General features: G+C 44.4%; 1 protein-coding gene across 5 annotated transcripts; it reads left to right on the forward strand.

Annotated features, from left to right (window-relative positions):
* Positions 1 to 23,691: 23,691 nt before the first annotated feature.
* On the forward strand, positions 23,692 to 91,664 carry RPS6KA1 (ribosomal protein S6 kinase A1). 5 transcript variants are annotated; one of them, XM_048825926.2, is made up of 23 exons: positions 23,692 to 23,882; positions 34,870 to 34,914; positions 67,192 to 67,245; positions 75,117 to 75,233; positions 78,249 to 78,330; positions 78,652 to 78,732; positions 79,833 to 79,912; positions 80,502 to 80,608; positions 81,895 to 81,932; positions 82,057 to 82,199; positions 82,770 to 82,840; positions 83,267 to 83,355; positions 83,590 to 83,654; positions 84,879 to 84,981; positions 85,340 to 85,467; positions 86,495 to 86,620; positions 87,137 to 87,226; positions 87,980 to 88,138; positions 88,374 to 88,535; positions 89,307 to 89,383; positions 89,543 to 89,660; positions 90,061 to 90,198; positions 90,594 to 91,664. In XM_048825926.2, exons 1-23 carry the CDS (start codon positions 23,820 to 23,822, stop codon positions 90,714 to 90,716), a joined length of 2,259 nt encoding a protein of 752 aa, XP_048681883.1. In that variant the 5' UTR covers positions 23,692 to 23,819; the 3' UTR covers positions 90,717 to 91,664. The 5 variants fall into 5 exon arrangements, with proteins under 5 accessions (XP_048681883.1, XP_048681885.1, XP_074977438.1 ...); XM_048825928.2 differs by lacking the exon at positions 67,192 to 67,245; XM_075121337.1 differs by lacking the exon at positions 34,870 to 34,914.
* Positions 91,665 to 144,179: the final 52,515 nt, after the last annotated feature.

Here is a 144,179-nt window from a genome sequence, read left to right on the forward strand (position 1 = left end):
TAAAATTAGACTTAGCATAAGAAACAATCTTGCAATGGCTGGGGGATGTCATCAATGTGACCTAATAGGTCTTTTCCTTCTCTAACTTCTACTAAGTCGGGGTTCAGGAAGACTTTTCGCCGTCTGGACCGGTCCTTCAAAACCAGACTTTAGGGCTGGTTTCCCCTTCTAAATGATGATTTTGTCACCTACTGTTACAGCATCTTCCATTATTCAACTGATCTTACTCAGTTTATCTTTGGGTTTCTAACTGAAATTTTCCCCAGAGCAACAGTTTCCAGATCTAAATTCTTCTAGCCATTTTCATTGTGTTATACCCCTCTTGAACAAGAGGGGTACAGCACAATGGTCACAGATGAGACAAGACAGCAGTTACCTCTAGGCAAGAGTTACTAATCTAGCTCCACTAATACAGACAGTAAGAGATAGGCATAGGAGAGGCCATTATTCTAACAACATGGCATCTCTTGGTGCTTAATGCTGGTGCAGATGAATGTGATCTAAGCATAAGGATGCTAAGCCCATGGCTTGTAAACCCAGCCCTAGCACCGACTGCCTTTGTGTCCTTCAGCAATTAATTTAACTTCTACCTCAATTTTCTCCTCTCTAAAGTGGAGATAATACCAAAGATTTTTAAATCATATTGGCTGTTCAGTGGCCTATGTGAAATGATTTTGCTGAGTCTCAGTCTGGTTCTTAATGCACAAGTGTCCCAGTCACTATAATTAGCCTCTTCAGAGAGGCCCAGAATTTAATGGGCCGTGGGGACTCAATGAACACCACTCACCCCCAAAAGTGTGAGCATCCCTGCAAGTCAGGTTTGAAGCTTACTGCCAGGGTAGCACTGTGTTTGGCAAGCTCAGGACAGTCCTACACCAGTTTGGTGGATTCAGGGTTGTATTATGCAGTGCTGCTCTTCAAGTTAGCAGCACTTTTGATTAAGAGACTATTCCCCACTTCACCATGTGGTGGCACCACCAGCAAACATAAAATCAATACTTGGAACCATGTGTCACAAGCTGGGACACTGACAACCTGTAACATAGTCTGTGCCTGTCAACAAGCAGGTGTTTTCAAACCATTTTAATAACAAAATCTAACTTGTGTGTTCTTTTAGGGTGGAGAAAGGGAATTCTCTGGAATGCTCTAATATTCCCCATTGTGCTGATGTTCTTCTGACCTGAAAAGAGCAAAATCATGCAACTGGTCACTTAACGAAAGCTCATGCTCAAATAAATTGGTTAGTCTCTAAGGTGCCACAAGTACTCCTTTTCTTTTTGCGAATACAGACTAACACGGCTGTTCCTCTGAAACCTGTCATTAAGCAACATGAGGCTCCCTTAAGAGCCTGGTGGTCTCTCTATCTAAGGTACTTATATGGCTGTCATTGCCACAAGATCTGAGAACCTCATAATCTTAATTTAGCCTCACAACACACATGTGAAGTAGGGAAGTACAAGACCTTTGTTCAGGCTTGTAAGTTCACACAGGAATTCTGTGGTGGAGAAAGTAATTGAATCCAGGTCTCCCAAGGCCTAGACTAGAACATGAAGCACTGGATCAGCCTTCTTGAAGAGTTGTTACAGGTGCTATCAGAGCTATCCTAGAGACCTGGGTCCAACCTGAGAACCCTTGTCATCCTTATTTGTCCTCAGTTAGCAGGGGATTCCTTATTTCAGACTCAAATTTAAATTGGTATCCGCAAGCCTAATATTATCCTGCTTTTGTTAGTGTAAAATTATTATGTCAGTACTGCTAAATCATGAAATTGAGGTTATAGTATAAATCACATAATCTAAACCTCACTTCACTGCAAGCTTCCTCCACTTATTATTGTGTTCCCTCACTTTTCTACCCAATCAGCCCATCCCAAATATTTTGTTTGTGTTTGCTTTCTCTCCAGTTTCTTTCACAATATAAATGCACTCCAGGATCTAGGATGTTAAGACTTGTCCCACTTCATAAGGCACATTAAATTCTGATTGAATCAAGTTTTCTGATACTTGGAAGGCTTTAGATTTTTATTAGTAAATGTTGATTTCACCATATACACACACACCGATGAAAAAATATTTCCATCAATAATCAAAATTTATAGATAGGCAAAGTAAAAAAAATGCTGCTTGAGAACTTATTGGAGTTTGATTTAAGGATATTTACTTTGTATATTTTTTACATGTAATGTTGAAAATTTGTGTTTTAAGTTATACAGCTTTAATTTTTTAAATCTCAATGTCTACCATCATTAAATAACTATTGTCTGATCCCCCATAATTTCCTACAGCTCTGAAAATTGAAATAAATAAAAGTTTTTTAAAAAGCTTAAAAATAACCATTTATATGATTCATTTAAAATTTTATAAAAAGGAATTCTGCCAAGCCTATTTAAACTCAGCGTCTGTCAGAAAATATATTTACTTTTGTGTGTGTGTGTGTGTGCACCAATCTGCTTTGGACTCCCTGAAAACTAGCTTCTTCCCCAAGCAAAGTCAAAGTGTAGTAGAAAATGCAGTTCTGCCTCAAAGCACTTACAATTAAAATTAAACTATGAGCCAATCCAGCATGGCCTAGTTCAAAGCAGACTGTTTCCTGGAAACTGTTTTAGGATTTCAGCTACTAGAACAGGGGTCTCAAACACACGGCCTGCGAGGTTATTTCCTGCGGCCCGCCAAGCTTCCTGCATCCCCCCTGCCCGTCCCCTCCCCAGCGCGCCACGTCCCCAGCCTACCTCCAGGCCAGGGGTGGGCAAACTACGGCCCCGGGCCAGATCCGGCCCATGGATTTGCCAACCCCATGGTGCTGAGGGCCTCGCACCGCTTCCCTGCGGCCCTGGGGGGAGGGGGATCAGAGAACTCCCTGAGCTGTTTTTGCCTGTGGTTACCTCCCCCGAAGCTCCCATTGGCCGGGAACAGGGAAGCGCGGCCAATGGGAGCTTCGGGGGAGGTACCCACCGCTTCCTGGGGCGGAGTGGCACAGGGCCAGGGCCGGGGCCAGGACAGGCAGGGAGCCTACCCTGGCCCTGGTGCGTGCCCCTGCCACCCCAGAACCGCTCAAGGTAAGCGGTGCCGGGCTGGAACCCAAACCCCTCCTGCACCCTGCACCCCAACTCCCTTCCTTGAGCCCCTGTCTGCACCCCAACCCCCTGCCACATCCCGCACTCCCTCCTGCACCTCAACCCCGTGCCCTGAGCCCCCTGCCACACCACAACCCCCTCCCACGCCCCGCACTCCCTCCTGCATCCCAGCGCCCTGCCCTAAGTCCCCTCCTGCACCCCGTGGGCAGGGGCAGGTGTGGAGTAGGGGGCAGGAGCAGCAGGGGGTGATGCAGCCCTCAGGCCAACGTACAAGTCCTCATGTGGCCCTCCTGGTGATTCGAGTTTGAGACCCCTGTACTAGAAGGTCTTCAAGACTGCAGTAAATTTATAAACTGTTAAAATTAAATGAAAAATAAATAGAGACAAGATGGGTGAGGTAATATCTTTTATTGGACCAACTTTTGTTGGTGGGAGAGACAAGCTTTTGAACCACACACAGCTCTTCAGGTCTGGGAAAGGTACTCCGAGCATCTCAGCTAAATGCAAGGTGGAACAGATTGTTTAGCTTAAGTAGTTAGCACATATTGTAATGGACTATTCAAGGTAGGGTTGCCCATTAACACCTCTGCAGGCATAGCACAAAAAGACAGGGTTAGTGGGTTACAGATTGTTATAATAAGCCATAAATCCAGTGTCCCTGTTCAGTCTATAATTCATTTGAAGTTGTCAGTGACAGGCAGCAGAATTTGCAGGGGCCACAACATAAAAGCTTCTGTTATGACGCACTGAAATAGATCTGGGGTAGCTTACATAATGCCCTGCTAACAATAGGGGTTGCCTGGACCCAGATCTTGAAGTTAAAAAGCCCCAATGTCATCAAGTTCCTTATCACACAATGTTTATGCTCAGCACCAGATTTGTGCGCACACTGCCTGTGTGCACCGGAGCAGGGAACAGTGGGATGATTTATTCCCTAAGGCATTGGATTCCAGCCCAGATATGGAGCAATTGCAATCTGAACACTGAACAGGTAGCTCACTTCATTACACAACCGGATACATATGCAGGCAGAACAGATGCTTCTTTGCCCTGGGCTTCTGTGCAGTCACGCCCACTGGGTCTGGGCACATCCCCCTTCAGCAATCCTCACACACACAGTTTTGCTTATGTAGCTTGTAATATCACCCTCTCCTCACAAACAGGATACTTTACAGTGGTATCCCCACAAAAACACGCTAGTTCTGCATTCCTGTTGCGGCTCTTGTCGATCTGAGATACAATCCCTATCCTGCACAAAGGCAGATCCCAAGCTGTTGAAGTGGGTGATGGTGCGGACTGCAAGACTCAGACCATTTTGGTTCACTTATCCAAGTTTCCACTGCTCCATTCCACCAATGTGTCTCAAACTAGAGACTTACCCTGCCTGGGGTTCACTTTCCATTACTATTCTTTTTTATTAAGTGAATTTCTAAAGTCCTAGTATAGTGCCAGCCTTATATATTTGGCAGTGCCCAAGCATGCCTATTTCCATGCCCACCGTTGCCTCTGCTGAGACTGCCATTGGTCAATTAGGCTGTAAACACCACGCAGCTTTCAGCGACACGGCTCTGCTGCTACAGCTGTGCCGCTAAAAGCTACGCAGTGTAGCTGCTGTTTGTCGACAGGAAAAAGCTCTCCTGCCGACAAAAAACTTCCACCCCCCACAAATGGCTGTAGCTTTGGTAGGAGAGTGCCCCTGCTGACAAAGCACTGTTCACACCAGCGCTTCATCAGTAAAGCTTTGGTCATTCGGAGGGGTGATTTTTTTAACACCCCTGAACAACAAAAATTTTGCCAACTAAGTTCCAGTGTAGATAAAGCCTGAGTGCCAAAAGTGGTGGTGGTTTTGTGAGCAGAACTTGTCCATTTGAAACTAAGAGATCCACCCACTCATTTCACAGGGGCCATTGAATGGCTGTCAGATAACTATTTCCAATCACTACTGACCTTGGATATCTTTGAACAGGCACACAGTGGTGAAAGGTTCTTCTTTGAGTGCTTGTTCATGTCAATTCCAGTCAGGTGTGTGCGTGCACACATGCACAGTAGCCAGAAGATTTTTCCCCTAGCAGCATCCGTGGGGTCAATAAAGGGCCCTACCAACCCGCCAAAATCATAGCCAGGGCTCCAGCACGGAGGTGTTCCTCCTCCCATGGAGAGGTTGTCTCCTATATGCCTTTCTGCCCATACTGCTCGTTCACAAGGTACTCCTCAAGATCTGGAGGGAACATGCTCAGGTCATATTGATGGGGGAGGTTTAGGTTGAATATTAAGAAAAACTTTTTCACTAGGAGGATGGTGACACGCTGGAATGTGTTACCTAAGGAGGTGATGGAATCTCCTTCCTTAGAAGATTTTAAGGTCAGGCTTGACAAAGCCCTGGCTGGGATGATTTAGTTGGGGATTGGTCCTGCTTTGAGCAGGGGGTTGGAGTAGATGACCTCCTGAGGTCCCTTCCAACCCTGATATTCTATGATTCTATGATTGATAGCTCCAGCCTGGCCCCGCCAGCACTCATACACATCTCTCCTAGATGTGTCCGTAGAAGCCCCGATCACCCTGCCACTCTTCCCGGACTTTCTGACACAAGAACACGGTCATCTCCAACATCCAAACCTCGGGTCACTGTACCTCATGGTGTGGAAGCTCCGTGGTTGAACCCGGTGGAGCTTTCCTGTTCAGACCAGGTTAGACAAGTCCTCCTTGGCAGCAGGAAACCCTCTACGAGAGCCACCTACCTTGCCAAGTGGAAGAGGTTTTCAGTCTGGTTGGCACAGGACCATTCGTTCCCAATATTAGCCTCAGTGCCGCTTATTCTGGACTACCTCCTCCATCTGAAGCAGCAGGGGCTTTCAGTGTCATCAATAAGGGTTCACTTGGCCACCATCTCAGCCTTCCACCCGGACATTCTGTCTTTGCTAACCCGATGGTCAGCCGGTTTCTAAAAGGTCTTGACAGGCTATACTCTTCCATCTGGCAGCCTGTCCCAGCTTGGGACCTCAACCTGGGACCTCCATTTGAACCCTTGGCATCATGCTCCCTGCTCTACCTCAGCCAGGAGGGATTCTGAACTTAAGAGTTAACATCAGAGCCTCCTTACACCATGTTCTATAAGGACAGGGTTCAGCTCAGACCTTACCCTGCTCTCCTCCCAAAGGTTGTGTCGCAGTTTCACATCAACGAGAACATCTTCCTCCTGGTATTCTACCCTAAGCCGCATTCCAGCGGCAGGGAGCAGAGACTTCACTCACTGGATATCCGTAGGGCGCTAGCCTTCTACATTGAGAGAATACAGCCATTCAGAAAATCTGTCCAGTTATTCATGGCAGTGGCGGAAAGAATGAAAGGTCTGCCTGTGTCATCGCAACGCATTTCGTCATGGATCATGTCCTGCATTCATGAGTGCTACAACCTGGCGGGGGTTCCTGCACCTCCAATCACTGCACACTCCACCAGGGCGGAAGCCTCGTCAACAGTGTTCCTGGCTCAGGTTCCCACTCAGGAAATTTGCAGGGCAGTGGCGTAGTCCTCCATACACACTTTCGCCACGCACTAGGTGATTACCCAGCAGGCCAGAGATGGGACGAGCAGTGCTCCAATTGGTCAACAACTCCAAGCTCACCTCCTGAACTTGGGCTTGTGAATCACCTGATTGGAATTGACATGAACAAGCACTCGAAGAAGAAAAAACGGTTACTCACCTTCTCATCACTGTTGTTCTTCAAGATGTGTTGTTCGTGTCCATTCCAATACCCACCCTCCTTCCCCGCAGTCAGAGTAGCCAGCAAGAAGGAACTGAGGCGGTACCGGGTTGGCAGGGCCCTTTATTGGGCACTATGAAAGCACAACTCCAGGGGGTGCTCAGGCCAACCCCACGGATGCTGCTAGGGAAAAAATCTTCCAGCTATCATGCATGTGCATGCGCACACACCTGATCAAAATGGACATGAACAACACATCTCGAAGAACAACAGTTACGAGAAGGTGAGTAACCAGGTTCTTTGTGACCTATTACCATTGCCCGCCGCCAGCTACTAATGTGTTATTGCTGTCAATATCCAGTGGATCTTGTGGCCTTTTAAAGGATTCTTACTGTACACTGGAGTTCTTGCTGTTTGAGTGGATAGGATTTTTGAGCTAAATATTATCTGATGTAACATTATTTATTATCTGTTTCCAACACACTGACCTCATTTCCACTATATCTTATTCTGGGCTGCTGTATGTTAATTAGTGGCATGCAAGGATGGGCAGGGGGGAAATGATTCTGTGGAGACTTTGAAAGAGACAAATCAACACCACAGCTTTGGCCAGGGCCTTCAAAAGCTAATTTGTGAGCAAGTGTCTCACTGAGCTCCTGTTGGAAAGTAGGCAAAAAGAAACCTTTATTTACCTGCCTTGCAAGCCCTGCTATCCCTGCTCTCACTGAAGTCAATGGCAAAACTCACATTGACTTCCATGGACACAGGCTTTATAGTATTATGCTGCAATATAAAGTAGGTGCAATAAAGATTTTATCTAATCTACCAGGGGCCAAAATGCATGAAGTTCATATTTTGCAAACTGACATGGAGACATGGATTTTCGTCTCGAGTCTGTCCCAGACTGGCTGTGAGCTTTGTGACCTTGGATAAGTAGTTTTACTTTTGTACCTCAGTTTCCCCATCTTCTAAATGGGTATAACAATATCTAACTTTATGAAGCACTTTGAAATCCTTAGATGGAAGGTGCTTACCTAAGTGCAATGCATTATTTTCATTAAAAACACACATGCATCCTTGATATTTCCCTGCACTTGTATCTTTTTATAGATGCTATGTTTATTTTACACATTTTTTAATATGAGCCCCTCAGGGCACATTTTCATTTTTATAACATGAAAAATATATAGCAGATTAGTCATTGTCTGTTGGCTAAATTAACCAGCATTAAAACCTTGCAATTGATTAACGTTGTCCTCATCTTGTAGCGATGGAGAGGGGGAGCACAGGCTCAAATGCAAAGTTAGCTGCAAAGGGGGAAAAATGGGCAATGCCCTTTTCAACTTCATTATGATGGAGCAGGAGGCCTAAAAAGTTTTGTTAGAAAACAAGCAGGATTATTATTTTTTTAAAATCTTATAAATTCAGATCTAATATGTCCTGGAAGAGTCGGTGATGCCTGGAGAACTAGTGAAATGCCAAGAGCTATGAGCGGAAGCTGAGTGGGGAAGGGATTTTCAGTCACACACTGTAAAACCACTTGGGTTTGTTAATGTCTATTTCGTATTGATGCCTAGTGAATATGACTGAGTTAGGACATTTTTTTTGTAAAAGTTTCGATGCCCTCCCGCCCGCCTGTCATCAAGGTGCAAGAGCCAGGATAAACATTAGTCTGACAGACCCAGGGAAGGCCAGACTGGATGTTCCTGAGATTTCTAATGTAAAAAAGAAATAGGAAAAAAATTTCCTTTTGCGAGGAGGGAGCTGCTGGGATACCCAAAAAACATCCAACCTCCTCTCAGGTCTTTGTTTATCTATCGTAAAGAAGAGGGAGGAAAAAAGGGCACACGTCCGATTAAAAAAACAAACACTTGCCGAGTCCCTTTGTAGACTTCATACTTTGGTCCATTCCCTCTGGGAAAAAAGATTATGAAACATACAGAGAAGCAACACAGTACAAGCTTTATATTGTTCCAGCCACTTTTCCTTTGTGGTGACACATGCTCCTTTGAGTTGCAGCATTGCCAAATACGCAAGAGTGCCACAAACTCAGGTGGGTTTTCTTGTTGTTGTTTTGAAGCTTGTGAGGCATTATTTTTCCTTTGGCCAAGTAAATGCATTTCCCAGCATATTTAAATCTGTTATGTCTTTTACTCTTTGTACAACAGAATATGAAAAAGCCACAGGGCACAGCTGGGTCCCAAATAACTGCATTTGCTGACTATACACGGGCCTAGTAGCTGCATACATATTGCAGCTCTGAACAGTTTCAGGTGGTTTCTAAAATATAGAATACAGTTAGTTCCACTAGAGGGCTCATAAAGTATGTAAAAGGACTCAATTCCCACACACTATAATACCGCTCTGTGATTTGGGGGGATCCGGGGGCGGAGGGGGGGTGCTCATCCCAAATAATTTCTCAAGCAGGATCACTTCTGGGATTTGAGGAGTAGGATCACAGAAAGAATGGCTAATGGGAGTCAGCTGGGAGCGGAATCAAAGCTCTGTTGATCAGGGAATATGTTTGCTCTGAGATCTCATTAGCTGCCAAATTATTAAGTTATTAATTAATCCACTCCATTCATTTTTGTGGCATGGCTTTTCACTACCGGTTGGTGTGGGCTTAGTCCCTGCTGTGTAGCAGCACCAACAGCCAAGAAGCAATGAAGTGCCACTTAGGTGAAAATGCTACCTCTTGGAGAAAGCAGAGAGTCAGAGGCCTGGTCTACACTCCAAGTTTATGTCGGATTTAGCAGCATTATATCTGAATTAACCCTGCACCCGTCCACACAACGAAGCCATTTTTTCGACATAAAGGGCTCTTAAAACCAATTTCTGTACTCCTCCCCAACAAGGGGATTAGCGCTGAAATCGACATCGCCGTTTCAAATTAGGGTTAGTGTGGATGCAATTCGAAGGTATTGGCCTCCGGGAGCTATCGCACAGTGCAACATTGTGACCGCTCTGGACAGCACTCTGAACTTGGATGCACTGGCCAGGTGTACAGGAAAAGCCCCGGGAACTTTTGAATCTCATTTCCTGTTTGGCCAGGCGAGCTCATCAGCACAGGTGACCATGCAGTCCCAGAATCAAAAAAGAGCTCCAGCATGGACTGAACGGGAGGTACTGGATCTGATCGCTGTATGGGGAGAGGAATCCGTGCTATCAGAACTACGTTCCAAAAGACAAAATGCCAAAACATTTCAAAAAATCTCCGAGGCCATGAGGGACAGAGGCTACATCAGGGACGCAACACAGTGCCGCGTGAAACTTAAGGAGCTCAGACAAGCGTACCAGAAAACCAAAGAATCAAATGGACGCTCCAGGACAGAGCCCCAGACATGCCGCTTCTATGCTGAGCTACATGCAATTCTGGGGGGGGGCCGCCACCACTACCCCACCCCTGTCCGTGGACTCTGAGGATGGGATACTCTCTGCCACGGCTGAGGATTTTGCAGATGGGGAAGATGAGGAGGAGGAGGACGAGCTTGGGGAGAACACACAGCACACCATTCTCCCCTACAGCCAGGATCTTTTTACCACCCTCCCAAACCAACAAAGCCAGAGAAGGGAACTCTGGTGAGTGTACCTTTTTAAATATAATACGTTATAAAAGCAAGTGTTTTTTAATAATTGAGTAGCCCTGAGGACTTGGGATGCATTCGTGGCCAGTACTGCTACAGGAAAAGTCTGTTAACGTGTCTGGGGATGGAGCGGAAATCCTCCAGGGACATCTCCATGAAGCTCTCCTAGAGTCTTTGTAGAAGGTTTCCGGGGAGAGCAGCCTTATTCCGTCCTCCAGGGTAGGACACTTTACCACGCCATGTTAGTAGCAAGTAATCTGGTATAATTGCATGACAAAGCCTGGCAGCGTATGGTCCCAGTGTTTGCGGGCATTCAAGCACCATCCGTTCTTTATCTCTCTGTGTTATCCTCAGGAGAGTGATATCGTTCATGGTAACCTGCTTGAAATAGGGGAATTTGATTAAGGGGACATTCAGAGGTGGCCGTTCCTACTGGGCTGTTTGCCTGTGGCTGAAAAGAAATCCTCCCTGCAGTTAGCCATGCGGTGGGAGGGGGGGCCATTGGCGCTGAGCTGTTCGCGTTTGGCTAGCAGGGATCTTCCCTGATACCAGCCAGGCAGTGGGGGGAGAGGAAAAGCGATCATCCCAGAGAATTGGATGGGGGGAGGGGGTTAGTTTGGTTTCTGCTGCTGCACGTTAACAGGAAAACTGCAGCAGTAAATGGCCAACTCAACAGGCTTTGCTTGGTATAGGAAAGGAGGGGGCTGCTGTTATGAAGGTTGCAGAAGCCGAAAGACTATGGCTTACCATGGCCACCTGCAAGCCGAATTCTGTTGCCCAGCCCTGCATGTGTGATCTCTAACACCAAAGCCGCAGGCACTCAATATAAGATGCAAAATGCGACCTTGTACCAAAATCAAGACGTGATCGTTCCCCTCTATTCGACATTGGTGAGGCCTCATCTGGAGTACTGTGTCCAGTTTTGGGCCCCACACTTCAAGAAGGATGTGGATAAATTGGAGAGAGTCCAGCGAAGGGCAACAAAAATGATTAGGGGTCTGGAACATATGAGTTATGAGGAGAGGCTGAGGGAGCTGGGATTGTTTAGCCTGCAGAAGAGAAGAATGAGGGGGGATTTGATAGCTGTTTTCAACTACCTGAAAGGGGGTTCCAAAGAGGATGGCTCTAGACTGTTCTCAATGGTATCAGATGACAGAACGAGGAGTAATGGTCTCAAGTTACAGTGGGGGAGGTTTAGATTGGATATTAGGAAAAACTTTTTCACTATGAGGGTGGTGAAACACTGGAATGCGTTACCTAGGGAGGTGGTAGAATCTCCTTCCTTAGAGGTTTTTAAGGTCAGGCTTGACAAAGCCCTGGCTGGGATGATTTAACTGGGAATTGGTCCTGCTTTGAGCAGGGGGTTGGACTAGATGACCTTCTGGGGTCCCTTCCAACCCTTATATTCTATGATTCTATGATTCTATGATCACATGTGCTATGTAATGTGAATAGTGTTGTTCACCGTGAAAGAGTATAGCCATTGTTCTGTAAAATGTATCTTTTTAAATACTTCACTCCCTTTTTTTCCTCCAGCAGCTGCAAATGTTTCAAGCCTCCCTCCTCCGTCCCACAGGCTATCTCAGATAAGGCAGCGAAAAAAACGCGATGAAATGTTCTCTGAGCTCATGCAGTCGTCCGGCACTGACAGAGCTGTGTGGCGGGACACAATAGCAGAGTACAGGATGGTGGCCGATGAACGTGAGGAGAGGTGGTGGCAGGAAGATCAGAGGAGGCATGAGGAAACGCTGGGGATACTGCGGGATCAAACGGACATGCTCCGGCGTCTGATGGAGGTTCATGAACAGCAGCAGGATCACAGACTGCCGCTGCAGCCCCTACTTAGCCGCCCTCCCTCCTCCCCAAGTTCCATACCCTCCTAACCCAGATGCCCAAGAACGCGGGATGGGAGGCTCTGGGCACCCAACCACTCCACCCCAGTGGACAGCCCAAGCAACAGAAGGCTGGCATTCAACAAGTTTTAAAGTGGCCTTTTCCTTCCCTCCTACCCTCCTCCCACACCCCACCCGGGCTACCTTGTGAGTTATCTCCCTATTTTTATAATCAATTAATAAAGAATACATGTTTTTTAAATAATAGTGACTTTATTTCCTTTGTAAGCAAGCTGTGATCAAAGGTGGGAGGGTGGGTGGCTTACAGGGAATTAAAGTCAACCAAGGGGGCGGGTTTTCATCAAGGAGAAACAAACAGAAGTGTCACACAGTACCCTGGCCAGTCTTGAAACTGGTTTTCAAAGCTTCTCTGATGCGCACTGCTTCCTGCTGTGCTCTTCTAACTGCCCTGGTGTCTGGCTGCGCGTATTCAGCGGCCAGGCGATTTGCATCAATCTGCCACCCTGCCATAAACATCTCCCCCTTACTCTCACAGAGATTGTGGAGCACACAACAAGCAGCAATAACAATGGGAATATTGCTTTCGGTGAGGTCTGAGCGAGCCAGTAAACTGCGCCAGCGACCCTTTAAACATCCAAATGCACACTCTACCACCATTCTGCACTTGCTCAGCCTATAGTTGAACAGCTCCTTACTACTGTCCAGGGTGCCTGTGTACGGCTTCATGAGCCATGGCATTAAGGGGTAGGCTGGGTCCCCAAGGATACATATAGGCATTTCAATATCCCCAACAGTTATTTTCTGGTCTGGGAATAAAGTCCCTTCCTGCAGCCGTTTAAAGAGACCAAAGTTCCTGAAGACACAAGCGTCATGAACCTTTCCCGGCCATCTCACGTTGATGTTGGTGAAACGTCCCTTGTGATCTCCCAGTGCTTGCAGCACCATTGAAAAGTACCCCTTGCGGTTTATGTACTGGCTGCCCTGGTGGTCCGGTCCCAAGATAGGGATATGCGTTCCGTCTATAGTTCCACCACAGTTAGGGAATCCCATTGCAGAAAAGCCATCTAGTATGACCTGCACATTTCCCAGAGTCACTACCTTTGATAGCAGAAGCTCAGTGATTGTGTTGGCTACTTGCATCACAGCAACCCCCACAGTAGATTTGCCCACTCCAAATTGATTACCGATTGACCGGTAGCTGTCTGGCGTTGTAAGCTTCCACAGGGCTATTGCCACTCGCTTGTGAACTGTGAGGGCTGCTCTCATCTTGGTATTCTTGCGCTTCAGGGCAGGGGAAAGCAAGTCACAAAGTTCCATGAAAGTGCCCTTACGCATGCGAAAGTTTCGGAGCCACAGGGAATCATCCCAGACCTGCAACACTATGCGGTCCCACCACTCTGTGCTTGTTTCCTGGGCCCAGAATCGGCATTCCATGGCATGAGCCTGCCCCATTAACACCATGATCTCCAAATTGCGGGGGAATACGGTTTTAGAGAAAAGTGTGTTCATGTCCTCATCACCGCGCTGCCATCGCCTCCTCGCATGGTTTTTCAGGTGCTGGTTCTGCATACACTGCATGATAATGCGCGAGGTGTTTACAATGGTCATAACTGCTGCGGTGAGCTGAATGGGCTCCATGCTTGCCGTGCTATGGCGTCTGCTCCTGCTCGGGCAATCCAGGGAAAAGGGCGCGAAATGCATTATCGTTTGCCATTGCTCTGGCGGAGGGAGGGGCGACTGACAACATGGCTTACAGGGTTGGCCTACAGGGAATTAAAATCAACAAAGGGGGTGGCTTTGTGAGAAACAGAATGGCCCCCTCAAGGATAGAACTCAAAACCTCAAGGATAGAACTCAAACCTGGGTTTAGCAGGCCGTTGATTTAACGGAGGGAGGGAGGAGAAAATGAATACAAAACAAATCTAGTCTATTTCTTGTTTTGATCCACTTCATCTATTTTTATACATCTTGCTGGCAGCAGACTGTGCCATATGACCACTAGTCATCGTCATCTCCTGGGTGCTCGGCAGAAGACAGTGCAGTATGACGGCTGGCCATCGTCTTCTGCTGGCTGCAGATTAAAAGACAGTGCACTGCTGGTAGGACTGAATCGCCATGAGACGAAACTTAAAAGGGAAATGACCTGGCTGAGTCACTCCCATGTTTGCCCAGGCGCCCCTGACCTCATCGAGGTTGGTTAAAAGAGCACCCTGGACTACGTCGACGATGGCTACCAGTCATACCGCACTGTCTGATGCCAAAAGGCAATAAACTGTTGCTGTGTAGCAATGCAGTACCACGTCTGCCAGCAGCCAGGAGACAGACGGTGATGGTTAGCTGAGCAGGCTCCATGCTTGCCGTGGTATGGCGTCTGCACAGGTAACTCAAGAAAAAAGGCGCAAAACGATTGTCTGCTGCTGCTTTCACGGAGGGAGGGAGGGAAGGGGGGCCTGACGATATGTACCCAGAACCACCCGCGACAATATTTTAGCCCCATCAGGCACTGGGATGTCTACCCAGAATTCAAATGGGCAGCAGAGACTGCGGGAACTGTGGGATAGCTACCCACAGTGCAATGCTCCGGAAGTCGATGGTTGCCTTGGTACTGTGGACACACTCCGCTGACTACATGCACTTAGAGCATTTGTGTGGGGACACACACAATCGACTGTATAAAAACGCTTTCTACAAAACTGACTTCCATAAATTCGACCTAATTTCGTAGTGTAGACAAGGCCAGAGAGAAAGAAGAATAGCTGCCAAGGGCCTGGATTTCCAATGAGTCTGGGTTGTTTATTTGCTTTGTGTGGCTTGGGGTTAGAGCCAAGAATCTGGGAGTCAGGACTTTTAGGTTTTCTCCTCAGCTGTGAAACTGATTCACTGTATGACTTTGAACAACTGACTTAACTTCTCTGCGTCTGTTGAAACAGCAAAAAGTAGCTCCACATGACCTGGGCTAGGGTTTAAATTAAAATGAAAGAGGAGGATGAGGGACTTATCAGCTGCCATCTTTCACAAGCTGGTCAGTGAGTGGCTAGAGACTCAGGAGCACGAGAGGTCACCCTGCGTCCCCCCACAGCATGTGTTCTCTTCCCCAATCGCTGCACGCCTTCTCAAGTTTCCCACCTGTTGAAGTGGGTGGCATTTCCCAAAGTGTAAAATTGTTTAATTTGGAATGAATGGATGTAATGCACACCACTGCCCTCTACACAGTGGGATGAGAACTGCCCAGCTGTGTGTTGTAGGCACTGTACTGTTAATAGCTCATTTAAGATTTTCAGCTAATTCAAATTGTGCTTCTGCTGGAGGGTGCTTTTGTTTTATGTTGCCAGGTTCCCCCATATCCCTGGCAAACCTGCCTCATGACCCAGGTGCCTGGATTTGTACTGTTTACTCTGCATTCTCCCCAGCTGGGGACAATGAAAGCACATCTGTCAGTTTCACTCTTTTTTACAGTTTCTAGTCATTTTCCCTTTCACATTCTCACTGGCTGGCATGGTGCTACAGTGAGAGCTGGCTGTATGATGAACACGTCTGAGTGCCAATGATTCAACAAAATTTTCCAACTTCATTAGATAAACTATACACTGTGAATAAGTCGCTATCCCCACCTGCTGTTTCCCCTGGAATTGGCTTTAGGTTTTGTAAGGGCTTCTCTTCTATAAAACGTTGAAGCCACATTTGACCCACCATTGTCTCGTCCACACAGGGAGCTGAAGGCAGCTAGGATCTGAAAGGCTGAGCCAGTTTCTTGTTAGCTGATGTTACTAGCTTGAACTTTCTAATGCGTAGCTGAAGTAAATGAAACTGCATGTCTGTGCAGTAATCAGGCAATAAGGAGACTCCACAGTGGCTTATCCTGGATCCAAAAGGCTAAACAAGAGAAAAATATGAACAGGCGGAGAAAACAACTCCTCTGAGGTCCTATGAGATATTTGAAGGTAACAGCAGCATCAAAATGGAATTATTCAGAGCATTATCAGGCTCACATAGCTGAAATACCAAAAAGCAAGTCAGCTTCAGCTCCTGGTTCAGTTCGTGCTAGGAAGAGATGTCTGAGCTTTGAACAGAATAATTTTTCTTTTTGTTTGGATGTCAAGTGTTCTGCTCTTCATGGAAATTAGACTAGACTCATGGCTCGTTTCTTTGCATCCAGGAAACGGAAGGTAACTGATATCGACGGAAAGATTGTATCCATGACAACCAGCAGATATGGCCTTGCTGCCCAGATGGCTGGTGCCTGATTGGTTCCCATGTCCTCCCAGGATGTGTTCCCAACCTCAATGGGTCCCTTTGCTCAGGACACATATTGTCTCCAACTTGGTGCTCTGGAGACACAGGTGGCAAATTCCCAAATAAAAAGAGGCTCTCCTAGGCATCAGTTTAACCAATGCATTCTCTCTTAGCCAGACCCACCTTAGGCTGCATGTGCCCATGCTAAACAATCCTCCTGCAGATTTCTGGGGCTCCAGTCAAAAACTCTGGTCCATGACTAGAGCTCCTAGGTGCTATTGTGATACTTACCATAATAATTAATGTGGAAGCAGTGGACTGGATGGGGTCGGTGATCCCACAATCACTTCATAGAACCAGGAGCCTTTTTCAAAGGAAAATACAGTAAATGGTGCCATAAGAATCACAACTTGGTTTCACAGGTTTCAGAGTAGCAGCCATGTTAGTCTGTATTCGCAAAAAGAAAAGGAGTACTTGTGGCACCTTAGAGACTAACATATTTATTTGAGCATAAGCTTTCGTGAGCTTCACGAAAGCTTATGCTCAAATAAATTGGTTAGTCTCTAAGGTGCCACAAGTACTCCTTTTCAACTTGGTTTGAGTAGATGAGACGGCTTAATTCTTGCAAGAACTGGCCACATGAGCAATGTCAGGAGGGACTGTGAGGCTCATGTTTGTGTTTGCAGAAGATGCAGGTATTTGTCCTGTTAATAGGCCCTCACTACAAGAGTTAGAGAACTGATTGTGTTCCCTAAGGAACTCACTGTACCATAATCTGCAGTGATGTATTTTCCGCATTCCGGCTGCTGCCTGGACCTGCCTCAGAAAGCAGTGGCATTTCAGGCAGCTGTAATCACACATGGTGACGAGTACAACAACGGAAAGAAATCCGCCACAAAAGGAAAAAGTAATCGGTCATTAAACACGCCAGCCAAAGTTTCTCATTTACAGAGCTTCTGTTTTATGTCTAAAAAGTGACACTTGCACTACACAAAGGGAAATCGTCTCTGGGATCAAAACGATGTTGTCCCATTATGGTGGTAAGAGGAGGGGAGATTGGGAGTTTTCAGCTTGGAAAAGAGACGACTAAGGGGGGGGATATGATAGAGGTCTATAAAATCATGACTGGTGTGGAGAAAGTAAATAAGGAAATGTTATTTACTCCTTCTCATAACACAAGAATTAGGGGTCACCAAATGAAATGAATAGGCAGCAGGTTTAAAACAAACAAAAGGAAGTATTTCTTCACACAACGCACAGTCAACCTGTGGAACTCTTTGACAGAGGATGTTATGAAAGACAAGACGATAACAGGGTTAGAAAAAGAACTAGATAAATTCATGAAGGCTAGGTCCATCAGTGGCTATTAGCCAGGATGGGCAGCGTGGTATCCCTAGCTTCTGTTTGCCAGAAGCTGGGAATGGGCCGGGCGACAGGGGATGGATCACTTGATGATGACCTGTTCTATTCATTCCCTTTGAAGCACCTGGCATTGGCCACTGTCAGAAGACAGGATACTGGGCTAGATGGACCTTTGGTCTGACCCAGTATGGCCGGTCTTATGTTCTGCTGTTATGAGAGGATGACAGGACTCCTGAGTTTTAATCCTGGCTCTGCCACTGCTTTGCTCCGTGACATGGTCCTCAGTTTCCCCATCTGCATAACAGGAATAACAGCAATGTACTAGAAGATCATTTCAGATTAGTGCATTTTAAAAAAAAAATACATACATACCTACTGCACAGGGTTGTTGTAAGGCTTAATTAACAATGTCTGAATGCATGTAGAGTGCAGACCACACTGATCTTGCTCATTACATAACAGCCTTGATAATGGGACTCATCCTGCAAATTTGTGCTTGGAATCCCATTACATTTATTTGTGTGAGTAAAGGCTGGTGGGATTTGTTCTGATGCTTGTAAAATGATCTAAGGCTGCCTGATAAATATTATATAGGAAGACAGGGATACAATTTTGAGTCTCAGAAAATATAGAAATATACAGGAGAATAAAGAGAGAGACATTATCCGTACACCTCCAAACTTACAATACAATCATCTAGTACAACACACTGTTAAAAAGATAAGGAGTACTTGTGGCACCTTAGAGACTAACCAATTTATTTGAGCATAAGCTTTCGTGAGCTACAGCTCACTTCATCGGATGCATACTGTGGAAACTGCAGAAGACATTATATACACAGAGACCATGAAACAATACCTCCTCCCACCCCACTCTCCTGCTGGTAATAGCTTATCTAAAGTGATCACTCTCCTAACACGGCTGTTACTCTGAAACCTGTTAAAAAGATGTTCCTTGTGCATCTTGGCTCCAGAAAGGAGAAGCGGACAGATAAGGTGACTCAGGGGATCACTATTCCTAGGCAGCTACGCTGAGTAGCTATGGTCTGTGCATTCTTATACAGGGAACACAAAGGGGCCAGCAAATCAAACAGCTTTTAATGCAAAAGGAAGAACTGTACCTGTGGCCAAGCCTGGGAAAGCTGGTTGTTTGTTGTTTCAATGGCTGTTACTTTCACATACATCACAAAAAGAAAAGGAGTACTTGTGGCACCTTAGAGACTAACCAATTTATTTGAGCATGAGCTTTCGTGAGCTACAGCTCACTTCATCAGATGTGATCACATCTGATGAAGTGAGCTGTAGCTCACGAAAGCTCATGCTCAAATAAATTGGTTAGTCTCTAAGGTGCCACAAGTACTCCTTTTCTTTTTGCGAATACAGACTAACACGGCTGTTCCTCTGAAACCTGACATACATCACAATCACTCTGGATGGGAACACATTTATAAACCAAAAGTCAGCCAGCTTCAGATGCTAAAATGTCTCCTGCTGTAAACGAAGAGGATTTGGATTTTGAAACTGGAGAAAACAAACAGCAATGCAGTATTTTGAGTTTTTCAGTGAATTTAATTCTGTGAAAGGGGCCATTTAAGAGCTTTGGAGACCTCTGTGTCTCCATCAAAGCCATAATGATGCCCCAAAGACCTCTGCACTTACCTGAAGAGAACATTTGGAAAGGAAGAAGGTTGTTTAGCTTCATTTAGCCATTGTGCGCTCTTGGATGCCAACACTGGAGCCACCTGGTATGGTAGCCTTTTAGCTGGGAAATACAAATTGGGCTGAGACCACTACCTCATTTCACCTATCAAGAAAACACTTTCAGTCACCATTGCCCTGAGCTTACCTGGCAACCTAATAATGAGGCTCCATATTCTGTTACCAGTCACCTGTATCTTTCAGGGTTGTCTAGCGCAGAAATCAAACTTCATAAGGGAGGCAGTGTGGCCTATTGGTTACAGCAGCAGACTTGGATTCAGGATTCTTGCATTCTATGGCCAGCTCAGCCACTAAATTGCTATGAGAGTTATCTAATCTAATTTGGGGATACTGTGTAGCCACCTTTGAGAAGTTCTTTGAAGTCTTTGTATAAATGAAACAATAAACAGAGCACAAGCACTATCGTGCTAATACTCGTGAAGTGTTTTTTTCAGTTAAAAAAAAAATCTTGAATTTACAGTTTTACTGTGAAACTGTGGCGTGTGTGATTTGATACTTTGTCTAGACTCTTCGGCATCCCTGGGCGTGGATCTTTCTGTTCCCTTCCAATTAAATAAATCGTTTCTATAAAGCTCAATATTTCCTGTCTTTTGTCAAGCATGCGGTCAACGTGCAAATCTTTCTGCTGTGAAATACGAGCAAATTTCAGCATCTCAGTAGAGCCATCAGGGGATAGAGTCAGCAGTGGATTCTCTCCCTATCTCTCTAGTTGAATTCCAACACACTTTGCTCTGCGTTTCAAATAGAATCCCTCTGGATAGTGGCCATTAACCTCCCACAATAATTTTGAAAATTGTCTTGCATTCTTACTGATTACTGTACTACTGTTAAGTGCTAGAAAAATACCAGTGCTGTAAACAGAGCACCCTATCCAGGGCCATGTGCATGCCAACTTTTTAACACACCAAAAGGAAACTACTTTATTTTTAACATATTTTCACTCTTTACAATAGCAATAATGATTTCTGGGTCAGAAAATTCACAGCAGTTAATGGCCAGCTGGGTCAAAGTTATATCCTCAGTTGCTCCACATGATTATTAAAGACCTGCTCTTGCAAGACTTCCAGGCAAATCTCCTCTTTGAAGTCAATAGGAATTCTGCATGCCAACTGGTGGGAAATGCCCTCTCTGCCAGTAATGGCTTAAATATATCACTTCAGTTAGACACTAGGGCTGGATGATTCCTAAAGTGTGGCGGAATCAAGACCAGTGCCACCATGGTGGAATTGCCAAAGGTCAGCTTCATGGGGGCCCTTCTTGTGGGGGTATTTTCCAGGGTTATATATACAATGAAGGCAGCATACAACTCAGCTTAAAGCTTAGGGGGGAGATTTTCCATGGCACACATGGCAGTTGGGCACCTCACTTCAATTGGGCAGTGAGAGTGGGCATCTAGCTGCCTTTTGTGCCTTTGAAAATCTCCCTTACCAGTAGAAATATGTACACATAACAGTTGTACATATTTAAGTACAAACAGTACTTAAAATCATCCAAAACCATGAGTGGCTCTTTGATGTAAGCCTGTGAATATGGTACCTTCTGTATGTGTTCAGTTATTTTCATATATATATTAGGGAAGATCCTGTCACTGACCAGTGTTACTATTCAAACAATGCATGTAAATGCCTATGCACAACCACTGAGCTTTGCCTTTAAAGACATGTTACCATATGTTGAGATACTGGTCTGTTTTATGTCTTCAACTGTAAATATCTTCTGACAGGTTGATTCAATCTGTCCTCCCTCTCCCTATTTTGGCCAAGAAATCTTGAGGCTTTCTCTCCACTTCCTTTTGCTTAATGCTTGAAAGACAACAGAAGTGATTTTCTGGGAAAGCATATTCATATATCCTCCATTTTCTTCCTTGATTTAGACCTTTGTTTGCCTCCACTCTCAATAACTTTATTTCTTGACCTTGATTTCTCCTTTTCCTCCCACATCTAAGTCTGTAAATTCATAGATCTTAAGGCCAGAAGACACCATTATGATCATCTAGAGTGATGATACCTGTATAACACGGACCATAGATTTTTAACCAGGAATTCCTGTATCAAGCCCTTATCTTGTGATAAAGGATGTTTTTGTTTTTAAAACATCCAGTCTTGATGTAAAGACTTTAGGTGATGGAGAATCTACCAAATCCCTTGGTAAGTTCCAGTACTTAATCACTCTGACTTCATCTCCAATTATCACTCGTTCTCAGGCTCCACATCAGAAAATTGCTTAGCCCAGCCTTGGTTAAAAACAGATATAATTTAAAATAATTCAGATAGGAAAACATTCTCCCCTGGTTTTCCCCTTGAGGAGCCTCTGATTAAGCAAGTCAAGGGGAAATGAAAAAGGGACTATTCAGTCTCTTTTGTAATTTGGTAAACAGAGTGGCTTAGTCTAGTGGACCGACTTTGGTAATGGGAGCCACAAGTTCCTACGTGCAAATCCTAACTGACACTCACTCACTGCGTGGCCTTGGGTAAACCACATAGCCTTTGTCCACACTTGACATTTGCTCTTTACATTTCCCAGCCTTACCACTACTGATTTGGCTCTCCTGGTAGGTATCGGATAACTTATTTCTAGATGAAAAGCTTAATTCTTGTTCAGGAAGGCAGCAACCACATTCAGCCATCATTAAACACCAAGATACGGATCTATCAGACTTACATTTGGAGCACACTGCTGTACTGTGGTGAGACCTGGACCATCTACAGCAGGCATGAGAGAAGGCTAAATACCTTTCATACTCACTGTCATCACTGTCTTCTAAAAAGCAAGTGGGAATCCAATGTTCTTGACGACACCAAAGTACTTGAGAAAACAAAGTTACCAAGTCCCGTTGCTATTCTCAAACACTCAGATGTCTCTATTAGACTCTCATCTGCACATCAGGTGGACAAAGGCCACATTCCAAAGGGTGTACTGTATGGACGCTTCAAGGCCACGGGGCCAACCTAGGCTCAGGTTCCAGGATGTTCACAGGAGGGACTTGAAAACTTTCAGCATCAACCCCGCAAGCTGGGAAGGTGCAGCTAGAAACAGGCTATGCTGGAGGCTGTGGTACATCAGGAGTCAAACAGGCTGAAGAAAAGGAGGACTTGTGGCACCTTAGAGACTAACAAATGTATTTGAGCATAAGCTTTCGTGAGCTTCACTTCATCGGAGCCCCAGCGCTGTCCTGCCTGACCCACCTGCAGCCAGGGGAAGGAGCCAGCCAGCCAGCCCCGCTCCCGGGGCCAGAAGCCACCAGGATGCCGCTCGCCCAGCTGGGAGATCCATGGCCCAACATGGAGCTGGTGCAGCTGGACACGGAGGTGAGGAGGGGGCGCAGGGCATGGAATGCAGGCGGGGAATTTGGGGGGGGCTTTTGTGGGGAGGGGCATGCAACCCTCCCCGAACCCTTTGCCCTAGGGTGTTGGGGGTCCAGCTGTGGTGGAGGTACCCCCCATCCTAGTTGTTGCTGGGGTCTGGGGAAGCCATGCAAGCCCCTGCGCGGCAGAGAGGCTGAAGGGGGATGGTTGAGAGAGAGGAAAGCACAACAGACCTCAAGTGTAGACTTGCTCTGGCTTCATCTTCTGGCCCCTCTAGAGCTCTATGCCTGCATTATCTGGGTCAAGGACTGTCGCTGGAGAATTGGAGAGAGGAGGTGGGTCAGGTTCTATCTTTTGCTCAGGAACTGGATATTTTTTAGCCACTCCTGATGCAGCAGCATGAGACTTACTGAACTGAACAGCTTTGCACTGACACCAGCCTCTTTTAGCACCTGGGAAGGGGTGAACATTTTCACGGGGGGCAGATTTTGAGGTGCCCCCTTGAAAGAATGAGACTTTGGTTGCCCCCGAAGCAGGGGTATAGAGGTGGGATTCGGGGAGCTCCTGGAAAGGAGCGAGAATTTGTACCCCCTAAAGATGAGGCTCTGGGGTGCAGCCCTGCCCCAGCACTAGGAGGGGATCCGTGAGGGGTGCGGACTGAGTGCGCCCCCTTGGGCAGGGGGTTGGCCTCTTTCCGTGCCCGGGTCCCTCTCGGAGCAGCCGGGGACTGCGCCCCGAGCCCCCGCGGGAAGGCAGCGCCCCGGGCCCGGGCGGAACCTCCCGCCCGCCCCGCGGAGAGACTCAGCCAATGGGGCGGAGGGGGCCGGCGCTAGAGGCCGGTGCCCAATGGGGGCAGCGAGCGGCGCTCCGGAGCTGGCTCAGGAGCGGAGGGCGGCGGAGCTCGGGCTGGAGCCCCGCCGCTGTCCCGCCTGACCCACCTGCAGCCAGGGGAAGGAGCCAGCCCCGCTCCCGGGGCCAGAAGCCGCCAGGATGCCGCTCGCCCAGCTGGGAGATCCATGGCCCAACATGGAGCTGGTGCAGCTGGACACGGAGGTGAGGAGGGGGCGCAGGGCATGGCATGCGGGCGCGGGATTTTGGGGGGGCCTTTGTGGGGAGGGGCATGCAACCCTCCCCGGACCGCTTGCCCTAGGGTGTTGGGGGCCCGGCTGGGGTGGAGGTAGCCCCCCCCACCCTAGTTGTTGGTGGGGTCTGGGGAAGCCATGCGAGCCCCCGCGGGGCAGAGAGGGGAGCGGGACCCCTGCCCGCACTGCGGGGAAGGGGCTGAAGGGAGCCTGCCCGCCCCACGGCGGGTCTGGGTCTGAGCCAGGGCAGGAGGGCCAGGCTGGGCGAGATCCCAGAGATTTGGGGAGAGGGATGTTTCGCTCTCCCATTGAAAGCCCCGAGGTCAGCGCTGAGGAGAAAGTAAGTGTGTGTCCGTGTCCGTGTCCCCCCAATCACAGACACACACAAAGTTTCCCTTTGAACAAAGAAAGTGCCCAGGTCTCCACCTCACCCAGATGAGGAGTATGGCAGCTAAGCCTCGCTTTAGGCTTGCCTACTAATTAAAGACATAAAAATCCCATAAATGATCAGATGAATGCAATTAGGGATTCTACACCCACGATTGCTGCTCTGGATCACCTCTCTGCCCTCACCCTGCGCTAAAGGAATTGCGAAATTCATTTTTGGGGAGGTGGGGAAGGCAGGGACTTCTCACCTGATCCAATCAACGTATCTGCAAGCAGGTTTCAGGGGTTCCAACAGCCAGCAGTTAGTTATGTTGTTTAAGCAAAGAAGCAGATTCACAGTAATCCTGTGAGTTTTGTGTGCTGCCCATGAGGCTGCCATCCATAATCCACTGCATTGATTTGGCCTATCACGCTGCAATATTTAGGCTGCTGAGCCCCTTAGGGGTGACCCCTTGTGGGTTTACTGCTGGGCTGTACAAACCAGTCCGGGGCTAAAACTTAGTGCTGAATAGCGTCAGTCCTCAAGCAATCTTTTGTACCAAGTCCTTGGGGGGGAGTTCTGCAAGTTTCAAATAAAAACAACAAATTGTACAACTGTTGTCTTTTAAACCACATTTTAGAAGTGTTTTGCCTGTATTACTTTGTTAATATTGCAGAGGAATTAACTTCTTCAAAAAGTGTCTTGTGCCTGTATCTCTCCTATTTGTAATACATACGTTACACACGCACAACTAATCAAATTTCCTGAGGATTTGTAGGAAAACGATCCACCAGTATGCTTGCTAGACGGAGTGCATTGTAATGATCTGTCAGATCAGAGTACTAACCACTCCTTAAGCTATATTTGACCCTAGATACTCTCCTTCCCTTAATTTTTTTTTTATCCAGCTTGTAGTCTATCCAACATTTAAGGGCCTAATTAAACCCAACAAATGCTCTGAAGTGCAGAATGAAGTCCGGAACTCTCACCTTCTCTCCGAATCTCTTGTTGTTTAGATTGCAGTAGTGCCGCAAGTATGCTAGGATCTTTTCAAACGTGGATGAAAACGCAGTTCCAGCTTCAAAGTCCCAAGTCAAAACGTCCCCATAAGAGCACTACGCTGCTTCCCCTTCAAAGCACGCACACTGACGCTTCCCTAATCCAGTTTGCTAGGAAGGGTTTACGTTTAAAATTCCCAGGTGTTCTATCAAGTATAAACACTTCTTTCTCGCCTACACACTTTTCTTTCCTTCCTGCTTAAATCTCCCCACCGCCCCCGCCCCCCGTAACTCAATCTTTGTTTAGATGGACAGGATACTGCATGTGCCATGAACATGCCTTGTTGCAGGCTTATGCTACAAATTTTGGGGTGCAAGTTTGGGGAGCATTTAAACTGAATACTAAAGAATCACCTATGGCCATGTGCTATGTAACTGAGCTTCTACTAATGGTAACTAGACCCAGTACCTTTATTCTACAGCTTGTGTTTTTCTCGGGCCCTGAGGCTCTCCCTTTGTGTACTATTCTGCCTACCCACCACCTCACACGGGTGCACAAGCTGAGGTTCTCCTGCTAAAGCGGACCAGTCCCTAACACTTAGCCTCTTGATAGGTCTTTCATGATAAAGAAAGAAACTTGACTTGAAACCTCTGAGCAATGACAATAACAACAAATGTTCTGTTGAGAGAATGTCATTGGTCACAGTTGCCCCTTCTCTTTGCCAGCCAAGCCCTGCAAAGCTTTGGGTTAATACTTCACCATGCTGGTTAGCAGCAGTGTTAAGGGTCTCCATCTGCTGTGGGCTTAGAACATCTGGGGTGCATGGATAGGCAGAGGATTCATCCTGAAGTGGACTAACAGCATCTGTTGTAAAATTTTGAGTCATCAAGGCGCATGTGTGTGTACGGGGTGGGAGAGGAGGGAGTTACTTGTTCCACAATGATTTGATCAAGAGGCCTGGTATCATGCTGTGCTTTCAGGGCTGACTCTTGTGGTGAGGTAACTGAGATCTGGAAGATGACAGTGCTGTAGTAAGATACCACGGTGCTTTAAGTTTGCTTTTTTTTTTTTTTTTTTGAATCGGAAGACCTCATAACACCTGATTCCCCAAAAGGAAACTCTAACAGGAGGAAAAATTAATGCCAGTGTCAATGACATGAAATGCTGCTGGCAGGACTGGGATTTACTGCCTAATCCTATGGCCAACTGCGCTTTTGTGTGCTGCATGCCCGTCTGCTGATGGTGTCAACGTTACGAGAGATATAGTGCTGACCTGAAACGGATGTCTTGGGGTTTTCTGTTTGTGGTGGAGTTCAGGTGTCCAGTATGTTCGGAAATCAGTCCTGTCTCTGAAGTTTTTCTAACATCAGGAGAATGAGTAAATGAATGAACTAATAGGAAAGGAGGACTTGTGGCACCTTGGAGGCTAACAAATTTATTTGAGCATAAGCTTTCATGAGCTACAGCTCACTTCATCAGATGCATCCAATGAAGTGGGCTGTAGCTCACGAAAGCTTATGCTCAAATAAATTTGTTCGTCTCTAAGGTGCCACAAGTCCTCCTGTTCTTTTTGCGGATACAGACTAACAGGGCTGCTCCTCTGAAACCTGTCATCATGAACTAATGTGTTCTCACCTCCTGCCTCATTAGCAGCCTGATTTAAGTCTCAAAGGCCTGGCTTTTTTCCTGTCACCTTCCCCCTCCCCCCCAGACACACACACACACACACACCCTTCCCTTCCCTCTTTGGGGTGCTGAGCATCCACAACCCCAAAGAAAATCAGTGAGACCAGCAGGTTATTAGCACCTCATGGCTTCGAAGGTTATTAAAGGGTGGTGAGAGTCTGCTGGCCCTTCCTGTGAAGGGTAACATAGCGAGACGATTCTGGAACGTCAGTTACGTAAATTACTCTGGGATCCTTGCCACAAAGCTTTTAAATGGGCTTCCATAAACCTTTGCTTTCTGAGTCATGGATCAGAGGGGTTATCGCAGTGTGCATGGAGGAATCCAACCTATTGGTTTTTTTCATGCTCCATCAGCATTAGTAATCTTTCTTTTTCTTTTTTTTTTTGAGACTGGTCATAGTTGGCTCTGTTTGTCGCAGCAATCTCAAGTGAAGAAGGTGGGGCATGCATGGGAGTGTGTGTGAGATCAATGCACTGCAGGAGGCAAGAAGGGATGCACTTGAGTCCTGGGCACCTAATACTCAGCCTCACAAATATTTCAGTCCCTCTTCTGCTCTCTGCATTGATCAGAATGTTGCTTACATAATGAGCAAATGTGGGTGAAGTAAAGTGCAAGCAGTAGAAAATGAATCTGAGTGACTTAATTGTCATAGTAATGACAAGCAATTTCTAGGCAATGCTTTTCTCTAAACTCTTGTTTCATTAGGCAAATATACAGCAACCTAACTGACAGTCACTTCAAACTGGAATTATTTTGCCCATTATAAATACGTCATCCTCTTTCTACTAGCAAAAGTTCTCTATGGCTAACTTGTCTCTTGTGAATATCTTAGTTGAATGTTACATACAGCAGTGATCAGATAAAGAAGGAAGCTATGTGATCTCAATTCTATGTTAATACGTTTCTCCAGCATCACACAGCCAATTCATCAGTCTGTCATCTGGGCTATGCAGTGTTGTGTGGGGTGTTTTTTTATTTTGTGGCGTTTTCCTTCCTGGAACCACAATCAGCAAAGACTCTCAAGTTCCATTTAAAAGAAAATTAGCAACAAAACAGTTTGCATATCAAAGTACCAAAAAGAAAAGGAGTACTTGTGGCACCTTAGAGACTAACCAATTTATTTGAGCATGAGCATGAGTTCAAAGTACCAAAGACTTTTGAACGAAGGGTTTGATTCTCATTAGAGAGAGAGTATGTTGGGATTTTGTACATCAGCACTTAATGTTTCACCATTCATAGAAGTGAGTGGGGAAGCTTCTTTCTGGATATGCAATGTTCTAGTTATGTTTAGGCATGGAAGGATTAGATTTTTATAGGTAAATGTCGATAAACATTAATTTCACCATACAAACATAAACGGATGAAAAAATATTTCCATCAATAGTATAGTAATCTATATTTACAGCTAGGCAAAATAAGAAATTCTTCTTGAGAACTTAGTTTAAGGATATTTACTTGGTATATTTTGACATGTGATATTGACAATTTATGCTTTATTGCTTATAAAGCTCTAACTTTTTGAATCTCAACATCTACTGTCATCAAATTATCATCTGACTTCCCCCACCCCATAATTTTATGCAACTGTAAAAATTTAAATCAATAACTGAAAAAATGCTTTAAAAGAATCAATATTATCCATTGAAATTATTTTTAAAACTTCCAGTTCTGCCTAGTCTAGTTATATTTTATGGCCATCTGAATAGTGACTAGTTGCAATTTAAAGCTTTAGAAATAGCACCAGGGTATCTAAATAGCAGATCTATCAGTAGTCCAAGGCTCGACTTTTGCTGAACACTCTCGTTAGAAAATATGTCTTGAGTGTCCTAGTAGCAATGTAAAATATGAAGCTCATTCTCTTATGACCCAAGGGGGAGGAGTTCTTCCTGCTTCTCTGATTCAGAGCAGCCATGGCTACCGTGTTCAGTTCTGGCAATTGCTTTCTGGCTGTGATAAGGATTATGTAGAATTAAAGGTATTTAAAAAGCAAGATGTCCTAAGATAAACATCTCCAAGTGCAGCCTTAGGTGAGAGTTATGTAACCATATACATTTGCTTTCTTAATAGATGATTGTATTGGACACACATCCCTATGGTGTTAAAGTCTGTGTATGAAAGGTTGCAAAGCTTGTTTCTGAAAGTGATGCACTCAGATATTTCTGGAGCAAGTGACAGCTAAAAGGCAGAGCAAAGCTCTGAGCAAAGAGACAGAGCAAAGCTTGCTGGAAAAGTTGAGTGAACAGACTGCTGACTCCCAACAGAGATGCCTGTGAGCTGCACTTTCTGTAGCTTGAACTGCTCTTCCTGGCCAGTCAGTGTCAGCCCCTTGTTAATATACAACGCTCCAGGTTCTACAGCCAAGTCTCATACAATGGCATGCTTGGAGCCGGCATTGCCTGGTCAGTACCTATGGCACTCTCATCAGTATTGCTCTCTCCTGAGTCACCGTGGGGGGGGGGGGCACTCGTGTAGCCTTATGTTTGGAAAGAAGAGGACAGTTTGCTGCCATAGATTCTTTGGCTGTGCCACATATAACTGGTTAGCTGTGTACGTACGAGAATGTAAGATGGAGCCTTGAAAGGCTTCTTACAAGACAAAAAGATGAAGCTGAAAAACCCACAGATTTGCTCAGGTGTATTTATAAAGCATTAAACGCAGCATGTTACCTGGGGAGGTGACTGCTTTACGTGTCAGGACAGAGATATGCACATAACTCCAGATGGGTCACAGAGATCTAAACGGAAACCACCAGGTGAGGCAGTAAAGGGTTTTTTCTTTGGAGGGGGGAGGGGGGGAAGAGTCTTGGCTCAAAGTGTGCAGGCTTCTTCCAGCAATGCTAAGTTGTACAGCAGTTTGAAAAGTGACTCATTGGTTGGATGGATTTGGTTCCCGGTGGAAGCACGTATATGCGGGCAAAGCACCCCCTGGAATGCGTGCTTTGTTTTGATTTTTCCAAGCATCCCTACCGCTCCCAGGCAGGATTACAGTCCCTCACAAAGAGCTTTCAGCAGAACACGTGCTCCTTCACGGGAGGAAGTCCGTGAAATGTGGTACTTAAGGGTACGTGCCAAATGCTTAGGAAGCGGGAAGAGGCAATAGGGTGAAAGGGGGAGACGCTGCTGGGATAGATGATGATCCCTTTTGATTACAGTTACAGCTCACTCGGTGCTTTGAAATCTTGTGCTTCAATAGTCCCTTCCGTCCAAAGATCTCAAAGCCCAAGGAAAGCTGTAGCAGACCCAGGTGTCACGTGCCTTACCCACAGTCTCTTGCTTTCCTCCTTCTATGCGGTCTAGAAAGAGATGTTCTTCTCCAAGTGGTTGTGGATGTGTGTTCCACTTAGGTGTGCTTGTGGACAACTTGGTATACCAGTACCTGGGGGGCGGGGCAGTGCGTGTGCCCTGTGTCAGTGGCCCTCAACCTTTCCAGGCTACTGTACCCCTTTCGGGAGTCTGACTTGTCTTGCGTACCCCAAGTTTCACCTCCCCTAACTACCTGCTTATGCAATCAGACATAAAAATACAAGAGTCACAGCACACTGTTACTGAAAAATTGCTGACTTTCTCATTTTTACCATATAATTATCAAATTTAATTGGAATATAAATCTTGTACTTACATTTCAGTGTATAGAGCAGTATAAACAAGTCATTCTGTATGAAATTTTAGTTTGTACTGACTTGGCTATTGCTTTTTATGTAGCCTGTTGTAAAAGTAGGCAAGTATCTAGATGAGTTGATGTACCCCCTGGAAGACCTCTGCGTACCCCCAGGGGTACACATACCCCTGGTTGAGAACCACTGCCCCTCACCTCCTTGTGTCTCCTCCTGAGGCTATTTAAGGGCGTCTGAGTTTCAGATTGGCCAAAGTCTGTTTTCAGTTTCTGTGGATTGCCTGGGTGCAAATGAAAGCAGAGTTTGGCCCACGTGAAGCTCGGTTCACTCTCCTGGCATGTGTCTCTAGTAGCCTCTGAGTGGCTGCTAATTTAAATGTGAACTTCCTCAACTTAAAATGGGCATTCCACCTCTTGTCAGACTTATTTTTTAAATACATAAACGACCCTTACAAAGCTGCATTTTTAATGAGCAGTGATGTATGAATTGTCTATCAGAAACAGCTGAGCCAATAAACATGAGCATGCTTCCAGCCCTTCTACACTAGTGAGAGCAAGGAGGCACCCTCCTCTATGCAAGGAAAGGATCGTACTTCATTTCTTAAATATTCTTTGTAGGCTAAAGCCACTGACAGCTTCTCCTAAACAATACGTCTGTGATCTCTTGGAAACACTTCTGCTGGTTGGGTTCTGTAGTGGTACCATTATTTTCCTCTGGCCGCTTATGGTTGCAAATACTTCTGATTCTTTAAATTGCGCAAGTGTATGAGAGGAAACACAACGTGGTTTGGTCCTTTCTAAGTGGCTGAGTTAGAACAAGCAGCTCTGATACCTTTGGGAATCTGGCCCTAAGTCCTTAAACCACCTCTAACCATGCTTTTTTGGGTGCTGCATGGATAACTGGTGGATGTGACTGATGAGTATATGTCCGCATGAATCTGTATCAAACGACAAACTCCATTTGTGAATGCCATTTTGACTGTAAATGGCGCTGGGCCGTCATGTTGTGTTTTACCTCCATCTTGAACTGGGATTCCAGGAGGTGCCAAGAGAAATCCTTGTGTCTAAAGCAGTCGGGAGTCGTTAATCTGGATGGTTGTCTATTCAGAAGGAAGCAGTCTAGGACAAATGAGCTGGCTTCAGCCTAGGGCAGTGGTTCTTAACCTTGGGTGCACGCAGTAAAGGCTGCAGTAAAGGTTAAGAACCACTGGCCTAGGGGAACCAGTTTTATCAGACTGGTGAGGTGTATTTCACACAATACAAAAACCAGGGGTCACCTGATGAAATTAGCAGGCAGCAGGCTTAATGCAAACTCGTAGTACTTTTTCACACAATGCACAACTAACATGTGGAACTCATTACCATGGGGTGTTGTGATGGCCAAAAGTATAACTGGGTTCAAAAAAGAATTAGATAAGTTCATGGTGGATAGGCCCATCAATGGCTGGGGACACAACCCCATGCTCAGGGCAACCCTAAGCCTCTGACTGCCAGAAACCAGGAGCGGAAGATGGGTGGATCACTCTGTAATTGCCCTGTTCTGTATACTCCCTGAAACCCTGGAACTGGCCACTGTCCCACGCAGGATAGTGGGCAAGATGGAGTATGGTCTGACCCAGTATGGCAGCTCTTGTGTTCTCTTATGTTGCTTACCTGAGCTGCTCAGGCCAAGGAATGTGGCAAGGGTGCCAAGGTCACTTCCACAAACCCAAACTGAGTAATCCCTATTCCCGGAAGCTCTTAGGTACATGCTTGATTTTCCCCATTGAAGTCAATAGCTTTAAGCATGCGCTTAAGTCCACACTTTAGAGAAGCAACTGGTTGTACATCAGGTTGAGACTGATCTCTCTCTAGGGTACACTGGAACTACACTGGTGTGAGATCAGAATTGTGCCCTATAGGTGTAAATATTGCGGGGCTAATGTCAGTCTAGCAGGCAGGGGTTCGCGCTCTTCTGTAACTGATGTGGCCATGCTGTGAATTGTAGTAGCTCTAAATTCACACATGCAATGTATTGCTCGGGGCATAGCTCTCAGAGAAAGGGGGATCCCCTGTTGGTGATATTCCTGGAGTTCATTTCAAGGTTGTCAAAATAGCCAATGTTTCGCTCTTAGCTTTGTGCAAAGGCAAGAAGGAGAGACCAAGATCATAAACTTTTGTTGTTCTGTTAAGGATATGAATAAAAATTTTCATCTTAAAAAAAACCTTGGAGACTACCAGCTGTTTTCCACTGTGCTTATCTTTGAGGAATAAACTTGTATGTGAAGAGCTGAGTCTGCCAACTCCTCCCTATGCTAAACTCTTTATCATGAGTTAGCCACCAGGTGGTACGCATGAAGTTCAGAAATATATTTAATTGTGTGTGTATCCTTCAAGACAAATGTGGAGCACCAGTAAGCTATGGTAGAAACTGAATCCCTGTAATGTTAAAGTGAGACTTTGTTAGTGTCACACTCCAAAAGCTGTCATACCAGGGGTCAATAAATGCAAGTTTTCTCTGCCTTGTTTTAAAAGGGCATGGATTAAACAGGGCCAAAACATCATTTCTTGTTAAAAGTGTTATGAAAGCTTGACACCAGTCTCGGAAAAACAAAAACACTTAATCCTAACAAAAGTTGATTTAAGCCCCTCCCACTCTACAATGTTTATAACTCAGACATTACAGTGCTTAGAACATAAAAAGAAAAGGAGTACTTGTGGCACCTTAGAGACTAACCAATTTATTTGAGCATGAGCTTTCGTGAGCTACAGCTCACTTCATCGGATGCATACCGTGGAAACTGCAGCAGACTTTATATATACACAGAGAATATGAAACAATACCTCCTCCCACCCCACTGTCCTGCTGGTAATAGCTTATCTAAAGTGATCGATCACTTTAGATAAGCTATTACCAGCAGGACAGTGGGGTGGGAGGAGGTATTGTTTCATATTCTCTGTGTATATATAAAGTCTGCTGCAGTTTCCACGGTATGCATCCGATGAAGTGAGCTGTAGCTCACGAAAGCTCATGCTCAAATAAATTGATCGATCACTTTAGATAAGCTATTACCAGCAGGACAGTGGGGTGGGAGGAGGTATTGTTTCATATTCTCTGTGTATATATAAAGTCTGCTGCAGTTTCCACGGTATGCATCCGATGAAGTGAGCTGTAGCTCACGAAAGCTCATGCTCAAATAAATTGGTTAGTCTCTAAGGTGCCACAAGTACTCCTTTTTTTTTTGCGAATACAGACTAACACGGCTGTTACTCTGAAACCAGTGCTTAGAACATGCGGGTGAAGTGGGTTTTTACCCATGAAAGCTTATGCCCAAATTAATCTGTTAGTCTTTAAAGTGCCACCGGACTCCTCATTGTTTTAATTTTATTGTCTTTCATTGCTCAAGTTGAGATGCAAAAAAAATAAAGAGCATAAACAGAGATGAGGCAAGTAGATTTCTCAAATTCTTTCACCTCACTTCTCAGCTAAGTTTATTAATAAACACAGGTAAATTGGTTTTACAGGGAAAGGATTTTTACGGAGTGTTCTTGCAACTCTGCTAAATATCAGATATCTATATCTAAGCAAATATCTCCCACCTATCTTTACCTCCAAGTCTGCTTGCTCCTACTGGGCTGCCATCTTGCTGAATTTGACACTGCTTTCAGGACTTCACTGCCTATTCCAGCAATAGAAGTTTGGCTAGCAAGATAGTATTTATTGAATACAAAGGGCCAAATGCAACCTCAAGCCAAGCAGTTGGTGCAGAAGGTCCTGGGGCACTGTCAGCAGTGATGTAAATGATATCAAGTATAAGCCCATCTTAAAATGGGTATTGGTAGTAAAATTGTAACTTCCGATCTGGGATTCATTCAATGCAAAGTGTAACATACACATCCATCTCAGCGTGTAGCTTTTCCTGCTCATATAAGAGTGTGAAGCTGACGCAGCTCTCCCTCTCCTTTAACCTACGCCCCCACCAGCCAATGTTCACAGAACAGCAAGCGTGCATAAATCACACTCCCTTGGCGCACCTGGCTGAGTTCCAAAATGGTGCTGATTATACCAGGTCTCTTTCAGTTGAAATGTCAGGGGTTTTTGACCAGCTCCACTTGCCTTGTATATCTGATGTGTGTCTTATAAATCAATTGTGCTGTGTCTTATAAATCTGGCCCAAACAACTTCTGGAGATTTCATCACCTTCTAGCCTAGTATAAAAAGTCTATTCAGGAAACTTGACTGCCCCTCTCCAAAATGGCATTTTCATAGTGCCTGGCGTTTGCTAACAGTGGATTCTTCTTTGCATTTTGCAGAATGGGCAGGTTGCACCAGAAGAAGGTGGGAGACATCCATCAAAGGTAAAAAAACAAAAACAAATGTAGCATCTTCAAGTCTCGGAAACATTCATCGAAGCTGTACATTACACTGCTATGTGTGACCTTTCGTCCAGAGCCAACTGACTAATCCTTCATTTTATGGGGCGTGGAGAGGGGATGGTTTAAAATCAGCTGCTCTGTTGCTAACTGCGGGTAGAAGGAGGGAGGGTGGGAGGCAGGGGAAGGGTTGAATGTCTGTGTCATGCCCCATCCTTGCCTTCTCACTTTCCCCTAGATTTGCATAGACAATTTCACCAAACCAGCATCTTGAATCTCCTCAATCACTCTCCTCCCAATGGAGGTGCTGCAAAATGCACTGGAAATGGGCTCACTGGTTAGAGCAGAGGACTAGCAGTCTGGACTCCTGGGATTGGTTTGTGGCTCTGATACTGACTTGCCCTGTGACCTTAGGCAAGTCTCTTTACCTTTCTGCTTCCATTTCCCCATCTCTGGAAAGGTTAATAGAAATCCACAACATATTGTGAGACTTGACTGTCAGTGCAACTGTCTTGAGGTTCTCCAAAAAAAGGGGTTGCAGGTGCAAAGTATTTCCCCCTACACCTAGTCTTTATCTCTTGGGTATATGGCCCCTGTTACCATAGTACCTGGGTGCTTCACAGTTTTTAGTTTATTTATCCTTGCAACATACTAGTGATTTCTACATCCCCTTTCCTACCCCTGCAAGGCGGGGCTAAGGTAGGTGCTATTGTCCCCATTGTACAAATGGGGAACTGAGGCACAGACAGGCTAGGATTTGCCCAAGGTCACACAGGAAGTCAGGGACAGAGGAGGGAATTTTACCTCCTCTTAGGCTGGTTTCAGAGGAACAGCCGTGTTAGTCTGTATTCGCAAAAAGAAAAGGAGTACTTGTGGCACCTTAGAGACTAACCAATTTATTTGAGCATGAGCTTTCGTGAGCTACAGCTCACACCATGGGCTCATCCTTCTGCTCTGGAGGCCTAATGCGCTTTCTAGTCTAAATGTGAGCTGTATAGTGTTGAAGAATTTGATTTCAGGGATGTGTTTTCCCTGAGATGAACTAGCATCTAGTAGGAGAAATGAGATTCAAACTGAAGGTCTGCCTCTTAGCCTACAGGAACATCTTGCAACTTGCTGTTAATCTAACCCTAACCTGCACTAGTGCTTCTGCCTTGTTTCTCTACCTGCTGCACAAGGATGGTCATGCTGAGGAGTGGGGAATAATGGCTGTCTGATTGGGACCCTGAAGGCATAAGCCCTTCAGTATGGGTAGATGAGTATTTAAAATGTAGTTTTCCAATATGCTAATATTATGGCTGTGGGGAAAGGCCCTGTGGAATATGCAACACCAAGTCATGATGAATGGATTGTTCATCAGAGTTCATTCAACACATTCTCTCCTAATCAGGAGTAGTCACCCTTGGTATCTGATGTGTATCCTGGAAGGAGTCTTCAGTCTGACACCGCATTTTAGCCTGCAGCTCCATGGATTTTTCTTTCCTTTCTGTTGGCCCTGGAGGTTGATTTTGATTGTGTTCCAGCAAGTTAGTTTCCCACTTCCTTAGATTTAATTTTGTGCCATTTAAAGAAGTTTGAATGGAATAGCAATTGTCTTGCCTCTCTAGGGGTTGATGCCAAAAGAACCAATTCTTGTAAGCCAATTCTCTTCTCCAGACTTGTGCCCTGGCTTTTAATAATGCTAATGTTAAATTATATAATACATAGGCTGAGAAAAGAGTGTCTGTACATCTGGGTATAGTGCTTAGATTATTCACATTAGTATATTGACCTATTCCTGACTATTTTGGGTCTCTGATCTTCAACTTGCCAGTCTGATTTTAGGGGTGTCATCTTAGTGGTATAAAAGTAGCATGTAGAGCCTGATGCTGACACAGGACCAGGCATCTCAAGATCAGTGATGATGTGCACCTCTCTGCATTGAGAATACAGCTGGCCCTTCCTTCCCTGCCAGAGGTGCTGCCTCCCCTGGCTGGATTCCCACTGTCTCGCTGAGGCTCATTGTGGGACTTGCCTCTTTGATCTTCAAGCACCTTGCTGAGCTCTTCTCCTGAGGTACACAGCAGCACTTGCTACCTCAAGTAGTCTTTAAAAATCTGGGATTCCTTTTAGTACGTGGGAAGACAGCCCAGCTGATCCTGCTTGAGACTCAGCTCTATAGAAAGTGATGCGGTGGGACTTCTGTTCCAGTCTGAGAGAGGCTAGCTAACATTTTCTCTACAGGCTGTGCAAGCACCTCGTCATTAAATCTCCTTCCCCTTCATGAGGCTAAGAGGTGGCTACCACTTTACAAGTGGGGAACTCTGAGGCAGAGTAAAATTAAGTGTCTTGCCCAAGTGCTCACAGCAAGTTGGTGGCAGCTGGGAAGGGAGCCCAGGAGTCCTGAAGGCTAGTGTCTTGTTTGAGCCACTGAGTGACTATTCTTTGAGCCTTTCTAAATTTGCCATGGCCTCCGTGTCAGTTACACTGACAATAAACTACTACACATGGCTAACAAAAGCCTTCCCATCCCTATCAAGGGCTTCAGTAACTTAATTTGTGAAATATCTGTTTGGAATAATAACCCCTTATTTGTCTTGTAAAAAAGTAGAACTGATGTTTTCAAGCAGAAGTACATGCAAAGGAAGTCCCTGCTTAAACTCCTTTTCTCTGAAATGGAACGGCTAATTCTGAAATACCCTGTAACCAGCTCAACCAATTCTGGCAGGCCTGGATATCAGCAGAAAAATCTCCAAGGCTATCTTGCTTCATGTTTTCAGATCACTGAACCGGTTAGTTTGAGGTCAGATTGTCAGCAGTTGCTTGCTGCATTTGTAGAACTGGTGGTTGCACCTTTACAGTCAGAAAGAAAAATTAAGTTAAGAAAAATTCCTCTTTGCCTCTGTTGCATGGCTTTCTGATCTGCTATGGCCACGTTTGGAATAGTTGTAAGAGTAAACCCCTTGTTCAGAGAATCATAGACTATCAGGGTTGGAAGGAACCTCAGGAGGTCATCTAGTCCAACTCCCTGCTCAAAGCAGGACCAATCCCCAATTTTTGCCCCAGATCCCTAAATGGCCCCCTCAAGGATTGAACTCACAACCCTAGGTTTAGCAGGCCAATGCTCAAACCACTGAGCTATCCCTCCCCCCATCATTTTTGTTTGTGGGGTTTATTCACTACCCTCTTACAACTAAGGTCAAGGCTACACCAGTCAGCTACAGCAGCACAGCTGTACCGAGGCAGTGCTCCCACCGACCTAAACCACCCCCCGAGGAGTGGCGGTAGCTATGTCAGCAGGAGAGCGTCTCCCACCGACATAGCACTGTCCACACTGGTGCTTCTATCGGTGTAACTTACGTTGCTCATGGGTGTAGTTTTTTGCATCCCTTGTGACATAAGTTATACCAACAAAAGTGGTAGTGTAGACATAGCCTAATTCTGCGATCTCACCTAAAAATAGCCTTCATCAGTGAGATCAGCAGATAACGAGCATTACTCAGCACCCACATGTAGTGCAGCCCGCCACTCCCTCTGTCCCCACATGTTAGCCAAAACGTACTTTTTGTTGTGCAGTGAGTGAAGGTACGCGCTCTAGGAACCCGTTGATGTCCATCTAAAAGAACCAGCTAGGGACCTCGCTGGATTCTCTCTAAATCTTATGCTACCAGTAGGTAGTTTTCCTCCCACTCCCATAAGGGACTGTGGTGGTGGCGTGATGTTGCATGTGCTACCTCTTCGCCGTCAGACATGAAGCACGGTAAAAGCTAGTGGACAAGGCTGGGAGTCAGAACTGCTGGGTTCTAGTCTCAGCTCTGGCACTGACTTGCCACGTGATCTTGGGCAAGTCACTGTGCCTTAGTTCCCCATCTGTAAAATGGGGATAATTCGTGTGTGTGTGGGGGGGGGGTGTTACTGCTTGCAAAGTTTCTTGTGATCCTTGTATGAAAGCATTATGCTAAGAACTGCCGCTGTGGACAACAGCGGCATTGTGGATGTTGTAGGGCAATGTGCATTTTGAGAGGAGGCTTGACAGCCTTATTGGGACCAGTCGCGACACTCTCTGGTGTGGGTCAGTCTCTTTCAGTGGGACACAGATAGATGCAGTTGGAATGATTAACCGTATGAGTGTGAGTGTAATTGTAACACCACTGTCCTTGGCATTGAGCCCTACGTTCTGAAATGAACCATATTATGATGACTCTTGTGTTCTTGAAGGTGGGACTCCATAAAGTCTTGCCGTCACAAGTCTGTGCAAGCATTGTTCCTCACTCCTGCTCTGTGAGCACCTTGGCAGCGCCTGCAACTACGCTGGGGATGGGAGGAGTTACGTCTATTGACTTCTAAGTCCAGACCTGCTTTGCGCTCAGTAATAGTCTTGGGGAAAGGTAGCGTGACTCTCTTCAGGAGAAGCAATGAAATCTGAACTGATAGTCCAACCTTTCAGATCCTCCTTATAAGGAACCCACAGGCTGAAGATGACAAACCCCATACAGTATAAATGAGCATGAGCCCAAAGCAGAGTCATGCTTACCAGAGTGCTGTTGGCATGCCCGATACTGTACAGACTTGAACTGCCCTGGCTCCAAGAAGCTTGCAGTCTAATTGTTAGACAACATTAGTTCAGATCCACAATGCCAGAAGATGGATCCAACCCTAAACCAAGCAAGTTTTATAAAAAGGAAATTATGTAGGTAAAAGCTTAAACGGTTGGTGTTGCTATTCCTGCTCCGCTCCACTGCGTTTGTTGTTGACCTTTAGGATGGACGTATGGAACGCTGCCCTGGCAAAGGAGTTCTATAAATTGTCTAGGACTCCTACGGGTTGCTGAATGAAGGAACCTTTTTCTTTCTTGTTCTGTATCAGTGGCACAGACCTTTCATTGCTTATGGAATGAGGTCAGTAACGCTCACATCTAGGCCACCCCCTAACAGCCTGTTAACATGTATTTTCAAAGCCATTTGAGAGGCCTCCATTTTTCCTTTCTCTTCATTTCCTTTGACACAACATGGGCTGGAACTATATGGTTCTTCTTCGAGTGATGGTCCCTATGTGTATTCCACATGCGCCCATGAGTGGCAGGTGAATCCCTGCTTTGGGGAGGCTAGCCCACCAGCCCCACCCCTTCCGCCCAAGGCCCTGCCCCCTATACACTGGAGCCCCGAACCCACCCCCGAAAGGAAAAGCTCTGAGGGGGCCTGCCTGCCCTGCCCCGCCCCACAAGTGCTGGGCCAGGCCACCGCACCCCCACCCCTGATGGCCCTCCTCCCCAGTCAGTCAGGCTGGGTCAAGAGCCACCAGCAGCCTCCCTGAGAAGGCAATGAAGAGAATGGAGAAGGCAATGAAGAAGGTAAACATCATTACCGATGCCTTCCTCTTGGGTTGGGGTGCGCACATGGCCAATCATATGGCTCAGGGCATTTGGACCCCAGGAGTCCAGAATGCATATCAACTTACTAGAATTTAGGGCAGTCATTGGGCCTGCAGTCCCATCCAGTCCAAACATGTTCAGATAATGCCAGACGATACAACAACAGTATTTTATATAAGCAAGCTAGGGGGAATGAGATCTCTCTTTGTGCACAGAGGCAGTCATCCTCTGGAAGTGGTGCATCAAACGTCACACAGCCCTGTCAGCAGCATACTTGCCAGGGGCGCAAAGGTCCCCAGGGGACTACCTGACCAGACACTTTTCCACAAATCTAGAATGGGAGATTTATGATTCAGTTCTCAGTGATGTCTTCCGTCAATGGAGAATAACTGCTTGGGAGCTTTTTGCCTCACAGGTGAACAGAAAGCTTCCTCAGTACTGCTCCAGAGCAGCCCCAGGCAAAGACTCATTGGGAGATGTTCTCCTGACGTTGTGGAAGTGTTGCCTGGGATATATTTTCCCCTCCAATTCCTTTGATACCACAGGTTTTAGGGAAGATCCACCCAGACAGAGCTTGAGTCATCCTCATTGTGCCCAACTGGCAGAGACATTTCTGGTTCTCAGATCTGTTGAAGTTCTGTGTGACCACCCATGAACATCCCAGTGTTACTGGATCTTCTAATGTAACCCAGTGGCAAGGTCACACAACCCCATCTAGAACATTCATGTTCCAAGGGGGTGCAATCCATCCTTAACCAAAGTAGAAAAGATTGTACGAGAAGCTGTTACTCAGCTAAATGGAAATGTTTCTCTGCTTGGGTTCCTCAGAGGAATTTGTCTCAGAACTTTACTGGAATCCCTGGGAGTATCTACTTATTCTCTGTGGGTACATTTTGTAGCAATCAGCTCTTGCCATCCTCCAATGAATAACCATACATTCGTCACGCATTTGTCACAACTAGATTTTTGAAGGGGATTCTCAGATCCTTTCCACCAGTGGTGAAGTTCACACCTCAGTGGGATCTCCATTTTTTTCCCCCCTCTTCTCTCACTAAGACTCTTGTTTTGAGCCACTGGTCACGCACTCTGACCCCTCTGTCCATGAAGGTGTCTTTTCTGATAGCTATAACATCGGCCAGAAAAGTCAGTGAACGGGGAGCACATAGGGCAGGCTCACTATATGCTGCCTTCTATAAAGAAAAAGTCTCTCTAAGTTCCCACCCCAGATTCATACCCAAGGTAGTTTGAGTTTCATATGAGTAAGGTCATCTACATACCTGTATTTTTTCCTAAACCATGTGCCTTGGAAGAGGAGAGAAGATTCCATTCTCTGGCCGTCCGGAGGGCTTCAGCCTTTTAACTGCAAAGAACAAAAGATGTTAGACACCTAAACTATTTGTTTTAATAGCAGAGTGATCAAGAGGCCAACCTATATTAACACTGATTTTCAAAATGGATCTCGGGTTGTATTATCTTTTGGTACCAACTAGCTGGCATCCTCCACCCAGAAAGAGGTAAGGGCTCATTCCACCGGGGGCAAGCTACTTCAGCTGCATCTCTGAGACACCCACACTAGAGATATGTAGGGCAGCTACTTGGAGGACTTTGCAGACATTCACAAGATATTACGCCTTGGTACAGTTCTTGGCTGTGGGCATAGGTACCAACTTCCTCTCTACCTGGGGGGTGCTCAACCCTCCCCTCCGCCGCAGGCCCGGCCCAACTCCACCCCTTCCTCCAAGCCCCCACCCCTGCCCCGCCTCTTCCCATCCCCACTCCACCCCAGGCTATGTCCCCACTCCACCCCTTCTCCCAAGCCCCCATCCCGCCTCTTCCCGCTCCCAGCCGCGCCCACACTCCACCCCGTCCCTGCTCCTCCCTCTCCTGTTCCGCAGTGTGCAGGAGGCTCTGGGAGGGGAGAGGGAGGAGTTGATCAGCGGAGTTGCGGGCGGGAAGCGCTGGGGGAGGGGGGCAGCTTGGCTGCAGGTGGGTCCTGGAGCACCCACGGAGTCAGCACCTATGGATGTGGGGACAACACTACTACAGTCAGTTATCTCTTCTACGCCCTCGCACCGATCTGTTTGACTACTGCTTACTAATCTCCATGCGTGGAATACACAGAGGGACCATCACTTGAAGAAGAAATGGAGGTTCTTCGAGATGTGTGGTCCTGATCTGTATTCCACTACCCTTGCTCCATCCCCTCTGCTGCGGATTCATTTCACTACAGTAAGAATGGGAAACTGGGGAGGCGTCAGCTTGGACCTCGATTTATGCCCTTATTTGGGAGCCCAAGGAGAGCTGTGGCATATGTGTGGGCCAACGGATGCTGTTCGCAAGAAAATTCAGGACTTGGGTGCATGAGACACATGCATATCCCATGTGCAGAATATAGCTAGGGACCACACATCTCAAAGAACCTCCAGTTACAGATAAGTAATCTCCATTCTCCTTCTCCCCCCCCCCCGCGCCATCCTTCCCCTCCCCTCCCCCACCCATTGAGAGAACTCTTTCCAGTGATGGTCTCTGGGAAGCAGACAAAGGGTTAATCCAAACTGGCTCTGTATTGGTACTGGAGTGTAGTGCACAGCAGGGCTCTGATCTAGACTAAACCAGGAGGGAGTTTGTAACATCTCTACTCACAATGACTCACTGGCTGCCTTGCAAAGAAGCCGTCTGTGATGTCAGAAGGGAACTTAGGAACTTGCTCAGAAAAGTTGTGCTGGTTTGGGGGCCCTATTGGCTTATTAAATAGACCAGGGGGACGTGTACCCCTTGCGGTACGCAGGGGTCTTCCAGGGGGACATCAGCTCGTCTAGAGATTTGCCTAGTTTTTTATGTAAAAAGCACTAACAAAGTGAGCGTAAACTGAAATTTCATACAGACAGAATGAGAGAGTCAGCAATTTTTCGGTAATCGTGTGGGTATGACACTTCTGTATTTTTATGTGTGATTTTGTAAGCAAGTAGTTTTTAAGTGAGGTGAAACTTGGGGGTACACAAGACAAATCAGACTTCTGAAAGGGGTACAGGAGTCTGGAAAGGTTGAGAGCCACTGGATTAGACTGACTGGCAGTGTCTGCATTAGCCTCGTGGGTCGTAAATCCTGTTACTTCTCAGCTAAACTGACCGTTCCAAAATCTAAAGAGCAGAGAAATGAGCTGCCTTGCTCGGCTGCTGATTCCACAGCTGATTAACAGGAATAGAAAGTAATAAATTCAACAGGAAAAATGGAACTTCTTTGATGGAATATACATTAAAACGCTGATTAACTAGCTCACCTTAAGGGCAGGTTGCATACTCTTAAAGAATTAATGCATAATGCCTTGCTGTTAACGACAAGACCCAATCAGTGAAATCATTTCACAATGAACAGAGCTGATTTACAGTGCTGAAGTTGTGCCCACTGGTCTTCTGTGACAGTAAAACTAATAATAAAAACTGCTGGAATTACAACTGAGCCGGTGATCTGCATATCCCGGGGTTATAATGATAGCTCCTCATGAAAACGAGGCGGGAAGTGAATGAGTAAACACCTCTCGGGGTTCTAGTTCAACACCATAAAAGAGACCTTTGGAAGTGCCTAGGTTCCTGCCTCCACACCCCTGTGGTATGCACACCTCATTCCGTGCTTGAGCTGAATCTTGTTCTTGGATTGTTTTAAGCAGTGGATGTAATGAGCAGTAGGTGGCATGCCGTGGGGTGGAAGAAGTGGACCTGGCACAGAGATGCAGCGTTGTAGGAGTCATTAAAAAGGGCTGTCGAAGGCAGCGGTATCCTGCAGGGAAAATTCCTGGGGAAAGCTTAGGTGGAACTTTGTCTTACCACCTTCATAAAACCAAGCCGCAGGAAAGAGCTGTGTTTGGACCTGTGTGTGTGTGTGTGTGTTCAGAGCAGGGTGGGAATGCCATCCGCTTATAAGCCCAGTAAGACCGTTACTGCTCTCGGCCTACGTGTTCCCTTTCCCAGCTGCAGGTCCCATTCATTCTCTGTCTACAATTGCAGCACCCCCACAAATCTTTTTTCTCTGATACCACAAAGCTTTCTAATTTATCTGCATCACCACTGCCACCTCGTGCTGGCCAGCCCTGAGCGGTGGAGTGCCATTTGGGGCCGGATGCACCAAGTTGAGTGACTTACGTTATAAAGGAGGCATTTAACTAAACGCATCGTCCCTTGCAGCAAAATCAGTTCACCCCAGGTTTCTGGAGAAGCAGCATCTCTTGTGATAAAGCCAGCGTAGTCAGAGGCTTTATTTCAAGTGTAAACCTTTGTGCTTGGTACTATCCAGCTCTGCTCTGTAGCTCCTTGAAATGAGATTCAGATGGATGATTATGACCCTCTTTCCCCAATCTAATAAGTGAGAAGGGCTGGGCTCAATTCCTGTTGTCTGGGTGGTCCAGGCGAGCTGTCCGGTGGAGCACAGGCTGCAGTCCACCCTGCAGGGACCAGGAATGCAAGTTGGTTTACTCAAGGGAGGGAACAGGGAGTTGCCTAAAGAGGAGGGGAGAGAACACAGGGAATGCTGCTCTGGCTCACTTACTAGTCTCAGTGGAGCAGAAAGAGATGAGAGATTTGACCCATAGATGAGAGGGAGAACAAGGTGGAAATGCAGGGGAATGGAAATGACGAGGTCCTGTGGACACTCCCTGCCCTCACTTATGCCTGTGGCACAAGATGCCCCACTGATGTCAGAGGGACTGCATAGCTATATCTCAAGGTAGGGTTTGGCCCATAAGTTTCAGTAACTCCTAGATACTCGCCTATGTTAGAAGGACATATGGCAGTGTCTCATGGCTCCTCCCTTTGGACATGGGGCAGGGGTGACAGGCTGCTGTTACGGGTGAGGTTTCAGTTGGTCTTTATGGCGTAGACCTCTCTAAACTGTGTCCCAGTAACTCTTTCAACTTATAAACTACAAGCCATTTGGTAGCTGTGATGCCCCATCTGATCGAATGAGTTTCACAGCTCCTGGCAAAGGGGGTTGTCTCTAATGCTATAAACAATGCTGTCTCTTTGTGCACCCACACCTGGGTGACTGGCTGATGCAGACAAAAGACAGAGAGATCCTGACCATGAGCTGTGTGCTGTCTCCCTTTGAATCCAGCAACCAAGTGCTGCATGGGCCTCTTTCTCCCAGGCACTAGTCTCTCCTGGGAAAAGCTTGATGCTCTGCAAGGTCAACGAGAAGGGGGTTCCTCTTGTATCCTCTGATCGCGAATCAAGGAGCTGCCTATGTTAACAGTCATCTCCATTACAGCCTGGGTACATCTTCATGCACTGGGCCCCATGATGGCGCATCTGAACCAGTGCCAAGGATGCTTCTTAAATCAGCCTGCTCCACCTATCCCTTTATGGTCACTTGTCTCCTGAATCCAAGCTTGGTGCTGCCCATCTATCTGGAGATGGCCGGCCTCTCATGCAGAGTGGTTGCATGGCAGGAACATCAAATGGGGTTGCCCCTGAAAACTGGTCTGTAGTTGGACTAGGCCAGGTTCCTTCAAAATACAGGTTAAGAGTATTAAGAAAACACCTGTTTCTAGTCATCAGAGTAAAGGATCAGCTGCCTAATCCAGACTGGTACTCAATTCACCAAGGCGGCCATGACTTGAAAGATCAGGCAAAAACAAAGGTGTGGCCTGTATCCCTAATACAGAGGTGCCCAGGTGGCAGGGGCCTGCTGTACCTGAGCCAGTGAAGCCCAGTCTTGTCTACTGAACATGCTGTCATTGTAAGTGGTTTTTAATTCAGTCTAAGCATAAATCCTGCTGACAAGGAATGCCCAGCAGTGTGATCCTTGCCAAGATTGGATAGCTGCTCTGGTCTTGGCCTCTGAAAATGAGGGCTTTAAAAATAAATAAATCTAAAGGCTCCCCCGTGAAGCAGAGGCCCAATCTGTTGACACAGCTGCAGCAGCTTTCTCTAAGAATTGCAAAGGTCTGCTGCTGATCTGGGGCATGGAGAGCAGACGGATGGCAAAAGTTGCTCAAAGATGGGCCAACATGAGTGAACTGCAGAAGGCATCTGCTGTAGATGGGTGTAATCTGTACTGGAGTAGTTTACTGACACTCATCTCCTTGACTGCACTGCTACCGGGAAATCTGCCCCCGCCACTCCAGCCCAAGAGCTGATTGGTGCCCTGACTCTTAATTAGTCACTGCTTTTTCAGCCTGTCACAGTTAAAGCCTGCTGTTTAAACTGGCTGTTCCCTACTTGTCAGCCAAGTAATCCAGTGGTCTTAAACTTAATGTAACTATAGTGCCTGACAGGCGCCTGGCTGTATTCCTGCCAGCGCTCTTGCTGTCATCCTCTGAAAGGATCGGCCTCTGCTTAATGGGAAGTTTCTCAAAGCTATTAAAAAAAAAAAAAAAAAAATCCCTGCTCGAGAAGGCTGGCCTCAGATGAGCTGCAGACTTTAATGAATAATTGAATAGGGGTCAGTTTACAGGACTTGCACATGAGGAATGCAGTGACGTTAGCAGCAGCCAGCGAGGCTTGTGTTTGTAGCAATTTTGCTTGCAGAACTAGCTTGGCATTGCTGATTCTGAAACCTCTCCCCTTTTTAATTATGAATTCAAATAAAAACCACCTCTGGCTCTTTGTGTTCCAAAGAAATTCCCTTTATCTGATAGCTATCCACTGGCGCAAACCTGCGCTATGTTTCAGCGCAGAAGCCATCCATCTCTCTCTGTCTCCCTTCATAGCAAGACTCAGAAGAGAGCTATAAAGCAAGGCCCCTCCTTTCAGCCCTTCATCTTCTGTGTTCTCTTGACCTGATAAACTTTGCTGGCACTGCTCTGGCTTTGAGGACAGACTGGGATCGCAATTTCAAAGGGGAACTGACTGTGATCCTAGAGAGTAATTTTATAGTAGCATTCAGACTAGGAAGGAAACGCAACAAAACCTGACAAAAACTCTGCCTGCATTTCTCCCAGCAGGGCTAAATAAGCTGCTACTCCCATCCTCCCCCTCCCTCCATGTGAGGAGATGTGTTCTGTTACTTCATCTATAGCAGGGAGTGAAGGGCTGGGGAATCTTCCAAGCAGAAGGGATTATCTTTAGGGATAATACCGTTCTTTATTCTAAGGGCTTGTCTACACTGGCAATTAACAGCGCTGCAGCTTTCTCGCTAAGGGGTGTGAAAAAACACCCCCTTGAGCGCAGCAAGTTGCAGCGCTGTAAAGCACCAGTGTAAAGAGTGCCCCAGTGCTGGGAGCTACGCCCCCTGTTGAGGTGGGCTTTTTGAGAGTGCTGGGAGAGCGCTCTCCCAGTGCTGCGCCGTGACCACACGAGGCCCGTTAAAGCGCTGCCAGCATAGAGTAGCCCTAACTGTTCTACATCTTTCAGAGGAACAGCCGTGTTAGTCTGTATTCGCAAAAAGAAAAGGAGGACTTGTGGCACCTTAGAGACTCACCAATTTATTTGAGCATGAGCTTTCGTGAGCTACAGCTCACTTCATCAGATGCGTACCGTGGAAACTGCAGCAGACTTTATATATACACAGAGAATATGAAACAATACCTCCTCCCACCCCACTGTCCTGCTGGTAATAGCTTATCTAAAGTGATCATCAGGTGGGCCATTTCCAGCACAAAGCCAGGTTTTCTCACCCTCCACCCCCCCACACAAATTCACTCTCCTGCTGGTGCTAGCCCATCCAAAGTGACAACTCTTTACATAATCAAGTCGGGCTATTTCCTGCACAAATCCAGGTTTTCTCACATCCCCACCCCCACCCCCATACACACACAAACTCACTCTCCTGCTGGTAATAGCTCATCTAAACTGACCACTCTCCAAGTTTTAAATCCAAGTTAAACCAGAACATCTGGGGGGGGGGGGTAGGAAAAAACAAGAGGAAACAGGCTACCTTGCATAATGACTTAGCCACTCCCAGTCTCTATTTAAGCCTAAATTAATAGTATCCAATTTGCAAATGAATTCCAATTCAGCAGTTTCTCGCTGGAGTCTGGATTTGAAGTTTTTTTGTTTTAAGATAGCGACCTTCATGTCTGTGATTGCGTGACCAGAGAGATTGAAGTGTTCTCCGACTGGTTTATGAATGTTATAATTCTTGACATCTGATTTGTGTCCATTTATTCTTTTACGTAGAGACTGTCCAGTTTGACCAATGTACATGGCAGAGGGGCATTGCTGGCACATGATGGCATATATCACATTGGTGGATGTGCAGGTGAACGAGCCTCTGATAGTGTGGCTGATGTTGTTAGGCCCTGTGATGGTGTCCCCTGAATAGATATGTGGGCACAATTGGCAACGGGCTTTGTTGCAAGGATAAGTTCCTGGGTTAGTGGTTCTGTTGTGTGGTATGTGGTTGTTGGTGAGTATTTGCTTCAGGTTGCGGGGCTGTCTGTAGGCAAGGACTGGCCTGTCTCCCAAGACTTGTGAGAGTGTAGGGTCATCCTTTAGGATAGGTTGTAGATCCTTAATAATGCGTTGGAGGGGTTTTAGTTGGGGGCTGAAGGTGACCGCTAGTGGCGTTCTGTTATTTTCTTCGTTAGGCCTGTCCTGTAGTAGGTAACTTCTGGGAACTCTTCTGGCTCTATCAATCTGTTTCTTTACTTCTGCAGGTGGGTATTGTAGTTGTAAGAAAGCTTGACAGAGATCTTGTAGGTGTTTGTCTCTGTCTGAGGGGTTGGAGCAAATGCGGTTGTATCGCAGAGCTTGGCTGTAGACGATGGATCGTGTGGTGTGGTCAGGGTGAAAGCTGGAGGCGTGCAGGTAGGAATAGCGGTCAGTAGGTTTCCGGTATAGGGTGGTGTTTATGTGGCCATTGTTCATTAGCACTGTAGTGTCCAGGAAGTGGATCTCTTGTGTGGACTGGACCAGGCTGAGGTTGGTGGTGGGATGGAAATTGTTGAAATCATGGTGGAATTCCTCAAGGGCTTCTTTTCCATGGGTCCAGATGATGAAGATGTCATCAATATAGCGCAAGTAGAGTAGGGGTTTTAGGGGACGAGAGCTGAGGAAGCGTTGTTCTAAATCAGCCATAAAAATGTTGGCATACTGTGGGGCCATGCGGGTACCCATAGCTCACGAAAACTCATGCTCAAATAAATTGGTTAGTCTCTAAGGTGCCACAAGTACTCCTTTTCTTTTTGTTCTACATCTGTGATTCTTCACCACCATGGTGCAAAGCACTTGTAAGGTGCGTGAGACAAATGGCAGTTCCGAGTCCTGGAACGCCGAGAACTGCAGACCTCATGACGCTAGGACTTTGTAATTCATTATTTTGGGAAGCTAGAGAGAGTTTATAATGTTTAACAGATTTAAAATCTTAGCTTTGAGCCCTGCATGCTTAACTTGACAGAAGGTAATTTAGCTTTAAGGCTGGTTTAAACTTAAAGCCAAGGTTTTCCCCCATGTAGAGATTAACGATCTCAGTGAAGTTTGTGGGTTGTTGGTTTTTTTTTAACAGCTTTACAAGTGTCAACTTTATGTGGGGGCTAAAAGTAATTTTACAGAAGCAGTAAAATTCTTCTATAGCTTCAGGTGAAACTGCAGAATCCCTTTTTTCCTCACTTTGCTGCTGGCTGTCAAAGGCGACGCAGATAAATACGGCACAAACAATGGTGGCTCTTCTGAGGGTTCACTGCAGTGGAGCAGCACGGAAGGAAATGCCAGGCTGGAACTGCTTGTGCTGTGTAAACAGGGTGGTGTTCAAACAATCTTGAACTTTGTATTAATAGCTCTTCTTGCTACACTAGTATGGGATGGCTCTGAAGTTGTTTATCAAAGGCTATCTGGCTTAGAAAGGTGGCTAGCCACTTCCTTCTCTTTTTTTCTAGTAAAATCCATTAGCCTTTCTGCAGCATGAGCATTGGAGACCACACTGTCAACTTATTAGGATTTAAAAAATAACAACCCCCTGCCTCTTGTCATAATGATACTCAAAGGCAAAAGGGTTTTCTTCAGCAGGACCATGAAATCTTTGCTTGTATGGGTCTAGCTCAAACTGGCGTACAAACTTGCCATTGAAATTTGAGTGGTCCTGCCTTCAGCCACTCTTCTGGGTTTGGATGCTAATGGCAGGTGTTGCAATATCCATACCCTTCCCCAGCGGAATGATGGGCACATATTTTGTTATGAAGAAGGTGTCAGTTTAGTGGTGGTGGTTTTTTTGTTTTGTTTTTTGTTTATTTTAAATTGGCCTCACCAAAACTCCTGCTCGCTGCAGCTGTGTCTCATGGAGAAGGATTCCCACTCTGTAGCAGGAGCTGTATCTGAAGAGAGCGCTGTTGCATAACTTATTAATCAGTCATGTTAATTATGGTGGTGTTAAGGACCAACCAGGAATGAGGCTCCGTTGTAAAAGGTGCTATTTGAGTAGCAGTCCCTGCCCAATGGTACAGTCTAAACACACAAGGTGGGGGAAGGGGTATAACACACCCAAGCAGAGTGAACAATGTGAAGATATTGGCAACCATGTTAATTCCCTTACTTTGGAGGGTGGGGAGCAGGGCATTTAGTTAGGAGGAGATCAGCTAAATGGAAAGAACAGAGAAGAGGTGAGGAGCAGGGCCAAGGAGAAGAGAGTAAGGTGGGGTAGGTGTGGCATGAGGCAAGGATGAACAGACGGAGGGAGGGAGCGGGTTGGCGCAAGCAGCCAGTCAACACATAGCAGAGAGTCCAGTCAGAACTGTAGGAAGTTCTCTGCATGTTCGAATTCCCTGCGTAGGCCAGCCATGTCTGCAATGGCCGGCTGGAGTCTCCTACTTGTTCCCTCCTTTATCCTTTCCCCAAGGCTGGCGGGGGAGAACTTTGGCTTCTGGTGCTCTCTGTTTGGGTGGCTTTTCCCCTGCACAGTTCTGGGACTGGGGGTTGTTCTGGAGGGATGGAGGGCACCAGCAGGGCCTTAATTCAGCCCCTCCTCCCAGTGCAGCAGTCCTTGCTCTGATGGCTCTTCCTACCAGCTCGAGCCTCTGGCTGGTTCCTCTGCAGTTCTCCACTGGAAATGACAGCGCTATAGCTTTGGACTTGGAGTCAGGAATAGAAAATCAGCAGTTAGAGGCACATAAAAGGACTCTGTTAAAGAGGCTTTGTGATCTAGTAGTGTCAGTGATTCACTGGGGTGAGGAGAGAAGTGATGCATCAGCTGAAATGCTTTAGCACAGGTTGACCCAGTTACTGCATATTTTCGATGTGTTTCTAATTATTCCCTCCTTTCACTTTCTGTAACGTTCATGTCGTCGCACCAGAAGGGCTTTCTTTGCTGCTCTGTGTTGAACAGCGGGGGGGGGGGGGGGGGGGGGCTGAATGAATATGCTGGGCCTCCAGCAGCTCAATCCAACCCTCTACAACATCACTGCTGAATGTACAGAGAAGTGTCACCCTCTTGGATGCAACGGGTAGAGTTTGCTGTGCAAGTGAAGTGCTGGAAAGCAAGTCCCAGTTCCCTTCACACTGGCAGGGAGAAGGGAGGGGAGTTGGTCCGAAACTCTCAAATGGAAACGACACCATTCTTGGTGAACAGGGCAAAACACCAGCCCCTATCAGTATTCAAAGATCACAGGTGTAGAGCATACAGAGAGCCACCTTTTCTTCTCCTATCCCCACCCAAAGTCCTGCATAGTATCCTAGACTAAGCACCCAGCCCAGGTGAACATATCTAGCTCTAGTCTCTAAGCAGTGGTGATCCCTCCTGGTATCAGTTTGGTTTCACAGCATGGCTTTTACAGGCATGGAAGGAAATGACATTCTGTCATGTCACAGCCAGGCAAGTGTGTGCCAACTTGTCTGCTCTTAGTACAGCTCTGCTATCAGATAGCTCAGCTTTAAGGATTCACAGAATCCAAAAAACAGTAATTTGTATTGTAAGATGCCATTATCTGAACTGATGGAAACAATGCTTCCTTGCTTAATTTCCTGCCATGATTTATTCATACACCTGCTGCAGTAGCTTTCCAAACTGCAGGCTGGTGGGGGGAGGAAGGCTGCCACTGCATGACTGTTGCTTTGTACACCCCCCCACCCCCCAAAAATGTAACCCATTTAAAAAAAAAAAAAAAAAGCTTTGTCGGGACCACAGAGGCCTTGAGCGTCCTACAAGGAAACGTGTCTTCTGTGTTGGTGTGGGAGGAGTATGGAATTCCCACATCCTCATGATGGCAAATACATTCCACATCCCACAGCAATTCCAGAGGCACTTCACTTAATATTGCAAACAAGTATCAGCTCTATTTGTGGAACTAGTGTTAGATCCTCTTAGGCAGTGAAAAGGAGTCTGTCGTTCCTCTACCGAGAGTGTAAAAATAACAAGAGCTACGTAATGTCTAGAGTGAGCATAGCATTGATGTACAGGTTTTTAAGAATTTCTTAATGTTTCTCAACTACAAGAACTAGATTTGCTTTATCAAGCATCCAAGGTTGCTGTGCGTTTTATTTGGGGGTAAAACTGGAGACATCCCTACCTTCTTGCCTTTAATAGAATTTTCAGAAATGTCAGACAAGACCAGCAGTTTCCTTTGCACTTTCTCTAGAGACTTCTTGTTCTTTAAAAGTTGCACACTAGGTACTTCTGCATCCAGACTCTTACGTGAAAGGTGTTGTGGGATACTTTCCACTGTGGTACATCATTTCACTAGATGCAAAGCCTGGCTTAGCATGGTTGCTGCTCTGTTTACTGCTCTGGAGACAGTCTGGTGTAGCACAAGTGAGCTGTTAACACACAATTTACAAAGAATCTTTGTCTGAGCATGTATCTTCAGACAGAACTCCGCTGTCAGCTGATCTCAGACAGGTGTGGCTTTTAGTGCCTTGAAAGGATGGAGAGTCACTAGAAATTTGCAGGCTCAAATGCCAAACTCTTCTTGCTTTCTGAGGAACCAAGGCCTGGCAATAAAATAAGCTGCTTTATCTAGTCCATGTGTCCTTGACTCAAATAGAAAGATCCTTGCTAATTCTGTATCGTGATTACGTTTCCAAGTGACGCCAGATTCCCATTATCCATGAGTTCCTAGATCAGTATCTAGAGGTAATGTCCTCTGTTAAAACTGGACATTCTGGTATTCTTGCTGTGGTAGCCACGTGGTGCATCTGGCCAGGCCAGAAGGGCTGTTCTAAATGTGTAAGAAACTTGGCTTGACCTGGAAATTCTGTCCTGTGATGTCAACCTGGGCTATATCCTGTTCCCTTTAGCCTCTGACTAAAGCTGTTACTTAGGCAGTACTGATTTGCTGAAGAGGGGATTTAAGAAAACTATTTTCAAAGATGCTGAATCGAGCTCTGAGCCCATCATAAAATGGGTCCTCTTGGCTGGTTTGTTTATCAGATGTAGAAACATTTCTGTTACTTTAAATCTACTTTAAGAGAGCCACCTGCTGGAGTGAACAATTGATATTGGCCTGCGTAACATTCGGGTCTTACCTCGTGGGGGTGGGTGTCCCTCAGTTGGCTTCAGTAGCGTGTAAGTCGGTGAAACCAGGTATGTATTTGTCCCTATAACTGCTAATATTAGTATCTGTCAGTTCTATCCCAATGCCGACTTCAGACTGTCTTCCCCTGCAAGGACTTCTCTGCCTGTTGCTAAAGAGGCTATTGGCATCGGTTTGTAGCCTCTGGACTTAGAACTGTCACAGGAAGGGAGTGAACTTTCAGAAAGTACAATCAGCCTTTCATGTACTGAGAGATTGGGCATTTTCTCAGTCACAAAAATAGCCAACTTTCCACTGGCAAACCAGCTCAGTGGGGAAGAGACTGCCCCAGCACCAGTCACAAGGGCTGAAATTGGCCTGCTTTCCTAGGCTTCACTTGCAGCCCTGATCAGAGAGGTCATTCTAGCTGCTCTGGCAGAAGGTCATTCGAACTGCACTGGCAGAAAAGTCCTTCCAGGGGAGTGAAGTCTGGTTTCCTCTTTAATTTTTGCTATTAATGCCAGAGCCTTTTTTTTGTTTGTGGGAAGAAATACTTCCATGAGGAACACTGCCTGAAAGCCCTAACATGCTGAGCCAAAAGGACCTCTGGTGCACAATTCCACTGAGTTCTGTGATGTTACCAGGGGATTAACTTGGCATACTGACTTCAAGCAGAAACTTCAGGGCATACTTTTGACATGGACTGTGTAGAACAGGGCTATTTCCATCTAATCATTGCTGCTTCCAGCCTCTAGCAAAATAACACAATTTTTTTTTAATAGTACAACCATAGAGTAACTTTATCCTTTTCTGGGATGCCAAGTTCATCACCGCTACAGTTCAACTGAATTCAATGGAATGGCAACCGGGATGCTTTTGACCCAATGTCAGGTTTCCATACAGATCGCAGGCACGTCGCATTTTAATTACTATAAAATTGTCAAATAATTTATTTGCCATGAAGGAATAGCCTAAGAAGCCTGTATTACTAAAAACTTGCGGAAAGATGACCGTAAACCAGATTCTGACCTGGTATAAATCCAGAGTAAATGAACTCTCATTCATTGGCTCTGTTGATGTAAATGAGATTGAAATGTGCCCCCCCCCCCCGCCCTTAAGGAAAGAGAGCTTCTTGCTTTTGCATGCGGACTTTGCTATAAGATTCATGCCTATTTTTCTTCTAATTCGGTCATCAAACTATTCCTACTCTTAAAAAAAGAAAAAAGTGGGAGTGGGGGAGAGAGGCCAAGTGAGATGGAAGGTGACCAATCTGTAGCAGTAGCATTCCCACTGTAAACAAATCCTTCCCTATTGTACTTGCAAACATTAGTGCTTTACCTGAGCTAATCCCAAAGAATCCACCCCTTCTTTATTATCCGTCTGTCAGGAAGTTCTGGTTGCCAATGTCTTCAGCACTGCTCCTTATACACACAGTTTATTGACATTGTATGCTAGTTATATCTTCAAAACCACCCCCGCATGCATGCAACGCCCTCCCCGGCCCCAGGAGCTTGTTCTGGCTCATGGAGGTGTGCGCCTGCTGGAACTGTACACTCTGGTTTAAAGAACCTCTGGAGTGCTGCATCCCTGGTTATTCAAGGGGATGGAGATGTAGCAAGAACTTAAATTAGAACAGGCTGTGATGTTGAAACCATATTAGAGAGACATGGTGGGTGAGCGAATATCTTTTTTATTGGACCAACTTCTGTTGGTGAGAGAGACAAGCTTTCGAATTACACAGAGCTGCTCTTTAGATCTGGGAAAGGTTCTCCCAAGTCACAGCAAAATGTAAGGCGGAACAGATAGTTTAGTGTAACTAGTTAGCACATATTGTTAGGGACCATTCAAGGTAGAATGGCTCATTAAGAACCTCTGCAGTCATAGGAGAAAAAGACCGGGTTGGTAAGTTAGAGATTGTTGTAATAAAAGCCATAAATCCAGTGTCTCTGATTTATGTTCAGTCTGTGATTGTTAGTGTGTAGCAGAGCAATAAATTTAAGCTCCCAGGCTCCTCTTTTGAAAGTGTTGAGCAGGTTTCCTTTGAGGAGGAGGACTGCTAGGTCAGATATAAAGGGATCGCTTTGTGGAAAGTGTTCCCCTAGAGGTGATAGGGTGTTTTTGTTTTTCATCGTTTTCCAGTGTGAGTTCATTCCAGAGTTTAGTGATTTGTTTGGTTTCAGGCACATAATTGTTGTTGGGGGCATTTAGTGCACTGGATGAGGTACACCACGTGTTATGATAGGCATGTGTAGGATCCATGGATCTTGAAAGGTGTGCTGTGGGGGGGTGTTGATCATGGTAGCAGTGGAGATATGTTTGCAGGTTTTGCATCTGTTCTGGCAGGGTCTGGTGCCACTTTGAGTTGGTGGGGCCTGGTCTGTGGGGAGCTTGCTTCCAATGACGAAGTTGGGGATTGTTTGAAGGCCAGAAATGGAGGCTCAGGAAAGACTTCTTTCAGGATGGGGTCCCCATCAAATATGGGTTGTAGTTGTTTGATACCCCATATGGATTCCAATGTGGGGTAGTAGGTAACAACTAGAGGTGTGCCGTTGGAGTGGGGGTTATTTCTGTATCTCTTGGGCTATTTGGGTGGCCTATTCCATGATGCGATCTACTTCTCTAGTGAAGTGTCTTTGTTTGGTGAAGGCAGTTTTAAAGTGTGCTAAGGTGTCTATCCCTAACTTTCTCCTCTGAGTGTATTCTGTGGTATCTGAGTGCCTAACTGTAGATACCAGATTTCTTGGTGTGTTTGGGGTGGTTACTGGACCTATAAAGGTAGGTGTGGTGATCCATGTGCTTCTTGTATATGGTTGTCTCTATGGTTCAATTGGTGATGATGGTCATGGTGTCCAGGAAGTTGATGCTAGTGTGGGAGTGTTCCAGAGAGTTTTTAATGAACGGGTGGTGGCTGATGAAGTTGTAGTGGAAATCTTTGAGGGAGTTTAAACCATCTGTCCAGAGAATGGAAATATCATTGATGTACCTCGGGTATATCATTGATTTAATGGTCCATTTGTCCAGAAATTCTTCTAAGAGGGCTGTGATAGAGGTCTCTAAAATCATGACTGGTGTGGAGAAAGTAAATAAGGAAGTGTTATTAACTCCTTCTCATAACACACAAGAGCTAGGGGTCATCAAATAAAATTAATAGACAGCAGGTTTAAAACAAACAAAAGGAAATATTTCTTCAAACAATGCACAGTCAACCTGTGGAACTCTTTGCCAGAAGATGTTGTGAAGGCCAAGACTATAACAGGGTTCAAAAAAGAACTAGATAAATTAATGGAGGACAGGTCCATTGATGGATATTAGCCAGGCTGGGCAGGGATGGTGTCCCTAGCCTGTTTGCCAGAAGCTGAGAGTGGGCGACAGGGGATGGATCACTTGATGATTCTCTGTTCTGTTCATTCCCTCTGAAGCACCTGGAATTGGCCACTGTCGGAAGACAGGACACAGGGCTAGATGGACCATTGGTCTGACCCAGTATGGCCATTCTTATGTTCAAGGGGGCCCATGAAGAAGTTGACATATTGGGGAGCCATCTTAGTACCCAAAGCTGTTCCCATGATTTTGACAACATGTTTGTTGTTGACTATAAAATCATTATGGGTGAGGATGAAATTAATGAGTTTGGCGATTTGTGTTGGAGGTGGATATCTGAGAGTTGCCCATTGTCTTGTAAATATTTGAGGTAGGCAGCAATGCCGTCATTACGAGAGACGTTGGTGTGAGTGACATCCTTGGCGGTGAAGATGGTGTTCTGATGGAGGTTGTTAATTGTATAGCATACAGTTTAGGATAACATTTGAGTGGCAAATCCAGATACTGCAGGCTTTTATAAATACCCTCTAGGGAATAGGTAGAACCTTTGAGCTTTGTAGACGGGGTGTTCTATAGGTATAGATCTGTAGTGATCAAACACATGCATGTTGAGTCATTTCTTTTCCCTTCACAATAAGAAGTTCTAATCTACTTTTCAGAGTAGCAGCCGTGTTCATCTGTATCCGCAAAAAGAAAAGGAGTACTTGTGGTACCTTAGAGACTAACAAATTTATTTGAGCACAAGCTTTCGTGAGCTACAGCTCAGAAGTGCCACAAGTACTCCTTTTCTTTTTGTAATCTACTTTTGTATTCAGCTGGACTTTCTTTTTGACATTCTGTGCACCTGAATTCTTTTTCTTCCCATCCATAAAGAATATGGGAGAGTTTTTCTGCCTAGATGACTTCATTTGTTTGTTCTTAGCTTCTACTGTGTTTTATTTCAGAAATTGGCTCTTTAAGAGAGTATTTCTGTTTAAGCAATCTCATAACTGCCCACTATGTGAGGCAGGAAGAGTCTCCCCCACTTGGGGTGATCCACACTAGGAGAAAAAGAGGTGTCGTTTTTAATCATGTGACAACACATGGCAAAATTCTAGTGTGGACGAAGAAGTTGTGTGAAAACTACAGCGTTAACAGATTCAGGTAAACACTAGAGGGGAGCATAGGACTTACCTTGGCCAGCTAATGTGTGAAAACAATTGCCTTGTCCACAATAGGGTTTCTGTGACTGTGGGTCTCAGGCTGTATGGACAGCCCAGCCCAGCAGTGAATTAATGCCCTAATTCCTCCCTCTGTGGAGGGCATTAATGAAAACCAGGATTAAGCAGACTCCTTGCTTCTCCAATAGAGCATCCTCCTGCTAGGCGGCCCAGGGCTGGTGTGGCAGAGTTCTGTGCAGGTTGTCTCATGGTGCCTGCCTGCGATTTCCATGGCTCTACTACTGACCTTACTTTGAACTCTCTTCCCTGTTCCCCAAATTTCAAAAACGTAAAATCTGCTGTTGCTGTGGGCAGTACTTAGGATTGCTACTTCCTCTTACCTCACTAATGGTTTCTCTATCAAGAGCTAACACCCCTTGTTGCAAAAATTCTCTTCCTTTAGTCCAGTTCTCTTCTGATAATTCTCTAGCCTGATCCTGCAGACTGGGGGTCAGTTGGTCAGTGTACATGGACATCTTCCACTCTTAATTTTTTTTTTAATTCCCTTGATCATAAATTGAAACTGTTCCCACAAATCACATGCAGGCTATAACAGACACATCTATCTTAAGTGTGGAATCATGCTCTAAAATTGCTATTTGGGGCTAAGAGGAGTAAAACATGGGTTGGTCTGCCCCTGTATCTTCACAGTAGCATACTTGTTCTTTCCTGTAGAAAACATGCAAAGATTTATTAGAAGACCAGTCAACCTCAGCTTTATTTAAAACAACTCTTTAGGAAGCATTGCTTTCTGGTCACTTCCTCTTGCCACCTACTGATCTGAAGTAGATCACATGAGCATAATTCTATACTCTTACTGGAAACTGCTTCAAACTCCTTCCTAGTGCCAGAGATGCTCCAGAGTGCAAGGCCTGAATGCACTTGAGTTCCTGTTGCTCCTAGTGAAAACGTTGAACATCTAGGGCTCTTCTTAAAAACTGCGGCCCCCGAATAAAGACACTGTCTACACTCAGTGCCCAGACTGCACATGGTATGATTCCTTTTCCCAACAACTACCGCAAACCTTCAGTTGCACATTGTCTGGCTTGTGGCATAACCCACTGCTGAAATGTGGCTTCTTGGGTAAGGGGCAAGAATCCCACTTTAAGAGCATGCTGAAATGACAGCCGCTGTCTCTCTTCAAACAGCAGCTTTTCACACTATCAGTTTCCTGTTTATGAAACTCTGATCCTTCCTCACTCTCTTGCTGTCACTGATGCTCTGTTGCCAGCACTCTACAGGATGTGTGAGCAGATCTCAACAGCAGACAAAGGCAGTTCCAGTTATTCTGATTAAAATTAGAGCAAGCATGGTGCCTCTTTTTTTTTTTTTTTTCCAACAATTTACAGAGCTGACGTTAGAATCATGATCAGCTGACGAAATCTAATTTGCAGTAACTTTAAACTGTGTGCTGTGGACTGTCGTCTTTACTACTCCTGGGCTGGGATGAGGGCAATAGCAGAAGGTTCCCCTAGTAGTTATGGATGGTTCTGTGCCGCGTGTTCTAACTTCAGTCTTGCAGTTTGATGTGCCTTAAATAGTACTTGTAGAATTAGACTTGAATTGCTAAATGTTGGTGGTAGTTAACATCTGCCTTCACTTAAAAACAGACTCCCATTATTTAATTAAATTAAAGCAGTGGGAAATTGCATGTTGCACTTTCAGGCAACGCTTGTCCTCTCTTGCTACCAGTTCTATCTGGACAGAAATGCTTGATCATAGTTAATATTTCTGACTCTGCTAAGACGATTCTAGTCATTAGGTTTTGCACAAATAGGCTTGTTTCCTGCTAGTGCAAATATTGAAATCCCTGTCAAAAATTCAGAAACTGCCATTTACAAGAAAAGGGAGAAGGGCAGCCATGCTTGTCTCCTCTGTCTGTTAGCAAGGAGAAATAATGCATGTAATTGTCCTTGAATTGAGGTGCCAGCAACCTCTCTGCTGCCTTGGTAGAAGGGAGAAGCAAACTGCCCACTTGCTAGCCTTGTGTGTGAAGGGGATTAATAACTAATGCACAAGGTAGAAAACTGACTTGAAGAGGTTTGATGAAACAATCTTCAAACCGGGTACCCATCATCTACCTCCGGGCCATCACAGTAACCCCTCAAGAGCTGCCTTTCCCACTGGTGTGAGATTTGGGTGCTCAGACTTGGACTTTGGCCCGAGTCCGATTTGTTCTTGGTACTAGGTGAATTGTTATATAAGGAATGATAGTGCTAGGTGGCTTAACCACCATGGAGTTGGGTGTACCTCACTAGAAGTCAAGCCGGTGCTGTCTGCTTTTGGAAAGATGGCTAAATGGAACCGATCCCCATCCCCCCCCCCCCCCAAGAGAGCTCTGCCTTACAAAGTTTTGTTTATCGGAGTTTGGCATGAGCAAGCCACAGGGCTGCTGATGGTATCATTTGTGAGATACATTGCACTGATATTAGCAAAACTACTGTGTAACTTTCTACCCCAGATAGTCTCCTGTCAGTGTTTTTGCACATCTGAAATACAGAAGGCTCCACACTTGGGAGCTAGAAGTGAGCATGTGACACAAGTCATGCACAAGTGGTCACCATTCTTTGCAGTGAATTTGAGCAAGCCTGGATGTGATCAATATTAGTGAATGCATATGATCCATAATAACCTCATAGAATATCAGGGTTGGAAGGGACCTCAGGAGGTCATCTAGTCCAACCCCCTGCTCAAAGCAGGACCAATCCCCAATTTTTGCCCCAGTTCCCTAAATGGCCCCCTCAGGGATTGAACTCACAACCCTGGTTTTAGCAGGCCAATGCTCAAACCACTGAGCTATCCCTCCCCCAACCTGCAATATCATAGTGTGTAATTTGGCCCATAAACGTGTGAGGAGAGATCTGCAGGATTGTGAAAATGCCTTCTGTGACTGGAAAAACTTCACACTCACCTCTTAACAGATCCACTTACGGGAGCCCAAAGGGCCCGATCTTGAGAGGTGTGGACCGCCTGCAACTCTTGTTCCTTTCAAAGTACTATACTATGTTCAGAAAAATAATCTCTCCCCCTCTGACGGAGGCGCATTGGTGCCAATGGGCAAAGGGTTTCCTGTTCTTTACAGGCAATTCCTGTCCCAGACCTGACAAACTCAGTACACTTAATGCACCGCTTTCACTGTATTTATCCATGAGGGGTAGCCTGTGAGGTCTCTACTGAAATCTTGTAACTTATCAATACTCATAATCCTTGTGAGATGTGTGTATGGGTAATATTTAAGGAATAATGTAACTTTATTGAAAATTATGCTTTATGGTCTTAGAGTAAAAGTTAGGCACTAGGGAATCACATGTCTCGGTGATAAGCCCATTAAGGTGGGAGGGAATTGTCACTCTTTCCTGGTCAGCCGGTGACATAATGCAAGGTTCAACTGTCTACCCTTACCCTATTCCAGAAGAGTCAATGGAAAACCATCAAAGACAACGGCAAACAACCAAAACCACTTGGAGGTAAAAGAAACATTATAGCAGACAGGGGATTGTGTGATCTGTGAATAAAGACACAAGCCTGGTTCAGTATATGAGAGAGTAGAGAGATCCCCTCTGGATCCATTCAGTGAGGAGACATCTTCTGGAGCGGGAGGTGTTTCATGAAAGAGTGGATCCTGGTTCATGTGAGGCCAGCCAGCAACGCAACAGACTGAACTTTGGGGAGGAAAACCTACTTTATTAGATAAGAAAGGCAACTATTAATAAAGTGTAGGCCCTAGTTTGTCTATTATATAGGACTATCAATTATTCGCAGTTAACTCACGCGATTAACTCAAAAAAATTAATCGCGATTTTAAAAAAAAAGTTAATCATGATTAATTGTAGTTTTAATCTATTGTTTAAAAATGCGAATACTAATTGAAATGTATTAAATATTTTGGATGCTTTTCTACATTTTCATATATATTGTTTTCTGAGTTGTAATTGAAATCAAAGTGTATATTTGATTACAAATATTTGCACTGTAAAAATGATAAACAAAAGAAATAGTATTTTTCAATTCACCTCAGACAAACACTGTCGTGCAATCTCTTTGTTGTGAAAGTGCAACTTACAAATGTAGATTTTGTTTTGTTACATAACTGCACACAAAACCAAAACAATGTAAAACTTTAGAGCCTACAAGTCCACTCAGTCCTACTTCTTGTTCAGCCAATTGTTAAGACAAATAAGTTTGTTTACAATTACAGGAGAGAATGCTGCCCTCTTCTTATTTACAATGTCACCAGAAAGTGAGAAAAGGCATTCACATGGCACTTTTGTAGCTGGCGTTGTAAGGTATTTACATGCCAGATATGCTAAACATTCGTATGCCCCTTCATGCTTCGGCCACCATTCCAGAGGACATGCTTCCATGCTGATGACTCTTGTTTAAAAAAATGTGTTAATTAAATTTGTGACCAAACTCCTTGGGGGAAGAACTGTGTGTCCCCTGCTCTGTTTTACCTGCATTCTGCCGTATATTTCATGTTTTAGCAGTCTCGGATGATGACCGAGCACATGTTCATTTTAAGAACACTTTCACAGCAGATTTGACAAAACGCAAAGAAGGCACCACTGAGAGACTTCTAAAAATAGCTACAGCACTCGACCCAAGGCTTAAGAATCTGAAGTGACTTCCAAAATCTGAGAGGGATGAGGTGTGGAGCATGCTTTCAGAAGTCTTAAAAGAGCAACACTCTGATGCGGAAACTACAGAACCCAAACCACCAAAAAAAGAAAATCAACCTTCTGCTAGTGGCATCTGACTCAGATAATGAAAACGAACATGCGTTGGTCTGCTCTGCTCTCAATTGTTATCGAGCAAAACCCATCGTCCGCATGGATGCATGTCCCCTGGAATGGTGGTTGAAGCATGAAGGGACATGTGCTAAAGATTCATATCTGGCATGTAAATATCTTGCAACGCCGGCTACATCCAGGCCATGCGAACGCCTGTTCTCACTGTCAGGTGACATTGTAAACAAGAAATGGGCAGCATTATTTCCTGCAAATGTAAACAAACTTGTTTGTCTGAACAACTGGCTGAAGTAGGACTGAGTGGACTTGTAGGCTCTAAAGTTTTACATTGTTTTATTTTTGAATGCAGTTATTTTTTAATATCCAAAAATATTTAAAGAAATGGTATTTTTTTTATTGTTTAACAGTGCGATTAATCATGATTAATATTTTTAATCGCTTATCCGCCCTAGTATTATGATTTTGTTTTGTATTGTAACCATTTTGTTTCTGTTACTCTCTGGTTTCTAGTGAAGTCTCTATTCTTTCGTAAACCTTCTTTTTGTTTTATTGTAAGCGCTAACAAGCGCTATGCCTTACACAGGAGTGGTAAACTGGGGTAGCCAGCTCCTTTGAGGGCAGAGGATCTGAGATTCCTGTGAGTAGCCAGCGTTGGGGGCTGGGTATCACAGGCAAATGCTTCAAGGGGACTCGGGGACTGAGGTACTCCTTTTGTTCACCTGCCAGGCAAAGACAGGCTGACAGAGCCCGGAGGGGAGTGCTTGAGTGGCTGACAGGCTGACACCCAGCTACCACAGGCAAGCCTCCTTCTCGCTGGGGGCGGGGGGTGTAAATAGGTGATTCAGTCACGGGTATCCTGAATGCTGCCACACCCTCGCCCTGTCCAATGGAGATACAATCCACTGTGTAAATTAGACCTGCATGCACATGGGCAGCACATCATTTGGATTCTCTGAATTGGGCTTCACAAATCAGCATCCCATTAGGGGTCATGTGCCTTGACTAGTGCTTTCATTTGGCTGCTGGTGTTGTGCAGTGAGCACTCACTGTAATTTCCCCATAGAAAACCACAGTTTCCTTTTGTGCTGAAACTCCCAAAATACATCCAAGTGACATAGCTACTACTGGGGGTTCTTGTGCTGGTGTCCGTGCTGGGGAGAGCGCTAGATCAGAAGCTCCCTTGCAAACTATGGGAGAGTAGCCATCTGGAGCTTTGGAGATGCTGAGGCTGCTCTTTCGCACCAAACCAAGGATCCAGGAGGCAAGTGCCGTGGTCTCTTTATCAGTTCTGTGTTCAGTATCGTGTTTTCTATTTCACAGGATCAAAGGCGGAAGTCAGAGACTTGCAAGACTCTAGAGCCGGCCAGGCTGCATTTAATTTACTGTATTATGTATTCTCTTTTGAAAGGGCCTTTCTGATGATAAAGGCCATGGCGTCCTCTCCTGAGGACTCTCTTCTCTGTACTGGCAGAGTTTGGGAGTGGCTTGGAACATGAGCATGACTGAAGCAACGGTGGAACAAAAAGATCCCTCAGATTATGGTCCTTGATGCATGAAAGCAGGATGCAGAAAACATAACACGAAATAGCATCTAGTTCTCACCGCCTGTTTCCAACATTCAGACTCAAATATATCAGCTACCAAGGTTATCAGACACACACGTGGTCTTTTGCCACTTTTGTTTCTAAAGCTCTTTATATAAAGAAGGGGAGAGAGAGAGGAGTCAGGAGAGTGCATTTTGAACTGGTATTGTGGGAAGAGACGACAAATTATATCCTGAGACCCTTGCAGTACAAACTGTTTTAGGCTTGACTAAGTGATCTGCTCAGTACCAAAGCAGCTCTAAGATGTTTCAGTTCAAAAGAAACTCAGTCTTCTCCTCTCAGACTTGCAGTAACTTCCTGGTTTCAAACCTGACTGGGGTGAAGAGGAGTATTGTGGGAGTAGCAGCAAATGCTAATCTCCCACTCACACAGGGGATCTCTGTAAATGACTTCTCCTGAATTTGCAGAGGGCTGCAAAATATTCTGCCTCGGGTTGCCAATTTTGGTTGGACCTATTCCTGGAGATCTCATCGCTTGACATAATCTTTAATTCCTGGAGACTTCAGGACAATCCTGGAGGGTTGGCAACCTTAATTCCACTGCAGTCCCATGATAATACAACCTGCTGCTTATGTGAGCTGGTGTGCATAGTTTGCAGGGGCTCCACTCTACTAAGGGAGACTTGGTTTAAAAAAAAGTGCACCCAATGAACACACTGCTTAAGGAAAGTGGTCAGAGCAAAGGATAGGGTATCGGGAGAAGAGTTGTAAAAGAACTGTTCCATCACTGACGTGTGTGACTTTAACCTCTGCATCTTTCCTTATTTGTAAATGGGGGACAATGTTTGTCTGTGTGAGGTTTTGAAGCACCTGCTGGAAGTTAGTGAAAGGCTCTGGTGGCGATTGTTTTTCTTCAGCTGTGAATGGCAACTCCTGGCCGGGGCACAGAATTTGCGCCTCATGACAGAGGCTGGGCCAGTCAGTCTCTTCGCTACGGGTACATCTGCACTTCAGGCTGGACGTGTAAATCCCACTTCAAGGAGATCTACTTGTGCCAGCTCAGTGAGCGCTAGTGTGTGGAAAACAGCGTGGCTGCAACGGCACGGGTGGCAGGAGGAGCTAGGGAGCTCAGCCTTCCTGCTGCTGTGCCAAGCAGCTGTAGTAATGGGGTCACGTGGGAGGAGAGGTGAAAACAAGGCCCCCGCACCCTGTATTCAGCTTCTTCCCAGGCTTCAAATGTCTCCCTTATTAAAAATGTTAAGGATCTCTTTTTCGTGATGCTCTCCCAAGGCTTTTTTTTTTTTTTCTCATTTTCCCTTCACAGCTATTACTTACTTCAGATTTTTTGGACAGTAATCCTGTTTATGGGTGCAGAGTTGGGGAGGTTTCTCCTTTCGACCTGTGGTCAGAGGACCTTGAAACTGTAGCTCCGATTATCCAAAATGCTGGGCCACAAGCTCCCACACCCCACCCTGTGACACTACCTAACCGCATCAAGAGAAAGCAGAAGTAGCATTCGAGTGTCTTTCTTTAAAAAACACATTATGTGGCCATGCTACAGGAGGCTCCACCCCTACTCTGCAACTTGTGCATTAAGCCCCATGGGGGGAAATGCATCACATCTGGGGGATTTTTTTTATTTTTATTTAAACTTCAGCTCATCCTCTCAAAGCTGGCTGAAAAAGCACCCAGCTGTGATAATGAATCTATATGTACATGAGTTAACCTCTTGGAGATACAACAGGCTTTGGGATCTGATCTCTAACCTTCCAAAACTCAGGCTCTTCAAATGTAACCTTCTTGTCTGAAATCTGTCTGCCAGTGTTTCTGTGGGGGCAAAGCAGAAGGAACAGCTTTTGAACCAGGGCATGGTTAAACCTTCCTCAAACAGTTACTCTATCTCTCAACAAAAGAAGGCTGCCTAGAACTGGATCAGCCTCAGGTTAAAAGGCAATTGGATGAGTGCTTCTCACGTCGCCCTTTGAGATGAGATCTAATAGCTGGTCTGGAAACAGACCATGAGCCCAGGGCCAGACCTACTCTCTTCCTGCAAGATGTGATGCACTTGTTTGTATTCCTACTAGCTGGTTTAGGAGCACTGATTCCCACTCAGATGAGAATCCATTTCTCAGCTGGTAAGAGCTGAGCAAGAGTACAAGTCCCAATTTCTGCTGTTCTTCTGAATGTCAATGAGTGTAACTCTACCAAAGCAGAGAGCTGCTGTGGAGTTACACCAGGTGTGACTGAGAGCAGCATTTGGCCCTGGGCAACCGGTCCCTTTAAGGGAAAGCAGAACCAGCCCCACCTGTGCCATAATGAGCTGTCCCCCAGCCTAAGCAGGGGGACTAACTATGGCATGGGTGAGGCTGGTCCCATTTTCCTTTAAAGAAGCCAGTCATCCTGTGAAGACCTAGGAGCTTAATTTTCTTTCTCCATAGCCGCAGTGATCCTGTGACCTTGGGAGGTATGCAGGATTCGCTTCTGACGTTCTCACGCCCCTCTCCCACCTGCTATGCAAAGGAGTCTGTAAAGAACTCTTAAACCTACTGGACCCTTCTTTCCTGGAGTACCAACACAGCTCTGAATTGCCTCTTGGGGGGAATGTTACTGGGAGCACTATCTTGTGACTTTGTAAATAGCTTGCCTGCTTCTGTTAAATAAATGCATGAGGAAAATGTTAACTGAGCATCACAGACCCTTTGTGCTGACACTCATTTGCTGTTCCACAGGCAAAATCGGACATATCTTGGATAGAGAAAGACGTTGTAGACTCAGCAGATAAGGTAAGAGAGCCCGTTGCAAACACACGGCTTGAAGAGACTTGTGTCTTTTCATTCACACTTTATCGTATGATGAGATTCTCTGACTGTTTATTACAGTATAGGATTTGAGCTCATATTTGAGTTGTGAATCATTCTCTTCCTCTGATGCCTGTGCTGGCTTTGCACACCTTTAACACTGTCTGAACTGTACTTGTGAACTTCAGCAAAATCGGACATACAACCAGGTGTTAGCAACGTGCACAAGTCCCTCTCTGAAAAGTCTTTTATGGCACATGTTTTTTGGCCAAATGATAGAGTTGCTGATATGGAAGGCGACAGACATGAGTCACTCGCTCATGTGACCTTGTGATCATGTCTTCACCCTCCCCCAGCCCACCCCATGTTGTAGTCATCAACTGATGTGCTCTTACATTGTCGTTGGGGCAGAAGGCACCATTTTGTGTGGTTGTTAAGGCACTCTGCCCATCTCTACCTCTGCGTGATGTAGTATTCTCCAATAAGCTTGCTGCCCTGGGAGGGAAGAGGATTGCATTTGTATCCATGCTAACAGTTTAGCAGTAACTGTTCACATTCAGTTCTTGAGCAAAGCAATGGCTACTGTGTCCACCAGAAATAATTGACCCAATGCAACCCTTAGTCATTCTTGACACTCTTTCTTTATAATTACCTAACTCGTAGATCTAGTAGACCTCAGAGCTCTTTACGAAGGAGGTCAGTGTCATTAACTTCGTTTTACAGATGTTGAGTGCAAACTCTGGCCTTGATTGCCGCTCACACTGGGGCCCTGGCTGAATAAAGTAGTGTAAATCAGAATCAGGCACCTAGACTTTACTCTTTCCAGTGACAACTGACAGCATCTGGACTGTAGCAAGGATTTGCTATGGCCCGTTGCTCGGGATCTTTCCTACTGAACCTGCTGTCCCGGACCCCTGACTTCTCTACCTGTTGTATCTTCGGAGCAAAGCCCGTCTTGGTCTAACTCAATTGTACGGTGTGTGGCACAATGGGGCCCTCATCCCTGACTGGTGTTAATGCAACATAAATAACAGTCATTTCCTCCTTTCATTATCGGTTACCAAAGAGCGTGGTGTGTGCGTGGTGAGGAGGAGAAAGGTCAGAAGTGGTCATAGACTCAGACTAAAATCCCAACTCCAAACACCTCCAGAGCCTTGGGGTATTTCCAGAAGTGAACAGAGACAGGCTCATGTCTTCTTGAAAGCTAGGCTAGTTTTAAAGCAAAAAAAAAAAAAATAGCTTGGAACAGAGAAACATAACTGGAGGGAATAACTCTATGCTCACTTGGGGAGCAACATGCCCACTTAGCCCAGCATGCGGGGCTATGAAAAGGGAACATGGAGAAGAGGGAGTGGGAATGTTAGATGGGGTGGGATCTGAATTACCCAGGAAAGAATTTTCTGTAGTATCTGGCTGGTGAATCTTGCCCATATGCTCAGGGTTTAGCTGATCGCCATATTTGGGGTCGGGAAGGAATTTTCCTCCAGGGCAGATTGGAAGAGGCCCTAGAGGTTTTTCGCCTTGCTCTGTAGCATGGGGCATGGGTCACTTGCTGGAGGAGTCTCTGCTCCTTGAAGCTCAGACATAGGTGAGGTTTTTCGCAGGAGTGGGTGGGTGAGATTCTGTGGCCTGCGTTGTGCAGGAGGTCAGACTAGATGATCATAATAGTCCCTTCTGACCTTAGTATCTATGAAAGGAGGCTGGTATGGTTTTTTGTATTTTTTTTTTTAAATCCGAACAATCGCTCCCATCCTGTAAGTAAATTGGGACAATGATGGGACGAAAGGGCTACTCTGTCTGCCACAACATTCTTTTAACCTCTGTTCTGTCCCTGTTTGCAGCTCCTTGAGCCCTGGCCTCTGCAGAACCATGGCTAGTTGCTTACTTATAATCTTCAGAGGTGCCTTCTAAATATCATGGATAGGATTCCGGGAAGGGATTAGGCAAAGCCTCCTCCCCTTTGATAGAAGGCATCCTTCTCTTGGCTGTGCAAGAGTTGTATGTGTGGAAATCTACGGACCAAATTTATCACTGAATTCAGTGTGGTTATATAAGGAGAGTAACCCCCAGGATGGATCTGATACTAAAACCTCTTCTCCATGCCCAGTCAGAGGGGCAAAGATGCATTTGCAGATCTTGTAGGCAGTAATGTTATCACTGTACAGGCTCTTCTTAATGTGGGGCTTTTATCTCTTGTTCAAAATGTAAAGAACGCCTCAAAATATTCCACCTTTGTGGGAATTCCCACATAAACTCAGACTACCTAGAGTAGACCCCGCAGGGTCCAGCAGAGAGAGTGAGTCTTCTCTGAATAGAGAGGAGTCAGATCTGAGCAAGAAGCTGAGAGGTGTAAAAACCAGCTGCAAGTGCTTCGGCTGGGGAGTGGGAGTGTTAACCTGCTTAGCTGTGAGAGTCGGAGACCGCTGCCTTCACTGCGCATCTGCCAGTGGGGCTTTAACCACCTGCAGCTCCTCCAGCCTGTGACTCTAAAACCTGAAGCCTGTCTCAAGTCCTCCATGAAGCAGTGTGTATTCCAGCAGCCTGCCATGCTCCCTTAGAGCCCCTGGTAACTGGGGATGTGTCATGCTGAACGGGATGGACCATGGAGAGGGACCCCAAGCTTCCTCGCATCTGTGCCTTTCTCACACTGTGGCACAGGAAACACCGAGCAAAACCCTGCAGCCTGCAACTGCCTGCCCCAGGCCAGCTCTCCAGCTCGGTTAGTACTGCAGCTAGCTTGCTGGAGGATGCTGTGGCTTCAGCTTGTGTTTGTAACTGCTCACTTCAACTGGACTGGTGTTGGTTGGGTTAACAGTCGCTGCAATTTGTGGATGCAGCCTTCTGGGTCTTCCCTCTTTCCTTTCCTGCAGGGTAACTTTGGCTTAATAGCATTGGAGAAGGAAAGTTCCTTCACCCAGGTATAAAGCCGGTTAATGCTACTGATCAGTGCGGTGATAATGCACTTATTCTCGTCTGGCTGCTGCGATTGTTCCTACTGGCCAGTGTTGTGACTTGCTTATTATACCCGCTGCTTGTCTGGCTTGCAACTGACCAAGTTATGGAATCTGATCTTCTGACTAACGCTCTAAACAGTCATGATGTTGTCTGCCTTGCAGTCGTTTTGTAGGTTTAATGGACTAGACAGGCAAAAACATTTTAAAAACACCCCTTTTTATAGGGGAGCTGTTAGCTGATCTCTGAAGCTTCATCCCGAAATGTGATCAATTTCGGTCTCCTTGCAAATGTCAATTTTTCCCGGAGTTCCTATATTCACTGAGCTGCTTTAGTTGCCAGGCTCTCTATGCAAATCTTTCCCTGCCTGACAGCCTTGAGAGGCAACTATAGCGGTGAAAACCCATCTAGGACTAAACAAGTTGGGGCTTATTGTTGGCTAGATATACTGAAGTTAAGATCATTCGCACAATTGTACTGTACCTCCTTTGGAAGGACTTGGAACAGCAGCTATTGGGTGTACATGGAACTGTTCCTACCATAGTGAGTCCCTCGGTTTTAATGAAGGAATATAGAGGAGCATAAATGCCTGTGTGTAAAGGAAATATTCATTTAAAATTGATCTACTAGGCAGACAATATAACTTGGTAGTAAACTTAACCTAACCCAATCAGTGTCAATATTTTTTTCTCCTTACTGTTTTCATGAAACTCCAGTTTTGTTTCTCTATTCTACAGTTGAGCCTAACATTAATACTGCTTCCTTGTTGTTGAACTGGGTCATTAAGCTGTCCAGAAGTCTGACTATTTCTTTGTTCTTTCGTGTTAATGGGAATTCTGTTTGCTATATCTTTTTCCTTTGATTATGAGCAGCAAATAGTACTGCTGAGGTCCAGAAAAGTGACTCTGGCCACAAAAGTAGTGTGCTGGAAATGAAACTCTCTACAGTCTGACAAAATAGACTTGTCAGAACAGCGTGTGTTCAGTCCTAATGCTGAGGCTTGTACTCCTAGACTGAAGGTTTTCTCCAGTACCTTTCATGACATTCCCCAAATAGCTTGGTGTTTCCGGGTCCTTTTTCAGGTGGTTTGGGTGCCATGCTTTAGCAACTGGGAGATAGTGTCATAGGGCCCCTTGCTCATTTCAGTCCAAACCAGCTTGATGATGGAAAGCTGTTCCTAGAGAATGGTTTTTCATTGGCATGGGAAAGGAGTTGGTGATTGAGTCCCTCGTGGACAGCTGCCAGCAATGGAAAACCCACAAACTCTGTTGACCATTTGATGGACAGTCTCTGCATAGAAGCTTAGGACTGAGTTTTGGAGACCATACCTTTCTTGCCTCTAGTTTGATCCCTCCAGAAGAGGGATGAGACAGGCAGGAGAATGTCGGGGAAGTTGGCCCTGCTGCTGCTCTTGCTGGACCTGGTGTGTGTGTGTGTAAAGGCTTCAGTTGGTACCAGAATTCAGTGTCTACTGTCTGTTTTTGAGAGAACAGAGCTGCCCAATAATATGAAAACAAAGGCACTTCCTAGTCTAGAGAGAACAAAGCTCATCAGCTAGAAAGAAAAGGCTGCACTACTTAGGTAGGCAACCACATCCTTGTGTGCATCTCCTCGCTTCCGGAGAACCTTTTCAGAGAGGGTGGAGGCAGCTCTGGTAAGGAAAGCAAGCTAGTGCCCAAACTACACGGCAGCTCCATCCTCTCGGGTGGTGGTTAAACTTGATTTAAATACTGTTCTATTTAAAACCTGTAGGGACTAAACCGTACAACACTGGGTTTGTATATAGGGTAGAATTGTTGTTTCTAAGCCTGACTTAGTCAAGATGTTAACAGTCAACTAAAAAGTATTAGGAAGTCAGGGACACTTTTAAACCCAGTCTCTGAGCCCTGCTGTAGATTGGGTCTTCAGTGTGCTCCAGAACGTAATTCCCAGACCAGAGGTCCAGCTCATTGAGTTTCCATATGCTGGCGAATTTCAGGTGGAGCCATGCAAATACAGATTTTCTGGTTCACTGGCAGTGCTGAAAAATCAAAAACAAATGGGGCATCAAATAAGATTTTTTTTGTTTAGATTTTGAGAAATTTTAAGCGTTTTTTACGTTAAAATTAATGGAAATTTTGAAAGTCATTTCAAAACCAAATTGAACTGTTTTGTTTAGAAAATGTCAAAACAATGTTTCGGAGGGCAGGTTTTGACATTTTTAAAGGCTTCTTTGACTGGAACAATTCTGGAAAAAACATCATAAAATATTTTGGTGTGGCCAAATCTGTTTGGTTTTTTTGTTTTTTTTGGTTTTTTTTTTGGTCCCCAAAAAGATGGTTTTAGTCAAATTTTGCCTGGGTCTAGTATTGGGTGCTTCGTTTAATTTAAAAAAATTACAATTATGAAGAAGTTTGACTATAAGTAAAACTCCTTCCTGTTCACGAGGTAGTTAATAACCGGCTGCTTTGAAGCATGAACGCTTATGCCCCTCTTTTAATCTTTGGAGATGTTCTGATTCATATAAATGTCTAGGGATTTTTTAACTGAGCTAAACTCTTGGCCTCATAGTCTTGTAGCAGGGAGTTCCACAGGACATTTTGTTTGAGAGGTGGGGAGGGACATGTTAAATGTTGTCTTTTTAATGTCCTTTGTTGCCCTGTGTTCTAGTCTTTTGAAGAAAATGTAGATGGAAGGTAGTGACTTACCTTCCTTCCACCTTTCATTATTTTCTGATCATGTCTGCTCTCGAGCTCTGTAAAAGAATGTGTTTAAACAAACCACGTGTCAGATACAGACATTGGCTTCTCTATCTCCCAGAAGAGCTGAGGCTGTAGAAAAGGATCCCTGTGTGCTGAAGATGCACTAAGGCTCCTGTGACAGGGCTACTCAGATTGCTGAGCAGATGGGGTTGTGTGTGTCTGACTTGCCAGCTACATCCTTGTTGTATGACTACAATGCCGTGTGTTGGGATTTTTAGCAGTATAAACATTATTGCCACTATTGCTTTAAAAAAACTGCTTTCAAAACTCTTATGAAATGCAGTTCAAAGAAACTGAACTCTTTTCTTTAGCTAGACGCAAAGGAATCATAGAATATCAGGGTTGGAAGGGACCTCAGGAGGTCATCTAGTCCAACCCCCTGCTCAAAGCAGGACTGATCCCCAATTAAATCATCCCAGCAAGGGCTTTGTCAAGCCTGACCTTAAAAATATCTAAGGAAGGAGATTCCACCACCTCCCTAGGTAACGCATTCCAGTGTTTCACCACCCTCCTAGTGAAAAAGTTTTTACTAATATCCAACCTAAATCTCCCCCACTGCAACTTGAGACCATTACTCCTTGTCCTGTCATCTGCTACCACTGAGAACAGTCTAGAGCCATCCTCTTTGGAACCCCCTTTCAGGTAGTTGAAAGCAGCTATCAAATCCCCCCTCATTCTTCTCTTCCGTAGACTAAACATCCCCAGTTCCCTCAGCCTCTCCTCATAACTCGTGTTCCAGTCCCCTAATCGTTTTTGTTGCCCTCCGCTGGACTCTTTCCAATTTTTCCACATCCTTCTTGTAGTGTGGGGCCCAAAACTGGACACAGTACTCCAGATGAGGCCTCACCAGTGTCGAATAGAGGGGAACGATCACATCCCTCGATCTGCTGGCAATGCCCCTACTTATACATCCCAAAATGCCATTGGCCTTCTTGGCAACAAGGGCACACTGTTGACTCATATCCAGCTTCTCGTCCACTGTAACCCCTAGGTCCTTTTCTGCAGAACTGCTGCCAAGCCATTCTGTCCCTAGTCTGTAGCAGTGCATTGGATTCTTCCGTCCTAAGTGCAGGACTCTGCGCTTGTCCTTGTTGAACCTCATCAGATTTCTTTTGGCCCAATCCTCCAATTTATCTAGGGCCCTCTGTATCCTATCCCTACCTTGCAGCGTATCTACCTCTCCTCCCAGTTTAGTGTCATCTGCAAACTTGCTGAGGGTGCAATCCACACCATCCTCGAGATCATTTATGAAGATATTGAACAAAACCGGCCCCAGGACCGACCCTTGGGGCACTCCACTTGATACCGGCTGCCAACTAGACATGGAGCCATTGATCACTACCCGTTGAGCCCGACAATCTAGCCAGCTTTCTATCCACCGTATAGTCCATTCATCCAGCCCATACTTCTTTAACTTGCTGGCAAGAATACTGTGGGAGACAGTGTCAAAAGCTTTGCTAAAGTCAAGGAACAACATGTCCACTGCTTTCCCTTCATCCACAGAGCCAGTTATCTGGTCATAGAAGGCAATTAGATTAGTCAGGCGTGACTTGCCCTTGGTGAATCCATGCTGACTGTTCCTGATCACTTTCCTCTCCTCTAAGTGCTTCAGAATTGATTCCTTGAGGACCTGCTCCATGATTTTTTCCAGGGACTGAGGTGAGGCTGACTGGCCTGTAGCTCCCAGGATCCTCCTTCTTCCCTTTTTTAAAGATGGGCACTACATTAGCCTTTTTCCAGTCGTCCGGGACTTCCCCCGGTCGCCATGAGTTTTCAAAGATAATGGCCTATGGCTCTGCAATCACATCCGCCAACTCCTTTAGCACTCTCGGATGCAACACATCCGGCCGCATGGACTTGTGCACGTCCAGCTTTTCTAAATAGTCCCGAACCACTTCTTTCTCCACAGAGGGCTGGTCACCACCTCCCCATGCTGTGCTCCTCCATGGAGTGTGGCGTTTGGTAAGAGTGAAATATTTGTAAGGTGCTAGGGTATTTGCTGAAGTCCTTCTAGTGATTTTGCCCTAGAAGTTGCAAGCAGGAGATGCTTGTGTTATGGGATCAGTCCTGCTTCCCAAGAGCTTGTAGTTGTATTTGAACAGATGAGGCTTTTCCTCTGCTCTGGAGGTTTAGTCTTCCTCATCCATGTGTTTTTTATTTCAGGATGAAGGTATCGTGAAAGAAATTAACATCACACACCATGTGAAGGAGGGCTCTGAGAAGGCTGATCCTTCGCAGTTTGAACTTCTCAAAGTTCTGGGCCAAGGCTCTTTTGGCAAAGTAAGTTTGCTTCTTACTGTATCTTTATATGTCATTTAAATCTATTTTGGGGCCAGGAGATGGGAGAAGTGCACCTGGCTTCACGATTCCCACCAGCTCATAGCTGGAATAACAATTTGACTGAGTTTCTTCTGAGACCAGGTGCTGCTGCAGGAGCAGTCTGCTCCTGGAGGTCCACTCTTGCAGTCCTTGTGCATAATATGCTCCAGTGGGCTCTAATGAGAGCTCTGACAAGCTCTCATTAGAAGAGGGAGGAAGGAGAGATCTTTGCTAATAAATGTACGAGGGCTGTCAAGCAATTAAAAAAATGAATTGCAATTAGTCGCACTGTCAATAATAGAATACCTTTTATTTAAATATTTTTGATGTTTTCTACATTTTCAAGTATATTGATTTCAGTTACTACACAGAACACAAAATGTACAATGCTCACTTTATATTTTTTATTACAAGTATTTACACTGTAAAAAAACAAAGAAATAGTATTTTTCAATTCACCTCATACAAGTACTGTAGTGCAGTCGCTTTATCATGAAAGTTGAACTTACAAATGTCGAATTATGTACAAAAAAAAAATCTGCATTCAAAAATAAAACACTGTAAAATTTTAGAGCCTGCAAATCCACTCAGTCCTACTTCTTGTTCAGCCACTTGTGCAGACAAACAAGTTTGTTTACAGTTGCAGGCAATAATGCTGCTCGCTTCTTGTTTACAAAGTCACCTGAAAGTGAGAACAGGCGTTCTCATGGCACTGTCGTAGCCGGTGTCGCAAGATATTTACGTGCCAGATGTGCTAAAGATTCATATGTCCCTTCATTCTTCAGCCACCAGTCCAGGGAACATGCGTCCATGCTGATGACGGGTTTTGCTCAATAACAATCCACATCAGTGCAGACCAAAGCATGTTCATTATCATTATCTAAGTCTCATGCCACCAGCAGAAGGTTGATTTTCTTTTTTGGTGGTTTGGGTTCTGTAGTTTCTGCATGAGAGAGTTTCTCTTTTAAGACTTCTGAAAGCATGCTACACACCTCGTCCCTCTCAGATTTTGAATGGCGCTTCAGATTCTTAAATCTTGCGTTAGTAGCTATTTTTAGAAATCTCACATTGGTACCTTCTTTGCGTTTTGTGAAATCTGCAGTGAAAGTGTTCTTAAAATGAACATGTGCTGGGTCATCATCTGAGACTGCTAGAACATGAAATATACGTCAGAATGCAGGTAAAACAGAGCAGGGGACACACAGTTCTTCCCCCAAGGAGTTCAGTTACAAATTTAATTAACGCTTTTTTTTTTTTTAATGAGCGTCATCAGCATGGAAGCATGTCCTCTGGGATGGTGGCTGAAGCATGAAGGGGCATATGAATGTTTAGCATATCTGGCACGTAAATACCTTGCATGCCAGCCAAAAAAGTGCCATGCAAATGCCTGTTCTCACTTTCTGGTGACATTGTAAGTAAGAAGAGGGCAGCATTATCTCCTGTAAATGTAAACTAACTTGTGTGTCTTAACAATTGGCTGAACAAGAAGTAGGACTGAGTGGACTTGTAGGCTCTGAAGTTTTACATTGTTTTGTTTTTGGAGTGCAGTTATGTAACAAAACACAAATCTACTTTTGTAAGTTGCACTTTCACGACAAAAAGATTGCACTACAGTACTTGTCTGAGGTGAATTGAAAAATACTATTTCTTTTGTTTATCTTTTTACATTGCAAATATTTGTAATTGAAAATAATATACACTTTGATTTCAATTACAATGCAGAATACAAAATATATATGAAAATGTAGAAAAATATCCAAAATATTTAATACATTTCAATTGGTATTCTATTGTTTAACAGTGCGATTAAAACTGTGATTAATCAACAGCCCTAAAATGTAGGTATTCCATGTGGCAAAGCAACATCCAGCTGCTCTCCGATTGGCTCTCTAACCATGTGGCAGGATAAAGAGAATTTAGGGATTCACCATCCCAGAGGACATGCTTCCATGCTGATGATGCTCATTTAAAAAAAAAAAAAAAAAAGCGTTAATTAAATTTGTAACTGAACTCCTTGGGGGAAGAACTGTGTGTCCCCTGCTCTGTTTTACCTGCATTCTGCCGTATATTTCATGTTATAGCAGTCTCAGATGATGACCCAGCACATGTTATTCTGCCCACCCTCCTCTCTCAGATTACTCTGTATATGGGTGACTATCCAAGGCCTCCACTCACTTGTACTCATGATCTTTTTTTACCCTTTATGGAGGGGGAAGGAAGTGGCACCTAAACTCTCTCTTCTCTTTCAACCCATGAATAATCCATATCTAAAAACAATCTGCTGCATACAGTCTTGAGACTGGCCAATATTGCATTGGTCAATAGCCCAGATATCTCCATGGGTCACTGAGGATCTGACTAGGATTCTGAGCTCTATTTCTCATGCTGCCAAAAGAAATGGCCACTCTCCGATAATGAGGCCCCATTTCCCTGTCTGGATCCAGCCACTGTTGTATATGAGGACTTGGAAAGGAGGGGAAGCTGCCAGGGATGGCATTAATCATGAATGCCTGGGAGTCCGTCTTGCTGCCAAATCCACATGTCAGCAGGAAATCTCCTAGTACAGCGGGACACTATTGTGACTGCTTGGGTACTCCTGAGGCTGATATAGTCTGACACGGTACCAAGGGTCATGACCGGTATTAGGGATTGGCTTTTTTTTTTCTTCTTCTTAATAGATATTGCTTTCAGTTTTGACAGTTGGAGGAAAAAAGGTGTGACGAGCAGAGGCAGGAGTGCTCTAAGGGCAAGCTTCCTTTGGAGATGGGGAGCAGGAAGGGTGAAGCATTAAAATACCCTCCCCAGGACTCTCTGGAAACCTGTAGGCTTTTGCTTGCGGAGCTCAAAGCGTTGAACTTGCTGACCCTGCAGTTCACCGCTGTTCTGAAGTCGCATGGGGGTTTATTTGCTAGTATGCGGTAAAATTCTATCCAGACAACTTGAGTCACAGGTTGATCTCTCCTCCTGTGCATGCAGGTCTTTTTAGTAAGAAAAATCACCCCACCTGACAATGGCCAACTCTATGCCATGAAGGTCCTGAAGAAAGCAACCTTGAAAGGTGAGAAGGGCTTTCCGCGTGCTGATCCACATCTGCATCCCCAAAATGGAATGAGAAGTCGTGCTGGGAAAACTCCGCACCATTCCGTCGTGATGCACCCATATCTCCCCACAGCTAGCTGACTGACTGAGGTGGGAGAGAGTAATTCAATGGTGCTCCAAGAAGGAAAGTCACTTCAGAGCTGGGACTGGGGAACCGTCTAGCTCAGACACAGTTTGGCAAGAGCTAGAGAAGCCATGGGGCTGCAGGCGGAGCCCTGTAGCTGGTGTCAGGGACACTGTGCCGTTCCAAAGGGTCTGAACTGTGCATCTCTCTCCACAGTGCGCGATCGCGTAAGGACAAAAATGGAAAGGGACATCTTAGCTGATGTGAACCATCCCTTTGTGGTGAAACTGCACTATGGTGAGTACACAGCTAGCCTTGGGCCAGAAGAACGGCAGAGCCAGTGTGTGGCAACAGCCCTGAATAGTTTCTAACAGTCCACTATGCACTACTGCAGGTGCAGGGCGTTGCTGGGGTGAGGTGTTCCCTAGGTGTCCAGCAACAGATTCTTGTTGAATGTGCTCAAAGCATTTTTCTCAAATACTGTCTGGAAGGGTTATGCCAATAGCAGTAATATGGGAGGAGCCTTTATCTGTCAAGTAGCCCCTGTCCCTCTTACTGCCTAGATTGCCCTGTTGTCTTTCTAAGCACAATTCCCCCTAAAAATGAACTCTTCCTCCGATAGGATCTTGGTCCCATGCCCTGCCTGGTTATTGAATAGGAAAATAGAACAACACAGGAGAAGAGGATGAATTTTAAACCCTTGGGCTTTGTGTGTTCAGTGCAGTTCTATCTAAGCACAGAAGAGCAGGCGTAGCAGATGCACCTGAATCTGTTCCCTTTTGAAAGCTTAGTTTTGTCTTTTCCGTGCAGCCCCTTGGATCTGGTCTCCCCTCCCTTCCATTCCCCACCCTCCCTCCTAAGTTCAGAATTCTAGGGGGCTGAGCTCTCCATTGTGCGTGGCTCCAGAGGCAGCTGGTGCTGCAGTTACCAAAACAGCAGGGGGGATTTAAGAAGGCAGAATAACTCCTTGTACTAGAATTTGTTCCCAGGGTTAACACTCCTACTCCTAGGAAAGGTATCGTGGGAGATTTGTGCACTACAGTGGTCGGCACCTCTTATTTCTCCTTTGCAAAAACAGCACTTCCAGTAAGTCACTGCCTCGCAGCATGCATGCATTGATTAGGCACCGATTTCAAGGGAAGAAATACTCAATCACCTACTCAATCACCAGTGCCAATTCCTGCAGCACCTAAGTGTTCTTGGTCCTCTCCCATCCCAGTGCTGACTTTGCAGGTGATCTCATTTTGACACCCAGTCACTAGCCATATCTGTATTGAGCCTAGTGGGAATGTGGGGCATCTAAAAACCTAAAGCCACCCATCTTTGGGTGGTATCTGACATTGCCAAGCAGTCAATGAGTAGAAGGGCACTGATTCCTGCTCTGGCCTATGTTTCAGCATTCCAGACAGAGGGCAAACTCTATCTCATCTTGGATTTCTTGAGAGGAGGAGATCTCTTCACTCGGCTTTCCAAAGAGGTGAGCATGCCTTGGGATCTTGCTGGGCTGTTCACGGTGCGTGCATGTTCAGCTCTACCAGTGTAGGCAACAGTGGGTGCCTATTGCAGAGGACCACTGGTATTTGGAGCACTGTTCTCCAGCTCATCGGAAAAGAAAACAGTGGCTACATAGATGAGGTGAGCCCTGACTGGCTAGAGCTGTGTCTCTTGCTGTGTAAAGTGACAGAGATGGGAACCAGTGACTCCCTTTCTCTGTCCTGCTGCAGTGTAGCTGCTTAATTGAACTGATTTGCTCCTATGGAGGAGGGGGCAAGGAAGGCGTCTAGGGATGGGAAGTTGATCTGCAAATTGAAGTGACAGGTAAAGATAATTGAGAACAATAGCTGATGTAAATGAAGATCCTAAATTAACATCAGCTCACTGCTTAGCAACATCTAATTGTGCTGTTTAATCTCAGGATAGCAGGAAATACAAGTCTGAAGGGGTGAGAGGGAGCAAGTGGCTGGGTATGTTGGTGAGGGGATGTTTGGGATGGGAAACAACTTCATGGTATGTTCTTGGGAGGCTGATTTCTTATAACCCAGGTGTCTGTCTCCTCTGTCCCTCAGGTAATGTTCACTGAGGAAGATGTGAAGTTCTACCTAGCTGAGCTGGCTCTGGGGCTTGATCATTTACACAGCCTGGGAATCCTATACCGAGACCTCAAACCAGAGAAGTATGTATAGCAGAACGTTACGATGCCTCTGATTTAATGACAAAGCACTGGGCCAGCTCTTCTGCAGCTCAATCTCACGTCTGTAGTCTTTAAATGCCAAAGCGTCGTCCTGTTAAGCTGAGAAAGTAGGCTGGACGAAGGAGTAGCAGTAGCCTAAATCTCTTGTGTGGAAAGAGAGAAGGAGAAGAAGGCTCCAGCTTTCTCCTTCCCTTCCTAGGCAGCCGGGCTGGGAACACTGGCGCAGCATGCTTGCCCTCTTCTGGGCTAGGAGAGCACCTCGTGCTAGTCTACGGCTCCCAGCTGACTCTGGCAGTAGTGGGCTATATAGTGAGCAATGAACAGTCCCCCAGGGGAGGGGCTATGCAAAAAGCAGGACCTCTGTAGAGATACACATCACTTGTGCAACTGAATAGTCCTTGCACAGAAATCGTTTGGGACCCAGTTCACATGAAGCCTGACGGTTGGGCTCAGAATCTTGCACATCACATCAGATGACCTAGACACAGTCAGAGAGAGAGAATGGATTCCAGGGGAGTATGGAATAGTAGGGCAGTTGTTTCTGACAATAACAGACTTCTTTTTAAGCTTTGCTTTTTCTTGTTGACCCAAGGACTCAGATTCTGTATTCTAGCTGACTAAAATGCTGGGTTGCTTATAATAGCAAATACTAGGAGTACTCCAAAGAGACTGTATAAAGGCTCGGGCATCAAACCCCCCCCGTAGGGCCATCAAAGGAAAAGTAGGGGTTCTTCAAATCTCCTCTGCTATAGTGCCTACAAAAAACTTAACAGTTAGGCCGTGGGTGTGCTGAGGCAGCTGCGTGTCCTGCTGACCAGTGTTGTCTCATTGATTCCATGTAGTCCTCTGTCTGTCCATCTGTTGTCTCTTGTCTTTATACTTATATTGTAAGCTCTTTGGGGCAGGAGTGTCTTTTTGTTCTGTGTTTGTATAATGCCTAGCACAGTGGGTTCCTGATCCAGGACTGGAGCTCCAAGATGCTACGGTATTTTAAATAATGGAGTCCTTGCACAAAGCATCCCTGTTAGGAGGGAGAGAGTAAGTGGCTGGAGGAAAATGGGGCCATTCTCTTTGCATCATACATCTTGATGAAAGGGCTTAAACCATCGGGGCTGAAAGTGGTGGAGTTAAGATCTGTTTCTGGGGTTCTTAAAGCTTTTTAACTAGCCTCTCAGGAGCAGAAAAAAGTGCTGGATCGCTTGTTAATATCTCTGTTACGGTAATGATCATTGGTGTTTACATGCCTGTCTCTCTTCTCACTCTCACAGCATCCTCTTGGATGAAGAAGGACACATCAAACTCACAGGTAAGGTGACTCCAAAAATCTTGCACTACAGCAGACTTGCAACTTGAGATACAGACATTCTTCCATGCCTGTCCTCTATTTGTAGAAAGTGGGCATGTGTTCATGGTTTTTCTCTTTTGTGTAGATTTTGGTTTGAGTAAAGAAGCCATTGACCATGAGAAGAAAGCATATTCCTTCTGTGGGACAGTGGAATATATGGCACCAGAAGTTGTGAATCGTCAGGGCCACACCCACAGCGCTGACTGGTGGTCATATGGTGTATTAATGGTATGGTAGCTAACTAGCATGTTTGAAGCCTAATTTTATGGTGGCTCTTTAAATGGTAGCTCTGGAGAGATGGTGCAATATCTCTGTGCGTTATACTGTATCTCTAACAGAGAACTATTGAACTGGGAAAGATCTAATAATCACTCCGATGTTTCCAAGCTCCCATATAAGTTACTCTGCCCAAAGCGATCAGTAGTGAAGTGCAACGAATTTCACAGAGATCAGCTACATTCATAGCTGTTCCATGTAGAATTTAGATGGTTTCTGACAATCTCTCAAGACTGTCACATTTTGTCTCATTAAGACCGCTTAAGTTTCCTGTTAAGATACTTTCATTTCAGACTGGAAGTGATGCTAGTGTTCCTTGTTTGGATCTAGAGCTGCCACCTGGTGGCGATTCAATCCATGACCCTTTCAGCTCTAAGGAGTTCTTTGAAAGACTATGTAAATTACCATTAACCCTATTAAGGGTCAGTGTTACAGGGCTCTCTGCCTAAAGCATATTAGGATCTGCTGCTCCTCGAAACTCTCACTCAATCATTTAACCTTCTCTCTTGCTCTTCTTTCCAGTTTGAGATGCTCACTGGCTCTCTGCCATTCCAGGGAAAAGACCGTAAGGAGACAATGACCTTCATTCTCAAGTAAGAGGAGTTATTCTTCAGTGTCTCTACAGGGGCAAAGCTTGCTGCTCTGCTCCTAGGATAGGGTGACCAGATGCCCTAATTGTATAGGGACAGTCCCGATATTCAGGGCTTTGTCTTATATAGGCTCCTATTACTTCTCACCTCTGTCCTGATTTTTCATACTTGGTATCTGGTCACCCTATGCTAGGATGTCCGGAATTTTGCATCCTGGGGGTTATAACAGTTTAATGGCATTAATTTGCAAGAATTTCTATAAACAGACTTACAGAGGGCACAGTGTTAAAATACTGAGCGAAAAACTGACTCTCTCTCTCATACGTCAAGGGAAGACGTGGGAAGCTAGGTGGCAGAGGAGCTGCAGTCAGCGCCTGTTTGTTTGTTTTACTTACTCATAGTTAATTGCACAATTTCTCTTCTTTCCAGAGCAAAGCTGGGCATGCCTCAGTTCCTGAGCTCCGAAGCACAGAGTCTCCTGCGAGCCCTTTTCAAAAGAAATCCAGCCAACAGATTAGGTAAGACATCTGGTATTACATTGTTTCTGGGAGCACCAGGTGCAACATCTTGGCTCCTGTTGTCCAAGTAGGTCAGATACATTTGGATTTTGGCTAGGTTCTCCCGCATATCTCAGTACAGCTTGATTCCCACTAATACCCAGTCACATTGCACAGTGGATTTTTGCCTTGCTTATTTTGTTAGCAGTGGAGTGGGTATATAGCACTAAATCCAGAGTGATGTCTGTCTTCCAGGTTCTGGTACAGATGGGGCAGAAGAGATAAAGCGTCACCCTTTCTACTCCACCATTGACTGGAATGTGAGTATTGAACCTTTCTTTGCTTAGATATTGGATTCTACATGCTCTCAAACTTGCATACCAATGAAGGGGAGAGGCATGAGTCACTTGACTGACTTAGCTCTGCAATAATACAGATGCTTATAGAGTGACCGGCAGTCAACAGGCTGTGTCCTATTGTTCATCAGCTGTCAGAGTCCTTCCCCAAACCAGTGTTTGCACAAAAGGAACGGGAGTCACCTGGATGGCTGAAGTAGGAAACTGAACAGAAATCATGTTTGTCACGGCAAATACCCTACATGTGTGAATTCAGATCAAAATGAGATCATCCGTCTCTTGCAGTGGAAGGATGTGGAAGCTAATCTGGGATTTAGCAGGAGAGGGATGGCCTCGGAGGTATTGGAAAATATCCTTGAGGGACAGGAATCTTTGGAAGGAATGGATCTACAGTTGGAAAGACAGAAACTGTCCTAATAGAATAATATCTGGCTGAAGCGATTGGGCCAGGATGGTTTGGTGACTAAGACTGGAACTCAGTTTCCTGCTTTACCACAGGCTTCCTGTGTAACTTTGAGCAAGTCACGTGATCTCTTGGCACCTGTGTTCCCCATCTCTACTCCTGTACCTTGGAGAGGTCGTCTGAGGACTGGCCAGTTAGTGCTTGAGGCATTCGGATACTGTGGTGATGGAGGCTATAGAAGACCTAGAAATGCTTTAGAACAGACCTCCCATGATGCTGGGATAGGGAACCTCTCAAACTATCTTCAAGTAGCAATTCAGAAAGGCTGTGGGAAGGAAAAAACTCCCTGCCAGGAATTCCTCTAGCTGTTCCTAGATGTAGGTTTCAGGCCCAGCATCTGATGCCAGAGTGAGCAGAGAAGACGCAGCAGACCCTGGTGGCATAAACTAGTTCCTGGATAGCTGGCTTCTTGGCACCCTGGAGATACAAGGTGTTTTGGCTCTTGGGTAGCAGATGCCTAGGGAGGAGAAATACTGCAAGCTTCTGCCACAGAAGTGACTCAACAGCTCCATGGAAGGGCCTTCCAATGAGAGACTTAAACTCTGACTGAGCTATAATTCTTCACTATGCTACCAAGCAATTTCCAGCTTGTAAAGTTTCCTCCTCATGACTTCTCATTCCTGGTAAATCCATCCCCTTAGGGTGTTTGGGAATGTCTGACAATTGGGACACCTCCCTGTCAGGGATGGTTTGCTGAATGGCATCCTTGGCGTTCTGTTTTGCAGAAGCTATATCGCAGGGAGATCAAACCACCTTTCAAGCCTGCAGTGGCACGACCAGATGACACCTTTTATTTTGACACAGAGTTCACCTCTCGTACGCCGAAAGGTTTGTGTGCACCCCAGTAAACAGGAAATTGGTACTGGATGCTCTGGCTGTATAAACACACAGTACTGGGGTGAGGCGTATTACACTGACTCCTATTCCAGCAGGACTAGGCCTGTCCTCACTGTAAAATGAGGAACACTGACTTCAGAGGGTTACAGCTCTCGACAAGGAGTAGGTGGTGCAGAAGTAAAATCTGCAGGGGGCTCTCATGGGTCAATGGTCTATTCAGCTGTGGAATAATATGCGGTGTGGCTACTGTCTAGTACTATGGAGTATCCATAACTCTTAGTATGCGAGGGGTAAATTGTCAGCTACTGGCAGGCTGCTGCAGGACCACTCTTTTTCTGACTTATTCCAGACTCCCCCGGAATTCCCCCGAGCGCGGGGGCCCATCAGCTCTTCCGAGGGTTCAGTTTTGTGGCAACTGGATTGATGGAGGACGGCATGGTCAAACCTACCCAGGCACCTCTGCATTCTGTGGTACAGGTAAGGGGACCAGACCAAGGAAAGACCTATCTTAAACTGCAGTGGTAATTCCAGAAGCCTGGCGTGGCTCAGCCAGACGATGAGGGCTGATAAGTGACAGCCTGGCTGAAGCCTGAGGGCAAGGCTTTTTCCTGTGGAAAAGGAGGGATTTCCTCTTGCAAACTCCCTGAGCAGTTCCCCGGTGGATTCCAGATATGTGTATGAATTTGTTCAATAGCTTAGCCAGGCTGTGGATGTGAACAAGAGGAAGGGCAGGGGAGAAAAGGCAGCTCTTGATCACCTATTACAAATGAAGAGACCTAGCCTATAGTGGGCCAAGGTAAAGTCACCACATAACCTCCTGTGGCGAGATTACTAGAGATCAGACTTCAACATGCTACAAGATCAAAAATCCTGGAAGGTTTGACCCAATCGTGCATGTTTACGCACAGGACCAGAGGATTCATATCCTGCTGGGGCAAGCTCAACCCTTCATCCTGCAGCGGCAAGTCAGTTGAGTCGATGCAGCTTGCCATATGTGGGTCTTTCGGATGAAATGGCCTATGATTTTTCAAAGGGTTTAAGGCAGTTATGTGCCCAGATTTCATTGAAATTAAATAGGATTTAGATGCCTAGCTCCCTTAGGGACCTTTGAAAATTACAGCCTTAAAGACCAAGGTCCTTTCGGCTTTGCTTGAATGCTGAAGATCCTGTGACTCTTTCCGTAACTTCCCCGGGCTGGTGAACTGTTCAGCCAAGAACACCAGGGCACTGCCCCAACTCTGTGCCATGTGGCTGCTGTCCCCCACCTTAGAGGTGGCTGCATTTCAGTGGGTGGTAGCTCTGGGCTGAAAGGCACTCTAGAAATGTGGTTTGCATTTGCCCTTCTTTCTTATTCTCCCTGCCAAGGACAGGGAGAGTAAGAAGCTGTGTGATACAGCGGGTAGTAGTCAGTCAGTCCATCCTCCATTTTGTTGGTGTACTGTGGTGTTTCCCTAAACTAACACTTTTTTTTCCTTGTTTCATGTCTCCATTCATCCCACTGTAGCAGCTGCATGGCAAGAGCCTCCAGTTTAATGAAGGCTACGTAGTGAGGGAGACGATCGGTGTGGGCTCCTATTCAGTGTGTAAACGCTGCATTCATAAATCCACCAACATGGAATATGCCGTCAAGGTTTGTAGTCTGCCATCTCTCGCTCATGTGCACTCCCACACTCAGGTTTCCTTTTTACTCTAGTAACAGCCTCTGAAAATAAAACGGAGTGAAGTGCCGTTGTCCCTGCAGCTCTGTACAATCCTGCAAGAAGCCAGGCTGGATTTCTGGGCTGGGGGTCCTGGGTCCAACAGAAGTGACATTCTGTTCCAGGAGAGGGAAGTTTGGTACCATACATGACTTCTCAGTAATTGCACTTGTGTGTTGGGCTTTAGGGATTCCATCGAGTGCTTCTTGGCCTGAACAAAGGCTGATGTGGTGCCCCATGTGATCATGGGGATGTATAACTGACAGTAAAATGAGTTGTTCTGGAAATCAAGACAGCAGGAGGTGGGGAGTGGAAATAATTTTAGAATCTCAAACCTGGCTAAATTCTGCCGTGCTCCACCTGTTGTTTCTCCATGCACACAGCTCTGTCCTACCTGCCTTGCAGAAGGACCCCAGTCCTGGCTAACACTTACCTGTGTTCTCCTGCAGATCATTGATAAGAGTAAACGAGACCCTTCTGAGGAGATGGAGATCCTCCTGCGGTACGGGCAGCACCCAAACATCATCACACTGAAAGATGTGAGTGTAACCGTGTTGAACTTGCACCGAAGCAGAGATGTTGTCTCTGAAAGCACAGGCAGGCCTGCCTGCTGAGGCTGAAGCTGTTGCTCCTGAGAACCCCCCAGTAGAATGGTGGCAGGTCTGGGGAGGTGTCAGAGCTCCCCAGCAATGTGCTGGGGGAGATGGAGGGTTTCTGTAGAGCTTGTGGTAGAAGTACTAACGGCCTGCTTTGGAAACATCCCATTGGATGTGCACTGTGGGTTTCTGATACCACCTGATTGCTACAAGTCCTAGCTCAGAGCGGCTGTCTCTCTCAAGCTATAGCTTGGTTCACCATACACAGCTACTTTCCCTTGAAGTATCACTGAATTTCTTAGTGCGCCCAGCGGCTGTGGTGTCATCAGGTCTTCCAGCAGTGAGCAGCGCTTCTTTGGTCCATGCTCCATTCCTTACCTGATCCCAGGCAGAGTGCACACAGCATTAAACCAGCCTGTTCCCCCAGCACTGCCTGGTAACAAAGGCTGCGTAGAGGAGTCCCTCCACTTGTGAATCAAAACTTGGCTCTGCTTCAGCTTTTTAAAGAGCTTGTGAAAGTCCCCTCCAACTAGATCTGCATGAGACTAAACAGCACATAATACATGCAGGAAATGACTTTAATATGGCCACAGGGTGCGTGGCTGTAGGTAACTCTGCCCCCAGGACGGACGTGTGTGTGTGTGAGAGAGATCATTATTGTTTTAGGGACTAACCCCAGCATGACTGCTTTGGCAGGTGTATGATGACGGGAAGCATGTCTTCCTGGTGACTGAGCTGATGAGAGGAGGGGAGCTGCTGGACAGGATCCTCAGACAGAAGTGTTTCTCTGAGCGGGAGGCCAGTTCTGTGCTGCACACGATCTGTAAAACTGTAGAGTATCTGCATTCTCAAGGGGTGAGTACGGGAGGCTGAGATGCTGACCGGTCCCTGCGCAATCAAGTGGAAAGCAGGCGGGCACAGGGCTACTATCCTGCCCCTTCTCCAGGAAGTAGCTGCCTGTTCGGATACATTTCAGTCTTGAGACAGGCCAGGCATGAAATCTAAGACTGTGCTATTCGCTTCACCTGCAGCCTTGAGTGCAGCTGCCAGAGGTGTGTGACAGCAGCACCTGCTGTTGTTTACTTCACAGGTAGTTCATCGAGACTTGAAACCCAGCAACATTCTCTACGTGGATGAGTCTGGAAACCCAGAGAGCATTCGCATTTGTGACTTTGGCTTTGCCAAGCAGCTGAGAGCTGAGAATGGCCTTCTCATGACCCCTTGCTACACTGCAAACTTCGTGGCCCCTGAGGTAAGCGGCTCATGACCTGAAACTCTCGCTGTCCTCCATCAGGCTGTGGTTCTCTGCCAACATTAGTTACCTGCTGAAATGTTGGCCAGGGCTAGCTCTGGTACACTCTGCCAGCAGGGCCCACTTTGGGGAGCAGGCAAAAGCGGAAATACTCTCCCAGTATGAAACTAACTGAGGCAAGTTCTGGGACTAGGTTTCATACCCTCCTGCTTCTTTTCTTTCCTACCCTCTATCTATTGCCTCCTCGTGAAGTATTGGCACAATTCAAACCCAAATGATTCTGTCAACTCCCTTTCCTAGTCTAGAAGTTGCCCCCTGATTTATTTCTGTCTCCTGCAATCTCTGGGTTCCTTAACAGACTTGCTGTATTGGTGGGGCTTTAGAAGCAGTGACCCTCCATTTCAGGACTGGGTGGGTCGCTGGCTTGCAAACAAGCCCCTCATTTAGGGGGCTGAAAAGCCAGTGTACTGGCCACCTAATTCAATGAGTATATCTAGGTGTCAGAGAACTGGCTTCCCAGGAGAATTAATATGCAGAGTGTGATTCTGTTCGTGCCTGATTCTTTTCCATGGCTATTTTGACATGCCTGAGATGTTTCCTCTTCAGCCATGGAACCAAAGCCAAGCTGAGTCCCAGCCTTCAGCCCCTGACCCTGACAGAGCCGTAGAAAAGTCCGGCACGCAGGCAAAGGGGTCAAACCGATGCTCATTGCCTCACAGAGCAGGAACTCTGAGAGAAACTGACATCTTTCTCTTGGCTTATTCTGCATAGGTACTAAAACGTCAAGGCTACGATGAGGGATGTGACATCTGGAGTTTAGGGATACTCCTCTATACGATGTTGGCAGGGTAAGTACCTGCTGCGTTTACCCATTGACGGCATCTGTGGGTATATTGCTCATGGGTGTGCCCTGCTGCAGAGGCCGTATTGCCCTTCTTGGCTATCACTCACTCAGATTTCAGTTCTGCTCGGTTAGAAGAGGAACCTGCAAATTTTCTGTTTTTCAGATACACTCCTTTTGCAAATGGGCCCAGTGACACCCCAGAGGACATCTTGAGCCGAATAGGCGGGGGGAAGTTCACTCTCAAAGGAGGAAATTGGGACACGGTTTCTGAGGCAGCCAAGGTAGGGTCTGGTACCTGCATTAAGTCTGTAGCTCAGGTCAAGTAAGGACAGCTGCTGTGCAGCCTGTTTAAAATAAACCTCCCTACTGCTTTCACTTTTTCTTCCCGCACCATTTGGGTTCAGTAGCTCCCATCTCACATGCACGTTTCCCTCCAAAACAGGGGCAGCGGTGCCTCTGTAGGGCACTTCAGCATTTTGCAATTAGTGCTGGCATGCAATACCAATCTATAGTGGCCCATCCGTGGCCATTGAGGCTCAGCCCCATCTTTTGTGACCAGGCTGATAGCCGCTATTCCCCAGGATAACGAATTTCTAAGTCTGGCCTTTGAATGAGATGAACCTCTCTCCGATGGGTTTGCACCACCTTTCTGAAGTCTAATTCTCTGAATGCTTGCTCCAGGATCTGGTAACAAAGATGCTCCATATTGACCCTCACCAGCGCCTGACAGCCAAACAAGTTCTGCAGCATCCCTGGATAACGCAGAAGGATAGGTTACCCCAGAGCCAGCTGAGTCACCAGGATGTACAGCTTGTAAAGGTACGCATTGTGGGGCTGTGCCTGGCCTGTGGTGCATTCAGCAGTGCCCTCTTGCTCCATCACCACCTCTGGGTAGCAGGTAAAGCAGACTCAAGGTGTGGGGGGTAGGGTGATCAGGACAGAACATCTGCTGCCAGGGCAAAGGAATGATCTGGGGGAAGTTGCAGTGGGAGGGGAATGGTTAGTAAGTACAAGGCAGAAACTGACTCCTGCAGGCCACAGAAAGACTTCTGATAATCTCTCTCCTAAAAAGAAACCAGTTTCTCATATGATGGCCAGCCTACCATGAAGTAATTTTCAGTAGGGTACAAAGATATTTCTGCCTCCCAGCTATTATTGGTGGATGCAGTCCCGTGACAATTCAGTGACTTCTTTTTTTCATTCTTTTCTCCAAGGGAGCCATGGTTGCAACATACTCTGCATTAAACCGCTCCAAGCCAAGCCCCCAGCTGAAGCCCATTGAGTCATCCATTCTGGCACAGAGGCGGGTGAAGAAGCTCCCCTCCACCTCACTGTAGTAGGAAGCCTGGGCAGTCCATGCCATCGCTGTGCAGTGCTGTCACTCCTGACATTGCACAAGCTGCTGAAGATGGGAAGCAGGGAAACAGGCAGGAAAACAACGTGTGAAAGGAAGCCCATTTGCAAACTGTCTTCCTCCAAACCATGTCAAGGCCAAGTGCCTTTTTCCTTCTGAAAGACTAGCTCTTCTCTTTGTGGACTCGCCTGTCCTGATAGAAGTTCACTGTAAAACCTTTTTTTAAAAAGTGTAAATTGATACAATTTTTAAAGGGATCCATTTGTGTATATGAGGACTAGAATATATAATCTGTGTAATGATGTCACGAAAGAGCAAATCTGATTTGTCTTTTCCTGTGAAGGGCCAGACCTTGGTTCTAGACACATCACCTTTCACGGCTGATTTGGGGTTCAGGGCTGGTGCAGCTGGAAGTCTGACCCTTTTTTTTTTCTCCCCCCCCTCAAACTTTTTGTACCCTCCCCAATGTCAAACTAGCAGCTGTTCTTTCCAGAACCACCTATTAGAGAAGTCGCGGCATTTTTGTGTACAGTTTGTAAAACCAGTTCTTAAATTTCAACCTGTAGGTTTTGGTTTCCCCCACATGGCTGCTGTAAGAGAGCATAAGCCATTTTAAGCACCTACTTGGTTAAACTGTCCCAGATACCTGCAGGGTCTGGACCATTCCTCCTCTTTCCCCCAGCATTCATTCAGGATTCTGTTGGATGAACAGATGCTGATGGGGAAGAAATATTCTCTTTTGTGAAGTCAAGTCTTTCTGGGTTGGCTTTGGTTTCTTTCTTTTTTATTCCTGTTTCACTTAGCACCATCCAGGAATCCATGATGCAAAGCAAAATCTTTTTCTTTTTTATTTTTTAATTTAATTTTGTTCTATGGCTGGTAACTCAGGGTTTCTGTCTGAACTTTATAATAAACATGTCATTCAGTTGAAGTTATTTTACTGGCTGAATGTTCACCCATCCCTTTAGCTACAGAATAAGCTATGCTAGTCACTGCTCCTCTCTTTTAAAATGGGGATGATGGTATTTGCCTGCCTTTTGTAAAGCGTTTTGACATCTACAGATGAAAAGCTGTGTGTATAAATGCATTTCTTCTCCCCAGGTGTCTCAGTGGTGGGGGAACTCAGTGCTGCTAACAGCTAAATTATGCCATCTTCACTCAAGTTTAGAACTCACTCTGCAACTGAAATCGTTAGGATTAATTGTGGAATAAGGCACTAATCAAGATTTAAGGATGGCAGAATCTGGCCTGTAGAGGGGAAACTCTTATTTACAGGAACTAAATATCACAATCTTAATAGAAATCAGCCCTCAGAGACTACAGTAACTCCTCACTTAAAGTTGCATTTTTCGGGAATATAACTACAACGTTAAGTGAAATAATGTTAAACGAATCCAATTTTCCCATAAGATTTAATGTAAATGCGGGGGGTTAGGTTCCAAGGAAATTTTTGGGGGGAAGACAAAAGGCATTATGTATTGTACTGTACTGTGTGTGGGAAGTGCCCCTGGCTTATCCCACACAGGCACAGCCTGCTGCAGGCAAGGACACTAGGAAGCACCTTCGCAGCAGCAATGGCAGCTTACCCGGAGAAGAACAGGCACCGACTTTGCCGGGGGATGCTCCAGGCCCGCCTCTTCCCACCCCCACTCCACCTCCTCTCTGGAGCACGCTGCATCCCCACTCCTTCCCCCCCTCCTCGCCCCCGAAAGTCCTAAGCGCCTCCAAACAGCTGTTTGGTGGCACTTAGGACTTTCTGAGAGGGAGGGGGAGGAGTGGAGATGCAGCACTTCCACACTCCTCCCCCTCCCTCCCAGAAAGTCCTAAGCGCTGCCAAACAGCTGTTTGGCGGTGGGGGAAGCACTGAGAGGGAGGGGGAGGAGGCAGAGAAAAGGAAATAGTGTGATACTCCCTTGTAAAGTTGCTGCTCTTCCACAAAATCTTACAAGCAATGGACAGAGCAGGCAGCCAAATGACATTATAAGGGAGCACTGCACAACTTTAAACGAGCATGTTCCCTAATTGAGCAGTGATGTAACTTTGAAACAACATGAAGCGGGAGGACGTTAAGTGTGGAGTTACTGTACTTCTAGCCCTGTTCATCTGAACTTTTTGAGTCCTTCTGAACCCTTAGATATTGTAGTATTGAGACCTAGATTCCTAGCTGCCTTGTATATCCTGGGTGCCTCCCTCCCGTGTGTGTGTGTGTCTGTGTGGATCTTCAGTGAGAGGAACTGGGGAAATCTTGAAATAACTGTACAAGGATGTTATAAGGATGGCTTCCAGGACTGAACTGAGCAACTCTCTTCAGTGTGACAGGTTTCAGAGTAGCAGCCATGTTAGTCTGTATTCGCAAAAAGAAAAGGAGTACTTGTGGTACCTTAGAGACTAACAAATTTATTTGAGCATAAGCTTTCGTGAGCTACAGCTCACTTCATCGGATGCATCCGATAAAGTGAGCTGTAGCTCACGAAAGCTTATGCTCAAATAAATTTGTTAGTCTCTAAGGTGCCACAAGTACTCCTTTTCTCTTCAGTGTGTGAATCTCAGCTGTATTTACTGCTCTTGAGAGCAGAGAAGTGTCAACTTTCCTTGGTTTGCCCCAGTAGACTCTCTAATGGGAGTCCTCCAATTTAAAAGTTTCCTTTTCCTTGCAGCAATCCAACAGCACAAGTATCTTTCTCCCTTCAGTTACTCTGAATAGCCCCTCCCACTTGCCATCTACTCTGAAGCCTTGCTGTTGAGATGTCCACTCGCTATTCCCAGCAACACAGGTCCATCTATTAGGGTATGCCTACATGGGGAAATTGACCAGCATAGCTATAGTAAAATAATTATTCTTCCATTGCTATGTCATTTTAACTCCCCCATACTTTGGAAGTTGGAAGCAGAATAATTAATCTGGAGTAAGAGTTTTACAATGGCATGACTACAGTGAAATAGTCATTCTGCTCTAGCTATGCTGGTCAATTTCCCTGCGTAAACAGAACTGACTTTCCTCAGGGACATCAGAAGACTTAAGCAGTGAGGTCAATGGAGTTGTGCCTGCTTGAATCTGGCCTTGATCCATAGTTTAGTGGCGGGTGGTTTGGGTCCTTTGCATGTAACGGCTTCTTTAAAAATTCTTTTCCCTTCTGGTTTGTCTCAGGTCTGGCACACGCTGGTATGGTGTCTCTTGTATCCATGCCAACAAGGCTGCCTTATGTTACTACTCCTCCTCCTCTGTGCATCAACGTCTGTGTCAATACAAATGTGTTCAGAGTTAGGAATCAGATAAACTGTTTGGCGCATGGGGCCGCTCACCTTGAACTTTTGGTATGTTGCCCAAACTGTTAGCTGTAGACCGTATCAATTTATTGACAACAAGAGATTGAAGCATAAATGTTCTTGGAATGTAGAGGATACTTCCCAGCCAACTTTGGGGTTGAAACTTTCCATTCTAACCAGCTTGAACGTGTTTGAAATGCTGCTCATATTCACCACTTGCAGTGAGCCTCAGAACAACATGGAGGGTCTGGAGCAGGTCTAGAAACCAATATTTGTCCTGCTTGAAAGGTGGTCTAACAATCACAATTTCATAAGGTCATCACATATGCACTCTGATACAATAGTTATTTAAACAGGATGGACACCTAAGCCCTCACAGAATCCTCCCCACAGAGGTACTGTTGTATTCATTTAGATGGAATATGGGGGCTAAAGGTGTTAACATAACCCATTCGCTGTCCAACATTTAAATAGTGTTAAACAAGGTTCAGGGTTTGGTATACAGAGACATCAGCCACCTTTAGACATGGAAAGATACAGAAAAGGAAAAACCGCATTTGAAATGTGAAGTATTAAGTAAGGCTTTCAATTTTGACAACATTTCTTGTTCCCATTCCTTTTCCCTTTAGCTGGAGAGAATTTTAGAAGGACAACCCCCTTTGTCTGACAGCCTCTTAGACTTATTAAAGATGGTAATAACTGTCCTTTTGGGGAAAAAAGAGAAGAAGTTAGTTCAGATGAGCTGGAACAGTTCTTGAAGTCCAATCCCATTTCCTCCCAGCTGGTGCTGGGATCTAGCTGGACCTTGTAAGGCTGGCAATGCTATATCTGGGTCCCTCTCTCTGGTCTGGTCAGAACCGCTCAGGATTAGGATGACGAAGGTCCGGGGTCCCAGGAGATGGTGGGAGTGACAGCATGATGGAGAAGCTCATTTTACTTTCCTCCATCTGTTCTTCTGTATTGTGCCCCAAAATCTTTCTATAAGGACCTACAAAGGAAATGGTGGGTAGAATAGCCCATTGCCTCATTATTTTGTCATCAAATAAGCCTAATATCCAACACCCCACTTTTGGTTCATTAATTTGGTTCAGCCCCACATCTTGTTTTTACCCAGCATGATTTCAGCATAGTCCTGGAGTTATATCAACATGGCCTCTCTTGTTTGCAATGATTTAGTCCCTGTCTGTTTCTTTTGCACCCGTTTATAACATTCATTACTGAAAACAACTTGACCTACTTTCCATCAACACTTGTTAAAGTTATCCTACCATCTTATAAACGTCTTACAATTGAGCTTTCAATTACAGAAAATTTGTAGGCCCAATTGTCACAACAGTACTCGAGTCAATCCTACTGGCCTGATGGCTAAAAAGTAGTGGTATCCCACCAATTTTGGGATAATGGTATATACAGCAATGGGTATTCAGTATGTGCAAGGAGTATCACTTAAGGTAGCTGAGGATACTCTACTATGCACTGCCTAACTTGTATATGCAAATCCTCCACAATAATACTGAATTTACTTAACTGCCTTGCTAACTTGATTCCAAAGTACTTTTTGTATATCTCATAGAATCATAGAATATCAGGGTTGGAAGGGACCTCAGGAGGTCATCTAGTCCAACCCCCTGCTCAAAGCAGGACCAATCCCCAATTAAATCATCCCAGCCAGGGCTTTGTCAAGCCTGACGTTAAAAACTTCTAAGGAAGGAGATTCTACCACCTCCCTAGGTAACGCATTCCAGTGTTTCACCACCTTCCTAGTGAAAAAGTTTTTCCTAATATCCAACCTAAACCTCCCCCACTGCAACTTGAGACCATTACTCCTTGTCCTGTCCTCTTCTACCACTGAGAATAGTCTAGAACCATCCTCTCTGGAACCACCTCTCAGGTAGTTGAAAGCAGCTATCAAATCCCCCCTCATTCTTCTCTTCTGCAGACTAAACAATCCCAGTTCCCTCAGCCTCTCCTCATAAGTCATGTGTTCCAGACCCCTAATCATTTTTGTTGCCCTTCGCTGGACTCTGTCCAATTTATCCACATCCTTCTTGTAGTGTGGGGCCCAAAACTGGACACAGTACTCCAGATGAGGCCTCACCAATGTCGAATAGAGGGGGACGATCACTTCCCTCGATCTGCTCGCTATGCCCCTACTTATACATCCCAAAATGCCATTGGCCTTCTTGGCAACAAGGGCACACTGCTGACTCATATCCAGCTTCTCATCCACTGTCACCCCTAGGTCCTTTTCCGCAGAACTGCTGCCTAGCCATTCGGTCCCTAGTCTGTAGCTGTGCATTGGGTTCTTCCGTCCTAAGTGCAGGACCCTGCACTTATCCTTATTGAACCTCATCAGATTTCTCAGCTCCATACCCCTTGAAACTTAGATTCTTCTTCGAGTTTCCTCTGCATATTCCCACTCGTGGGACATGTGCTGGCCATTGTTGTTGAATGATGCAGCCTTCTACTAGTAGTGCCTGATCCATTGCTTGCATGCCCCTCTCTTCCCCCAACTCTGTGTCTGAACGTGTTCTGAGGGAGTGGTTATACAAGGTGGCACAGCAGGTGTGGCCGCCTCAGTTGTTTCCAGCAGCTACCACAGACAGATGAGAGCCTTCAGGATTCAAGATCCTTATTGATTGACATAAGTGCCTTGCTTCTGTCTGTAAATAGATTATTATAGTGTTAGGTTTAGCTGTTAAGGGAATGGCAGATCTAAAGAGCAAGCAGCACAGATTCAAGTGATGTGCATCGTGTCTTGCAGTTTTTCCAGCCTCATGCTTAGAGTGTCCCTCTATAAAGATCTTTTCTCGATGCACTCTCTCTGGGACATTTACACTTCGAGCTAAGAAGGAGAGGCAGAACTAACTTCAGGCCCTCCTTTTACAAGAATCATTGTTGGCAAAAAAAAAAAAAAAAAAAAACCAGAACCAAGAGCTATAAGACTCCAGACAAGAAAAACAAAAGAGCTGGTTTGGCTCAGAAACCTTTCGGTTCCAAGAAGTCGTCCTCGTCAAAGTCTTCAGCATTGACACCAAAGTTGAGATCAGAGATATCTGATTACAAACACATCTGACTCTATTCCAAGAAGGGATCTGTTGTTGAAGGAAAGGCGTATGAACAATTCTTGAACTATGTCTGAATCCTCTATAGAACTGAGGCCTTTAGTTCCAAGAAGAAGAAAGACAAGACCAAGCATCTTTCTGGGCCTGGCATTCTCTCTTATTCAGGGGACTCACTGGATCTTTCAAATCATGGTGCACCAAGGTGCACATCTGGTAACAAGGTTTGTGGAACCAGCATGAGTGTCATCTGTGTAGCAACATCCTGGAGTTAAGAGCAATATGGTTAGCACTAAAATCTTTCCTACCTCAAGTCAAGGAATGTGTGGTGCAGGTGGCAACAGACAATTTGACGGCAATATATTATATAAACAAACAAGGAGCATGCTTTTTCCAGCTTTACAGGGAGGCAATGAGACTCTGGGAGTGGTGTATTACTCACCAAGTTTATGCAATTGGTCTTCATATAACAGGATCCCTCAATCAGATAACAGATCAAATGCACAAATGATCCTTGAAAGTCACTGTAATCAGGGAAATTTTTGCTCTCTGGGACATTCCAAATACAGATCTCTTTGCCACAATATTCAACACAAAATGTCCTCTTTTTCTTAATTTTATTTTTTATTCAAGGGCAGGTGGGGACCTATACACTTTGATGGATGCTTTCCTCCTCAACTGGGGTACAGATCTGATGTATGCCTTCCCACCTTCGTCCCTTAATTCGGACAGATATAAGGAAGGTCAGACAGGCTGATTCTGATTGCTTCTGCGTGGTTGAGACAGCATTGGTACACCGACTTACTCCTTCTGTCAAAGAAAACATCAAAGTATTCCCACTGCCCCTGACCTGCTCTGACAGCAGCAGAGGAGGATGGATGACCAGGATCCATCTTCACTACACCTAGAGCCTGGGTAATAGGTCTTTGCCGGAAATAGAGAAATCTTTCTCGGAGGATGTACAACATGTATTACTAACTGCAAGAAGACTGTTTACTAGAAAATGTTAGAAGTTGAAATGGAAAAGATTTGTCTCTAGGTGGTGGTTATAAGGATTGTAGCTCCGTTAGCTTTTCTACAATCCGTTTTCGAGTACTTGTTATTGAAGGACAAAAGTTTGTGGTGTCACGGAGGGTATATTTAGCCACAATAGCAACGGTTCATACACCTATAGATGGTAAATCAGTAGCCTCCCATCAGCCTGTTAAGAGATCTATGAAAGGTGCACTCAATCTGTATCCTGCAGCTGAAAAATGCTGTTCCTTCCTGGAAGTTAAACTTAGTGTTTTTACAATGTGTTTCACCCCCATTTGAGCCACTATCTAATTGTTTTCTGTTTTACCTTTCAATTAAGGCTGCTTTTATCATAGTAATAATATCCACAAGGAGGGTTAATGAATTTCATGCCTTGATGGCTGACTGCCCCCTCCCCCATTTATAGTTTTCCATAAAGACAAAGAAGTTCTTTATCCTCACTCACTGTTTATACCAAATGTAATTTTGAAATTTCATGTTAACCAACCTGTTAGTCTGCCAGTGTATTTTTTTTCCAAACAGCATTCAAATAGGCATTAAGCAAAATCACATTGTTTGCATGCTGAAAGAGTGTTATCATTCTGTTTAGGCAGAACTAAGGATTTGAGATTATCACACACATTGTTTCTCATAGGTGGGTAACGGCAAAGGGAATCCCATTTTGCTACCAAGTGTGCACGTCAGACTTGTACTGACTCTTATGTGTTAGATACTGCAGCGAAGGCAGCTGCTCTGCTTGACAGATTGGTTCAGCAGTCTTTGCTCAGTTAGGACTCCTTACCTGCCATCCAGTCTTCTTACATACTTCTGACTAACCTATCCCAAGCATGGGAATATGGAGAGGACAGTTGAAGAAGAAATGAAGGTTACTTACCTGTAACTGAGGTTCTTCAAAATGGACTTTGCATATTCACAGGCCTCCCCCTCCTTCCCCTCTTCAGTGGAGTCCAGTCTACTCATGGTTCTGCATTAGTGGGGAGGGAACTGAGGCAGCAACCACTGCTGTGCCCCCTTTTGTAGCTGTGCCTTCAGGATGTGCTCCAACCCTGAGGGTTGGGGACGAGAGGGATGACTGAGCAACTGATTAGGTTTTGCTAATAGAAGGCTGAACGGGTCAGTGCATATCCCAAGAGTGTGAATATATAGTCTGTCTCAAAGAACCTTGGTTACAGGTAAGTAACTTTCATTTAGTTTACATTGGACAGGCTGATCAAGTCTTAATTATCTTGACCAAAAGCAGGGAAAGGTTGAAGTGATTTTTCCCTTTATTACATGGTTCCTGGTGAAAGGTTAAGTCTATACTGGTTCCCTTAAGTTCAGGATGGTGAGCTCTGAGCTTACTTGCAGAAGATCCAGCTGTAGGTTTCTACAAGGGTCTGTGACTGCCCTTGTACCTATCCTTCCGTGGGTGTTAATGCCACAAGAGATTGGGGTTGATCTCCTAGATGATCAAATGGTGCATTTAATTTCTTCACACATGAGGAAATGTCTCCCTGGAGACTTCTTGCTCTATGATTTTATATGCTTAGTTGCAACCCAGTGGTGTTTAAAATTTGCTTCTGTTGTCAGTGTGTGAGGGAGGAGGGCTTTAGAAGTCGCAGCCTCTTGTCTCTTATATCTGGGTCCAGCTGGAATGACCCTGTGCAGCAGTATTGTGCAAATCCATAAACAACTAAACTGGAAAGAATGTTAGTGAGCTTTTTTTTTTTTTCATAAGATGTATTTGTACTGGATCAGTTAGTCGATCTAGTCCAGCATCCTGCCTCTGGCCGGGGTTAGGCACCTGCTCTTTCACAGAAAAGGCAGAAAGCCAGGGGTTTGGAGCTGGGGGGTAGGCATTTTCTTCCTGACTGCCATTGGCTTCAGGTGGCCTTGGAAAAGTCACTTAACCACTGCAGACAAGTTTCTCTCTCCTTAAATACGAGCGGGCAATACTTTCCTTCCTTTCGTAAAGCGCTCTGATAGTGATGAATGACAAATGCTTACTTGTGAGGGAGGTGGGTGGTTGCTTTCTTAGTCATTTAACATGATTAACCTTAACCTAAAAAAAAGGACTAGACACTTCAACAGGTAACATTACTGTTACCATGAGGACACACTGTTTGTTGCTACTGTTGGCTGAGCGCATTGCACATACCGGGGCTCCTTGTTTTTCTCCACACAAGCTTTCTGTTTTCCATCCCCCTCTATTTCAAGGACTCCCTGCAACACCCTTTCCCCTATACCAGGGGCTCTGTTGCTTTGCCTCCCTCCCTCCCCCCCCCCCCCCCATTTCTTTTCTTTCTCTCTTGGAGATAAGTTATTCAGGGTATCAACATTTTAAAACTATTGGAAGGATCATCAGAGCTAAGAAGGGTGGCAGGAGTAATCTTTGATCTGGAGACAATTAGAGGTGGCTGAAGTCGCTGGGTCTGCACAACAAGTGCTAGGAGCTCCATATGTCCTTCTTTTGCCACCTGCCAGTTTTCCAGATTTCACCAAAATCAATAGGGTTCTGTCCATTCATTCACATGTAGATCATTCCCTGACATTTTGGAATTGCTGGAGGCAGTGTTCAAAAGTTATCACGTTACAGACAAGCAGATGCCATCGAGTATAAGACCTCACTTTGCTCTGGCAGCAAAAGCCAGGATAAGCCCTTGAAAAGAGATTAAACCCTCCTATTTCAGGGCATAAATCAGCCACTAACTGTCTGTGATTGGGAAGAAACTTCCCCACTGGGTAGATTATTTTATAACTGCACTATATATAGGATTCCTTATGCCTTCCTCTTAAGGATATGGTACTGCACCTAGTCAAACAGGAAACCAGACTAGAAATGTATTTAATTGTCTATGCCTGCAAAGGTTAATGTTCATAATTATCCAGCCAAAATTATTAGTTTTAAAAAGTCATTTTTTCAGCAGTCTCATGAGTTCAGTGAATTTCAGAGGCTAACTGTAAATTTTTTTCATTTTTTTCCTTCTAAATTTACCACAATTTGATTTACTGGAGTGTCCCCTCCAATCACAGAGTGTGAATTGCACAAGACCATTCTCACCTATTTTACATTTATCAACAACTTTCTAGTTTTCTCAGCATGTACTTGTATTTCAAAATAAAACAAATAACAAATCAGAAGAATAAGTATGTCTGACTTGTGTGTACCAGCACCCTCTTGTGGCCAAAATATCCAGTATATTACGCTCTTTTTCAGGGAATAGAGAGAGTCCTTTTAGTTCAGGGACATGTTTGATTTTGTGTGTGGATTACTGTATTGCCTAGATGTAATTTGATTCTTTCCAATTTGATTCTTTCTTTTTAAAACAAATGTTTTAATAGAATTTTAACAGATTTCTCCATCAGGGGTGTATGGGAACTAGATGATGCCTACATTTCTATAGGACAATGAGTTCTAGCTTCAGTGAATTCTGAATAAAACCTTCCTTCACCCTTCTAAAGCTGGAGCTGCTATTTCGTGCCTCTGGTTATTAAAATACCAAGATGTCTTGATTAATGACCATAGCTAACTTGTTGCCTTCCTCCTTCCGTTACATTGGAACAGCAGCTATTAATGCTAACTCCATTCTGGGAAGAGATTCCCTCCACCTCTAAAAATGTTTTGAAGATAAATGGTCATGTAAAAAGTAGGTCTATCAATTAATCGCCATTAACTCACGCGATTAACTTGAAAAAATTAAATGCAATTAAAAAAATTAATCGTGATTAATCACACTGTTAAAAAATAGAATACCAATTGAAATTTATTAAATATTTTTGATGTTTTTCTACATTTTCAAATATATTGATTTCTATTACAACACAGAATACAAAGTATACAGTGCTCACTTATTTTGTATTAAATATTTGCACTGTAAAAATGATAAAAGAAATAGTATTTTTCAATTCACCTTATACAAGTACTGTAGTACAGTGGTTCTCAAACTTTTGTTCTGGTGACCCCTTTCACACAGCAAGCCTCTGTGTGAGACCCCCCCCCTTATAAATTAAAAAACACCTTTTTTTAATATTTAACACTATTATAAATGCTGGAGGCGAAACGGGATTTGGGGTGGAGGCTAACCGCTCGCGACCCCCCCCACATAACCGTGCGACCTCCTGAGGGGTCATGACCCCCAGTTTGAGACCCCCTACTGTAGTGCAATCTCTATTGTGAAAGTGCAACTTACAAATGTAGATTTTTTTGTTGTTGCATAACTGCACTCAAAAACAATGTAAAACTTTAGAGCCTACAAATCCACTCAGTCCTACTTCTTGTTCAGCCAATCGCGAAGACAAACAAGTTTGTTTACATTTACGGGAGATACTGCTGCCTGCTTCTTATTTACAATGCCACCTGAAAGTGAGAACAGGCGTTCGCATGGCACTTTTGTAGCCGGTGTTGCAAGGTATTTACATGCGAGATATGCTAAACATTCGTATGCCCCTTCATGCTTCAGCCACCATTCCGGAGGACATGCTTCCATGCTGATGATGATCGTTAAAAAAATAGTGCATTAATTAAATTTGTGTCTGAAGTCTTTGGGGGAGAATTGTATGTCCCCTGCTCTGTTTAACCTGCATTCTGCTGTATATTTCATGTTATAGCAGTCTCGGACGATGACCCAGCACATGTTGTTTGATTACAAACACTGTCACTGCAGATTTGACAAAATGCAAAGAAGGTGCCCATATGAGATTTCTAAAAATGCTATATAGCACTTGACCCAAGGATCTGAAGTGCTGTCCAGAATCTAAGAGGGATGAGATGTGGAGCATGGACTATAAGGTGGATAGAAAGCTGGCTAGACTGTTGGGCTAGTGATCAACGGGTAGTGATCAATGGCTCCATGTCTAATTGGCAGCCGGTATCAAGTGGAGTGCCCCAAGGGTCAGTCCTGGGGCTGGTTTTGTTCAATATCTTCATAAATGATCTGGAAGATGGTGTGGATTGCACCCTCAGCAAGTTTGCAGATGACACTAAACTAGGAGGAGAGATAGATACGCTGCAAGGTAGGGATAGGATACAGAGGGACCTAGACAAATTGGAGGATTGGGCCAAAAGAAATCTGATGAGGTTCAACAAGGACAAGTGCAGAGTCTGCACTTAGGATGGAAGAATCCAATGCACCGCTACAGACTAGGGACAGAATGGCTCAGCAGCAGTTCTGCAGAAAAGGACCTAGGGATTACAGTGGACAAGAAGCTGGTTATGAGTCAACAGTGTACCCTTGTTGCCAAGAAGGCCAATGGCATTTTGGGATGTATAAGTAGGGGCATTGCCAGCAGATCGAGGGACGTGATCGTTCCCCTCTATTCGACATTGGTGAGGCCTCATCTGGAGTACTGTGTCCAGTTTTGGGCCCCACACTACAAGAAGGATGTGGAAAAATTGGAAAGAGTCCAGCGGAAGGCAACAAAAATGATTAGGGGACTGGAACACATGAGTTATGAGGAGAGGCTGAGGGAACTGGGGATGTTTAGTATACGGAAGAGAAGAATGAGGGGGGATTTGATAGCTGCTTTTAACTACCTGAAAGGGGGTTCCAAAGAGGATGGCTCTAGACTGTTCTCAGTGGTAGCAGATGACAGGACAAGGAGTAATGGTCTCAAGTTGCAGTGGGGGAGATTTAGGTTGGATATTAGTAAAAACTTTTTCACTAGGAGGGTGGTGAAACACTGGAATGCATTACCTAGGGAGGTGGTGGAATCTCCTTCCTTAGATATTTTTAAGGTCAGGCTTGACAAAGCCCTTGCTGGGATGATTTAATTGGGGATTGGTCCTGCTTTGAGCAGGGGGTTGGACGAGATGACCTCCTGAGGTCCCTTCCAACCCTGATATTCTATGATTCTATGCTTTCAGAAGCCTTAAAAGAGCAACACTCAGATGCAGAAACTACAGAACCCGAACTACCAAAAAAGAAAATCAACCTTCTGCTGGTGGCATCTGACTCAGATAATGAAAATGAACGTGCATCATTCCACTCAGCTTTGGATTGTTATCGAGCAGAACCTGTCGTCAGCATGGATGCATATCCTCTGGAATGGTGGTTGAAGCATGAAGGGACATATGAATCTTTAGTGCATCTGGCATGTAAATATCTTGCCACACCGGTTACAACAGTGCCATGCGAATGCCTGTTCTTGCTTGCAGGTGACATTGTAAACAAGAAGCAGGCAACATTATCTCCTGCAAATGTAAACAAACTTGTTTGTCTGAGCAATTCGCTGAAGTAGGACTGAGTGGACTTGTAGGCACTAAAGTTTTACATTGTTTTATTTTTGAATGCAGTTATTTTTCTGTAAATAATTCCACATTCGTAAGTTCAACTTTCATGATAGAGATTGCGCTACAGTACTTATTAGGTGAATTGAAAATACTATTTCTTTTGTTTTTACAGTGCAAATATTTGTAATCAAAAATAAAGTTAAAGTGAGTACTGTACACTTTGTATTCTGTGTTGTAATTGAAATCAATATATTTGAAAATGTAGAAAACATCCAAAAATCTTTAAATAAATGGTATTCTATTATTGTTTAACAGTGCAATTAATTGTGCAATTGCGATTAATTTTTTAATTGCAATGAATTTTTTTAATCACTTGACAGGCCTAACTGTAATCATCCCAACTCTAAGCAAATATTTTTACAGAAGACAGGACTAACTTCTCCAAGAAGTAAGGAGATTGATAGATGTACTAAAGGAGATATCCCTTCAGCTCAGGTCTGACGCACCAATCAAAGGAAGGTGTTCAGCTCCTTGGCATTGCCTCCACTCATAAGCCTTCTGGCTTTCTCAGCCTCTCTCCTCTGTCAAAAGGTTCTTCACAAAGTGAACCAGTCTGCTAGCACCTGGAATGACACTGCAAAAATATACCTGTTTGTTGGACTAGCTTCCAGTGGGGGGAACGTCAGTGAGAGGTTCTTGGGTGAAGAGTCAAAGAATCTCAGTAGAGACTGGGAAGGTTTGTCACGCAATCCTGACTGGGGCCTTTGGTTTATATTACAAGGTCAATATCTGACCTTCACAGCAGGGGACCTGGTTAGTGTATTCACTCTGCATCACCCTGGCAGTGTCATAAGTCAGGGAAACATCTTGATTTGAAGAGCAAGAGGGTTCATTTATGAATCAATAGTTCTCCAAGAAGTAGATCGCTCTTCTCCAAGAATGAGTTCTTAACAAGCTCCTTTTGGATGAGGTTTGTTTGGGAACAGAACAGTCCTACTTAGAAATCTGCTATGCTGGTAGGGTGGGGCAGACAGGGCTGCAAAAGAAAAGTCAAATCATCCACATCCTCTCATGGTGGCCAAAGATTATCCCAAAATACAAACCCAAACCCTGGATCTGAGCATCTTTTGGGATGGTTTGGATATGGATTAAGATCCCTGTTTTGCAGCCTGTGGCCATTAGATTTTATTAACCATCTCTAGTTGGCCAACATGCCTTCTAGGTTTCAGAGGAACAGCCGTGTTAGTCTGTATTCGCAAAAAGAAAAGGAGTACTTGTGGCACCTTAGAGACTAACCAATTTATTTGAGCATGAGCTTTCGTGAGCTACAGCTCACTTCATCAGATGATGAAACCTTCTAGGTTTCCCAGTGGAGAAAGCACAACACTACTCACCATAAACAAGACCAAGATGAAATATATTCAGGAGCTTGAAAAAGTAGAAGTGAGGGAGAGTGCTAATTACACAAAGCCCTTCCACATTTGTATCTTATTAAACAAACCCAAATGCTTGTGTGATGTGTACCTCAAATGCTGTCTTGCTTTTAAACAGCAGATGGTGTTGCAAACCTACAACAGGTGGAAATTCTTCAGCTTAATATAAGAGATCAGAAGTAACAGAAATTTCTCTTTTCCCCAGGGTAGGTTCATTCATTAGGCAAACAGCAGGTTGGTCATCTACTTGAATATTTACAACAGAAGAAAAAAGGCAGAAAACAGCTTTTGAGCCACACATATTAGGATGAATGAAAGCAATTTTGGCTTGAATCATTCTGATTATAATGGAAAGAACCCAGCTAAGGTAATTCTCTGTTAGCATCACTGGAATAGAGATGGGATGGGTAAAACAGATTTAGGTGTTTGCTACATAATATAAATATTTACTAATAATAGTCCAGGACTGTGTATATATTTCTAATATTTGGTAGACTTAAGTCATCAGTTGATCAATTTTTGAGGTTGGTTTATTTATTTTGCACCAACAAAACCAGGTAAAGTTAAGTTGACTAGTTTTAGATTCCAAAATGGCTATATTCTTCTGGCTATGCTTGGATGGATACAAATAATTCCTCCTGCATCCAAGTAAGAATCTCACACACAAGCAGTTTTCCTATAAGGGAGTTACATAACCATCCAGCTTGAATCTGATCTCACAGTGGTTAACACCAATGCATCTTTGTTGACGTTAGTAGAGCTAGTTCAGATTTGCAGGGGTCCAAATGAGAGCAGAATTGTGGCTTGTCTCTTGTAATCATCCTTTGCTTAGATGTTCCTAATCTTTATTGCAACTTTGAAGAAATACTTTGAATGCTACTTTGTTTAAACAGTAGTAGCTGTTGTTGCTGGAGAGTTGATATCCTGAACTGGATTTATTACTGATTTCAAGCCTAAGATTCTACTCTCTCTGTCCAATGAAGTTTAAGGAGATTTAAAAAATCCACTCTGAAGTAAAATAAAATCAAAATGTCCCCTTCCCCCCCACCTCTTTCCCCTACTCCCAAATCCTATTTAAAGGATGGGGCAAGGATGTTTAAACAATAACTGGGTTTCTCTCCTTGTGGCAGGGCAGATTTAACCAGACCCGCCTACTAGTTCCAGTTCCCAGGTTTGAACACTCTCTGATCGGTGCTGGGTACGCTTCTAATTACGAAAGCAATTCCCATGGATACCACAAAGAATTGTCTTTACTGGAGGAGATGATCCCAGCAGGGAAAATGTTGAAGGAAAATTGTTCAACACATTCTGGAAGAGATTCCAAAAGTTTTGGCGGGTGGAAAAGAAAAATGTTCTTGGTGTAATTGCACCGCAACCCACAAATCTGTGAGATGCATGCAAATGGAGATGCATGTAGTGGTTCAGGTTCTCATCCCAGTTACAAGAGTATAAAACAGAGTGACTATTGACTTCACAGCTGCTACTTCAAAATTTACACTAGTGTTCCAAAGTGGAATTTGGCAGGCTCGCTATCTGTGCCCAAAACACAACAAAAAAACAACAACAAAAAAGTGTTTTACTTTTCAAGAATGCTAGAGAGAGGGTTTATTTCCTTAAAAGCAGTATTAAGGATGAGGCAGCAATCTCTACTCACAACAAGGCACTGCCTGGGAGTCGAGCAACCTAGCTTCTATTACTGGCTCTCTTGCTGACTTTCTCTGTAACCTTTGGCAAGTCACTTCCTCTCTGAGGTGCTTTGAAGTTTGAGATCTATGAATTGACAGAACTATTACATTTTATTTGTAAATTAAAGTTTAAAAGGCATTTAAGCTAAAAATATCTTCTGCTAAGGAAAGAAAGGGAGAAAAAATACTGTTTCTAAATCAACTACTGTTAAATGCAGAAAAAGTAACATAAAGATGTACACATCTAAAATCCTCTCAGCTGTAACTGTTCAACAGCAATTCTGTGACTTTCAAGTGTAGAGGGGAAGGACATTTTAATGTTTTTATTTATATAGATGAATAAAAATAAGAGGGGAAACTAAGAAAATGCTGGGGTGGAAGATTTCTAAAAATCTTCCAGTCAGCCATAGAACACTCATAAATGTATTAACTTCACTGATTACTTTTATCGCCAGTTGAAAGCCCTTGACACTTTTAAATATGTTTTAATGTTTCTAACTAGCATACATCTATAGCATAAAGAGACTGCAGCACTATGAGAGTAGATTTCTCTCTCTCTCTCACCCACAACACCTGCTCCCTTTCCCTCCCCCACCCTTCCAGCTGTCTGTCTGTCTCATTTGTGTCAATTAGAGATTCAATGCTGCCTGATTTAATTGGCATGACTCTCCCCTCAGATAGAAACCTAACTGGAGACAGGGCACTAGGCAGCTCTCCACAGACTGCCTGACCAGGTAAAGTGTCTCCAAATAGCTGCTGCTGATGGTTGAGTGAATGACAGTTCAGCTGGTTCTGCAGATGGGATGGCTGGAACTTGATGTAGAGTATGACACAATTACCTGTTAGTATCATCCTCTATGAATCAGAGTGGAAAGGTCAATGGCCCTCTAATAGTGACCACAATCTCTTGCTGATGTCATCTGAAAGCTTGGGAGAGTGGGTAGATGTGACTGATTAAAAGATCTGTGGAACTGTGCACCCACCTTGGACTCACTCTGATCTTTAAATGAGGTGTAATCCTCCCCTGCTTTGTAGCCGGATGCTCATTATCACAGCTATGGTTTTAGCCTAATAGTAGGGCCCAATCCTGTGTCCACTGAAGGCAGTAGCAAAGATTCCATCAACATTGCTGGTGCAGGATAAGGCCCTTATTGTTGAGATGCAGTTGCTATCAGCCCAGCTCACCGTAAGCGCAAAGTAAATGGTGATTGGGGTCATTTGTACCATACAAGCCTGCAATTCATGCAGTGACCCTGTCTCCCTCTTGGGCAGCAGGACTGGAAGGCAAGACAGCTTCCCACCTCTCTCTCTGACAAGAGGACCATCTGAGGTAAATTCATCCAACTTTCCCCTCTGCCTTTTGATGGTTTGGGGCCGCGTGCTTGCATGTACCTGATAAATTGTAGGCTGATCTAGCTATCTCACACATACTTGGGCACAAATGGTGGGACACTCTTCCCCCCTCCACCCCCCCAAGACCTGTGTAGGCCTGGGTACAAGGGTGCTAATGTTAAGAATGGCACTACTAGCTAGTAAGTTTGGCTTCATGATTTATGGAAGACCTAAACAGTAACTGGACAGTCAGGTGTCACCAGCTGCAAAGACTGGATCGCTCCATGAGTTGCTGAGTTCATGTGGAATCCCCAAGCAGTTACCTGCAAATCTACCCCTCTATTTTACTGCAATATAAAAGACTGGGATGGATAGCACTTCTTAGTTGCAACTGTCCATTGCTTTTAGGGTGTGGTGATGTCCTAACCCAGTCCTGGCTTATAGAATCATAGAACATCAGGGTTGGAAGGGATCTCGGGAGGTCATCTCGTCCAACCCCCCGCTCAAAGCAGGACCAATCCCTAACTAAATCATCCCAGCCAGGGCTTTATCAAGCCTGACCTTAAAAACTTCTAAGGAAGGAGATTCCACCACCTCCCTAGGTAACCCATTCCAGTGCTTCACCACCCTCCTAGTGAAAAAGTTTTTCCTAATATCCAACCTAAACCTCCACCACTGCAACTTGAGACCATTACTCCTCGTTCTGTCATCCGCTACCACTGAGAACAGTCTAGATCCATCCTCTTTGGAACCCCCTTTTCAGGCAGTTGAAAGCAGCTATGAAATCCCCCCTCATTCTTCTCTTCTGCAGACTAAACAACCCCAGTTCCCTCAGCCTCTCCTCATAAGTCATGTGCTCTGGCCCCCTAATAATTTTTGACAGGTTTCAGGGTAACAGCAGTGTTAGTCTGTATTCGCAAAAAGAAAAGGAGTACTTGTGGCACCTTAGAGACTAACCAATTTATTTGAGCATAAGCTTTCGTGAGCTACAGCTCACTTCATCGTAGTGAAGCTATAGCTCACGAAAGCTTATGCTCAAATAAATTGGTTAGTCTCTAAGGTGCCACAAGTACTCCTTTTCTTTTAGCTAATCATTTTTATTGCCCTCTGCTGGACTCTTTCTAATTTTTCCACATCCTTCTTATAGTGGGGGGCCCAAAACTGGACACACTACTCCAGGTGAGGCCTCACCAATGTTGAATAGAGGGGAATGATCACATCCTTTGATCTGCTGGCAATGCCCCTACTGATACAGCTCAAAATTCTGTTCGCCTTCTTGGCAACAAGGGCACACTGTTGACTTATATCCAGCTTCTCATCCACTGTAACCCCTAGGTCCTTTTCTGCAGAACTACTGCCTAGCCATTTGGTCCCTAGTCTGTAGTAGTGCATGGGATTCTTCTGTCCAAAGTGCAGGACTCTGCACTTGTCCTTGTTGAACCTCATCAGATTTCTTATGGCCCAATCCTCTAATTTGTCTAGGTCCCTCTGTATCCTGTCCCTACCCTCCAGCGTATCTACCACTCCTCCCAGTTTAGTGTCATCTACAAACTTGCCACAAAGGCTTCCCTTTGTGGCAAAGAACTCATTTGTTAAATGTGTGTTTACAACTTTTTTCCCCCTAAGCAAAATCAGATCCTCATCAAGGCACTCCACAAAAGCTACAGTCTGAGATTAAATTAATTTACATTAGGGCTGAGATGACTTCTCAGTTTGAATACAAATGACACTTTCTTTCTGTAAGCAGGTGCACTCAGACAAAGCATAAATAACAGATTCACAAATAAAAATATTGTTACAATTCAGTTTATTACCTCAAACGTATGTACAGAATTTATTATAGAACACTTACAAATTCAAGAAGCCCTCCCCCTAAATTGATTCAAAATTACACACTCCCATTCACAGCTGAATAGGAGAAAATTGAATTTCCTCTTCCATCAAAGGATATTAGCCCTGACATACCACAAGACTCCCAGGGCCATTATGCTTCACAAACCTTCTAACTAGTGTGTACCAGTTAGCCTTGTAAGCATTCTGATTGTCCAAGACAAGTTATTTATAAATAAATAAAACTTTGTTTTTATTATCATGCTAATGATGGACTAGTAAATTTTGAGCCTAGACCAGTAAGTTTCCACAACAATTTTATAAAGCTGGTATACATGTGTGTATATTACATATTTTCCAGTCTAAATGTGAGAGTGTTTGTGTTTAATAAATGTGACATTAAAAAACAGCACTACAGAACTCAAAGGCTAACAACTTCTCCCAGGACTATTAAATGGCATTGGATACCTCCACAGAACAGTTCCCTGTCTTTCAAACATGTCCCCTCTTGGCTAGCAAGAGCTGCAGCCACTGCAATGAAACCATGCAGCTAAGTTCATAGGATGATGAGTGATTGACAATTTTCTGGTTTCAAATTAAACAGAAAACTAAATTAACCAATTAATTGTTTGCTATGTTTTTCCTATGACCCTGTCAGCTGCCTCAGGTCCTGCAGCCAATCAGAAGAGCTCTTTCAGTAGTCCTGAGAAGGAGGCGGAGTTCTGAACTGGGCCCTTCTATCTACCAACTGTCAGTCATGTTAATTTTAAATTACTTTTGTACAGCCTGGTGTCAAAACGATTAAAGCATGAAGAGAAAAAGGGAACTAAAAACAGAGAGAGAGAATAATTTACCTTGCATTTACAGCAAGGACACTTAGTGAGAAATGTAACACCCACAACTCTGAGAGCTGTGAAACTCTAAAACTTTTATCTTTTATCATCCAATCTACCTGGAGATAGGAGATATGGCTAGGTGCTGTGGATCTCACTTCAGAGTAAGCAAGTAGACTGTAATTGGTAGCAGCACAAAAGCCAGGATGTTTTCTCCTTCTCTTCCCAGATAAGGCTTTACCCTGCATTGCATTCACCATTTGTATCTCTGAAGCAATCAACAACGTAAACAGACAAACCTATCCACCCACATGCAGACATTTTCTCCCTTTCTTACTGTCCCACTCACAGTCATGCTTATTTTATACCATGTACATACTGTGCTGGATAATTACAATGCTCAACAAATCATAAATGCATAACCATATATTGCCTTAAATGTGTGTGGAAAATCTTCAGTCCTTTCACAGTCTTTCTCTTTTAAACACACACAAAGGGTCTTGTGCATGGTTGCACACTCACATGTATACTAGATCTCACATTGTACCCTCACTTGTTCCACTTGCTACCACTTCTATGCAATACAGTCTTTTTTTTATCTGTTGCATTATGCTTTCTATTATTCACTTTCATCACCTTCTAGTTATTGAACGTTTGGATTAACATTTATTCAAATTATATGCTAAAGCTGCTGACTCTAGGTTGACTTTGAACAAACCTGTAGAGAGGGTAACTTGATGTCACCTGAAGAGTTACTACAGGATGTGATTAGCCACTCCTGTCCATATTTACTCTTTTATCATCTCTATAGGTGATACAGAGGAGCTTATTTTTCCCCACAAAAGGGTTGTAAGTATTTAGAATTATCTTTAACAAAGAAGCAAAATACAGATGGAAAAGACTGATGTCCTTCCCCTGCAATTGTAGGGGAAAGCTGTCAGTACTCTTGTGAAAGGTGCAAAAATGAAAGAACCTCAGTGTCCAAGGCAATTGTGGTCGGACCCAAGTTAATGGAATTCTCTTTTTGCCCCAAATTTGACTAGTCAGTTCAACTCTGTATACATCCAGCAAGAAATAATATGGTTAAGCATGTACTCTCCTTTAAGATACCACTGGTAACCTAGTAATGGCCTACATTTTCATGGAAACCACATTAGCTGGAGGTACTGGCAAATTACAAAATCAAACAGATATTTCAATCACTTCATTCTCTTTACCAAACTAGACTTTACTCTATTCCTGTTAGCTGCATTAGCTGTGCAGTGCCGATGGGAAAGGGAGCTGGATTCTATTCTGGGCCACTCATTATCAACAGAATTGTTAATTAAGTTCAATTACAGAATCTTTATTTATTGGTGATGTAACGCAAGCCAGAAAACACTGCTGGATTTGCAGATCCTAGGTTGCACCTGCAGGCCTGGCAGTGAAGGGAAGAAAAAGTTGTAAATTGAGAAAATGTTATCGAGAATAATTGATAACCAATACACATGGAACCCCAGAGTGCCATTTTTAATCACTTTTCCGAATATAACTGTACTTTAAATATCCATTATGAAGAGAATTCCTTTATCAAAATACTTGGAAGTACAGTAGAACCCAGAAATGTATGAAGTTTTCAGGTGGCACCAGAAATATTAATTGAAAGTGGAGATTTGTAAAATCAAGGTGACAAACAATGACATACACACAGGCTGCAGGACACAAAAACGGAATTTAAGATTAAAAGGAGTTATGTAAATTCAGGATTCATAAACTCAACAAGCTATGTGTTCTCTCTCTTCTCCTACAGCTATATTTCCAGTGTAGTTTTGGATTTAAAAAATTATTTATTTAGCTATGCTTGATTTTTTATTTTTTTTTTTAAATTTTTAACCTTGTGAAAAACTTCCCTCTGCAATGGGACATCCCACTGCTAAATGTGAATTGTTCAATGGGCAATGAAAAGGATTCCAACCCCTGGACAAGGATATTCTATAAATTCCTCATTGATAGACACTTTGGCCCTTGTAAAAGTATTTAGGTGTCACTGCAATCAGTGTTGCAATGTCTAACTCATTTAGAAGTCTGAGTCTCTTTTTCAAAAGGAATTTAGACACTTAAGAGCCTAAATCCCAAGTGCCTAAACCCCTTTTGAAAATGAGATGTAGGCTCTTAAATGAGTTAGACGTTGTAATGCTGAGTGCAGCAACACCTAAAAACCTTTCAAAATCTGGGCCTTTATCCCCTCAAAGACCCTAGAATTGAAATCATTCAGGAAAAATTACTGTAACATGGCATGCAGATGGAGTGATATTATTTTCCTGTCTCCTGCTATTTAAACAGCAAATTACAATTATTCCAAGAGAATCAGCACCAGGACCTGGTGCATCAGTGGCTTCTTGGTAGTGGTTATTTGGTAGTTTTCCCCTACCTGTTTGTTTATAAGATTGGGGAAGAAAGGCCCTGGGCAAAATCAAACTAGGTTCCTTAGCCAAAGTTCTTTGGGTAGGATGTTTTTAGTTGCTAGCTTTCTCCAAAGAAAGTTACTCATGTGTACAGATGATCAACTATTGGTGTATAAGCTTTTTATCTTTTAATATTTTCATAATAAAAGGAAAGCAGCAGAAGGCTGATAGTTTGAAAAAAAATTAGAGTCAGATGCTCAGCCCAGGTCACGGAATGGAGACCATGCAATGTAAGGGTAATGGAGGTGTGACGAGATAAACGAGGAGCATTAGCAAGAACTTGCATGTCAAGGAGTTATGTTATGGTGGGGATAATAATATATCATTATAGTGTTGCTTTTAGTGTCACTCTTTAAGGGTCTGTCAGCAATTCAGTTATAAACCCCTTATTTTCAGGAATTTATAACTTGGCTGTAAAAAATTATCAGTGAATGTGGTGCACAATATCTGTCCCAAAATAAATTTATTTTGATACAAAAATTTGAAAATATTGTTATTTAAAAAGTGAGTCCTTTTTCTTAATGTGTTACAGACAACTAGTGCATAAGATGGTTTAGAAACCTTGTGTATTTTGGAATTACTCATTTGCCCCTCGGTGCTACTGTAATACAAATAATAATATTGTTTTAAAGAATGTGCACTAAGCTTTTCTCATTACAAAGTTCACAAAGGTTTTTAAACATGTGGATTTGGGAGTGTGGTTGAAATGATGGAGCCACTGGTCTAATAAATCATTCTGTTTTACTGAATCTATGTGCATTTATTAAAACTATTTGATACATTTGCTCCCTGTCATGCTAATGCATAGGGGTCTCTGGGCATGTCTACACTTACTGTACCGGTACAGCTGCGCTGCTGCAGCACGTGTGGCAAAGACGTTCTATGCCGATGGGAGACAGCTCTCCTGTTGGCATAACCCCATTCACCACCCCCCGCGAGCAGCATAAGCTATATCGATGGGAGAAGCTCTCCCTCCGACATAGCACTGTGCACACTAAAGCTTATGTCAGCGTAACTTATGTCGCTCAGGGGAGTGGAATATTCACAGTGTGTTACAGATTGTTGCAAAATTGTCTCTGTTCAGCCTATGCTCTTGTTGTGTAGCAGAGTAATGAATTTAAACTCCCAGGCTAGTCTTTTGAAAGTATTGAGCAGGTTTCCTTTGAGGAGGAGGACTGCTAGGTCAGATATAAAGTGATCGCTTTCTGAAAAGTGTTCACCCACAGGTGATAGGATGGTTTTGTCTTTTATCACTTTCCTGTGTAAACTAATTCGAGAGCTTAGTGATTGTTCCGTTTCATGCACATAATTGTTGTTGGGGGCATTTAGTGCACTTGAAGAGGTACACCACGTGTTGTGATAGGCATGTGTAGGATCCATGGATCTTGAAAGCTGTGTTGTGGGGGGTGTTGATCAGTGTAGCAATGGAAATATGTCTGCATGTTTTGCATCTGTTGCTCTGGCAGAGTCTAGTGCTGCTTTGAGTTGGTGGGTCCTGGTCTGTGGGAGTTTGCTTCTGATGATGAGCTTGGAGAGGTTGGGGGGTTGTTTGAAGGCCGGAAGTGGGGGAATCAGGAAAATTTTCTTTTGGGATGCAGTCCCTATTGAGTATGGGTTGTGGTGGTTTGATGATACCCATATGGGTTCTAGTATGGGGTGGCAGGTGACAACTAGGGATGTGCGGTCAGAGGGGGTTTTCTTCTGTATTGAAGCTTTTCTTGGAGTATTTGGGTGGCCTCCTCCATGATGAGATCTACTACTTCAGTGGAGTGTCCTTATTTGGTGAAGGCGGTTTTAAGTGTGTTATGGCATATATCCCAGACTTCAAAAGCTTGTGTCTCTCACCAACAGAAGTTGGTCCAATAAAAGATATTACCTCACCCACTGTGAGGTATCCTGGGACTGACACAGCTACAATACACTGTATATAAGCTGTTTCAGGACATTTCTGGCTTGGCCTTGATAGCAACTCCTGAGATTACCTGCATCAACATTTCTTAAAGACATAGGGTCCTCTATGAGACCAGCTTCCAACCTTCCTTTCCTCCCTCATGGGAGGTCAAATTAGAACTACAGAAAGATTTGTGGGCCAGTAACTTCAAATAGATCAGCAGTTCTAGTACAATTGAGTCTCATTACATTTCCACCACCAACTCATATAACAGAAACTTACATTTAGATTATATTGGATCCCATAAAAATGCACACCATTAGCATTAAGGAAATGGGTGCTTGTTGAGGATGTTAAGCATCATACAAGTCTTGTGGAAATGCTTGGTCACATAGGTTTTGGGAGGATCTACTTGCAAGAATTAATCTTAGGCTATGTCTACACTGGCAATTGAATGACAAAACTTTTGTCTTTCAGAGGTGTTAAACCCCCACCCCTCAAAAGTGCTCTTCTACCAACATCGCAAACGCTGTTTGTTGTGGGTGGAAGCTTTTGTCGGCAGGAGAGCCGACAAACAGCGGCTATACTGCACGACTTTTAGCGGCACGGCTGTAGCAACACAGCCATGTCGCTAAAAGCTGTGTAGTGTTGACATAGCCTTACTCTTCCAAGTAATTCATTACCTTTTTATCTGTTTTTTAATTGGGTGCAATCCCAAAATTGCTGAATCTGGGGGTTTCAATGAAGAAAACGTTTCTTTAATGGTTGGGGAAATGGCATTGCAACACTGGAAATGATCAACAGCTCCATTTTTAAAGGAGTGGTGCAGTGAGCTGTGGGAGTTAGCCTCGCTGGAGAGAGTGACTTACAAAAGCAATAAGCTGGAGGGCTTTGAGAAAATAAGATCTTTATTTGTGGACTGTTGGCAGAATAACCATACTTCATAACCAATGTAGATGCTAGTCTTAATATTTTAGCATCTCAAGGGGAGTGTTACTGTTTGGGGTTGGAGGGAAAGGGTGCAATTCATCTGTGTGGAAGAGGGGAATCCATTGTATTCAAAGTGAGGAAGGCTACCTATAAATGTGATGGGTTTCACTGTTTGACATTCATCATGGAAGGGAAGACACATGGGTGTGAGTTTCTGGTTTTGACATGTGAAGTGGGGAGAGCCTTGAGTGCAAGTGGGACCCTGTTGAGATTCAAGTGAGAAAGGGACATATATAAATGGGTCTAGTACCAATATTCATATGACCTTGGGCCAACCCTGACTTGTACTCTAAGAATGTGTGCACAGTATCTTTTACACACAGTTGCAAGTCGGCAGAAACTTAAACTTTGTTAGGGGCTCTGGATGTATGTATAGATTTTCTTTCTTTTTGCTGAGAGAAATGGCAGGTGCTGACTGCCAGGGGGCAGCAAAGGGAGATTTTTTGTTTTCAGCCCTTTGCAGTTGGAGCTTTTCAGCTTGATTGTGCTAAATGCTTATATGCCAGTGTTTCCATTTACAAACTCTGCCTCCCCTCCCCCCTCCCCTTCTCAGTTTCTCTACCATTAACTCTGTGCGGCTGCAGCCTGTTCCACCTCCCATACAGCATGATGGGGGTGGAGGCACTGAGGTTCTCTGCGCTCCCTGTAAGGGCTAGAGAGGCTATGGGAACCCCCTGGTCACCCAGGTTTTCCCTCATCCCCTGCTCCCCTCGTCCAGGATGGGACTGAAGGACTCTATGTCCCACTGTCCCCCACCAGCAGGCTTTCCCTCCCTACCCCCCAAGTATGGGGCATTTGAGCTGCTGTCTCTCCCAATCCTGGCTGGCTCCCGCCATGGTGATGAGCATGAGGAGGGGTCTCTGCCCCCCCATTGGCTTTGCTCTCCCTGTGTACTGCATGGGAGGCACTAAACGTCTCCCCCCCCCCTTGCCCTAATCTGGCTGGGGTTCTCCTTTCGCCCTCATATACAGTAAGGGGGGCTGCGCCCCTCCTGATTTGGGGGGCGACCCTCCATCAGGCTGGGCTGTGTATGTCCCACTCCCCTCGGGCTTAGGGGACCCCTACTCCCCCCAGCTAGGGGCTCGCTCGGTTCCTCTGTCGGAGCTGGGACTCTCTCCCCCGCCCCCCCAAACCGGGAGTTTCCAGGAAGCAGCGCTGAGAGGAGCCTTTTCACCGCGCAGGCTCAACTCCCCCGCCTCCGCTGAGACCGTGGCAGTAACGTCAAATAGTCCCCGTCCCGACCCAAACCAGACTTCCCCCAGCCTGGGCCCAGAGTGGGACGCACCCAGCCGGGGGCCGGGGGGGACCGAACTAAAAAGGAGCTGGCCCAGCCTGGGGCTAAAGTGAGAGTTTGGGGAGGGAAGACTGTGAGGTGGGGGGAAGGAGTCCCGGCCGCCGCGGACGGATCCGAAGGCGAAGAGAGTGAAAGGCAGCCGGGTGCTCTCTCAGCGAGGGAGGGAAGTGAGCGGGAAAACCCGGCGCGGATGGAGCCGGGAACAGCCTCCACCCCCGGGGGGCCTCCACCCCCAATCTCGCCCCACAGTTGGGGGCTTCCCACGTCTCATTCCCGTATGAGGGGCCCTGTCCGCGCAGAGCGACGCTCCACCCCGCCCCTCAGGCTCAGGGGCTCCTGCCCCAGCAGCCGGGCCCCTAACTTCACCAGACACAGGCAGGGGCCTCGGGATCCCCAGGGACGGGGCTTCTCCTTCCCCACAGCAGCGAGCGCCCCCCTCAGAGACAGGGGGAGGCAAAGGGGGACGAGTGGTGTGGGGTAGGGGGGTCGGAGCAGGCGCCTTAGGGCTGGTGGGCTCTGGGACAGGGGCTGTGTGTAGGGTCAGATAGGGGGTGCAGGAAGGGCAGGCCTGGAGGAGACACCAGTGGGGCAGACAAAAGCAGGACATGGGTCGGATTTGTGTTAGTGATGCTTTGTAAAGCCCCAGCCGGTCTGGAGATTTGGTGCAACAAAATAAGGTGACTAAAAAAGTGGGGCTGCCGGGTACAGTAACCACCACCACATGAATGACCCCCCACCCCAATTAATCCTGCAGGATGAAAAGACATGGCAGTTCTCAGCTTTGTGCTCACCCCCTTTTCCCCCTCCCCCCCCAAATCAAGTCACACCATCAAGGGTGGCCTTGGACACAGCCCAAGAGTGCAGCCATGCAGGGCAAGTTGTTTTTGTTCTTTTGTGGACCCCTCCCCCCCTTCTGCTGGAACTGCCTTCTGCCCTCAAAAATGAACTTGGGAACCGAAGTCTCCTGTCTTCCAGAGATAAGGACCCCAATTCACCACTACCCCACCCCGCTGACTGTTACTCCCCAACACTGAGTAACTTACTGGTTTAGTTTCCTTTTCCGGATAAGCAAAGCTACAACAAACCCAAATGTACCATGTTGTTTGTGGAAGTTTGCTTGAGGCCCCTGCATATTTTACTTCACACAGGACCCCACAAATCCTAAAGCTGCCCATTCACAATGGCTTCACATCCTTCCATTAACCCTGCAGGGAGAGGAGGGAAAAAAATTGTGATCCTTCTAAGGTCCTGCTTTCCACCAACACCCTCCCCCTTCCCAGGTACACAGGCTTCATGTCCTCCCATTAACCCTGAGGAGAGAGGACAAAAGCTAAACTATGCTCTTGCCCTGCTTCCCTCATCCCATTCCCAGCTAAGCAGGCTTCACATCCTCCTGTTAATGTTGAAAGGAGAGTAGGACAAGAGCTGCTGATGATTCTCAGGCCTTGCTCGGCTTCTCCCCACCCCCTCCATCATCACTATCCCCATCCCCCACTGCAGCTTCCATAGACTTGCATCTCTTCCATTAACACTGAAAGGGGAGGACAGGAGCTCTGATGGGTTTTTCTCAGGCTTATTCTGTTCTCTCCCTTCTACCAACCAGTACCCAGCTCTACAGCCCTTTTTAAGTGCAAACCCCACAGCCAGCTCTGTTTTCATATACACCAACACAACTGCCCTTCCCCCAACTCTCTATCCAAGCTCCACAGCCCTGCAGGAAAAACTGGTGATTCCCCACATTTTGCTTATTCACAAATGGTAGTTTTTTAAAATGTGTGATCTGTTCTGTTTTGGAGGCTGCAGCATGCTTTTAGAACAACATTTTGTTTTAAATAATCTTGTAGATACCCCTTCATAATAACCCCTTGAAATTCTCCATGTTGGTCTTTTAAAAAGTTCTATCTCGTCACCTCTTCTGGATCAGTGAAGGTCAGTTTAACCCCTTCCATTTTTAAATCAGAAATCGGTTCAGAAGGATGACTTTTCATTTATGGTTGTGATATCTCATTTTAGTTAATGAATTTTTTTCAAACCAGTCATGAAGCACACTGAGGAAGAGTGCTTCAGCACTAATGAAAGTAATGTATGAGTTAATGAGAGGTTTGCATGGTATGCGAAGCAAAAGAGAATCTTTAACCAGCTCTGCCGTTCCCTCTACATACCACAAACTTGTAAGCTGTAACCACAAGGTGGATTGGATGTGTGTGTGTGTGTGGAATGCTGCAGCAAAAGAGTCCTGTACAGGTGGATGCTCACTCATTTCACATGCTATCGTTTTTAGAGTACCTTTAAGTTTATATACACTTTTTTTCTGGAGGCATTGTGTGAGGCTTAATTAATACTTGTGAAGCACTTTAAGAAGGTTAGAGGAAAGGTGTTATAAAACTACAAAGTATTATTTACTGAGTCAGGCTTCATTTTAAAATAACTTGATTTTTTCTGTACGAACAGTTTTCCGGATTTATATTAATAGATCAATTCTATTTATCAGATTCTCAGCTGCTGGGGCCAGTTTTCTTGGTGGCAACATCCTAGCTATGGAACTTTTTGCCTAAGGAACTCCGTGCCAGAAGAAATCAGATCAAGGCCAAGCCTGGCTGTGTTTAGGTCCAAATGTAAGATGTGCCTTTCAACAAAAGGCCCTGGAACAGTGCTAGTAAACAAAACAAAAACAAACCCCCCTCAATTCATACACCCCACTTCACCAGGGAACAAAGAGAAGTAACATCACTTTCACTGATGAAGTGAGCTGTAGCTCACGAAAGCTCATGCTCAAATAAATTGGTTAGTCTCTAAGGTGCCACAAGTACTCCTTTTCTTTTTGCGAATACAGACTAACACGGCTGTTCCTCTGAAACCACTTTCATTATGTACTCTGATACTATTTAAGTTTGTACAATGCTTAGATACCAAAGCAATCAGTGATTTAGAAATACCTATAATTGTAGAAATTACTTTTAAAAATAAACTATATCTAATCCTCAACAGGAAATACTGTAATGGTAAATCTAAACCAGAAGACCAAAGGTTTTATTTTCCTCTGCCTTTTTCTAACATTTTTCTGTAAGTTTCTATTAAAATGTTAAATTCTTCTTTCAATATGGTGGATAAATATTGTATCAATGGTGTTTTGTCATCTTTATAAAACAGAGAGAATGGAGCCTTGTAATTGAAAAAATCACTTTATATTGGGGGAAATCTTTATATAACAAAGGGAACTACTGTATCTTGGAGTGAAGGGGGGGAATCTAACACTAAGAACATGGATGCTATATATTGTTGGAAAGCTATACTATAGGCATGGAAGTCAGAAACACGTTTTATGCTAGAGAAAGCTTTGTATTAAGAGAGTTTGCCTTGGAGTAAGTGAGGATTTTTTTTTAACTTTAAGCAATAAATTAGGAACTCTTCAACCATATGAAAAAAGTCTCTGTCTGAAATATCAATGCTGGAAACTGCAATTTGGCTCAGGTAGTCTGTTTATGAACATCTACTGAGTGGAATAATAATTAAAAGAAGTAAGACACTGACTATAATCTAATCTTATTTAATTTTGCTATGACTTCAGTTGAAATTGAAAGAGGTCAAGGGTATGTATCTAAGTAACTATTGAATTTTAAAATTATGAACTGAATGTATGTTTGGTAGGCCATAAAACTGGATTACCTGCTTCTGAGTGGGTGTCCTCTAGATTTTGCTCATGATAGAACATGGGCCTCCATCCTTCTGGATCCCTGTCTTACTTTGATCAAGTATTTTCCTTGTAAATGTTCATTCTGTAGTAGGAAAGATTGGGATGTTGGTTTGATGGCTTGTCCCTCTCTCTAACTTATTTTTGTACAAATAATGAATGCAATGAGGGCAAAATTGAGATTTTTTTTTTTTTTTTGGTATTCTCAACACGGTTGGCAACACCTGCCCTCTGCTATCTCTCTGCAAACGCAATCACTTTAATGTTGCTGGGAAGTATTACTTCAGCGTCTTCTCCTTTCTGCGACATTTATGGCCTCCTGGCCCAGTGAGCCCTTCATATTAATTTTTCCCTCCTTTTAGTTTGCCTTTTTGCAGCTTAGCATTCTTTTTCCAAGCAAGGAGTTTACCAGATACTTCAGCTAGAAATTTAGGTCATCCATGGTGGAAGGGGGGAAATAGAGAGCTAAAAGTAAAAATAATTTTTTGGTGGGTGGGGGAGTTTTCATTTTTTTTTCAAGGGTTTAAAATTTTTTTTCTGTTTGTGTGTAAACTAAGATGATATGTATTGAAAACTGATTAGGGTAAATCATTTTTGTGATTTCAGAATCAAAGTTGACTATTTTCTTGTGTGTATGGTTTCTTTCCCATCTTTCTTACTAGTCTTAGTCACTTTCACACCTGCTTTGAGCTTTAAATCACTCATATTATTCATAAACTTGCTCTGGAAAAAGAAGACTTCTCATCTGGACTAGACAGATTTACCATCAGTAATTGTAAATGGGCTTGGATGACTTAATGATTCTTATGCTTTAACAAAATCTTTATTCTCTGATTTCATTGCCTTTTAAGAACTCCTATGCATTGTTTTGTCTCAATTTGTAAATCTCTCCAGTGGAATTTATTAGAGTTATTTATTGCAAATTAACTGAAAGCTTACAAGGTACTGACTGCATCCTTTGACATGCTGAGAGATACGGGTACTCCTCTTTTGGAAAATTGTATCTCTTATTGTATTATTAGCTTAAGGTAGGTTATTGGACTATTTGCAAAACTTTTTGTCCCATAATCCCTAATAACCCCAGTTCTGTATGTTTGTGATAGGAGATCAGCTTAGTCTGACCTGGTTGTATCAAAAATACCATCGTAAATTTGGCTGTCAAGTCCAAAGCCTTTTTCCTTTGTTAGAGAAGGAGATTGTGTCTTATCTGAACTGACCCTTCCTTTAAGAGGAGAGGGGGCTTTTGTATTGAAGACTCCAGTACAGTCAGAGTTAGTACTTCGTGAAACACTTAAGATTCCCATCAACTAGACAAGTGCAACTGGAGGCAGGAAGAGGATCATAGTAAAAATAATTTCTGTTTAGACTCAGATGAGCTGAAGGACTCATCTGATGTCAAATACCTCTCCATAATGGAGGAACACCAAGACAGTAGCTCCACCAGGGTCCACGGACTTCTACCTTATTTGGAGAATTGTTCCTTGAATTTTTTTAAAATGTTGTCTTCTATACACAATGCAGTATATCTCGTTCTTTCCTCTGCAACCTGACTGCTCAGAAGAGAAGGAATCTCCTTCTCTGTCCTTTGTTGGCCATTACACAACTGGGCACTTTCACGGTGTGATGGTCTCTTCCTTGGTCCATAGGATAGGACTGCTTCTTCAGGTTCTTCTGCGCTACCAAATGAGATGGTGCTGCTCTTCTGAGCAGTTGAGTGGCCAGGGAGCAGCAGCTCCTGTTTGCCCCAGGTCCTGCTAGTTGTACTAGCTTTTCAACATGTAGCTGGCAGCACAATGTATGTACAGGCAGCCTGCAGCATAGCAATTCATTCTTTGTGCTTCCTGGGAGTCATCAGCCTTAGCCCAGCAGCTCTACTTACCTCCATCACATCCCAACATCTCTTCTATTTCATCACAACCATTGGCTTCCCATTCCGCTTGCTTCCACCAGTGCCTTGCCTCCTTCCCAATTATTTCACTTTCCCTGTCTTCCAAGATATGCAAGGGTGGAAGGCTAGTCACAAAGGGGTATCTGTAGAACGACAGGTCCGATGGCCATGTGTGTGTGGGGAGTGAGAGTGGATGCTGAGTGTCAGGGATTGAATTGATCCAGTTCACTGCAGTTCGGCAAAACAATACTTTTTTTTCCCTGAAGGCTATCATCTTGTGCTCCAGAATATAAACTTTAACTCTTATGATTACACCAATCAACTTAAAAATGTGGCCTGAGGAGGATGTTTGCCTGAGTCTGCATGCAGCCTGAAACAATGGCTCTGAGAGAGGTATGAATTACTTCTATTAATTTAAAGTGGTTATTATCTCTGAAGTACAATGACAAATTAAATGTCAGCATTGTTAATTATTTCACTGCTGATCAAGGCTTGCTAGAAAGAAGAGGGACAATCATATTCTGAAGATATACTGTAAGTAAAGTCTCATTTGGATAAATCTCAGTTTGTGAGGGAACTTTGGAGAATACGATTACATTTGTTTCCAGTTTCACCCTTGTTGGGGTTGTACAGAAAAGAAATAGAGAGGCTGGAACAAAAGATTGAGGATGAGGAAATAGAGAAAAGGAAGGAGAATTTGAGAGACTTTTATGAGATCATGTGGAATAGAAAGCAAAGGAGGAAGAGAGGAGTGTGAAAGGGAAAAAAGAGAAGGAGGGAGGCACAAACTGGTTGGAGGGGGAATTTAAAGGGGGAGGGAGCCATTATTAAACACTGCAGAAAAGTTAGACTGAACAAATGCAGACACTGGAAAAGATAAAGGAAAAAGACACCAATGGTGGAGTGAAAGTTAAAAATGGAAGTAACTGAGAAGAGAGAACAAAAGCAAGGGAAAGGTGTTATTTTTATAAAACATTACAAAAAATAATGAATATATTTTAAATAAGTTGTTACAAAACATTAATAAAAACATATATATAGTCTAGTGATTATATTTTAAGCATGTGAGTGACCCCAATTGAATGGTTTTACAGAGGGGCCCAATTTTACAACACACAAATCTGGGCCACTGTAAAGGTGTTGCTTGGGCTTCTTGTGTTCTGCCATTCCAGCTCTGTTCTTCACTACCAGCAAAGAAAATGAGGAAGGGGATACCCCTAGTAGTTCCTTTTCTTCATCTCTCTTTTAATTAGGGTATCAGCTTTTACTGATGCTAGAGGTTGGAAGATGGAACAAGGATTTTTGTTCCCTGAGAGCGATTATTTCTGCCTCCTATAGTACAGGGCATAGATAACTAACATGTCTCTTAGCAAAAATTGTCTGTGATGGCCAGGGAAATTTGTTCATGTTTTAAAATTCTTGTTGCCATAATGTAAATGAAATCTTGCAAATTTGTCCATTTTCCTACTTACAACCAAGACAGATGAACACACCTAAATCAAGATACTTAAAGATAGAAAGTCTTTAGGACACACTTGATAGGCCCGTCATCCAGGCTTAGTCTTTTTGTTTGATTTTAAACTGTTTGCCATTGTGAAAGTGCTTCATCCAATCAAGATACAATCCTGTCTGTATTTTCCCACAGCTCCATAGTATCTATTGGACTTGTTCAATTGTAACAGTTACTTTCTTTTAATTTTCCAACTTTGAGAGCACAGAGCTTAACTAAGTTTTTGCATTTATTTTGTGCATTCATTGTTTGACCACCTTGAATGACATACATTTTACTACTTGTGTGGTGTTTTATCTTTCCACAATATTTTTAACCATGTCAGTAGCACTAAGGTTAATTTTCTCTGTGAGCTGTTCTATAAAAGGCAGGAGGCAGAGGAAGTGGTGTGTACAGATGGTAGTATTGTTGGTGAAAATAAGCAAAGAAAAGACTGTCCAGCCACTGATGCATTGATCTGAGTTCTTTCCTTCTTAACATAGGGTCACTGCTTTTCTTCCTCCTTGCCAACCCCCCACACCACAAACGCTTTGGTAGAGTATTAATTGGGATAACTTCAAGCTATTTTATAGGGTAGCAGACTTACTTCATAGACCTCCATTGATCAGAGCTACACTTGCAGGAACCAAAAAGGGAAAACTGCTGATTCTCGTTTTGTTTAATTTCTCAAAGCTATATGAAATGTGAATTTTTAGAAACAGTAATTGTTACCATGTTCCAAGGGATGCTTGTGTAGAAATGTGAAAGTGAGCTGCTATTATCATTCAAACTGCAGTTCTGAACGAAGCCAACCTCTCCAGCCAACCTTCCCAAACCCCTAAATAACCTCTCCTTTAACATAATGCTTTGAGTCTTCCATTTAACATTGTTATCCTGTTATTGATAACCCTCTTTGCTCTTCACTCAATGTCCTGATATGAGTAGAAATTAAAGTAAAAGGGTGGATTCTGCACCAAGTAAACTATTAGCATGCATGCACCAGCCTTCTGTAACCCTACGGAGAGACCACAAGAAGGTTTTTTAATTTTTTAAAGAAAGTATATATATATAATCTTAGCACTTATATAACATTTTACCTATTTAAAGTTCTTTACAGACATTTAATTTACCCTAACACATCTGGAGGATAACTGTAATTGTTCCCATTTTACAGATGATGAATCAGAAAAAGAGAAATTAAATAACTTTTCCACAGCCACAGAGAACATCTGTGAAAATTCACATTAGAAATCAGCCTCCCTGGCTTCTAGTCGTGAGCGGAGACCATGTGACTAAATCATGCCTCTTTTTTGCTTTTTAAAAAAGGACTAGTGCAGATAAAGTTTTGGGAATAGTACCATCAAGTCAAGGAAATCAATATACAGAGTAAGTTAACTTGGAGTTCTGGTGAACCTCTCAGCTCCCCACAACACAATGATTTCAATGAGCTTTTTCAACTTCCCTTCCCTAACATTGTGAGTATCTTTTAATTGTTCCTCCCTCTTCTGGCCTCGTCCACTAATTCAATATCCACATTATGTTGCTTTCTCTCTGTTTTCAGGTCTTCCAAGACTAACTTGACTCACCACTGGGACACTCCAAGTCTCTCTCTCTCTCTCTGCTAACCTAGACCATTCCAGCCACGCTCATTTCTCCATGAGAAAGTCTGATTTCTTTCAGCTCAGTTGCTGCTTGATTCCACTGTGTTCTTCCAGGAATTTTGCAGACTCTTTCTACTCTGCCTTACTGTCTTGATCATGTTAGCTTCCCCAGTATTTATGTTTTCACACCTATCCTCTTCAGACCATCTCCTATTTCCTCCTTTGTTCATATCTGAAATGTAGCAACAATACTCTCAGTGACATAAGACTTTTCCCTGCAATATTTTCTTTCATTTTAATGGTTTTTTTTCTATCAGAACAAAGTGGATTAAAATCCTTGTCTATCTAGGAAAGGGTGGATTCTTAATCATCCAGGGAACAATTTCATAAAGAGTTTCAAATGGTCCTTTTGTATTAGGGAAAGCTCATTCCAAGACAAACCAGGGAGGTACTTTAGAACAACCTGCGGGTCCCAAACAACTTTAGGTTTTGACTTAGTTTATTGTTCATTCATATCATGTTGTCGGAATATCTGAAAGAGAACAGTCTTATTGCCCACAAAAAAGTATAATTGTTCCCATTTTACAGATGACGAGACTGAGGTAGGTAAGTAACTTTTGCGTAGTCATAGAGAGAATAAGTACAATATTAGTCTTATCTGCCAGAAGTATGATACGGAGGCAGATTTCTTGTAGCTCCAGTCTAAGGCTGGGTGAACAAGTGTTCTGGAAAGCTGCTGAAAAGGCAAAAATATTATAGTAAAAACTGAAACTTCAAAAAGAGACTACAAGGGTCATAAAAGAAGCGCTAAAGAAAAGCAAGAAAAGTACAGGAACAGATTTGCAAGTAGGTGGAAGCAGGTATGGCAAAGGCTTGTATCTGTTTGGTTGCAGGTATTGACAAATTCTGCAAAGTACAAAGCTAATAAAGTTAAAACAGGAAAAGCAGGAGAGAACATGAATTAGCTGCAGCAGAGTAGAGCTGGTACCTACACACTTTATAGAAGAAAATGTAAGAAAAGTTACTTGAGAATACTGAGTGAACTGGAGCAAATATTAAACAAAAGTGGAAGAGAGCCTTAGTCACATGATTCTCATTGTCTTGGAGAGTCATACTGTAAGATGTTCCATGATGTTCTAAAAGAACCTGAGTGAAGCGCTGCAGGTCCCAAAAAACATGTAATACTTGAAGTGTGTGTTACAAAGGCAAGGAAACACGTTTGGAGATGAAAGCATAGCCTGACTGTATCTCATCTTCGTGGCTTAGTAATATGGCGGTAATAAGAAAGCAGGAAAATTGGCAAGTAAATGGAAAGCAAAGCTTTATGCAGAGATCAAGCAGCCAAACTCTAAAACATGTATATATGGTAAGGCCAGGGATAGGGGAGGGTATTGAGCGAGTGCTACACAGGAACCTATTCAAAATGTGTTTAACAGAAAACTCAATGAAACAGCACTCCAAAGTTGTTGTCTGGGTTAACTGTAGCAGAAGACAAATTGAAAGAGGCGTTTTGTGTAGAACTGGTGTATGGGCTGTTGGCTTCAAGAAACCCTACTGAAAATGTCATGGTTGGAAAAGAGAAGAAAGAGATGGCTCTGGGTAGATCACAACATACTACATTTGGAGAACTTCCAAATGGGTCTCAGAGCCAAGTCCTTTGAAGGAAATACAAGAGAGAAACTGGCAACTATTGGTCATTTTGAATAAGGCATGGAGGTTGTAATATGCATTGATTTACTTCTTGTTTGAAAACATTTTAATTTGGTAAAAATACTAATATAAAATAGGGTGCAAGTTTTTACCTGCAGCTGTGAGAGACCAGAATTACAATATAAGTGGTCTTACAGAATTCAGCAATAGAGCAATAATCTTTTCCACTCTGTTGTTGTTCAAACAGTAGCAAAATGACTCTGGTGATGTCCTTTTTTTAAAAAATGAGAAAGAACAGAGTCTTTGGAGTTTGGAAGTGGCAGCTAGGAGGAGGAGAAGGAAAGGTCTGAAGACACAGCAGTGACAGCAGCTGGACCACCTTGAGTAGGACAGAAGTGAGCAGGCAGGGAAAATGTATAGATGAGGTGACAGGCACAATGGAGCAGTACTGTCCCCATATGAAGCAACCCGCTCTGCCATCATCAAGGGCTCTGTTAGTGGTCAAACTGCTGTTAGTGGGAGTGGAATTCTATGAGAAGTGCAGCTGCTACCAGGAAAAGACAGATGAGTAATAATGAAACAAATATTTTGGGAGGGGTTTCAAGGCAGAGATGGTGCCCTCCTATGTATTTGTTTAGCAGTTAGCACAATAGGACACTGATTTTGACTGTGGGTTTTGGGACTTCTGCAATACAAATAATAAAATATTTATAAAACTGAGAGTTAACTGTGATGTATAACCTTATGGTGGAAAGGAATTTATGCATATGCCTGGTGGGAAGGTCACTCTTCTGGTGAACATCATTTGTGGGAGAAGAGAAGTGGGTACTGGGGATTAGCAAAAACTGGCATTCATCCACTTCCAATCTTCCCTAAACCATTCTGGCATATCCTCTGAAAATGTGTAAGACCAGCAGTATATATATAAACCCTATACATTTTTGTATTGAGTACATTTTTGTTTCTCTAAGTCTGCAGTTAGTACTATAGATAATCACCCTTTCCCAAAACCATTTATGCCTCCACAGAAATTAGATAGTTAAGAAATGTGGTGTGAGGGTTTGAGACAGTGGTTTTCTCAACCTGTGGTCCAATGAGCACACAGCTGCAGCCCATGTGACATCCTCAGGGCATGCAGGTAGCGTTTGTGTGTAGATATATATATATATATATACAAAATATTGTGTGGCTGTGGCCCACATAAAACAGAGAGAGCTGCATATGTGCCCCACAATGGTAAATAGGTTTAGAACCACTGAGGTCACAGCTACAATTAGCAGAATAGAGGAAAGTAGATTTTCCATTTTTTCTCACAAACAATAATTAAGGTGTGACCTCCATGCATGAACACAGCCAGTTCAAAACACATCAAGCCCTTTCCCTACAGCTGATAACCAGTGGGCTTGCCAGCTTCTGGATCCTGCTCATATACTGTTGTGTCTTTATTTTGATAGTGATCAATCTTTTGTCTTCTCTCAATCTCATACTTTCACAGAGATCTTATTGCATAGTCTAGATCTGCACGAAAGTCTTCTCCTAAAACTGTGTTTCTCAAACTGGGCAAAGTGGATTCCTTAGGACATCCCACTGTCTTTTCTGAGTGATACAAGAAAACACAGTGGAGGGAAATACAACAAAAGAATTCCCCCTTCTTTTCCTTTCTGTGTTGATTCTCACTTTAATCTCTAAAATAAAAATAGTCTCCTCTGAATATTCAAGACACAATTCTACTTTTGCTGAACATGAAGTGAAAAATACCAAGCAAGCAAGTTTTGCTGTTGAAATATTCTTTAAAACTGGACTATCCTCTTACACTCACCAATTTCCTTCACACCCCACTTACCCCAAGAAAATATGATGATGGGAAACTCCACACACCTTTTATATGTTCATTAGGGAGTCCTAATATTTTGTTTTCTATGAGACAGTTTGGAAAACCTTACACTAGAACAAGATTTTTCTTCCAGCACTTCTATATAGAAGTGTGGGATTCTTTATGTGACGTTGAATGTGCACAGATTTGACTAGAGCAAGGATCACTGTTTAGTTCTCCAAGTACAGTCTGACACAGAGAATTTGCTGAGCTTGCATTCCGGGCCAGGTCAACTACTCACCCTGTGTATTTCATGCTTCTTTACACTCTTGTGACCTGGATGAATTTTGCAGGGAATGGAGTAGTGCACTGTTTTCTTGTATGGGATTCTTTGAGTTTTGGTCATGCAATCTTAATTCAGCCCCTTGTGATACATTACATTGTCACATATTATTTTTTCCATAGGACCCTGCCTTGTTCATTGCACCAAATCAGTCGTTATTAAATATTTTATTTTATCTTCTTGATTTAATGTGGGGCCCCATACTTTATTTGTTGTACACAATTCAAACCCTGCAGTGAATCTAGAATTACGAATTTCCTCAAGGACTTTTTGTGGTTCTCATCACTATAGCATCTGACTCCTTTACAAATGTTAATTAAATTTATCTTCAGAATAGGCCTGTGAGGTATTATCCTCATTTTACAGAGGAGGAATTCAGAAAGAGATTAAGGACAAAAGTGTCCACTAATTTTTGGCTGCCAAATTTGAAAAACGTAGGGACCGATTTTTCATAATAGCATTTTTACACCACTTTATATATTCAAAGCACAGTTCTTTTTTACTTCAGTTGCAGTTGTCAGTGCTCAGCACTTCTGCATATCAGGCTCCTGATGTCCGAGATGTGCGTGTCCAACATCCCAGAGTAATTCTGTGGCAGAGGCATGGATAGGATCCACTTGCCCAGTGGGATATTCAGTTGCCTTAACCACAAGACTATCCCTTCTCTTCATTCAGTCCCCTGCTTTCTTCACTACACATCTGACTTCTGGGCAAATGAAGCAGAGTTCCTACAGACAACAGCCTCATTCTCTGTGCACCATCCATCTTGTGCTTGATTTTACAACCTTAATGTCTTATCACAGAGTTTTATTCTACATAATTTATATGTTTTAATAAAGAAAACTGAAAAAACATAAACTTAATCATGTGGAACAGTATTGTCCCCCACAAGTATGGAGGTGGGCCATGCTCAGGGTATATGAAACATTCAGATAATTTTGCAGCCAGTCTCTAACAAACCTTTGCTAAGCATGTGCAAATGGCAATTTTCAGAAGCTTTTAATTCAGCCAAATTTAGATGGATTTTCACAAGAATAGCAAAAAGTACATCTCCGCCCCAAGGCAACCCTTCTGCTCAAAATGTGGAGGTGTTAGAACTTTTCAGCAAACATCTGTAAGAATTTAACATGGGCAAAACAGTGTATTTTACCTGATTCTCGATCTTGCAAATGACTGAATCATTTTTACTGAAACTTAGTAATAATAATAATCAGCCTGAGGCAACCACTTTGCATGGAAAATTTCAGCCTCAGCAGTTGAAGTTTGGCAAAATTATAAGCAACTGAAAACAGGGTCTTATAATGGAAATGTTAGGTAATCTTAATTATAGGTGAAGCTGGCACCTTCACCTATAATTACAGAATCACCTAGCCCTAGAGGGTCTCACCTGAAATTTGGGGCCCCATTGTGGTAGGCACTAGAACGCTACAAACACATTGTAAAAGATGGAGAGTTTACAATCTTCTAAATGGACAAGACAAGATAAAGAGGGGAGAGCAAAAAAAGCATAGTCTGAGCCAGGAGTAGAACCCTGTAATGCTAATTGCCAATCCAGTACCCTGTCACTAGACCATTCTGCTTCTCAAGGAAATTATCACAGCAGAGGTTTCGTATCTAAAACAATGTGAAAAACAAAGAGGAAGGTTCTACAGTTGTTGTTGGCTTTATTGACTATATTTTTTAATAGAGAGGGTAGCTCCAGGTTTTATAGTGGAAGGAAATGGCCATGTTATCAGAAATTAGAGATGGAAAAGACTGATTTAATGTATCCAGACTGTCTCCCTGACAATGCAGGAATCTGTTGTCTTCAACAGAATCCATTATCAAACATTCCAGTGACAGTGATAACAAACTAGTAGCTAAAAGCCTGTGCTATTGCACGGGTATAATTTGTAAAGTAATGTGTGACCAAAACAAACAAACAAATAATCTAAAAATGACTGAGGCCTTAAAAATATTGGATGGTATAAAACTGTGAACCCCAGTTATGATTGAACGTGGTGATATTCTAAACAAAAACGTCTTGTAGTTGTTCCCATTGCTTCACGCTAACTCACATTCTAGGATTCAGAGTGATGCTTGGGATTATCGTGTATGCTGGTGGCAAACGAGGGGGTCTGTTCAGGGGTGAAAGTAATTTAAAGGATTTACCAGTACGCAGTGCGGCTGGACTCCTGGGCAAGGTGGGGGGGTGGCTCTGGGCCCCTGGAAGGGCAGGGCCTTGGGAAGAAGGGGCGGGGCTGGGGCCACATTCTCCCAGGCAGCCCTTTAGCGCTGCCCAGCTCACACCACCCTGGGCTCCAGCTACCATTTAAAGGGCACGGGGCTCCGGCAACTGCCCCTAAATTGCCGGGGCAGCTGCCCCTTTTGCCCCCTCCCCGCCCCGCATCAGCGGCCCTGCCGGTATGGAGCTTAAAGTGCTTTTAATGTCGGCTGTGTACCGACCTGTGCTGGTGACCACTTTCTTACCGGTATGCTATACTGCCTTACTTTCACTTCTGGGTCTGTTGTGTTATTTGTGTAACAATCCACAGAACTAGAACCCAGGTTTGCAGAGCCTGGGACAGCTGCTATTCCAACATTGCCACTGGGAAGTTATGCAGAGCTACCTCCAAGGAGCACTGTGAAGATTAGGAGTTGCAGGATGTAGATCCAAAGGGACTATGGCAACAGCTCCTGTGGCTTTCTGATTGGCCCATGCTCTCTATTTAACCCTGGAGGGTGGCCCAGGAAGTTGTCTCGGTAACCAGGCAGACTTCTGGCTTGCTGTGACTCTACCCCTCACCTCGCTTTCTGATCTCTGGTGTGACCCCAGCCTGACTCTGACCCTGACTTGTGCCTGTTGATCCTGGCTCTAGCAATTACTCTGATCCCTGCTTGCTGACTTCCGCCTTGTGGCTGCCCTTGACTTGTGGCTGCCAGACCAGCTGTGACTGCTAAGTTAGATTTCTTACACCCTGGTCCTGTTGTAGTTTCCCCAGACCACTTTCGACCCCTTCTGCAGAAGCCCCTTAGTAGGGATATGGAAGGGGCATGTCTATCATGACTCACTGGGGTACCAGATCTGTAGGAGCTGCTTGTTCAACTCCAAACCAAGAACTATGTGCTGTGGTCCCAAGTGGCACAGCTCCTAGCAGAAAATCAGACACTTTGCATGCAGCTAGCATGATCCCAGGAAGAGAAGGCCATGCTGCAGGTTCATGTTGGGCCACTACCCTCCAAACAGGGTCCGACAGTACTGCTACATGAATGTTTTGATGAGAACCGCCAGAAGTTCAGGGGGTTCTTGAATCAATGCAGTCTCATTTTCAAGGGCAGAGCAGGAATGTATCCCACTGACCAGGTGAGGGTGGGAATAGTGATCGATTTGCTAGCTGGAAAAGTGCTAAATTGGGCCTTCCCCCTGCTGAAGCAGGACATCCTGATGTTAACAAACTAAAATGTCTTTCTGTGATTTTTTTTTTCTTTTCCCCACAAGATGACCCTTATTCTGCCCACTCAGTGGAAGTTCCACTACAAAGGCTCCAGCAAGAGAGAGAACCAGCTGCCTCATACCCTGCCCAGTTCCAGTGACTTGCAACTGACAAGTGGAACGAGGCAGCCTAAACTGCACCAATTTTAGTATGGACTTAGTGAGGAGGTAAGGGATAAGCTAACCCATGTTGAGATCCTAACCAGGATGGATGTTTTTCTTGAACTCTCTCTCCGTATTGACAACTGCTGCGTGAGCAAAAGGAGAAGGGGAACCATGTCATCGCCACCTTGCCTGTATGCCATGCTGAAAACCTCAGGGTCCAACCATGTACTGATGCCAGTTTACTTGGCGCACTGACACTTGATCCTGTAAGAGAAGGAATGGTGATGGGGCAATAATTTATGCTTTTATTATGGAGTGCCAGGACATGCCCGCACCTCCTGCCTATCATGGACCTCGACCAACAAGGATTTGGAAACAAGTGAACCCATATAGAGTGGGCCAGTCTGAACACTACCAGGTCGCTCTGCTCCAGAATTACCCCTCAGCCCTTGACGGAAACCTTATCCGGGACATGTAAGTCCTCCCCTTCCAAGTACAGATACAGTTGCGTATTGTGAATGGGGCCAAGCCAATTCCCCCTCAGTGGGCCCTGATTGATTCCGGGGCCACCAGTAATTTCAGAGGTGCTAAAGCTGCTCAAGCCCTACAAATCCCCCTATTGTTAAAGTCTACATCAGTTTTCATAGAAATGATAGATGGGTCACTCTTGTCCTCAGAACCGTAATACAGGAAACATTAACTGTAGAGCCCGTACTCCAGGGGCATCACAAGGTGCTACAATTCTGTGAAATTGATTCTCCATGCTTCCCCGATTCTAGGTGTCACCTGGCTGGTGCAGCACAATCCTTGCATCTCCTGGTGAGAGGAGAGGATCAGCTTCCCCTCTGAACATTGATGAAGAGTCTGCATACTGGTGGCCCCCACCCTCTGTCCCTGGCTCCTGCCGCTGATCAGGAGAAACCCAGGTAGCAGTGGCTAATCAAAAGGAACCACTCCCAAACTTGAGTCCCCATCTACCTGAGAAGTAGATTTTGAGGATTTTGAAAAGAAAAAAGCAGACATGCTACCTCTGCACTGAGACTACAACTGCTCTATAGACCTACAACTCGAGGCAAAAGCCCTATATGGATGGATCTGTGTAATGTCCAAGCCAGAATCAGCAGCCCTTTGTGTGTACATTCAAGAAAATCTGGCCAAGATCTTCATCCAGTGCTCCACCTCCCCAGCAGAAGCTCTGGTCCTTATTGTTAAGAAAAAGGATGGAATGCTACTCTCTGGATAGCCTATTGTGCCCTAAACCAAGTGAGAGTCCAAAACCGGTGTCTCCTACCCCTAATCTTGGAGTTGCTAGCTCAAGTGTGGTCTGCCAGAATTTTCACCAAAACAGACTGCTGGCAGGGGCTTACAACCTAGTGCACATTAGGGTAGGAGATAAATGGAAGACTGTCTGTCTTTCAAACCCCTCTATGTGCACTTAGAATTTTTAGTAATGCCATTTGGTTTGACCAGTGCTTCCGCAACCCTTTAACACTTCAAGAATGATGTATTTAGAGGCATCCTGGACCAACATAGTCATCTATCTTGGCAAAGCACCTTGTTTTCAGAGAACCCCAAGCAGCATTGTTATGGGGTTTGTTCCATCCTGGAAAGCCTATGGAAGCACAGCCTGTATGTGAAACTGAATATGAAAAATGTACCTTTGACCAATCCTCTACAGAATTATTGGGTTATAGCCTTTCCCAAGAGGACATTAAGATGGACCCTCCAGAAGGTGGATGCCATCTCCAGCTGTGCAGTGCCCAGGTCCCCCCAGGACTTGCAGCTCTTCCTGGGCTTTACAGATTTTTCCCAATGGTTCATTTCAGGCTTCTCAGTGTAAATAGTCCCCATGACAAACTTCCTCAGTAAGGGTGTTGAATTTGTTTGGGTGCCTGAAGCTTTCACCTTGCCTTCAAACAGCTCAAGGCCACTTTCACCACTGCTCCTGATTTAGCACATCCTGACTCGGTCCAGGCATTTATAGTGGAAATGCCTGCATTGGATTCAGACTCTCTGAGTCATGGGCCACAGGAAGTGCTGCACCCCTCCGCTTACTACTCCCCAGTACTCACCCCTGCTGAATGGAATTGTGAAATATTAGATAGAGAACTGCTTACAATTAAATCAGCCTTTGAAAAGTGGTGCCTTCACCTCAAGGGAGCCTGAAATCAGATGCAAGTATTCTCTGACCGTAAGAACCTCTAATATCTGCGTAAGGCTTGCGCCTTGAACCAAAGACAGCTCAGGTAGGCAATATTCTTCTCTTAGTTCTATTTCATCATCATGTATTGCTTGGTAATGAGGAAGCCAATGCCTTATGCTGGAAGGGAGAATACTACCAAGAGGGTGAGGAACCTCACCAAGAATCATCCTGTCTCCTAAAATCTCGCAACTTCCTTAGTGCCACAATACACCAAGATCAGATTGAGCTAATCCGATCTGCTTCATGGGTAATCTGTTAGCCTAGGAGGTGACAGAACAGACCAAGAAATTAAGAGCCAGAACCAAAATGCAAAGCTCCACACAAGACAAGGCCATATAACTTGATGGGCACATATATGTTCCGCCGGGGTACCCCTGTTTAGAAGTGCTTCACCTCTGCCATGACAGCCCATTGGCGGACCATTATGGCCACCTTCAGACATTCTGCACGGTTTCCTGTTTCTTCTGGTGACCCCATATATGAACCAAAGTCCAGCACTACTTTGACACTTCTGACCTGTGTTTATGCACCAGGATTCCCTGTGCTAAGTCCCTCAGAACTCTAGTACCCCACCCTAGACCCTGGGCCTCAATCACCTTGATTTCATAGTGAAGTTCTCAAATCTGACAGCCACACAGTGGTCTTGACAGTTGTAGACCAAATGACCAAAATATCACACTTCATCCCTGTGATTGCCTGCCCTATGCTGAAACAACAGCTCATCTGCTGGTGCATATTATCAGTCTTCATGGACTTCCGACCATATCACCTTGGACCAAGGCCCACAGTTTGTCTCACGCTTTGGGCATGAAACTCTCTGGTTACTGGATGTTTGTGCTTTTACCTCCTCCACATACCACCCCCAGACAGATGGGCAGACAGAGAAGGTGAACTAAGTACTAGAGCAAAACTGAAGATGTTTTGTCAGCTATCATCAAGATAACTCGTTGTCCCTCCTGCCTTATGCCGAGCTCTCATACAACAACACCAGCCATGCCTCCATGGGGCAGAGTCACTTTTTTTTGCAAATTTTTGCAAATTACGGGTACCACCCTCACTTTAGACCTGGCCTTGCTGGCAGTCTCCCTAAACCCAGCAGCCACTGACTGGATCCAGTGAATTCATCATATCCATAAGGAGCTTAAGGATCTCCTTGAAGATATGAAAAAGGACTACAAGCACTACACAGACTGTCAACGCGAGGAAGACCCAGCTCTAACAGTAGGCAAAAAAGTCTGGCTTGCCGCAGAACACCTCTGTATGAACAGACCATCCTAAAAGCTAGACCACCAGTTCCTCAGACCATTCCAGATTTGTCAGGAAATCAACCATCACCTTCAAATTGTAGCTCCCTCAGATCCCTTAAGATACATCCTGTCTTTCATTCATTTCATTCTATCCCTTCTGAAGCCTTACAAGGAAGACCCCTTTCCTGAGTGGTCCCAACAGCTGCCCCTGCTGGTCCAGGTCCAATGGCATGAGGAATACATAGTCGATGCTGTCCTTGACTCTAAATTGCAGAGGGGGAGACTGTACTACCTCAAAGATTGTGAGGGCTATGGTCTGGAAGAGCACTCCTGGGAACCTGCTATGCCTCTGACCTGGTAAAAAGCTTTCATCAAGACCATCCAGACAAACCAGGCCCAGTGCCAACCCAGAGGAAGGATGCCACCTGAAGGCATCTGATGAAGTGAGCTGTAGCTCACGAAAGCTCATGCTCAAATAAATTGGTTAGTCTCTAAGGTGCCACAAGTACTCCTTTTCTTTTTGCGAATACAGACTAACACGGCTGTTCCTCTGAAACCTGTCACCTGAAGGGAGTGAGTAATGTAAGAATCCATAGGACTAGAACTCTGGTTTGTGGAGAATGGGATAGCAGCTGTTCCCACATCACCACCAGGAGGCCATGCAGCGCCATATCCAAGGAGCACTGTGGAGACTAGGTGCCCCAAGAGGTACTGCTCAAAGGGACCATAGCGACACGACCCTGTGGCCTTCTGATTGGCACATGCTCACTGTTTAACTCCAGAGAGTGCCCCATGAAGTTTTCTGAGCAACATGCAGACTTCTGTCTTGTTGCAACTCCAGACTTCACCTTGCTCTCTGCACCTCCAGTCTCTGTCCTGAGCCTGATTCTGACCCTGATTCTTGCCTCCTGATTCCAGCCTGGTAACTAACTCTGATCTCCAGCTCTGATACCAGCCTTTCTCTGGCCCTGATACTTGCCTATCAAGCCTGGCTCCAGTGACTTACACTGATTCCTGGTCACTGACTACTGCCTTGTGGCTGTCCTTGATTAGTGGACACCAGCCCAGCAGTGACTGCTAGGCCAGGCTGCCTATGCCCCAGTCCCTTACAAATTGTGTGGGTGACAGTTGGGCTGCATAATCCACCGTTTGTGCACTTTCTCATACAACCAATGAAATTGGTGCATACAAATTAACTGTAGAGTTAGAGTGGTGTTTGAGTTATCTCTGATATCAATGATATCACAATGATCTAGGACTCTTGGCATGGCATCAATACATGCCTTGCTATTGCTATATACTGCATGGGTGTAAATTCAAAATGGTTGAGAACTTAAAAATTGGATGGTAACAAACCATGAAACCGAGTGATGATTCATCCTTGTGATATTCTGAACAAAAAGAGCTCTCAGTCATGCTTGTAGTTGCTTTCATTGCTACACACTGATTCAACAGACATTTTAGGCTTCAGAGTGATATAAAGAGGAATCTTATTATATAGGTATGACTTGTCCCAGAAAACTAATCTTGAAATATCACTGTGATGAATTGTCCATCATGATTGTGGATGCATACTGAAGGAGAGCTAATGTTAGGTGACTCTGTTCCTTATGATTGGACTTTTATAGTAAGTATGGGGGGAGGGGAATTTCTTTTGTCTCAACACAATTCTGTCTCTTCACTTTGCATGTTTTACAAACATGTTCTGCCCCTATTTGTTAATGGTCAAAGCTGTTTGTGAAAAAAGCAAACTGTATCATTCAATTTTGATCCAGCATGAAATCCTCTTTTTAAAGGTTTTATTGAGAAGCCTTTTACCTGCCAATAGCTGAGATTGGGTTTTGTTTTTCTTCTGTAACTGCTGATAACTAGCAGTGAATCATTACAACACACTGCAACAGCTGATCACTGACCCCTAAGGAGCTCTTATTCCTCATGCTGATTCAGGCATTATTTACTATTATTTGTTATACATTGTAAAAGTATCCTAGATTCTTTACAGAATATATAAAAAATATAGTATATATCCTGAAGAATTTACAGTCTAAGAACAGACAAAAACATAATAAGCAAATAGACAATAGGAGGGTAGGGGAATGGGAGGATGAGATTTACATCAATAAGATTAAGTGTTTATGTCAGTGATGTCATTAACTGTATCAGTGGAAATCCAGAATCTTGAACTCTGGTCTTTGTAGGAAAGAAAAAAGTGGAAATGATTTTAAAATATCTTAGCTTTTTTTAACTGTATGTCGTTGTAAACTTTGTCTAAATACACCATGAATCTTAAAACTGTGTATATGTATAATATAGCACTGAAGTTTACTTCTAAGTAAATCTACTGATTTATGCTTTCTGAGTTGCAGAGAGAGAGAGAGAGAGAGATTTTGTGTATGAGAGAACAAGGTGGCTGCACACCTGGGAAAGGAAGCGCAAAATAAAGAAAGTATGACTCTGTACCAAGGAAGAACAATATGATGGCATGCTTAGTGAAGAGAAAGCAGGACGAGGGTGAAATACTGTTGGTCATTCTGGATCTTCTTAGGCCTTTAATTCTGAAACCCCCAAAACACTGTTTAAAAAGGTCATACCCTTGTTCTTCAACAAAGAAGACAGCCAGAAGAATATACTGTATTTTGATCTAGCATAATCATTCCATTTGGAGGAGTTCAGTGAAATTAATTTAAATGTGACTTTTTTTTCTAGTCAGTGGCTGTATTTTCTTTATCATCTGTCCAGTTCTGGATATTACTGGGTTAGAGAACATTGTTACTGACTATAATATAGGTAATTCTGACAGCCCTGAATTTGAAGAAGACCCTGTAGAAGCATTTCAGGAGCAAAATCATCAATGGTAAATAAACTAATCTAGCATTGCCCTGCCAGACACTTGCAGCAATGAGAGGCTATGAATGGTAAAACCAAATATTACTATGGCAGTGACCCACAGTGTGTGTTACTGAGAGGAACTATATTACTGTCAGTTGCTTTTTCAAAGGACTTCCTGGCATTGAGAGACAATGGTTAGGAGGGTTAGTGTTATCTTTTAAAAGCAGTGCTTAAAGTGAGGGGTGGAGTATAGGTGGTTATGCCTTCCTCCCACTTTTCACTGTTGCCAGGTGAAAGAATATATAGATATAGATATTTAGTGAAAGTTGGAATGTAGCAACTTCACTTCTCCCCCATATTCAATCATTGTTTAAAAGTAAATTGGTTGAAAAGGGATTCAAGTTGCAAACCAGCAAGGGTATCTATATAGACTGCAAATATAAATACATTTAGCTTCAAGGGGTTTTTTAAGCAAAAGGTTTGATAATTTTTTACTGGATACAGTATATAAAATATTTTCTCTCTTAAAAAAACAAAATATTTGAAAATCAATTCTTCCTATTTATTCAGCAAATCTTGAGTTCAGGGTTCTACTTTTCCTGAAAAGCTGATATCTCTAACCAGTAGCTTTGCTTTGCTGCAGGTGCTTGCAATGTTATCAGTTCCCACAGAGAAACACTTCTGTCAAAATTGTACAGTGAGACTCCTAACATTCATATTTAGGCAGCTGCATACAAATGGCTTGGTTTTTAAAAGTGCTGAGTTTGAACAGTCCCAATAAAGTCAATGGGAGCTGTAGGTTTTTAGAACGTTTGAGAATCAAGCAATTTTTATGTAGGTTAGGATAAAGTCAGGATCTAACTTTAGGCACTAAAGTTTAAAAATGTCCTTATGCTTTTAGGGTTCCTATCCTGCAATCAAATCTCTGCAAGTTGACCCCTATGCAGAGTCCCAAAAACTTCATTGGGACTCCACACAGGTGTAAAGGTCCTGTAAAGGACCAGGGCATAGGCAGTCTGTCCTAACAGTCACAGGTGGATTGGTGTCCACAATAGTCATCAAGCTGGGATCAGAGTAATCACTAGAGCCGGGATCAATAGGCAAGAGTCCAGGTTAGGCCAGAGTCAGAGATCAGAGGTAGTTACCTGGCAGGAACCAGGAGGCATGATTAAGGGTTAAAGTCAGGCTTGGGTCAGAGGCTGGAGAGCAGGAGGCAAGGCGAGGCATTGTAGTAGGCCAGAAGTCTGTGTGATTGCCCAGACAACACCCTGCGGCACCCTCCAGGGTTAAATAGTGAGCATGGGGCAATCAGAAGGCCACAGAGTGCTGTCACTTCCCACCATTTGGGCAGTACTTCCTGTGGTACTTAAGCTCCACAGTGCTCCTTCAAGATGGTTTTGGATGACCTCCTGGTGGCAATGTGGGAACATCAGCTGTCCCAAGCTCTGCATAGCTCGGTTTTATTCCCATGGTTCCTTATGGGGCTACCCACATGCATTAGATTATAGGATCAAGGCTTTAAAATGCTTCTTTAAAAAAAATATTTTGTGTAGATGAGTTAAGGATCATATATATATATATTTCATTGCAATCATCATTATATTAAAAGGTGAGAAAGTAAATTTTTGTACCTGAACGGATTCCTTTTTACTGAGGGTTTTGCAAGGCAGATCTACACACCTGTTCTTTTACTGATCTGAAATATTTCATATCTCAATTTTGTATTAATAAACCACACAATAATCACTTTTACTTTCCTTTTACTCTTTGAAACTCAGAAACATTATTTACAATAGCACAGCTCTTGAGTTTTCTGGAAGTAGAATAGATATTCAACAATTTATTTGTGTTCTTCCTATGTTTTAGGAAGTACATCTGGATTATTATCTTAACAATTTTTTTTAATCAACCTTTTAATAAAAGTCTTTCATAGTACAAAGACCATGATACAGGTAGTGTAACAGTATATTCTACTCTCAATGACCATGGGTATAGTAGAATCCTATATAGAATATGAGCATAAAAGTTCCTAATTATTTGTTGCAATATACAGATTGTACCTGAGGATAGTTATGCACCATATAGAGTGACTTTACTTTAAAATGGTTCCACTTTACCCATATATGTGAACTGGATGTCTGTTAAAGATAAGACTTTTCAAAAGACTTCTGTCCCCTTCCCCACAGAAGGTATTTGATTTTAATTTCTCTCTGTGTATGTTTGTGGATGCACAGATTTTTATTCTCTTCCCAGCTGGGAACTTGTATACTTTTGCTATGGATTCGATCTTGGAAAGTGCTGAGCAAGCTGGCCTCAGTCCAACAAAGTGCGTGCTTAATATTAAGTATGAGTCTTTTAACAGCAATGGGACTTTCTTGCATAAAATTAAATATGTACTTATGTGCGATACTGAATTGGGCCAGTGTGTTCTGTGCCTTGCAGAATTGAGACCTGTGAATCCACAGCGAATTTTTACAGCTGAATTTTATCCCTTTCGAAAAACAGGGTTTAAAACAGAAACTCTGACAGATATTTAATTAAAATAATTATAATTAAAATTTAGAGAATTTTCTATGTAAAGTTGATGTGACTGCTTTCTTTCTTTCTTTCACCTAATCCAAGCACTCTCCCCTAGAGGGTTAATGCAGGGTGTGCAGTTCACAATCAATCATACCCCATTCCTCTGAGTTCCTTGTCCATATTTTCTGTCTGCTTCATTCTGATTGAAAAATGGCAGTATACAATGTTTGGTGTAACCTTAATCCTGACCAGCATCTGGGCCCCTTTTAAAAAAAAAAGCCTCTACAGCAAGTCAGGGCTTCTGTATATACTTTCATAGAACTGGAAGGGACCACGAGAGGTCATCTAGTCCAGTCCCCTGCACTCAAGGCAGGACTAAGTATTAACTCAAGGCAGCACTAATATTATATATACTTTATACTTTAAATTATTAAAGTAAAAAAGATATTTTAATTCACCATCATTAAATAAGGATTATATTAAGTGACATGTTAATGAACATGTCTAGTTTCTAAGAATATTTTTCTCCTGTTCATGTAAACCAGTCAGAATTTTTGGTTTTTGACATCACATTTATCTCCATACTAACACACATGATCATAGAATCATAGAACTGGAAGGGACCTCGAGAGGTCATCTAGTCCAGTCCCCTGCACTCAAGGCAGGACTAAGTATTATCTGGACCATCCCTGACAGGTGTTTGTCCAACCTCCTCTTAAAAATCCCCAATGATGGAGATTCCACAATCTCCCTGGGCAATTTATTCCAGTGCTTAACCACTCCAACAGTTAGGAAGTTTTTGCTAATGTCCAACCTAAACCGCCCTTGCTGCAATTTAAGCCCATTGCTTCTTGTCCTAGCCTCAGAGGTTAATAAGAACAATTTTTCTCCCTCCTCCTTGTAACAACCTTTTATTTACTGAAAACTGTTGTGTCAGAGATGAACAGTGTTTTAGAATAGAGAAACTGAATATGAAGAAGAGATTTTATTTTTAATCTTCATTTAACACCCTCTTAAGCTATTAATTACCCACAAGCATGTAAGAAGTAATGCTAATATAAAACTGTGACAGAGAATAAAAATTCCTATTTGATGCCTCATGCCATTTTCCTATCAAATGTAACAGGCATTTTTAGAGGCCCCCAATGGCAACGCAGTTGTATTAAATATTCCAGAAGACAATGCAGTGAAGATGAAATGGTGGGAACCTAAATATTGATTGTTGAATGTTCCCTCAACACAAGTAATTTTATTATTTAATTGTTATGTATTAAGACAAATCTAAATAATA

Source organism: Caretta caretta, chromosome 19, assembly GCF_965140235.1.
Source record: "Caretta caretta isolate rCarCar2 chromosome 19, rCarCar1.hap1, whole genome shotgun sequence".
Classification (NCBI taxonomy): domain Eukaryota; kingdom Metazoa; phylum Chordata; order Testudines; family Cheloniidae; genus Caretta; species Caretta caretta.

Coding starts and splice junctions, on each gene's coding strand:
- RPS6KA1 (XM_048825926.2), top strand. CDS start 23,820: ATGCCGCTCGCCCAGCTGGGAGATCCATGGCCCAACATGGAGCTGGTG. Junction 78,331..78,651: donor GAAGAAAGCAACCTTGAAAG/GTGAGAAGGGCT, acceptor CTCTCTCCACAG/TGCGCGATCGCGTAAGGACA. Junction 90,199..90,593: donor AGGATGTACAGCTTGTAAAG/GTACGCATTGTG, acceptor CTTTTCTCCAAG/GGAGCCATGGTTGCAACATA.